General features: G+C 43.4%; 8 protein-coding genes and 2 pseudogenes across 12 annotated transcripts; 4 read left to right on the forward strand and 6 right to left on the reverse strand.

Moving 5' to 3' along the window:
* Positions 1-451: 451 nt before the first annotated feature.
* LOC120047221 (histone-lysine N-methyltransferase 2B-like) lies at positions 452-7948 on the reverse strand. Its single transcript, XM_038992750.1, is given in 7 exon segments — positions 452-3304; positions 3497-3626; positions 4049-4132; positions 4674-4781; positions 5467-5529; positions 5531-5717; positions 7924-7948. Coding segments are annotated over 7 exon segments (873 nt in total). The 3' UTR covers positions 452-3028.
* Positions 7949-24549: 16601 nt separating this feature from the next.
* On the reverse strand, positions 24550-64129 carry LOC120047222 (histone-lysine N-methyltransferase 2B-like). The gene is made up of 32 exons (XM_038992751.1): positions 63409-64129; positions 62501-62691; positions 62163-62276; positions 61757-61919; positions 61375-61609; positions 60987-61285; positions 58371-58474; positions 57604-58056; positions 56624-56737; positions 56283-56432; positions 55701-55911; positions 55454-55567; positions 46322-46506; positions 45887-45988; positions 45650-45760; positions 44891-44967; positions 43461-43696; positions 43193-43347; positions 42821-42958; positions 42507-42665; positions 42299-42416; positions 42096-42174; positions 41836-41996; positions 40381-40524; positions 36971-40244; positions 36235-36347; positions 35972-36103; positions 33836-34088; positions 28772-28879; positions 28147-28230; positions 27595-27724; positions 24550-27402 (listed from the first exon to the last, which is right to left on the reverse strand). Exons 1-32 carry the CDS (start codon positions 64127-64129, stop codon positions 27127-27129), a joined length of 8904 nt encoding a protein of 2967 aa, XP_038848679.1. The 3' UTR covers positions 24550-27126.
* An 18557-nt stretch (positions 64130-82686) lies between these two features.
* Positions 82687-84423, forward strand: LOC120048576 (gamma-secretase subunit PEN-2). The gene is made up of 5 exons (XM_038994665.1): positions 82687-82752; positions 82786-82814; positions 83191-83301; positions 83511-83615; positions 83927-84423. Exons 3-5 carry the CDS (start codon positions 83241-83243, stop codon positions 84064-84066), a joined length of 306 nt encoding a protein of 101 aa, XP_038850593.1. The 5' UTR covers positions 82687-82752; positions 82786-82814; positions 83191-83240; the 3' UTR covers positions 84067-84423.
* A 1622-nt stretch (positions 84424-86045) lies between these two features.
* Positions 86046-88604, forward strand: LOC120048575 (alpha-crystallin A chain-like). 2 transcript variants are annotated; one of them, XM_038994663.1, is made up of 4 exons: positions 86046-86213; positions 86613-86778; positions 87072-87194; positions 87414-88604. In XM_038994663.1, exons 2-4 carry the CDS (start codon positions 86620-86622, stop codon positions 87579-87581), a joined length of 450 nt encoding a protein of 149 aa, XP_038850591.1. In that variant the 5' UTR covers positions 86046-86213; positions 86613-86619; the 3' UTR covers positions 87582-88604. The 2 variants fall into 2 exon arrangements, with proteins under 2 accessions (XP_038850591.1, XP_038850592.1); XM_038994664.1 differs by lacking the exon at positions 86046-86213 and adding an exon at positions 86270-86410.
* A 9242-nt stretch (positions 88605-97846) lies between these two features.
* Positions 97847-100701, forward strand: LOC120048573 (protein lin-37 homolog). Of its 3 annotated transcripts, none has more exons than XM_038994659.1 (10): positions 97847-97913; positions 98277-98330; positions 98456-98531; positions 98665-98712; positions 98849-98878; positions 98975-99060; positions 99208-99368; positions 99481-99612; positions 99706-99779; positions 99962-100701. In XM_038994659.1, the coding sequence occupies exons 2-10, from the start codon at positions 98297-98299 to the stop codon at positions 100047-100049; spliced, it is 729 nt and encodes a 242-aa protein (XP_038850587.1). In that variant the 5' UTR covers positions 97847-97913; positions 98277-98296; the 3' UTR covers positions 100050-100701. The 3 variants fall into 3 exon arrangements, with proteins under 3 accessions (XP_038850587.1, XP_038850589.1, XP_038850586.1); XM_038994661.1 differs by having other exon boundaries at positions 97871-97989; XM_038994658.1 differs by having other exon boundaries at positions 97871-98330.
* Positions 100702-102853: 2152 nt separating this feature from the next.
* Positions 102854-104713, reverse strand: LOC120048566 (annotated as a pseudogene).
* Positions 104714-108907: 4194 nt separating this feature from the next.
* On the reverse strand, positions 108908-111456 carry LOC120048571 (chymotrypsin-like protease CTRL-1). The gene is made up of 7 exons (XM_038994656.1): positions 111336-111456; positions 110963-111063; positions 110393-110472; positions 110184-110265; positions 109855-110035; positions 109569-109699; positions 108908-109296 (listed from the first exon to the last, which is right to left on the reverse strand). Exons 1-7 carry the CDS (start codon positions 111385-111387, stop codon positions 109135-109137), a joined length of 789 nt encoding a protein of 262 aa, XP_038850584.1. The 5' UTR covers positions 111388-111456; the 3' UTR covers positions 108908-109134.
* A 1005-nt stretch (positions 111457-112461) lies between these two features.
* On the reverse strand, positions 112462-117768 carry LOC120048558 (annotated as a pseudogene).
* Positions 117769-118401: 633 nt separating this feature from the next.
* Positions 118402-128321, reverse strand: LOC120048564 (GTPase-activating protein GYP7-like). Of its 2 annotated transcripts, XM_038994650.1 has the most exons (11): positions 128168-128321; positions 127746-128060; positions 125831-126016; positions 125495-125613; positions 124919-125022; positions 122830-122897; positions 122292-122438; positions 122083-122173; positions 120707-120855; positions 120167-120308; positions 118402-120041 (listed from the first exon to the last, which is right to left on the reverse strand). In XM_038994650.1, exons 2-11 carry the CDS (start codon positions 128044-128046, stop codon positions 119879-119881), a joined length of 1470 nt encoding a protein of 489 aa, XP_038850578.1. In that variant the 5' UTR covers positions 128047-128060; positions 128168-128321; the 3' UTR covers positions 118402-119878. The 2 variants fall into 2 exon arrangements, with proteins under 2 accessions (XP_038850578.1, XP_038850576.1); XM_038994648.1 differs by having other exon boundaries at positions 127746-128321.
* A 3578-nt stretch (positions 128322-131899) lies between these two features.
* On the forward strand, positions 131900-136361 carry LOC120048567. Its single transcript, XM_038994653.1, has 9 exons — positions 131900-131982; positions 132220-132280; positions 132388-132765; positions 132867-132914; positions 133090-133128; positions 135138-135249; positions 135406-135480; positions 135623-135701; positions 136022-136361. The coding sequence occupies exons 1-9, from the start codon at positions 131902-131904 to the stop codon at positions 136094-136096; spliced, it is 948 nt and encodes a 315-aa protein (XP_038850581.1). The 5' UTR covers positions 131900-131901; the 3' UTR covers positions 136097-136361.
* Positions 136362-143299: the final 6938 nt, after the last annotated feature.

Consider the following 143299-nt stretch of genomic DNA (forward strand, 5'->3'; position numbering starts at 1 on the left):
CCTCATTTGCTCACATTGTATATAGACTTATTTTTCTACTGTATTATTGACTGTATGTTTGTTTTACTCCATGTGTAACTCTGTGTTGTTGTATGTGTCGAACTGCTTTGCTTTATCTTGGCCAGGTCGCAATAGTAAATGAGAACTTGTTCTCAACTTGCCTACCTGGTTAAAGGTGAAAAAAAAAAAAAAAAAAAAAAAAAAAAAATACAACATCATCCTCACAAGAAATCAGATCAAGGAAACTGGTTTGATGTGTGTCAGATGGCATAGTACATTTCAGGTGCTCAGAACAAGTGTTAAGTTCCCAACCTGGCCCTCACACAATCATTATCATCGATTGTCAAATGTATTATCACCAACCACTGATATTGCTGTACTTATACATTGCATGTTATATAAATGTCATATCAGCATTTGTTTCATTACATTTTCAAATGACCAAGTCTGATTTGTTCAAACATCTTAACATCTTTATTAAGCAAATAACATTATAAATAAAAAAAGTGCATAGAAAAATTAAACGGGTTTAGAAATATGTATTCAATTATTTACAAACTCAGGGTTTATTTGTACAAGGTAACAAAGACAAGTTCACACATTTTCTTATGTCTTTTACACTTTGTTATACTTTAAAATAACCCTACCATATAGAACATACAGCTTTCTGAACCAGTTCTGGGAGAGATCGTCATGGTAACTTCAGGTTTCCAACTAGTGCTTTGCATGCTTCATTGAACACACAGGCCAGCTCTGCAGGACATTAAAACCAAGTTACTCTTATTATATTATCATCATCATCCTTTTTTTGCATTAGTATTCTTTAACATCTGTCAGAACAACTGAGGTAGAATCCTGGCAAGAGGTTGGGGAGTGGAGTGGGTATAGAGAAACTTTCTGCTCTGAGAGGTGTTCCCATTTCCGGTTTTAAGCAGAAAGGGAAGCTAGGTTAAGGATAGCCGTATCCCTGAAATCCAGATGCATCCTGTTAATGGCAAACTCTGCTAAGGGTGTTAGATGATTGACACATGGGAATATAGGCTCCATCTCACTGATTGGTCGCGCAGGCAGGCGGGCTTAAGCTCTTCCTTACTGTGTATTAAATTCCAAAAAGGACAGAACTCATTTCCTTTAGATTATTATCTCTAGCTTGAAGGGTTCTCTGTAGTACGCAGATGGGAAGAATAGCATGGACTCGAATGCTTGCTATTCTCCTGTTATAAGGCCTGCCGATACTAAGGCCTGCTGTACTTTCTCCATGAAAATTATACCAGAACAAAGAAATAAAATCAAAAACAATTAAAAAAGACCTGCTTTAGAACAATGTCTTGTGTAAAGACTGAAATGTAATACGCAACTTTCCTCAAACATCAAGGTTCAAATAAAAGAGGAAACAAAGTAAACAAAAAGAGGAAATGAGGGGAGGAAGATTTCCCACAAGACCACCACCATTTACACTAAGCAAAGCTAGTTTCACCAGTCCAAAATCTGAACAGAAACATGAATAAATACAGCTATTTTAGAGCTCAAGCAATCTCTCACTGTAAAGATGTGAACCACAGTGTGTACATTTGATTTCCTAATATGTCTGACTGAACTGACAGCGTTGTCTAAAGTTGTACGACAGCAAACGTTAAGGTGCTGAGTGCATTCTCTCCCTATCTAGGTTTTACACCAAGACATGATTCTCTCTTAAAGCCATCCTACGGAGCAACACAGTACAGTACTGGCCTAATGCTATGCTTGAGATCTCAGGGGTGCTGTCAGTCCACACAGTCGGGAATATATAGAGTTTATAACGCATCTCTTAGTGGTGTAACTTGGACAGTGTTCCACCCTTCCACCCTTGGATTGCGGAGAATGTCAGAGAGAGAAGTCAGTTCTTTGTTAACTCCACTGAATGTCGAAGAAATATGGAGTCTGGATTTTGTTAGTTCACTAAAGACGCGCAACTGTAATGCAGCAAAGTCGTAGGCCTAATATTATTGCAAAGGTAATCAGAATTTGCCATGATAGTAATAAAATATATTTAAAATAAAAAAAGATGCACTGAAGTTTCCAGCTAAACTCGTCACTCTTGGATTGGGTAGTGTTTGCTACATACAAAAATGGTGAAGGGAAAGTTCTTAAAGATATGATTTAGCTGCAGCAAACTCTATAAGGGTGACACTAACCGTTATCTAACCGTTTAACTGAACATAATGGAGGTCCCTTCCCCGGTCTGTGTGAGAGGGGAGTGGAGAATGGATAGAAAAATAGTTATTATTTGCAGGGTCTCTGACCCAGGAGCCTCCAAGCCTATTGCCCATCATATCTAGCACCATGGTTCTCTGAACAGTCAACGGAAAGCAAATATGTACAACCTGACGCATGATGAGCACTGTGAAATATAATTTCAAATAAATAAAACTATGATTACAGGATCAAGTAAAGATATGGCCAAGGGATCACCTAGATAGGATGGAGCCAACATGATTATAGGTGTCAATTAAAAATCTACCCCCGCCCCCTGACAAAAAAAGATAAAGAATATGTCCAAGTCTAGCTTTTCTGCTCCACCCTTATTTCAACAGAAAGGGCTTGACATTAGGGCGTCAAGGAAAATACCTCCATGCAACATAGAACCAGCATAACCACAACAGATGTCTGCAGGGTTCAGTATCCTGTTCTCAAGGGAAAAAACCCACACTATAACGGTAGCTACTTCCACCCTCTCCTGTGGTGAACTTGTCCAACCTCTGGCAAGTGCATATTGGTTAGAAGTCAATGTGAGCTTATGGATGCATGTCCCTGTGTGGCGCTCCTCTTCCCTCTTGCTCCCCATCTCCTGGCCTTGGTTCCTCTTCCAGTCTCTTCGTAGTGCCTCATCCTTTCCTGTATTTTCTCCTCCCCCACCTCCCAACCCAGTAAAACCTTAATTTAAGGCTTTTAACCTCTGTCTTCCCCTGTTGCCTCTGCTCTCAGCCCCTCCCGTAGTGCCTTGTTCCCCCTGCAGAGACTGTGGCAGTACCACGTCCTCCTCCTGCCCCTAGTTGAGGAAGCGTCTGCATTTCCGGGCCCCGCAGTTGCAGTTGAGCTTGCTTGCTGGGTCTTCGATGGGGAACTTGTAGTCGTAGGTGAGCTCCTCACCCCGGTAGATCTTGCGCAGGGCGAAGATGACGATGTGCTTCTGGCCCTCCACGTTGATGACGCGCGAGTAGCAGTTGGGCTCGCACGAGTGGTTGATGAAGCGTGCCGCATTGCCGTGCATGGTGGCGTCCACCACGTCAAAGTCATCGATACGGAACATGTAGCAGCCGATACCCTGTGGAGGAAGGAGGGAAAAGAGACAGGGGACTTAGTTTTAGTTTAACATGTATTATGTTGGTATCAATAACATTTATTCATTCAAGCCCACAATTAGTGGATTTTAAAAAGGTCCACCAACTAAGGTTTCGTTGGGACAAACCATAGGGCTTATGTCGTCTCAACCACACTCTGAACTGATTGATCTCACCTTGCCATCGTAGTACTTCTCCCGCTTGTCTGTGAGCACTGAGCGAATGACGATGCCGGCATACTCAATGACCATCTCCTGAGCATCGATGTTCCTCTTGCAGAACAGACCTCGACCGTGGATAGCAGACCTACACCAGAGAGATGTCAAAAGAGGCTCAAGTACGAACAACAGTTTCCATAGCTAATCTCCTTGGCAATTAAAAGGATGCGATGATCACATTATTTTTTTTATTATTTATTATCTGATCCTGAGTCAGTGGGAATTCATGTTACTCATTTTGTAGCAGAATAACATAATAGCAGAAAAGGGAGAGGCAGGAAATATAAACCATGCCTCAGTTCCTAGTTTGCTGTGATAGCTGTAGAAACCGCAGTGACGGCTTCCTGTCCAGACAGACTGCAAATGATCTATTGTGGGGTCAGTTGGCACCCCACTGAGAAACACATGAGCTCTTTAGCCCAGAATCATGATCATAGTCACAGGCTCTGTCCATAGTATTGGCTTTGACCTCAGTGCCTCAGGGGGGACGAGGACTAGTTGTGTGCTGACCTGTACACGCCTACAGCCTCCTTAGATGTCCTCTCTAGATGTCTGAAGCGCATGGCCATGGGGAGCTCCAAGCTAGTGGCACGTCTAGGAGAAAAGGGATAAGCAGAGAAGATGACGATGTGCTTCTGACCTTTCACGTTTAACTCTCGAGAAATGAGTCACTAGAGACTCAGACACAAGAGGTGAGAACATATTTTTAACATTGCTTGTTAGGAGGAGGTAGTTGCAGACATGACGGAATGGTTTAGTCCAACCACAAAGATGACTTTAGGGGAGTTACAAATACAGAAATGGACAACATTTCAATAGTGAATTAGTTACAGCTATAAAAACGATTATGTAAACCTGTAGTTGTACAGCTCCTTTGTTACTCATAAGTCTGAATGAGAACATTGATATGTTATGTCTACCAACTTATAAATTGATCATTTGTTAATGTGAAAGTTGTTTTTTGAAGGAACAACACTTGCGGCCATGTACAACACCTTCTAAGAATGTTCTGCTAGACAAGATCTTTCATGGACTAGCTCCTGCAGTATTTAAGCCAAAGCTTCCTTTTTTAAGATGTTAGCATTTAGCTGGCTTCCTTTGCGATGCCCGGCATACAATAACTCTGTAATCTGACCTTGTGGATTTGAGTGGGACTTCATCCTCTTCCTCATCGTAGGGGTTGATGTCAGGCAGCTGGCGGTGCTGGGAAGCCAGGAAGTTGAACATGTCGAAGGTGGTCTTCCTGTTAGAGAAGACAGGAACAAGGTGTTACGTTACATTTTACAGTATGCAGGCTTGACTTTCTTTATCATTGTTTTTTCCCCGAGCATTGGTATAGAATTTGGGATGTGGACATCACCCACACACTCTTCATATGTTAATGAATGGAGCAGCATAGACGTCATACAGGTCTTATTTCTAATTTACGCAGACTGTGGGAGGTGGAGATGACCCTCACATAGAAACACAACAGACACAGCATTTGTTCCTCTAAACCTGACAGATGTCTACATTCAAAACATACATTTCACCAATACTCTACACAGAGAGACTAGCTTCCACTTTGAAGTTGAAAACCACCTACAGAGGGGAAAACCTAGATTCTCCAGACATTTTCTAGACAGTGGTATGGGTTGACCAACTGCAAGGTAAGGACAAAGTAATACCGGTTCCCACCATTACACTTGTGGTGATGTACAATTTCTCTGAAACTTCCAAAAGAACACATTTTTATTTATTAAACTTCTAAGCTACGACTCATGATACCTAGGAAGTATTGGTTAAAATGTTTTCAAAATATGTAAGATGAATCTGTTAGATAACTCGGACTCAATTTACGAATTACATTCCAAAATAATGACTCCCCTTGTCATTTCTATATTTAACTTCCAGGGCCCCTGTAGTGGACAGAACACCGGGACACTGACCTGAGGTAGACCTCAGAGTGGGCACATCCAGAGGGGTTGACAGGCAGGTCCTCCTTGGCTGATCTGTTTAAAGAAGCGGAAGACGTGGCTATGGCAGCGGCGGGCCCCCTGGAGCTGCTCCACCAGGAAGACCACTGTGTCGTGGAGCAGGCCCAGCATACGGGCACCTGTCATCCCAGAGAAGGACAGCTGCCTAAGCCTGGCCCCCGCCCGCGCCTCCTGGACACAGTCGATCACTGCCCTCCAGGCCTCTGAGGAGGGAAAGGAGGGGGAAGAGGAATGGAGAGAGAGAAGAGTAAGGTGTGAGTAACACAGCATAACACACAAATGTAATACATTTGAGAGGCCTGTAATTTTCATCATAGGTACACTTCAACTATGACAGACAAAATGAGAAAAAAAAATCCAGAAAATCACATTGTAGGATTTTTTATGAATTTATTTGCAAATTATGGTGGAAAATAAGTATTTGGTCAATAACAAAATTTTATCTCAATACTTTGTTATATACTCTTTGTTGGCAATGACAGAGGTCAAACGTTTTCTGTAAGTCTTCACAAAAAAACATAATTAAAACATATCCCCTTATCAACTGTTCCGGGGACTGCCCTCCCCAGGTAACTGTTTCGTGGTTGGCTGATGTTGTTTTCTAGAACACCTCTGGGTTTAAAAAAATTAACTTTGTTAGGACTTTTAATTGTCAGGTTTTGAGTGATTTATAGATATTACCCAGAAAGCATTGATTGTTTGTGTGTCCGTTCAGTTGTCTTACTGCTATCAAGTCCAAACCCCACCACCGGCAACAATGTCGCCTATGGGCACAAACCCACCGTCGCTGGACCAGACAGGACTGGCAAAAAGTGCTCTTCACTGATGAGTCGCGGTTTTGTCTCACCAGGGGTGGTGGTCGGATTTGCGTTTATCATCGAAGGAATGAGCGTTACACCGAGGCCTGTACTCTGGAGCGGGATCGATTTAGAGGTGGAGGGTCCGTCATGGTCTAGAGGTGGAGGGTCCGTCATGGTCTGGGGCGGTGTGTCAGGGCATCATCAGACTGAGCTTGTTGTCATTGCAAGCAATCTCAATGCTGTGCGTTACAGGGAAGACATCCTTCTCCCTCATGTGGTACCCTTCCTGCAGGCTCATCCTGACATGACCCTCCAGCATGACAATGCCACCAGCCATACTGCTCGTTCTGTGCGTGATTCCCTGCAAGACAGGAATGTCAGTGTTCTGCCATGGCCAGGAAGTGCCCGGATCTCAATCCCATTGAGCACGTCTGGAACCTGTTGGATCGGAGGGTGAGGGCTAGGGCCATTCCCCCCAGAAATGTCCGGGAACTTGCAGGTGCCTTGATGGAAGAGTGGGGTAACATCTCACAGCAAGAACTGGCAAATCTGGTGCAGTTTATGAGGAGATGCACTGCAGTACTTAATGCAGCTGGTGGCCACACCAGATACTGACTGTTACTTTTAATTTTGACCCCCCCTTTGTTCAGGGACACATTATTCAATTTCTGTTAGTCACGTGTCTGCGGAATTTGTTCAGTTTATGTTTCAGTTGTCGAATCCTGTTATGTTCATACAAATATTTACACATGTTAAGTTTGCTGAAAATAAACGCAGTTGACAGTTAGAGGAAGTTTCTTTTTTTGCTGAGTTTACATGCATCGAGCTTGTCTGACGCTTTAAGCACACTGTTTGATAAAATAATTAAGACAGCGAGTCTCTCTCTCCTCCCTGCTGCAGCAAACAGACACCACAGCAAGTGTTTATTGCGCTGTACGTGCCAAAGCTGCAACATAATTACAGCGATTTAGTTTCTTACTTGTTTCTCAAACTGAAAAGTTCTGTTACCTAAATACCATTTGTTTAGGAAAAACATTCCCTATTTCCTCAACCCTTGATCTCTTTACGTGAAACATGTATGTATGCATGCATTTTAGACTAAACATTTATGTCCCTACTCTAAGGCTGATTACTTGACCTGTCAATGTTTTAAATTTGCTGTTTTATGATTTTGTTATAATCCTGTGATTTCTATGGTTTTAACTAGATTACCTGTAGTCTTTCATGTTGTCTGTCTGTAATTGTGTAATGACTTGGTGCTGCCTATCTTGGCCAGGACACTCTTCATAAAGAGATTTCAAATCTCAATGAGTGCAGGTTAAATACAAGTTTAAATTAATAAATGTCATATTCTAGCTCTGAGTCAGTGCTTCAGTCCCCCATCCAGAATAGGCCATGTATATGTAGTGAATGAAATGGACTTTGTGCATCTTATCTTTGGTGTCATAAACAATCCTTGGTTCCTGCCTGTGTCTGAGAGGAGGGGGAGAGGAGGGGGAGGGCCCCCCCCAGGGGAACATCTGGAAGAACGCCCAGAATGTGTTCTTTAAGTTAAGATAGAGACAGAGCCAGTCACATGTGGTGAAAGCACTCGTGAGAGAGATCATACCCAGGTGGGGTCTGCCATCAAACATTATTAGGCCCTTGACTATATTTTGGCAGGTCAAGGGGGCACTTGTGCAATCATTGGTGATGAATGTTGTACTTTTGTCCCAGATCACTTTTCAAATGTGACTGATTTTGCCAAATACATTGCCACTGTTGCTAAGAATAATTCTTCAAAACCAGATTGGACGCTTGCAACTTGGTTTGAATCCCTGTTTGTAAATTGGGGATCCCAAATTGCCCAGTGCAGTGTGTGTTTTTTGTTTAGTTTGCTTAATTGTGTTATTAACATGCTGTAAGGCAATTTGTGCCTCTCTGACTGGTAAGATTTCAACTGTTATTATGTTGTTTTCTGCTCCTCCAGAGAATGGTGAAACTAATGAGCTACTAACTCTGGATGACCTCCCATTTCCCCCTTGTAGATGCAGACGATAAGTAATGATTGAAGTTTATTTTCTTTTAAGTTGAGGGTAAGGTCATCTAAACCCTTAATCTGTTTTACATTATGTGGAACATAGAGCTGATGATCAAGGTCTTTGCAGAATTGTTAAACAATAGGCTTTTATATCTTGACTAGGTTGATGTCCCAGGGACAATTAGTGAAAAACATCGGTCAATCCAACCAGATGGTGGAAAGAGGTATGGAAACAATGGATAGCATTGAGAGTTGTTCACCTCTGAATCTACAGATTCCTTGTGTATGTATTTTTTTATATACTCACACACGTTGGTTATAACTTCTTGATTGTACATTTTAGCTTTATTATGATTTATGATATAATTTTATAGAACCTCCTTTTGATAGAAGCTCAAATCTAAATGCTTACTTTTAAATGTAATTATTGTTAATCACACAAGTGATAAAAGGATGGAATCTTGTGAATGAAATTGACTTTGTGCATCTTATCTTTGGTCTCATTGTCACGATAGTCTAATGGAGGAGACCAAAACGCAGCGTGGTAAGTGTCCATGTTAATTTAATATAATTGAACACGAAATACAAAATCACAAGGTGAAACAACGAAAATCGAAACAGTCCTGAAAGGTGACACAACACAAAACAACTACACACAAACACAGGTGGGAACAGGCTACCTAAGTATGGTTCTCAATCAGAGACAACGATAGACAGCTGCCTCTGATTGAGAACCACACCCGGCCAAACACATAGAAAAGGACAACATAGAACAAAACATAGAATGCCCACCCCAACTCACGCCCTGACCAAACCAAAATATAGACATAAAAAAGGAACTAAGGAGGGCCTCCCGGATGGCGCAGTGGTCTAGGGCACTGCATCGCAGCGCTAGCTGCGCCACCAGAGTCTCTGGGTTTGCGCCCAGGCTCTGTCGCAGCCGGCCGCGACCGGGAGGTCCATGGGGCGACGCACAATTGGCCTAGCGTCGTCCGGATTAGGGAGGGTTTGGCCGGTAGGGATATCCTTGTCTCATCGCGCTCCAGCGACTCCTGTGGCGGGCCAGGCGCAGTGCGCGCTAACCAAGGGGGCCAGGTGCACGGTGTTTCCTCCGACACATTGGTGCGGCTGGCTTCCGGGTTGGAGGCGCGCTGTGTTAAGAAGCAGTGCGGCTTGGTTGGGTTGTGCTTCGGAGGACGCATGGCTTTCGACCTTTGTCTCTCCCGAGCCCGTACGGGAGTTGTAGCGATGAGACAAGATAGTAATTACTAGCGATTGGATACCACGAAAATTGGGGAAAAAAGGGGGTAAAAATAAAAATAAAAAAAGGAACTAACGTCAGGGCGTGACACTCATAAACAATCATTGGTTCCTGCCTGTATCTGGTCAAGAGAAGAGGGGGAGGGCCCCCTCCAAGGGAACATCTGGCAGAACGCCCAGAATATGTTCTTTAAGTTAAGATAGAGACAGAGCCAGTCACATGTGTGAACCGATCCAATAAATCATGTTTATGTAGGTTTAGATGGCAGTATAGAAGGCTCTATGTAAGGAACGTCCTTTTAGAGCTCCCTTCAGACCGGTACTTATGCATCTAAGTTTGACTGTGACCTCTCCAGCTTGCTGACAATAAAGAGTGATTCATTTAATATTGACTTTGAGTGTCCTGGTGTAAGAATTTCCACAACATATACTCAGCGCCTAACCACACTGTCCACGGGTCACTCCCCACCCAGCCCTCCCTTCGCCTCCCTCCCTCCTTCCGTAACTGAACACAGAGTGTGTGACCCACCAGTGGCCTCCACAATCCCTCCAGGAGGACAATGACTTCAAACTGCTGCTTCCTCAACTGTTCATGGCCATGTGGCTCTCCCTCAGGTTACCCTGTCGGAACATCAGACACAGCTGGTCATCACGGTTGGCGATGACGCAAGTGCGGCTGAAGAGCAGCGTCTCTGCTCTCTTCTTGGGCCGGGAGATCTGGTCCTCAGAAGAACCGGAGAAGAGGACCTATTCCCGGGCAGCACGCCACCTGGCGCAAGTTGAGAGCAAGGATTGAGTTGAGAGCTCCCTTCAGACCGGTACTTATGCATCTAAGTTTGACTGTGACCTCGCTGACAATAAAGAGTGATTCATTTAATATTGACTTTGAGTGTCCTGGTGTAAGAATTTCCACAACATATACTCAGCGCCTAACCACACTGTCCACGGGTCACTCCCCACCCAGCCCTCCCTTCGCCTCCCTCCCTCCTTCCGTAACTGAACACAGAGTGTGTGACCCACCAGTGGCCTCCACAATCCCTCCAGGAGGACAATGACTTCAAACTGCTGCTTCCTCAACTGTTCATGGCCATGTGGCTCTCCCTCAGGTTACCCTGTCGGAACATCAGACACAGCTGGTCATCACGGTTGGCGATGACGCAAGTGCGGCTGAAGAGCAGCGTCTCTGCTCTCTTCTTGGGCCGGGAGATCTGGTCCTCAGAAGAACCGGAGAAGAGGACCTATTCCCGGGCAGCACGCCACCTGGCGCAAGTTGAGAGCAAGGATTGAGTTGAGAGCTCCCTTCAGACCGGTACTTATGCATCTAAGTTTGACTGTGACCTCTCCAGCTGGCTGACAATAAAGAGTGATTCATTTAATATTGACTTTGAGTGTCCTGGTGTAAGAATTTCCACAACATATACTCAGCGCCTAACCACACTGTCCACGGGTCACTCCCCACCCAGCCCTCCCTTCGCCTCCCTCCCTCCTTCCGTAACTGAACACAGAGTGTGTGACCCACCAGTGGCCTCCACAATCCCTCCAGGAGGACAATGACTTCAAACTGCTACTTCCTCAACTGTTCATGGCCATGTGGCTCTCCCTCAGGTTACCCTGTCGGAACATCAGACACAGCTGGTCATCACGGTTGGCGATGACGCAAGTGCGGCTGAAGAGCAGCGTCTCTGCTCTCTTCTTGGGCCGGGAGATCTGGTCCTCAGAAGAACCGGAGAAGAGGACCTATTCCCGGGCAGCACGCCACCTGGCGCAAGTTGAGAGCAAGGATTGAGTTGAGAGCTCCCTTCAGACCGGTACTTATGCATCTAAGTTTGACTGTGACCTCTCCAGCTGGCTGACAATAAAGAGTGATTCATTTAATATTGACTTTGAGTGTCCTGGTGTAAGAATTTCCACAACATATACTCAGCGCCTAACCACACTGTCCACGGGTCACTCCCCACCCAGCCCTCCCTTCGCCTCCCTCCCTCCTTACGTAACTGAACACAGAGTGTGTGACCCACCAGTGGCCTCCACAATCCCTCCAGGAGGACAATGACTTCAAACTGCTGCTTCCTCAACTGTTCATGGCCATGTGGCTCTCCCTCAGGTTACCCTGTCGGAACATCAGACACAGCTGGTCATCACGGTTGGCGATGACGCAAGTGCGGCTGAAGAGCAGCGTCTCTGCTCTCTTCTTGGGCCGGGAGATCTGGTCCTCAGAAGAACCGGAGAAGAGGACCTATTCCCGGGCAGCACGCCACCTGGCGCAAGTTGAGAGCAAGGATTGAAACTCCGGACTCATCACTCTCTCACTCAGAGAGTGACCCACCAGTTACCTGAGAGGCCTTTCATTTGTATTTCTCCCCTCCCCCCAACCTTTATTTTTTTTTATTTTTATTTCACCTTTATTTAACCAGGTAGGCTAGTTGAGAACAAGTTCTCATTTGCAACTGCGACCTGGCCAAGATAAAGCATAGCAGTGTGAACAGACAACAACACAGAGTTACACATGGAGTAAACAATAAACAAGTCAATAACATGGTAGAAAAAAAAGAGAATCTATATACAATCTATATACAATGTGTGCAAAAGGCATGAGGTAGGCAATAAATCGAGTAATTACAATTTAGCAGAGATACTGGTGTGCAAAAGAGCAGAAAAGTAAATAAATAAAGCAGTATGGGGGGTGAGGTAGGTAAATTGGGTGGGTAGTTTACAGATGGACTATGTACAGCTGCAGCGATCGGTTAGCTGCTCGGATAGCAGATTTTTAAAGTTGTTGAGGGAGATAAAAGTCTCCAACTTCAGAGATTTTTGCAATTCGTTCCAGTCGCAGGCAGCAGAGAACTGGAAGGAAAGGCGTCCAAATGAGGTTTTGGCTTTAGGGATGATCAGTGAGATACACCTGCTGGAGCGCGTGCTACGGGTGGGTGTAGCCATCGTGACCAGTGAACTGAGATAAGGCGGCACTTTACCTAGCATAGCCTTGTAGATGACCTGGAGCCAGTGGGTCTGACGACGAACATGTAGCGAGGGCCAGCCGACTAGGGCATACAGGTCGCAGTGGTGGGTCGTATAAGGTGCTTTAGTAACAAAACGGATGGCACTGTGATAAACTGCATCCAGTTTGCTGAGTAGAGTATTGGAAGCTATTTTGTAGATGACATCGCCGAAGTCGAGGATCGGTAGGATAGTCAGTTTTACTAGGGTAAGTTTGGCGGCGTGAGTGAAGGAGGCTTTGTTGCGGAATAGAAAGCCGACTCTAGATTTGATTTTGGATTGGAGATGTTTGATATGAGTCTGGAAGGAGAGTTTGCAGTCTAGCCAGACACCTAGGTACTTATAGATGTCCACATATTCTAGGTCGGAACCGTCCAGGGTGGTGATGCTAGTCGGGCGTGCGGGTGCAGGCAGCGAACGGTTGAAAAGCATGCATTTGGTTTTACTAGCGTTTAAGAGCAGTTGGAGGCCACGGAAGGAGTGTTGTATGGCATTGAAGCTCGTTTGGAGGTTAGATAGCACAGTGTCCAAGGAAGGGCCGGAAGTATACAGAATGGTGTCGTCTGCATAGAGGTGGATCAGGGAATCGCCCGCAGCAAGAGCAACATCATTGATATATACAGAGAAAAGAGTCGGCCCGAGAATTGAACCCTGTGGTACCCCCATAGAGACTGCCAGAGGACCGGACAACATGCCCTCCGATTTGACACACTGAACTCTGTCTGCAAAGTAGTTGGTGAACCAGGCAAGGCAGTCATTAGAAAAACCGAGGCTACTGAGTCTGCCGATAAGAATATGGTGATTGACAGAGTCGAAAGCCTTGGCCAGGTCGATGAAGACGGCTGCACAGTAATGTCTTTTATCGATGGCGGTTATGACATCGTTTAGTACCTTGAGCGTGGCTGAGGTGCACCCGTGACCGGCTCGGAAACCGGATTGCACAGCGGAGAAGGTACGGTGGGATTCGAGATGGTCAGTGATCTGTTTGTTGACTTGGCTTTCGAAGACCTTAGATAGGCAGGGCAGGATGGATATAGGTCTGTAACAGTTTGGGTCCAGGGTGTCTCCCCCTTTGAAGAGGGGGATGACCGCGGCAGCTTTCCAATCCTTGGGGATCTCAGATGATACGAAGGAGAGGTTGAACAGGCTGGTAATAGGGGGTGCGACAATGGCGGCGGACAGTTTCAGAAATAGGGGGTCCAGATTGTCAAGCCCAGCTGATTTGTATGGGTCCAGGTTTTCCAGCTCTTTCAGAACATCTGCTATCTGGATATGGGTAAAGGAGAAGCTGGGGAGGCTTGGGCGAGTAGCAGCGGGGGGGGCGGGGCTGTTGGCCAAGGTTGGAGTCGCCAGGAGGAAGGCATGGCCAGCCATTGAGAAATGTTTGTTGAAGTTTTCGATTATCATGGACTTATCAGTGGTGACCGTGTTACCTAGCCTCAGTGAAGTGGGCAGCTGGGAGGAGGTGCTCTTGTTTTCCATGGACTTTACAGTATCCCAGAACTTTTTGGAGTTAGAGCTACAGGATGCAAATTTCTGCTTGAAAAAGCTGGCCTTTGCTTTCCTGACTGACTGCGTGTATTGGTTCCTGACTTCCCTGAACAGTTGCATATCGCGGGGGCTCTTCGATGCTATTGCAGTTCGCCACAGGATGTTTTTGTGCTGGTCGAGGGCAGTCAGGTCTGGAGTGAACCAAGGGCTATATCTGTTCTTGGTTCTGCATTTTTTGAACGGAGCATGCTTGTCTAATATGGTGAGGAAGTAACTTTTAAAGAATGACCAGGCATCCTCAACTGACGGGATGAGGTCAATATCCTTCCAGGGTACCCGGGCCAGGTCGATTAGAAAGGCCTGCTCGCAGAAGTGTTTTAGGGAGCGTTTGACAGTGATGAGGGGTGGTCGTTTGGCCGCGGACCCGTGGCGGATACAGGCAATGAGGCAGTGATCGCTGAGATCTTGATTGAAGACAGCAGAGGTGTATTTGGAGGGCAAGTTGGTTAGGATAATGTCTATTAGGGTGCCCATGTTTACGGATTTAGGGTTGTACCTGGTGGGTTCCTTGATGATTTGTGTGAGATTGAGGGCATCAAGCTTAGATTGTAGGACTGCCGGGGTGTTAAGCATATCCCAGTTTAGGTCACCTAACAGAACAAACTCTGAAGCTAGATGGGGAGCGATCAATTCACAGATGGTGTCCAGGGCACAGCTGGGAGCTGAGGGGGGTCGGTAGCAGGCGGCAACAGTGAGAGACTTATTTCTGGAGAGATTAATTTTTAAAATTAGAAGTTCGAACTGTTTGGGCATAGACCTGGAAAGTATGACAGAACTTTGCAGGCTATCTCTGCAGTAGATTGCAACTCCTCCCCCTTTGGCAGTTCTATCTTGACGGAAAGTGTTATAGTTGGGTATGGAAATCTCAGAATTTTTGGTGGCCTTCCTAAGCCAGGATTCGGACACGGCAAGGACATCAGGGTTGGCAGAGTGTGCTAAAGCGGTGAGTAAGGCAAACTTAGGGAGGAGGCTTCTGATGTTGACATGCATGAGGCCAAGGCTTTTTCGATCACAGAAGTCAACAAATGAGGGTGACTGGGGACATGCAGGGCCTGGGTTTACCTCCACATCACCCGAGGAACAGAGGAGTAGTAGGATGAGGGTGCGGCTAAAGGCTATCAAAACTGGTCGCCTAGAGCGTTGGGGACAAGGAATAAAAGGAGCAGATTTATGGGCGTGGTAGAATAGATTCTGGGCATAATGTGCAGACCAGGGTATGGTGGGGCACGGGTACAGCGGAGGCAAGCCCAGGCACTGGGTGATGATAAGAGAGGTTGTATCTCTGGACATGCTGGTCTCAATGGGTGAGGTCACCGCATGTGTGGGGGGTGGGACAAAGGAGGTATCAGAGGTACGGAGAGTGGAACTACGGGGTCCATTGTAAACCAAAACAATGATAACTAGCCTGAACAACAGTATGCAAGGCATATTGATATTTGAGGGAGACATACAATAAGGCATAAAGTGATTGCAGGTCTTGATTGGGAGAGCTAGCTAAAACAACAGGTGAGATAACAGCAGCTAGTCTGCTAACACAGCAACAGCAGGTAAAAATGGCGACGGCTAGGCAGAGAGGGTCGGATTAACTACACACAGATCCTGAGTTAAAGCACAGAGCCGACAGATAAAACACAAATAAACGGAATGGAGTACCATGAATTAATGGACAGTCAAGCAGGCATCAGCTATGTAGCCAAGTGATCATAGTGTCCAGGGGGCAGCCGTAGATGGAGCAGTGAGGCCTCCACTAAGCTAGCCCGCGGCGTTTAAAGTTAGTAGCCCGGGGGGTGGTCTGCTCAGACGGAGGGGGTCTGCTCAGACGGAGGCCGGTTGAGGGCACAGCGGATGGGGTAATCGTCTGCAGACCAGACGTGGTCGTGTCGACAGAGAATCCAAGCCGGATGGCGAAAGAGAGGTTGTGAATTGTAGAATAGTGTTTGCTAACTGGTGCTAGCTTCGTGATTCAGACAGCTAGTCATGGGTAGCAAGCTAGCAGAAGATGGAGGTCTGATTTTAGCCACGCCGTGCATTTCCGTCGGTAGATTAGTGGGGTTCCGTGTGGTAGAGGGGACCAATCCAATTGTCAAAATAGTTATAGTGGCCTAAGAAGATTGTTCGATAGACCTGTTCAGATAGCAGCCGATATGCTCAGGACAGCTAACGATTAGCGGGCCGCAGTTAGCATATGGGCGTTCAGGTTACGTCGCGATGGAGGGGCCAGTTGAATAACTCCCTCGGGCAGATAACGTCGGTATCCCAGTCGTGAAGGCCCGGTGGGGCTCCGCATCGGCAGTAAAACGGGTCCGGATAGGTGATTGTAGCCCGGGAGTGGCTGATGGAACTCTTCAGCTGGCTAGCTCCGGGATAATTGGTGTTTGCTCCGGAATTGATGTTAGCCAATAGTCACTCGGATAGCAGCTAGTTAGCTGCAAGATCCCGGTGTAAATGTCCAGAGCTTGCGGTAAAAATCCGGGGATATGGAGAGAAAATAGGTCTGGTATGCTCTGGTCTGAGTCGCGTTGTACGAAACTGGCAATAGTTTTCCGAGCTAAAGGATAGCTGATGAGCGCTAGCTGTGGTTAGCTGAACTACTCACGTTAGCTTGTGAGCTGGCTAACTTCTGGCTAGCTTCTGTTGTAGATTTCGGATACGAGGTGAATAATACCTTTGAGGAAAAAACAGATCCGCACCACATTTGGTGAGGTGGGTTGCCGGAGAGTGTTTTGAAGTTGAGTTTTTAAGAAGAAAAAATATATATATAAAAAGAAATGCGAAGAAAAATATATAAAATATATATACACGGGACAGGACGAGGACAAAGGACATCTGACTGCTACGCCATCTTGGATTGAAGTGTATTAAAGTATTAAAGAACTACTTTGTTTTGAGCACCATAAATCGGTCTCCTGCTGTCTTATTTTATTGTGAGATTCACCTCTGATTCCCCTGGGCTGCCACATTTGGTGGATAATGAGGGCACAACCCTCCCATGCTCTGAACTCACAATAAAATAAGACATCATTACGGAAGATACTGTAACTCAGCTGGTGCAAGGCCAAACGCAGAAAACCCAAAGCCTCATTGCACTTCAGGAGGCCGTAACACAGCTTAGCCAAGCCATGGTCCAGCCGGACCGAATGACAGAACCAGGCACGGTCCTCACCAAGCTAACTATTGGAGAGGACATTGAAGCGTATCTAGAGGTATTTGAGCACACTGCAGAGAGAGTGATGGCCCAAGGAGGACTGGGCTGGCCCAGAGGACTGTAGAGACTTGGCACTGGCGGACATCAACAACTATGCAGCTCTGAAAACGTGCATCTTGGCCCATTATGGGCACAACCTACCAACCCGGGCCCAACGGTTTCCTTCCTGGGCCTATAATGGCCACGCCCCGGTGAGACCACACTGGGAGATACGATAAGTTACCCCACCAGCCGTGTGGAAGTGCAAATGCCTCAAGGTAGCTTTGTGATTGTAGCTGGGGTAGTAGAGAAAGTGCCAGTAGATGTCCTACTGGGCCAGGAGTGCCCAATTTTCCAGAGATTCTGGAGCAGAGGTGCCACAGCCCCTAGGAGAAGAGCTTAGGGGAAGAGAACGGTTTTCTGACATAGAAGCATCATGCAAGTCTGTGCCGCCGCTTCCCCGCCCACCTCTTCAGACTCTGTGGAGGCCCCAGCCAATCCCCCCTCGGCACCGAGGTGAAGAGAAGCTTGAGGAGGAGAATTCCTCAGGTGAAATGTTTTCAGAGTGTCACTTTGTGGAGGAAGGAAAGGGAACTTCACCGGGACAGTTCGGCACTGGGAGACGAAGTGGTAGAACAACTCTTAGTGCCCAAATGTTACATCTCAAAAGTTCTATACCTAGCCCACTCACATTTGCTTGGAGCACACCTAGGAGTGGAGAAAACCAATGATCGGATCCGGGCTCCGTTCTACTGGCCCGGAGTGAAGAGGGCAGTCCAGGATTACTGCCGGTAGTACGAGGAATGCCAGAAAACAGCCCCAAAAGGTAATCTACAGTACAAAACTATTGAGATTTAACTTAGCGCACGCTATATACACGCATGTTTCCAGTTAAAAATCAGACCCGTCCTGAAACTGTGGGCCTGAACTACTATTAAAACTCGGCCTGAAAAACGACGATCATTCAACATTTTGGTGACAATAATGCCCTTATTGCTGTATACTTTGGAAGTTTTGGAATTAGGCACTTGATCAAATGTCTTTATAGGTGTTGGCAGAATGTTTCATTTTGCAGTGACATTTGCTGTATCTGACGTTTCTGAAATACAAATACAATTGCAAATTGTTTGTGGACCTGTAAACAGATCGTTTGAATTCAATAATGTTTTGCATTTAATTTTCCCCGAACCTATTAGTTTGGTGAACGAGGATGCCTGGAAGTATTTCTACAATATCCCTACCTCCACTGGAGCAGTTATTTCCTCAAGCGGTCAAACCAACAATCCCATGGGACAGATGGATGTTGTCGTTTGAGGTGTACATGGTAGCTACCAGCCTGGATGTGGTTATCCCTGAGAGGATAAGGGCCATTCTTCTCCACTGTTTCGGTGCCGAGGGCCTGCATTTGGAAGATGCGCTCGGGGAAGCACACACATATGATGCAGCTGTTGAACTTATGGATGGACATTTCGCGAAGATTGTGCTTCTGAAGAGACTGCCTTTTCGGCACCGCACACAGCATGTGGGTGAGTCAGAGACACAGTACGTTAGTGATCTTAAAGGGCTAGGGAAATCATGTCAGTTGGTTTATTTTAGAGATTAAATGATCAGGCACCAGTTTATTGAAAGAACCTCAAGCTCACTCTGTGGAGAGGCTTCTCCTTGAAGATGATGATCTGACTTTAGCAAAAACTGTTTCCCAATTGGAATCAGCACCTCACTGTGCAACTAAGATCACTGAGGCACAGCCACATGCTTCCAGTGCTGTTCAAGCTGTGCAGCAGTCTCAGTGCTCAGACTGTAGCCGTCACTCAGACAGTGACATGAGTGCGTCAGTGCAGTTGATGAGAACCAAGGGGAGTCAACGTTGTGCCAACTGTTGTTCCAACCAATCCTCCACCAAATTTCACAGTGGGTGCGAGACACTGGCTTGTAGGTCTCTCCAGGTCTCGCACCCACTGTGAAATTTGGTGGAGGATCAGTGATGATCTGGGGATGCTTCAACAAGGCTGGAATCGGGCAGATTTGTCTTTGTGAGGACGCATGAATCAAGCCACGTACAAGGTTGTCCTGGAAGAAAACTTACTTCCTTCTGCTCTGACAATGTCCCCCAACTCTGAGGATTGGTTTTTCCAGCAGGACAACGTTCCATGGCACACAGCCAGACCACCAGATCAAGACCCTGTCATGGCCAGCCCAATCTCCAGACCTGAATCCCATTGATAACCTCTGGAATGTGATCAAGAGGAAGATGGATGGTCACAAGCCATCAATCAAACAAAGCCGGGCTGCTTGAATTTTTGCGCCAGGAGTGGCATAAAGTTACCCAACATCAATATGTAAGACTGGTGGAGAGCAGTTCATGGAATAAAGCAAAAATGTTCATGTTACCCAAACACATACGTATACATAGTAAAACCAGAGAAACTGATAATTTTGCAGTTGTCTCTTAACGTGGTCATAAAAATACTTTTTGACAAGTTATAAGCATGAAAATAAAGATGCTTAAAACATTTTACATTTTGGAGAGATTTTTGGACACTATAGGGGCCTCCTAGGCCTTGTTAAAGACAAATGTCTATAAAGAATGATTGGTATAAGATATCTGCTCCATTTTTGGGGCACATGTTAACAAGATGTTGGGGAATCACTCGAGGGGCATATTGACCAACTGAGCATCTCAGTGTACAGCTCAGTAGGCATTTTGTTACATTTCAGTCTTCTGTGATGTATTTAAAGTGGCATATTGTGTTGCAAACTCAAAAATTAATACATTTAAACTATATCTGACATGTTACTGGTGTCTTCTTTTTTAAGTCCATAACTATGTGTGTGAAGTGTACACCTTTGTTTCACTGTAGATTTGTTTAAGACTACCAAGAAACACTGTGTGCCCATCATTTAGCCCACTGCAGTAATAGGTTATTAAGGGGGGGGGGGGGGGGGGGGTAAAGTGATCTGTTTAAGTCATAAGTAAAGGGCCCATCTTTTTTTGTAACAGCATTAATATTGGAATTTCACAATTTTCATCCATATTAAGAGATACAAAGACAAAGCAAAAAACAGCACTCACTTACACGTTCCTGCATACATATATACATACAATCTTCCTCTCCCCGCTCGGCGCTTCTCTCACTTCATCCCCATCATTCAATACATACATTTTAAACAAATATACAAATAGAAATTAAACACAAAAGCTCAGTTTAAACCAAGAAGTTAGGTTCAACACATGGAACGTACAATGTCTGAAATAAATAGATCACCACCATTCTAAGAGAACCCTTGCAGCACAATATCTGATACCTCAGGTTCTAGATAATTTAGATACGGTTCCCATACTTTTTAGAACTGATCTGTTTTAGAATGCAATGTACAAGTCAGATATTCCAGTGGCACCCATTCAAATAGCATCTTATGCCAATCTTTGATAGAAGGAACCTTATCACTAATCCACTGTAAGAAGATGTTTTTTCTTGCTGTGAAAGTAAGGATGTTGTAAAGCCTCCTCTTACCCACAGAAGTAACATGTCTGCTAGGGTCACCTACCAGTAAAGAAACTGGGTCCAATTCTAGATCGACCCCTGGGATCTTTTCAAATTCTTGCAGAACACCAGAACAGCATCTTTGTATTTTGGAACATGACCATAAACAATGTGTTACGGTGCCTGTATCAGTTTTACATTTAAGACACTGAGGAGAAGAGGAAGAGGGGATAAAGGCATGTCTGCGATTTGGGGATATATGCAATCTGTGTATTATTCTTAACTGGATAGCTCTAGTACGATTACATATAGATATTGTTTTTGCATATCTCCAAATGTCCTCCCACATCTCTTCGTCAATAGTAACAGACAATTCTTTCTCCCGCACTTGTTTCACCCTCTGTGTGTCAACAGCAGAAAAGGACCTTACAGCATCATAAAACAAACTTAGACATTTTTGTTTGTGGGGGAAAAAAGCATTCTTTCAATGACAGACACATCAGGGTTGCCAATTAAGGTGGTGCTCTTCAAAATGTGTCTTATTGTAGAAAGTGGAAAAAGTCCTGCTTTGGGAGTCTGTATTTCTCAGTTCTGTTATACTCACAGACATTATTTTAACAGTTTTAGAAACTTTAGAGTGTTTTCTATCCAAATCTATCAGTTATATGCATATCCTTGCTTCTGGGCCTGAGTAACAGGCAGTTTACTTTGGGCACGCTTTTCATCCGGACGTCAAAATACTGCCCCCTAGCCTTAAGAAGTTTTAACCCCGGTGTCCTGAAAACGGAGAGCCACACACTCCAGGAGCTCAGATGGAATAATGTAATAACTTAATAACCAACGTTTCGACAGACAAGCTGTCTTCATCAGGGTATAACGACTAACACTGCAGGTCACTCGTTTTTATAGTGTCAAAGGACACACACAGGTGTCTGTAATCATGACCGGGTGTAGCTTGACATCATTGGTTAATTTTGAGATATAAATAGAACATACAAAAAACATGAATGGATAGCATACAATCATAGATAACATTTTGCTACATAGGCCTACAAACATTTATAATGAATAGCAAAATCACAATAATCACAATAATGGCTTCAGATCAAAGTCTACGTTGAGCCCGAGGGGAGCAAGGGTCTTTAAATTAAAGATCCGGGCAGCCTCTCGTTTTAACAATAAGGGAGGGTGACGTCTTCGATGCCGATATAACGTAGGGATGAAATCGAGTGGTTCACTTCCAAAAAGTGGGCCGCAACTGGGTACGTCGAGTTTTTGCACCTAATGGTACTACAATTTGCACTTTTAATTCACTCTTGGTTTTACCCAGATCATTTTACCACAAGGACAAGTTAAGATACATAACACCTTTGATTGGGATCTGTTTCCCTGTTTGGGGGTGTTTAAAGGATCTACATTTGTAAGTGACATTGCATTGAGTGCAGCCGTTACATTTGTAATTTCCATCCGGTGGAGGTGCAAATAGACATTGTGCAGGGATAAATCAGTTTACCAATTGAGATTTCTGTCCCGCAAGAATACGACCAAGGGAGGGTCCGAAAACACATTACCAATACGGTCATCGGATCTTAGAATGTGGCAATGTTTGTGAACGATTCCCTTAATTTGTTCAGAGGACTTTAAATAGCAGGTAGTGAAGACGCAAGAATGCTTATTTTTGCGAGACTGTCCTTGAAAGAGATTAAGGGACATTTTAATGTTTGTGCTTTTCTTAACTAATTTCTGTGTTCTATACATGTGCTGTTCTATAAACCAATTTCTGTGTTCATGCAAGTGGCTGACTGTATAAGTCACACCTATCAGTAACTGCAGTAAGTAGGCAGTAAGCCCAGACCGTGTTTTGAGAACAAACAAAAGATCTCAGTTTCAAGGTCTCAGTTTAGAGAAAGAAGCCTCGTGAGGTGTTGGTCTGTCACGTTATGAAACAGTATTGGTCAGTCACATGGATGAAACAAAATGGTAATGATTAATGAATTATTCTAACTAGTCTGTGTATAGCCGTATATAAGACAACTGTTGGGACTGCCCCGGCAAGAGTTTTTCCTGACAGACGTGTGTACTATAGTGCAATGAGTTGGTTGGAACCTTTCCAGCGCGCTGACAAATAAACTATTATTCATTTAAGATTGACTTTCAGTGTCCCTGCATAAATATTTGTTTTTGATTTTCTCAATGGCAGTATTAATCTGACCATTTTTGTACCCTCTCCCCTTGAATTTTTTTTGCATCTCAGCCATGTTTTTGATGCGACAGAATTGGCTGTAGGGCTAACTGTATGTAATGGGAAGCGGGTGACAGCTATCAGCCCTCAAACTGTTACGATCAAGATGTTTCCTATAAAGATCAGTGTATAGAAGTGTCAGTATCAGTGTATACAAGTAAAACTAAATGCATGCTCTTCAATCGATCGCTGCCTGCACCTGCCCGCCCGTCCAACATCACTACTCTGGACGGTTCTGACTTAGAATATGTGGACAACTACAAATACCTAGGTGTCTGGTTAGACTGTAAACTCTCCTTCCAGAGTTAAATCTAGAAATGGCTTCCTATTTTGCAACAAAGCATCCTTCACTCATGCTGCCAAACATACCCTTGTAAAACTGACCATCCTACCGATCCTCGACTTCGGCAATGTCATTTACAAAATAGCCTCCAATACCCTACTCAATAAATTGGATGCAGTCTATCACAGTGCCATCCGTTTTGTCACCAAAGCCCCATATACTACCCACCACTGCGACCTGTACGCTCTCGTTGGCTGGCTCTCGCTTCATACTCGTCGCCAAACCCACTGGCTCCAGGTCATCTACAAGACCCCGCTAGGTAAAGTACCCCCTTATCTCAGCTCGCTGGTCACCATAGCAGCACCCACCTGTAGGACCTGCTCCAGCATATTTATCTCTCTGGTCACCCCCAAAACCAATTCTTCCTTTGGCCACCTCTCCTTCCAGTTCTCTGCTGCCAATGACTGGAATGAACTACAAAAATCTCAAACTGGAAACACTTATCTCCCTCACTAGCTTTAAGCACCAGCTGTCAGAGCAGCTCACAGACTACTGCACCTGTACATAGCCCATCTATAATTTAGCCCAAACAACTACTTCTCCCACTACTGTATTTATATATTTAGCTCTTTTGCACCCAATTATTTCTATCTCTACTTTGCACATTCTTCCACTGCAAATCTACCATTCCAGTATTTTACTTGCTATATTGTATTTACTTTGCCACCATGGCCTTTTTTTTGCCTTTACCTCCCTTATCTCACCTCATTTGCTCACATTGTATATAGACTTATTTTTCTACTGTATTATTGACTGTATGTTTGTTTTACTCCATGTGTAACTCTGTGTTGTTGTATGTGTCGAACTGCTTTGCTTTATCTTGGCCAGGTCGCAATAGTAAATGAGAACTTGTTCTCAACTTGCCTACCTGGTTAAAGGTGAAAAAAAAAAAAAAAAAAAAAAAAAAAAATACAACATCATCCTCACAAGAAATCAGATCAAGGAAACTGGTTTGATGTGTGTCAGATGGCATAGTACATTTCAGGTGCTCAGAACAAGTGTTAAGTTCCCAACCTGGCCCTCACACAATCATTATCATCGATTGTCAAATGTATTATCACCAACCACTGATATTGCTGTACTTATACATTGCATGTTATATAAATGTCATATCAGCATTTGTTTCATTACATTTTCAAATGACCAAGTCTGATTTGTTCAAACATCTTAACATCTTTATTAAGCAAATAACATTATAAATAAAAAAAGTGCATAGAAAAATTAAACGGGTTTAGAAATATGTATTCAATTATTTACAAACTCAGGGTTTATTTGTACAAGGTAACAAAGACAAGTTCACACATTTTCTTATGTCTTTTACACTTTGTTATACTTTAAAATAACCCTACCATATAGAACATACAGCTTTCTGAACCAGTTCTGGGAGAGATCGTCATGGTAACTTCAGGTTTCCAACTAGTGCTTTGCATGCTTCATTGAACACACAGGCCAGCTCTGCAGGACATTAAAACCAAGTTACTCTTATTATATTATCATCATCATCCTTTTTTTGCATTAGTATTCTTTAACATCTGTCAGAACAACTGAGGTAGAATCCTGGCAAGAGGTTGGGGAGTGGAGTGGGTATAGAGAAACTTTCTGCTCTGAGAGGTGTTCCCATTTCCGGTTTTAAGCAGAAAGGGAAGCTAGGTTAAGGATAGCCGTATCCCTGAAATCCAGATGCATCCTGTTAATGGCAAACTCTGCTAAGGGTGTTAGATGATTGACACATGGGAATATAGGCTCCATCTCACTGATTGGTCGCGCAGGCAGGCGGGCTTAAGCTCTTCCTTACTGTGTATTAAATTCCAAAAAGGACAGAACTCATTTCCTTTAGATTATTATCTCTAGCTTGAAGGGTTCTCTGTAGTACGCAGATGGGAAGAATAGCATGGACTCGAATGCTTGCTATTCTCCTGTTATAAGGCCTGCCGATACTAAGGCCTGCTGTACTTTCTCCATGAAAATTATACCAGAACAAAGAAATAAAATCAAAAACAATTAAAAAAGACCTGCTTTAGAACAATGTCTTGTGTAAAGACTGAAATGTAATACGCAACTTTCCTCAAACATCAAGGTTCAAATAAAAGAGGAAACAAAGTAAACAAAAAGAGGAAATGAGGGGAGGAAGATTTCCCACAAGACCACCACCATTTACACTAAGCAAAGCTAGTTTCACCAGTCCAAAATCTGAACAGAAACATGAATAAATACAGCTATTTTAGAGCTCAAGCAATCTCTCACTGTAAAGATGTGAACCACAGTGTGTACATTTGATTTCCTAATATGTCTGACTGAACTGACAGCGTTGTCTAAAGTTGTACGACAGCAAACGTTAAGGTGCTGAGTGCATTCTCTCCCTATCTAGGTTTTACACCAAGACATGATTCTCTCTTAAAGCCATCCTACGGAGCAACACAGTACAGTACTGGCCTAATGCTATGCTTGAGATCTCAGGGGTGCTGTCAGTCCACACAGTCGGGAATATATAGAGTTTATAACGCATCTCTTAGTGGTGTAACTTGGACAGTGTTCCACCCTTCCACCCTTGGATTGCGGAGAATGTCAGAGAGAGAAGTCAGTTCTTTGTTAACTCCACTGAATGTCGAAGAAATATGGAGTCTGGATTTTGTTAGTTCACTAAAGACGCGCAACTGTAATGCAGCAAAGTCGTAGGCCTAATATTATTGCAAAGGTAATCAGAATTTGCCATGATAGTAATAAAATATATTTAAAATAAAAAAAGATGCACTGAAGTTTCCAGCTAAACTCGTCACTCTTGGATTGGGTAGTGTTTGCTACATACAAAAATGGTGAAGGGAAAGTTCTTAAAGATATGATTTAGCTGCAGCAAACTCTATAAGGGTGACACTAACCGTTATCTAACCGTTTAACTGAACATAATGGAGGTCCCTTCCCCGGTCTGTGTGAGAGGGGAGTGGAGAATGGATAGAAAAATAGTTATTATTTGCAGGGTCTCTGACCCAGGAGCCTCCAAGCCTATTGCCCATCATATCTAGCACCATGGTTCTCTGAACAGTCAACGGAAAGCAAATATGTACAACCTGACGCATGATGAGCACTGTGAAATATAATTTCAAATAAATAAAACTATGATTACAGGATCAAGTAAAGATATGGCCAAGGGATCACCTAGATAGGATGGAGCCAACATGATTATAGGTGTCAATTAAAAATCTACCCCCGCCCCCTGACAAAAAAAGATAAAGAATATGTCCAAGTCTAGCTTTTCTGCTCCACCCTTATTTCAACAGAAAGGGCTTGACATTAGGGCGTCAAGGAAAATACCTCCATGCAACATAGAACCAGCATAACCACAACAGATGTCTGCAGGGTTCAGTATCCTGTTCTCAAGGGAAAAAACCCACACTATAACGGTAGCTACTTCCACCCTCTCCTGTGGTGAACTTGTCCAACCTCTGGCAAGTGCATATTGGTTAGAAGTCAATGTGAGCTTATGGATGCATGTCCCTGTGTGGCGCTCCTCTTCCCTCTTGCTCCCCATCTCCTGGCCTTGGTTCCTCTTCCAGTCTCTTCGTAGTGCCTCATCCTTTCCTGTATTTTCTCCTCCCCCACCTCCCAACCCAGTAAAACCTTAATTTAAGGCTTTTAACCTCTGTCTTCCCCTGTTGCCTCTGCTCTCAGCCCCTCCCGTAGTGCCTTGTTCCCCCTGCAGAGACTGTGGCAGTACCACGTCCTCCTCCTGCCCCTAGTTGAGGAAGCGTCTGCATTTCCGGGCCCCGCAGTTGCAGTTGAGCTTGCTTGCTGGGTCTTCGATGGGGAACTTGTAGTCGTAGGTGAGCTCCTCACCCCGGTAGATCTTGCGCAGGGCGAAGATGACGATGTGCTTCTGGCCCTCCACGTTGATGACGCGCGAGTAGCAGTTGGGCTCGCACGAGTGGTTGATGAAGCGTGCCGCATTGCCGTGCATGGTGGCGTCCACCACGTCAAAGTCATCGATACGGAACATGTAGCAGCCGATACCCTGTGGAGGAAGGAGGGAAAAGAGACAGGGGACTTAGTTTTAGTTTAACATGTATTATGTTGGTATCAATAACATTTATTCATTCAAGCCCACAATTAGTGGATTTTAAAAAGGTCCACCAACTAAGGTTTCGTTGGGACAAACCATAGGGCTTATGTCGTCTCAACCACACTCTGAACTGATTGATCTCACCTTGCCATCGTAGTACTTCTCCCGCTTGTCTGTGAGCACTGAGCGAATGACGATGCCGGCATACTCAATGACCATCTCCTGAGCATCGATGTTCCTCTTGCAGAACAGACCTCGACCGTGGATAGCAGACCTACACCAGAGAGATGTCAAAAGAGGCTCAAGTACGAACAACAGTTTCCATAGCTAATCTCCTTGGCAATTAAAAGGATGCGATGATCACATTATTTTTTTTATTATTTATTATCTGATCCTGAGTCAGTGGGAATTCATGTTACTCATTTTGTAGCAGAATAACATAATAGCAGAAAAGGGAGAGGCAGGAAATATAAACCATGCCTCAGTTCCTAGTTTGCTGTGATAGCTGTAGAAACCGCAGTGACGGCTTCCTGTCCAGACAGACTGCAAATGATCTATTGTGGGGTCAGTTGGCACCCCACTGAGAAACACATGAGCTCTTTAGCCCAGAATCATGATCATAGTCACAGGCTCTGTCCATAGTATTGGCTTTGACCTCAGTGCCTCAGGGGGGACGAGGACTAGTTGTGTGCTGACCTGTACACGCCTACAGCCTCCTTAGATGTCCTCTCTAGATGTCTGAAGCGCATGGCCATGGGGAGCTCCAAGCTAGTGGCACGTCTAGGAGAAAAGGGATAAGCAGAGAAGATGACGATGTGCTTCTGACCTTTCACGTTTAACTCTCGAGAAATGAGTCACTAGAGACTCAGACACAAGAGGTGAGAACATATTTTTAACATTGCTTGTTAGGAGGAGGTAGTTGCAGACATGACGGAATGGTTTAGTCCAACCACAAAGATGACTTTAGGGGAGTTACAAATACAGAAATGGACAACATTTCAATAGTGAATTAGTTACAGCTATAAAAACGATTATGTAAACCTGTAGTTGTACAGCTCCTTTGTTACTCATAAGTCTGAATGAGAACATTGATATGTTATGTCTACCAACTTATAAATTGATCATTTGTTAATGTGAAAGTTGTTTTTTAAAGGAACAACACTTGCGGCCATGTACAACACCTTCTAAGAATGTTCTGCTAGACAAGATCTTTCATGGACTAGCTCCTGCAGTATTTAAGCCAAAGCTTCCTTTTTTAAGATGTTAGCATTTAGCTGGCTTCCTTTGCGATGCCCGGCATACAATAACTCTGTAATCTGACCTTGTGGATTTGAGTGGGACTTCATCCTCTTCCTCATCGTAGGGGTTGATGTCAGGCAGCTGGCGGTGCTGGGAAGCCAGGAAGTTGAACATGTCGAAGGTGGTCTTCCTGTTAGAGAAGACAGGAACAAGGTGTTACGTTACATTTTACAGTATGCAGGCTTGACTTTCTTTATCATTGTTTTTTCCCCGAGCATTGGTATAGAATTTGGGATGTGGACATCACCCACACACTCTTCATATGTTAATGAATGGAGCAGCATAGACGTCATACAGGTCTTATTTCTAATTTACGCAGACTGTGGGAGGTGGAGATGACCCTCACTTAGAAACACAACAGCCACAGCATTTGTTCCTCTAAACCTGACAGATGTCTACATTCAAAACATACATTTCACCAATACTCTACACAGAGAGACTAGCTTCCACTTTGAAGTTGAAAACCACCTACAGAGGGGAAAACCCAGATTCTCCAGACATTTTCTAGACAGTGGTATGGGTTGACCAACTGCAAGGTAAGGACAAAGTAATACCGGTTCCCACCATTACACTTGTGGTGATGTACAATTTCACTGGAACTTCCAAATGAACATATTTTTATTTATTAAAACTTCTTCCAACCCATGACGCATGATTAGTGTTGCACATTTTGGGGGAAATTCAGAGGTGGAAACTTTCCGTGGGAATTAACGGGAATACACGGGAAAAAACTGAAATATATGCAAATTAATATTAATACCATTTAAATGTAGATGTTTTTTGCATTGGATATATTTACCATATCATATGGAGACAGAAACATAAACCTTTTACCTTATCATAAGTAGACATAATTGCAAATGATTAAATCCTTCCAATAGAAAAAAGCTTAGTTACGAATTTAACTTTAATTAAATGAGATGACTCTTCACATGGCATGATTTCACTGAACAACAAAAGAAAGGGAATATTGAATGATCCATCGCTTCTCCCAAAAATGTTTTCAACATACATCTGTAAAATGATAATCTAGAAACTAAAGCTTTGGTTGTCTTCTTCTCAGGCTTCCATGTCTTCTCCCTGGACCTCCTCAATGTTCACCTATTGAACATCAGACTGAGGCCTCATCTTCACTGTCACTTTCCAACCTTGTTGAGGATTGTTCGTTGTCAGGCTCAAAAAGCCTCAGATTTGTCCGGATGGCCACCAATTTTTCAACCCTTGTATTGGTCAGCCTGTTGCCTGTTTTGGTGTGTGTGTTCCCAAACAAGGACCAGTTGCGCTCTGAGGTGGCTGATGTTGGTGGGATTTGGAGGATGTTGGAGACAACAGGGGAAAGAGCCGCAGATCCACAAAGCCCCTTCCACCAGATGGCTGATGAGATGTTGGCACGACTGCCATATTGCATCTCCATCCCAAAGCCCTTGCTTGGAAGTGTACTTCGCCAGACTGCTAAGAACCGTGCCCTCATCCAGGCCAAGGTGGCGAGGACACGGTAGTGATGACACCCCATAGGCCTTGTTGATCTCTGCACCAGACAGGATGCTCTTGACAGCATACTTGGGGTCCAACATGTACGCTGTGGTGTGACGTATGGGCTTCAGGATTTCAGAACTGCAGTTTCCTCTGCTTTGAGCAACAGTGAAGCGGGCAGGGCAGTACGTATTTATTCTCTTACTTCTGCAAGCAGAGTCTGAACATCAGACATGATGGCATTGTCTCCCTCAATCCGTGCAATGGCTACTGCTATAGGTTTCAGGCTGTTTACCACTCTCTCCCAAAATACATCATCCAGGAGGATCCTCTTGATGGGGCTGTCCATATCGGCAGACTGTGATATGGCCATTTATATGAGAGACTCCTTCCCCTCCAGGAGACTTTCAAACATGATGACAACACCACCCCAACGGGTGTCGCTGGGCAGCTTCAATGTGGTGCTCTCATTCTTCTCACTTTGCTATCACTATAACTTGATGACCCTTCACATACCTAACCATTTCCTTGGCTCTCTTGTAGAGTGTATCCATTGTTTTCAGTGCCATGATGTCCATGAGGAGCAGATTCAAAGCATGAGCAGCACAGCCAATGGGTGTGATGTGAGGGTAGGACTCCTCCACTTTAGACCAAGCAGCCTTCATGTTCGCGGCATTGTCGGTCACCAGTGCAAATACCTTCTGTGGTCCAAGGTCATTGATGACTGCCTTCAGCTCATCTGCAATGTAGAGACCGGTGTGTCTGTTGTCCCTTGTGTCTGTGCTCTTGTAGAATACCGGTTGAGGGGTGGGGGTGATGTAGTTAATTATTCATTGCCCACGAACATTCAACCACCCATCAGAGCTGATTGCAATACAGTCTGCTTTCTCTATGATTTGCTTGACCTTCACTTGAACTCTGCATCCAGCAAATGAGTAGATAAAGCATGTCTGGTTGGAGGGGTGTATGCTGGGCGAAGAACATTCAGAAATCTCCTCCAATACACATTGCCTCTGGGCATCCGAGGTGAACCAGTTGCATGCACAACTCGAGCAAGACATTCATCAGCATTTCTCTGACTACGTTCCTCCATTGAGTCAAAGAAACTTCTGATTCCAGGAGGACCATGAGCTGTTGCTATCGATAAGGTGTCTCATCATTTTCACCTCGAATAGAAGTAGAGGGACTTTTGTCAGAGGTTGCTTGTTGTGAGCACTGAGGGAACTTTATGCACTTGGCCAGATGATTCTGCATCTTTGTTGCATTCTTCACATGATTTGGCACAGTATTTGCAAATATGCACAGCTTTTCCTTCTACATTGGCTGCAGTGAAATGTCTCCACACATCAGATAGTGCCTGTGGCATTTTCCTGTGAAGATTAGAAAAAATTGTAAGAAAAACCAAAATACAAATCCATGTACAGATAAATAGTTAGGCAGTTAGATTAACTTCTTATGGCTGCAAGGCAAAGTGTTGAGTAGCCAGTGAAATCGTGCCCATTTCAAACGGCCTCCTACTCAAATCTTGCTCGTACAATATGAATATTATTATTCTTTTTGGATAGAAAACACTTCCTAGTTTCTAAAACAGTTGGAATTATTTCTCTGAGTGAAACACAAGTCCTTCTGCAGCACTTTTCCTGACCAGGAAGTGAAATGTCAGAAATCTATGCTCTTTTCAATCTGATGCCTATACATGGTCTTAACACCTAGGAGTCTGCTGACAGTCTATACGCCTTCCTATTGGTGTAAAGAGGATGTCAGAGAAGAATTTTTTTTGCTCCTCTTGGTCTGTGGTGGAAAAAAACCTATTTCTTTGACCTGAGCGCCCACTTCCGGTATTCTGAAGGAAGTGGGATGGACTTCTGTTTTGCCTTCCTAACGAACGGCTAACGTCTCCGGCTCAATTTTTTTTGTATATATGTGACCATATCATCGTAATGTATGTTTTTTCAATATAGTTTAATCAGATTATTGAAACTTTATTCGGGAGTTTTGCCGTGTTCCGTCGTATGACTGTGTTTACGTTGGACCACGGCTACTGGAAATGGTAAATGAACAGGGATATTTCTCATTCTGAAACGAAACAACGACTCATCTGGACAGAGGACGCCTGTTTCAACATTCTGATGAAAGATCAGCCAAAGTAAGACTCATTTTATGATGTTATTTCATATATCTGTCGTGCATGTGAACGGGTCGTGGGCGCCCAAATGTGTCTCTCTATTGTGGCTACGCTAATATAGCGATACATTTTGTTTTCGCTGTAAAACATTTAATAAATCGGAAATATTGTTTGGAATCACAAGTTGCCTATCTTTCAATTGCTGCAAACTATATATTTTTCGGAAATGTTTTATGATGAGTAATAAGCTATTTGACGTTGGTGTCTGTTGGTGTCTGTAAATATTATGGCTGCTTTCGGTGCACTTTCTGATTTGTAGCTGAAATGTAAAATATGATTTATACCTGAAATATGCACATTTTTCGAAAAAAAATATGCTATACAATAAATATGTTATCAGACTGTCATCTGATGAATTTGTTTCTTGGTTAGTGGCTATTTATATCTTTATTTGGTCGAATTTGTGATAGCACCTGATGGAGTAAGAAACTGATGGAGTTAGAAAAGTGGTGTCATTTGCTAACGTGGTTAGCTAATAGATGTACATATTTTGTCTTCCCTGTAAAACATTTTAAAAATCGGACATGTTGGTTTGATTCACAAGAAGTTTATCTTTCATCTGGTGTCTTGGACTTGTTAATGTGTGAAAGTTAAATATTTTTAAAAACTAGCTTTTGAATTTCGCGCCCTGCACTTTGAGCTGGATGTTGTCATATTGTGGGCGGTGTCGGGCTTGCAGCCCAAACAGGTTAAACAACTCCTTTGTAAGATAAATGTTTTAAAATGAAACATGTATGGAAACGGGTGAATTAACACTCCTCAGTTAACAGGCTCAAGCAAGCTAAAACCCACATGGTAGCAAACACTAACTTGCAGAAATTGTTAACCAGTTAGAAATGATTTAAACACACTTTGCTGTAGGCTACTATTTACTAGTTAACAAAAAATCATGTTTGTCATATAAAATATATTCACTCCACCCAGTATTGTAATCAAAACTTACCAGAAAGCATGTAATCCTTGGCTCAGACAGTGTAGTAGTGTGGGCTCAAAAGCATCTCATTAGTGTGCAAGATCTTGAGAATCTTGATGGAAGAGTACACTGCACATGTGATGGAAGAATGCACTGTGCATGCAGAGGGTTGCAATTCCATTGAATTGGGGATAGTTTAACCAAAATATGCCACAAGACCTAGAATTGCCTTGTGTATCCCACAAAAAGGTTCACTGTTATAAGCAAACTTTTTTGATGAATTTAAGCAAAATTCCCGGGCTTAACTTCCCATGGAAAAATTCCCGGGAACGTTTGACACTTTGCAACCCTACTCATGATACCTAGGAAGTATTGGTGAAATGTTTACAAGATATGTAAAATTAATCTGTAAGACAACTCGGACTCAATTTACACTACAAAATAATGACTTCCCTTATAATTTCTATATTTAACTTCCAGGGCCCCTGTAGTGGACAGAACACCGGGACACTGACCTGAGGTAGACCTCAGAGCGGGCGCATCCAGAGGGGTTGACAGGCAGATCCTCCTCCTGGCTGATCTGTTTAAAGAAGCGGAAGGCGTGGCTATGGCAGCGGCGGGCCCCCTGGAGCTGCTCTACCAGGAAGACCACTGTGTCGTGGAGCAGGCCCAGCATACGGGCACCTGTCATCCCAGAGAAGGACAGCTGCCTAAGCCTGGCCCCCGCCCGCGCCTCCTGGACACAGTCGATCACTGCCCTCCAGGCCTCTGAGGAGGGAAAGGAGAGGGAAGAGTAAAACGTGAGTTACACAGAATAACACACAAATGTAAAACATATGGAAAACAGACAAAATTTTGTGCTAGAAGGTTTATTACACAAGTTAATTCTAACCGATTACGAGAAAGAGTATGTGTCATAATCTTATGTTTAGTCATACAGTTGAAGTCAGAAGCTTACATACACCTTAGCCAAATACATTTCAACTCAGTTTTTCACAATTCCTGACATTTAATCCTAGTAAAAATTCCCTGTCCCTGTCAGTTAGGATCACCACTTTATTTTAAGAATGTGAAATGTCAGAATAATAGTAGAGAGAATAATTTTTCCCAGCTTTTATTTATTTCATCACATTCCCAGTGGGTCAGAAGTTTACATACACTCAATTAGTATTTGGTAGCATTGCCTTTATATTGTTTAACTTGGGTCAAACGTTTCGGTAGCCTTCCACAAGCTTCCCACAATAAGTTGGGTGAATTTTGGCCCATTCCTCCTGACAGAGCTGGTGTAACTGAGTCAAGTTTGTAGGCCTCCTTGCTCACAACACTTTTTCAGTTCTGCCCACAATTTTTCTACAGGATTGAGGTCAGGGCTTTGTGATGGCCAACAATACCTTGACCTTGTTGTCCTTAAGCCATTTTGCCACAACTTTGGAAGTATGCTTGGGGTCATTGTCCATTTGGAAGACCCATTTGCGACCAAGCTTTAACTTCCTGACTGATGTCTTGAGATGTTGCTTCAATATATCCACATAATTGTTCTTTCCTCATGATGCCATCTATTTTGTGAAGTGCACCAGTCCCTCCTGCAGCAAAGCACCCCCACAACATGATGCTGCCACCCCGTGCTTCACGGTTGTGATGGTATTATTCGGCTTGCACGCCTCCCCCTTTTTCCTCCAAACATAAATGGTCATTATGGCCAAACAGTTCTATTTTTGTTTCATCAGACCAGAGGACATTTCTCCAAAAAGTACAATCTTTGTCCCCATGTGCAGTTGCAAAACGTAGTCTGGCTTTATTATGGTGGTTTTGGAGCAGTGGCTTCTTCCTTGCTGAGCGGCCTTCAGGTTATGTCGATATAAGACTCGTTTTACTGTGGATATAGATACTTTTGTACCCGTTTCCTCCAGCATCTTCACAAGGTCCTTTGCTGTTGTTCTGGGATTGAATTGCACCAAAGTACGTTCATCTCTAGGAGACAGAACGTGTCTCCTTCCTGAGGAGTATGACAGCTGCGTGGTCCCATGGTGTTTATACTTGCATACTATTGTTTGTACAGATGAACGTGGTACCTTCAGGCGTTTGGAAATTGCTCCCAAGGATGAACCAGACTTTTGGAGGTCTACAATGTTGGAGGTCTCAGCTGATTGCTTTTGATTTTCCCATGATCTCAAGCAAAGAGGCACTGAGTGTGAAGGTAGGCCCATCCACAGGAACACCTCCAATTGACTCAAATTATGTCAATTCGCCTATCAGAAGCTTCTAAGGCCATGACATAATTTTCTGGAATTTTCCAAGCTGTTTAAAGGCACAGTCAATTTAGTGTATGTAAACTTCTGACCCACTGGAATTGTGATACAGTGAATTATAAGTGAAATAATCTGCAGTAAACAATTGTTGGGAAAATTACTTGTGTCATGCACAAAGTAGATGTCCTAACCGACTTGCCAAAACTGTAGTTTGTTAACAAGAAATTTGTGGAGTGATTGAAAAACGAGTTTTAATGACTCCAACCTAAGTGTATGTAAACTTCCGACTTCAACTGTTTGTAGAAATAGTGGGTATTTGTGCAGAAATCATTGCCTTGAGTACTGGGTAAATTAACACTACAGGTAAGACATTAATTTGCCCTTTCCTCCCTGAAACCTCACCCTCTACGCTGTCTGCCTCCACACTGAAGCCGTCATCGCTTTTGATCTCGAAGCGGAGGTGGGGCTGGTCTCGGCTGGGGGGACACTCATCGTCTGAGGGCATCAGCTCATCATCTGAGCACGATACAGCACCTGACAGGATGGAAATACCACAGGGTATTTTCAAATCAGGCACACTTGTTTACATTGTACAGGTATAAGAAGTATCATCAGTCATCATCATACAGACATACTGTTCATACGGCACTATTACACATAAGTACCTGAGTATTTGTTCCAGTCAGTCAGGGCACTGCGGCCCACTGCATCCCAGTTCTGTTGTTTACCTGTGTCCATCCCTAATCGAGGTATCGACAGGCGGTCCCAAAGCCCTGGCCTGTGAAGAATACAACGAGAAAACACTGAAATCGACTGGATACAGGCTGTATATCATTCACTGTATAAGATACACACTTCGGTTAGGGCATAAATGCAGTGATGACAATTGGAGAGCATCGTGCAAACTAGGAGCTGTATTGTAGATTGTAATAACCGTCACCACTCATTTACCAATCTCAGTTATGACTTCAAAAAAGGGTTCTATAGTTACTGACATCTACAAAGCCTATTGACAGTCCTATTTCAGGAGTAAAATGCCTTGTTCCATTTGTCATATCATACTATAGGTTACTAGTAGGGAGAGGAGGAGTTAAGCGTAAGGTTAAAAATAGCCAGACATGATCTTATCGACACTGACGAGAAGAGGCCCACACTGGAAAATTGAGTGACGTGCCAATAGTGAAAAAAATTATATTTCAATATGATTCTGACCTTTAGCATAGTTTCAGATGTAGCAAGTTAACCACTTTTAATAAAAAAGGAACACTACAGGAGACTCACTGGCCATTAAACATAAAGGCATGACAATTCTTGTATTATTAATTGAAAATAATATTTGTACATTTTGTCTCATTACTCATTTCATAAGATCACTGCCCTGATAAGTTCCAAAAGACTAACCTTGTGCTTTCAGAGTCACTCAAGTGCTCCTCCTTTAGCTTGTCCAGGTCCAACACACCTTTCACCGTTGGGGTTTTAATGCGAACACCCCCGGCCCTGCTGGAGACAGCAGCAAAGCTGTCTTTGGGTAACGACAGGTCCTCCTTAGCACTAGGGGGCTCTGGCTCTAGGAAGTCTGTCTTGGACTTCTTTGTGGCACCAATGCGATCAGAAAGGGAGGACACCCTCTTCATACGGACATGGGCGCGAGGAGGGCGGGGTGTTGAAACAGACAGTGTGGTGGCTGCGGGCTCGGGTTCGATGAGTAGTCCTGGGGGCAGGACCACAGATTTCAGGGAAGGGTTGTTACGGAATGTAGAGGGACTCAGTATGCGCGGACCGGTCCGGTTGGGGGTGTAGTTACTGGCCATGGCTTGGTTGATGATGGCTTGGGCACTCTCAGTCTTGGTCATGGAGGAACTGCCGTCCTGACCAGCAAACTCAAACAGGTCTGCAGCTTTGTCAGACTTCTTTCTCCTAGAAGTTGTGGAAGGTTCTTTCTTCTTTCTGGGTTTCTTCATCCCTGGTATAGCTCCATCTGCAGATGTGCTTGCGTTCTTCCTGGGTTTCTTGACCGCTGCAACTGTCCCATTGCTGTTGTGAGTGAGCAGTTGAGTGATGGTACCTGGGTTCTGAACCACAGGCGTGGCCATCCTAGGGACATGGGTTGGCATGGCAGTCCCTGGAGCCGGGTTGGACATTGTGCCAGCTGCTGCCAAGGTGGCAGACAGGGCATTGCTCTGAAGGAGGCTGGCTATCTGAGTGACACAATTATAGGAGGGAGAGCTCTGACTGGGCAGCTGGAAGGTGTTGCTCTCTGGGTTCTTCACAAAGATCTGGCCCAGGCGGTTGACCAGCAGAACGTGAGGTGTAGGGTCCACGTTGGGACCACCCACTTCCTTCACAGTAAGGATAGCGTGGCCAGGTAGTCCCTGAGGTAACAGCGGCTGTTGGGGCTCCAGTGGCGGCCTGGGTGTGGAGAAGTTGATGGAGATGGTGTGTCCCATGGCAGCTTCCTTCTGCAGAGACGTGGAGCTGTATCCGTTAATCATCACAGGGGCAGAGGAGGGCTGAAGCGAAGAGAGCATGGGGTGACACTGGGTGGATAGAGCATCGGAGAGAGAGCATACGGAGGGAGAGGAGGATACAATGGTAATTGCTGTGGAGATCATGGCCTGGGATTGTGTGGAGAATATAGGCAGAGAGACTGATCCATAAGATGGGAGACTGATGCTTGATGTTGCAGACAAAATGGGATCAATTTGAGAGGACAAATGTGGAAGGGCACTGCCTGGAATAGGTGCTGATAATTTGGTACAAAAGGTCTCCATGGGCGGTAAGACTGTTGACCCTTGGGAGGATGTCAGGGGTTGTAGCGAGATGCTAGTGAGAGGTGGCCTTGAAGGGTTAAAGCCAGGCAAAGAGGACTGCACAGAGGGACTCATTTGTAAAGGGTTCATCTGGGCTACGCTGGGGTTAGGGAAGTCCGAGGAGATAAGAGAAGAGGGTTGAAGAAGCTCCAATAGGGTGCCCTGACTACTGCTCAACGAGGGATCTCCGGAAGTCTCGGTCAAGTGGTTCATGTAAATGGCAGATCCATCTGTGGGCAATACAAAGTGGCCGCTGTTAGAATCCAAGAAGAGGTCTTTTGGATCTTGAGGCTGATGGGTTTCCATGGGAGCATCAACCTGGACAGGGACCAGTTCAGTGAAACAGGTGCTGGGGGAGGGAGGATCACACCTTTCAAGAACAAGTGGAGCCTCAGGGGCAAAGTCTAGACTGGAACCTTGGAATAAATCCTCTGGGTAGACCGTATCAGACACCTTAGTATGGACAAAGTCCGGCAGAGTTCCTAGAAGGGGTGCAAGCGGCACTGGTTCCTGGGCTTTTAAGGTGGGGATTGAGTTCTGTTGTTCAAGAGGAGTTGGGAAGGTGTATAACTGCAGGGGAGTAGTATTCACATCAGCAGGGCTGTATGTTGTGGATGGGTCCACTCCAGCTGGTCTTGGAGCTTTTGGTGAGATCTCAATTGGCTCAAGGGTCACACTGTCCAATTCAGTCCCAGCTAGTTGTGCGGCATTAAAGGCTTTGGATGGATCCTGGGGCATATACGCTGGGGGAGGTTTTGTAGAGGGGAGGACAACTCTGGTTGTAGACTTGAGAGGGTTGCTAAGGGGTGACTGATCTGAGACAGGGCTTCCAGAGTCTGCACTTAGACCATTTGTCGTCATTTCTACTTCAGGCGGAACATGCATTTGACCTGGGTTCTGAACCTGACTGGCGCTCTTCAGTTTCTGAGCCCCGTCCGTGGTTGTCACGCTGGCATCACTCTCCGCCCCATCGTCCACGCCGTCCAGTTGAGGAATAGATCTTGAAGAGGGAGAGGCAGGAGCCTGGGTTGTGTCCCTGGAGCCTGTACGACTGACCACAGTCCGCGAGAAGTCAAAATAGTGCTCCATGTCCTCATCGGAGGAAGTGTTCCCCCAGTCTTGCCTGGCAGCTGAGCGGGTCAGGGCTGTACGCGTCTTCCTCTTGCGAACCTCTGGCTCCCAGAACTCCTCTTGGTTGTCGTCGCCCTCCACGTCTATCTGGGCACCACAGTTCATGGCCACTCCCTCATTCACTAGCATCTCCTCAATCTCAAGCTCAGTCTTCAACTCGGAGCCCATGGCCACGTCAGAGTCCTCGCGGAATTGTGTGAAAGAGCCTCTAAGTGGTGAGGTGCTGTTGGGTGCAGGGTTATCCTCCGGTTCTGGGGAGGCCAGGAAGTTGTGTGGTACCTCCACTGAGTCTGACTGGTTCAGGTCAAAAGACAGCCTGGGTCTAGGAGAGTGCTGGATGATGGGGGAGAGGGAGAGGGACAGGCCAGGGGAAGGGAAGCTGCCCACACTGTCTTCCCATGGTGGCTGGGGAAAGAGTCCTGAGGTAGAGTGAGTCATGTTCCCGGGGCATCGGGCAGAGGAAGCACTTCGACCTCCGACAGGTCGGGTAGAGGGAGAGGTCAACAGGATATCAGTAGCCCCGAGGGGAAACAGCGGAGAGGTGGGCACGGAGGCCTTGGGATGCATGGATCCCCCAGTGCGGAGGGTGATTAGTCCAGAACCAGTTGGAGAGCCCAGGGGTGGGGAGGAGATGTCCCTGCGGGTTTGGGAGTGGGGGCTGTGGCGACGAGGCCTGCGTGTCTCCTCCAGGTCACTGATGGTCAGGATGTGGTGGGGTTTGGACTTGGTAGCTCCTGCAGAGGAAAAACAGATAGAAGTAAGACAACTGAACGGACACACAAACAATCAATGCTTTCTGGGTAATATCTATAAATATATAGACCCAGAGGTGTTCTAGAAAACAACATTAGCCAACCACGGAACAGTTACCTGGGGAGGGCAGAGGCCGGAACAGTCCTCCAGCTGGTCTCCTGATTTTGGGCCTTGCCCCGTGGTCAGGTTTAGGGAGTGGAGCTGAGAAGCTGGGAGTAGTGGGTCGAGAATGTGCCACATCAACCTCTTGGGCATCAGATTCTAGAGGTGAAGCAACAACAACAACACTGTTTCCTATGCCACGGCCAAGTCTTGCCAATATCCACTTTGCAGTGTAAGAAAGCCAACAGTCACACTAATATTTTATACTGAACAAAAATAGAAACTCAACATTCAACAATTTCAAAGATTTCATTGAGAGACAGTTCATAAGGAAATCAGGAAATTTAAATAAATTCATTAGGCCCTAATCTATGGATTTCACGTGACTGGGAATACAGATATGCATATTCTGGTCAGATACCTTTAAAAAAAAAAAAGTAGGGGCGTGAATCAGAAAACCAGTCAGTATCAGGTGTGACCACTATTTTTGCCTCATCTCCTTCACATAGAGTTGATGAAGCTGTTGATTGTGGCTTGTGGAATGTTGTCCCACTCCACTTCAACGGCTGCGCGAAGTTGCTGGATAGTGGCAGGAACTGGAACACACTGTTGTACATGTCGATCCAGAGCATCACAAACATGCTCAAGGAGTGACATGTCTGGTGAGTATGCAGACCATGGAAGAACTGGGACATTTTCAGCTTCCAGGAATTGTGTACAGATCCTTGCGACATGGGGCCTTGCATTATCATGCTGAAACATGAGGTGATGGCGGCGGATGAATGGCACGACAATGGGCCTCAGGATCGCATCACGGTATTTGTGCATTCAAATTGCCATCAATAAAATGCAATTGTGTTCTATGTCCGTAGCTTATGTCTGCCCATACCCTCACACCACGATGGGGCACTCGGTTCACAACGTTGACATCAGCAAACCACTCACCCACAGAGACGTGATCTGCAGTTGTGAGGTCGGTTGGGCATACTGCCAAATTCTCTAAAACAACTTTGGAGGCAGCTTATGGTAGAGAAATGAACATTCAATTCACTGTCAACACATCTGGTGGACATTCCTGCAGTCAGCATACAAATTGCACGCTCCCTCAAAACTTGAGACATCTGTGGTATTGTGTTATGTGATAAAACTGCAAATTTAAGAGTGGCCTTTTATTATCCCCAGCACAAGGTGCACCTGTGTAATGATTATACTGTTTAATCAGCTTCTTGATATGCCACACCTGTCAGGTGAATTGATTATCTTGGCAAAGGAGAAATGCTCACTAATAGGGATGTAAACAAATTTGTGCACAAAATTTGATCGAAATAGGCTTTAGTACATATAGAAATTGCTATGATATTTTATTTCAGCTCATGAAACATGGGACCAACACTTTACACATTGCACTTATATTTTTGTTCAGCGTAGCAGTAAGGGTTTGATGCAGTGTTGCGTGACCAGGACTCTCACCTGACTGGGTGCAGGGGCTGTGTGCTATAGTGCTATTCTCTCCTTTGTCAGGCATCTCTTCAGCAGGTTTCTCAGGGACCGGAGGGCGGACTTCACGGATCGTACACGTGTACTTGCATCGCCGCAGTGGGTTCACCGTGCTCCAGTACCAGCGAGAACACCTGCGGAGAGGAGTTGAAAGGAAGGAAGTCATAAAAAAAACACATCTATAAACATGCCAATTTCTGATTCATTATTAATTATGAATTGCTGCTACTTACCGGTAACCCACTGGGAAAAGTTTTCCTTGCTTTGCAGACAGCTCAGTCAGCATACCTAGCTTTTCAATCTGCAAAGAGCCTGAATTCAGAAAATAACAATGATTAGATGAGCAAAATCCATGACCAGTCCTGTGTCCACTGTACTGTGATACCTGTACTCAAGTGAGCTAAAAATAACAATGTAATGTGTCGAGAAAACATACCGATCATCAAATTGATGTTTTCTGGCTCCAGTCCGGTCAAGAACTTCCTGCGAAGACTGACCCCATCAAAGTCCACGTACATCCTCCGATTCACCTCAAACCCTTGGCCGGTGATGATCTGCAAAGAAACAAGAACAATGTACAAATGCGTGAGGAAACTCATAAAAAAACATAACAGTCCCACTGCTGAGTAGTCCCAGGACTTTACCTTGCCACTGATGAGGTCTCTGTGTTTGTAGCAGTACACCTTCTTGTCGTCCTGGAATACACAGTTGCGGGAGCGGGCACACATGAAGTGGTAGTTGCTCTGGCAGGAGGTCAGACAGCAGCCTACTGTGGCACCTGTATGGTTACAGCGCTCACAGCGCTGAGGGAACAAGAGACAGACAGGTTAGATCAGTCCAGGAGGAGAGAATAGGGGTGGATAATGCGTTTGAGAGAGATGGACGTTGGACAAAGATACACAAACTACAGCTGCTGGAAAAACAAGAAAGTCACTGCACAAATAAAGTGAAGCCTCACCATGAAGCGCCCCCTAGCGACGGCACTGTGCACGTGCATCAGAGAGCCATTGTCCTCCTCGAACACCTCGGCGGACCACATGGAGCAGTTGATGTGAGCCCATTCGTTCTGGCCCAGGTACAGCAGCCTGCCCGCCTCCTGAGTAACACACGCAGGAGGTTAGAAATACAGAACTGGTTACCTACGGTGTGGATTTGGTTGACTTAATTTCCTGTGAGTCAAGGGCTGTTATGTTGAACAAGGGTGTGAAGGCTTAGTGCTCTGAAGTCAGAGTGTGGTTTGTGTTTCTTTCCTCCATGCTGTGATTCCTTAAGTCACTTTTGACAAGGGCTTCTCAAAAGTGTTCTGAAACCTAGTTTCAGTCTTACTCACATTGGACTTAGCATCTCCATACTTTTGGCACAGTGAGCATTGCCTCCCGTCGTCCTTGGACCACCCTGTGTCTAGGTCAGCCTTGGACAGCCGTCCCTCAGACTTGGATGGCCGTCCCTCAGACATGGATAGCCGCCCGGCTCTTCCCCTTTTCCCTGAGGGACAAACGCCAGACATCATACCAAAACCACAACAATCCCCTTAGGAAATTGGTCTATTCAATATTTGCTTTCTCATAGTTTTTCCTCCCCTCAGTTGTGTAAAGTACCTTTGAGTTTATTAAGCCTGAAAGCCCTGTTTTTCCTGAAGTGGAGGCCCCTGGTTGGCTCTGTGGTCAGTGGGGTGGTGGGGTGAGGCACCTCTTCTTGTTTCACCTCCAGGCGTAGTACGTTCTCCATCTGCAGGGACCCCAGAGGGGCCCTGGACCTTAGCTCCTCCCTCTCACGCCACTGGGCGTACACATGCTCAGTGGTGGGAGGCTGAACCGCATGGGACAGCATCCCACTGCAATGGGAAAGGGAATGGATGGAGAAATGGAGAGGTGAGGAGATGAAAAAAAAGAGTTAGTCAAGTTGTGTTAGAGTCATGCTGTGCCAGATTCCAACGTGAGTTACCAGCACGTAACTCATATTTGGATGATTTAGGCAAACATCTGAGTTACAGTTACACTCAAGTTAGAATTTGACTTGAAGAGTACACAACTAAGACAGTGGTTCACATCTAGCTGATTATGATTACACTCATTTACATTAACAAATAATTCATGTTTATTAATCAATCTTTCCCCCCAGAAGATAAGGTGACAGGCAGGTCAGGTCCTGAGCTTACCACTCTGTGCATCACCCTACAATGAGCTAAATGAAGTCACTACTCTGTGTCCTCTGTCGCAGGGAAGGAAAGACATGCATGAACTGGGAATGTGTGAGAAAGGAGGGGAACAGTCCTGGTTTTAACATCCAGAAGAAGAAAATAAGAAAATAATTGTAAGACTAACTTCTGTAACATTGGATTTGAATGACTGTTCCCCACTTTAAGGTCGTTGTTGACAATATAGTACAATTCAATCAACTCATCATTTCCCATCAGGATGTGAACAACAGGGGTGTCATACAAATGTGTGGCAAACCAGAAAACATCAAATCAGTTGCTCCACTGAATGTAGGCTTATGCTGCCTCATGGGAAAATACATAAATTCCTGCAGGGCAGTAGTGAAGCAATATGTTACAACCCAAAGTTAAACTGGAATTTCATAGAAATTTTCACTTATGAGTCAATATCTGATGACTTAAAACATGGCAACTTCTTCAACCTAAGTGTTAAATCCCAATGTCTGAGAAATGACTCCCCGACAGATAACCTTCTAAGAGCCTTGGTAAATCGTACGCCAAGTTTACAAGCATAACAAAAACCAGGTTTAACAGACTAGGACAGGGATCATCAACTAAATTCAGCCGCGGGTCGATTCTCTCTTGAACAGATGGTCAGGGGGCCGGAACATAATTACACATAATTTGTTAACTGCAAAATGATCTCAAGAAGCCCAAACAGATATAATAATTTGACTAAAACAGTCATTTCAAAACTTACATTTGTATAAAACCACTTATTTCTCTTTTATGCGCGGGAAATAAAATCACTGTGGGCCACCAGTTGAGATACCCTGAACTAGGAGATATGAGGAGCAGATTGCTACTCACATAGGCAGGTCTTTGGATCGGGGGTCCCACACTTTGGGGTCCTGACTGTTGAACCAGTTGAAGACCTCCTCCAGAAGCTGCAGAGAGAACAGTGAGGAGAGGGTGAATCTACACTCCTCTGTTGGCCATTTTACAACATGTACTGCTTTTTTCTTTCCAATAAACATTGCAAATATTCTTGGATTCAACCATCTTCTATGACTTTAGTTTGAACCAAGTGAACCTATGACCACCAGGGGAGTCATGACCACCAGAACCACAGCGCCCCATAACGCACTCCCAATTACATATCGTTCTGCTGACTAGACAGCCATATGGAACAACTTAAACACCACAAGACATACTAAGGACTGATGTCACTGACTGAGACAGACCATGCATTGTGTTAGGATGAGGGTATTTAAGTGTCTGTGTTGTCTAACTTTATGAAACTAGTGTGTACAGTCTATACACAATACTTCAAAATAAGTTGAGAATGTCTCAAGCAAGATGAGCGTAAACAGCTGTGTTCACAAAGTGCAGCCAAGTGTAGTGAGAACATTTGTATATCCGTTTATTATCACGTATGTGTGCTTTTAACAAAAAAGCTGTGTTTATGTAGCTAAAGTACCGGAAAAACGCGATAACATTGCAGAAGACATCGTTCAACCAACTGTTTTTCTGTCATACTGAAAGTACTGTGCTTGCAGCTACACGATCAAGTAAATACTTCAGATTAGTTTCCTCCCAGAGTGTTGCTGTCTGAGTACTCAGCATTACCTTCAAGTAGTAGGAGCGGGCCACGGCTGTGGGCCTTTCATCCTCCGGTAGAAATTCCTCCTGATCCAGACGCCTCCGTACCACTTGCACCACATCTTCATGGAATGATTTCTACAACATAAATAGACATGGAAATATACAAACATAGTTATTTAGCTGACACTACTCACTCATCTTCCTTTGAAATCTTTGAGATCCTGTCCTGCCAATTCAGATGCTATATAGATAGACACTGACCAGGGTGGTGTAGAGGCCTTTGTCAAACTTCTTGCCCACAGCACGAAGGTCACAGGCTGGCTGGCCCTCCGCTCCACTGTCAGGGACAACCTGGGTCACACACTACATGAGTGGAATAGGGACAAATTTAGTATGCTACAGAGAAACAACACTGAACATACAGCCACACAAGCACTTATGTGCAACAGTTCAAGAGGAACAGGCAAATAGTGCTAGCAGATCTCAGTCTGCAAATGTACATCTGATATCAGCTAATAAACGTTTAAAAAAGAGATTCGGGAGAGTCGTTACACTTGTTCTTTGAAATTATTTCTTCAGAAAAGCCACATCAAAACTTGATAGGTGTTAAAAAGCCTGTTGCTATTTTCAGCCTGCGCATCCTGTCTCATTTAGCATCGTGTGGTAAGAAGCATTGTACGGCCTGGTATCTCCCACCTGTGAGCAGGCAATGAGGTGCTGGGTGAGAGTGGAGGTGAGCAGGCAGGCCAGCACCTTCTCTATCCCGGCCCTCAGCTCCATATGGAGCAGCTCCCTCCAGGCGCTGGGCTGGGACTGGCTGCAGGGCCGGCAGGAATACGCCACACTCTCTGGCAGGCTGGACAGAATCTCATACAGGTCACCTGGGGGGGGAGGAGAGCAGAGAACAACCATAAAAACCATTCCTTGGCACTACATCAAAGCATGGGAGGTAACAGCATGTGATAAACTTCCGATTTGGGCTGTCCCAGACAGAGAGGCGTCTGTTCCTTAGACAAATCAAAATTGTAATTTCTTCCCCACATAGACACACCCTATGCATTTGAATAAAATCAACTATATGCACCGAGCTTGTCTGATGATTTAAGCTCAATGTTTGATTAAATCATTTAGACAAATTACTCATGAGGAAGCCCATTGTCCACACTGAGTAAAAACATTTATAACAAATGACAGCAAGTCTCTCCTCCCTGGTGCAGCAAACAGCAAGCAGCAAGTGTTTATTGCGCTGTACGTGCCAAAGCTGCACATAATTACAGCGATTTAGTTTCTTACTTGTTTCTTAAACTGAAAAGTTCTGTTACCGAAATACCATTTGTTTAGGAAAAACATTCCCTAGACCCTTGTTCTCTTTACGTGAAACATGTATGCACGTGACCAATAGGGCCTCGCCTATAGCCTAGAAAAATAAGATTTCAGAGTGCCCTATGGTGGCGGTGGGGTTATGGTATGGGCTGGCATAAGCTACGGACAATGAACACAATTACATTTTATGGCAATCTGAATGCACAGATATACCGTAACAAGATCCTGAGGCCCATTGTCGTGCCACTCATCCGCCACCAACATATTTCAGCATGATAATGCACAGCCCCATGTCGCAAGGATCTGTACACAATTCCTGGAAGTTGAAAATGTCCCAGTTCTTCCATGGCATGCATACTCACCAGACATGTCACCCATTAAATATGTATGGTATGCTCTGGATAGAAGTGTACGTCAGCGCATTCCAGATCCCGCCAATATCCAGCAGCTTCGCACAGCCATTGAAGTGTGGGACAACAATCTCATCTCTGTACCACACACACTTATCTGTAAGGTCCCTCAGTTGAGCAGTGAATTTCAAACACAGAATCAACCACAAAGACCAGGGAGGTTTTCTAATGCCTTGCAAAGGTCACCTATTCCTAGATGGGTTAAAAGAAATGCAGAAATTGAATATCCCTTTGAGCATGGTGAAGTTATTAATTACAGTTTGGATGGTGTATCAATACACCCAGTCACTACAAAGTTGCCAGAGAGGAAGGAAACCGCTCAGGAATTTCAACATGATGCCAATCGTGACTTTTTTAAAACAGTTAAAGAGTTTAATGGCTGTGATAGGAGAAAACTGAGGATGGATCAACATTGTAGTTACTCCACACTACTAATTGACAGAGTGAAAAGTAGGAAGCCTGTATATACTAAAAATTATCCAAAACATGCATCCTGTTTGCAGTAAGGCATAAAGTAAAACTGCAAAGAATTTTAATAAGAAATTAACTTTATGTCCTGAATACCAGTGGTGTAAAGTACTTAAGGAGTACTTTAAAGTATTTTTACCTAAGTAGTTTTTTCTTCAGTATCTGTATTTCACTATTTATATTTTTGACAACTTTTACTTCACTACATTCCTAAAGAAGATATACTTTTTACTCCATACATTTTCCCTGACACACGAAAGTACTCCCTACATTTTGAAAGCTTAGCAGGACAAGAAAATGGTCCAATTCACACACTTATCAAGAGAATATCCCTGGTCATTCCTACTGTCTCTGATGGACTCACTAAACACAAATCCTTCATTTGTAAATTATATCTGAGGGGGAGAGTGTGCCCCTGGCTAGCTGTAAACAAATGTAAAAAAAACAAGACAATTGTGCCGTCTTGTTTGCTTAATAAAGAATTTGCAATGATTTATACTTTTACTTTTGATACTTAACTATATTTAAAACCAAATACTTTTAGACTATTACTCAATTAGTATTTTACTGACTGTCACTTGAGTAACTTTCTATTAAAAAAGGTATCTTTACTTTTACTCAGTATAACAATTGAGTACTTTTTCCACCGTTGATGAATGCAAATCATTAGCTTTGGGGGCAAATCCAACAACAGATCACGGAGTACCACTTTTCATATTTTCAAGCATGGTGGTGGCTGCATCATGTTATGGGTATGCTTGTCATCGGCAAGGACTAGGGAGTTTCTTAAAAATACAAATAAATGGAATAGAGCTAAGCACAGGCAAAAGCCAAGAGGAAAACCTAGTTCAGGTTTGCTTTCCAACAGATATTGGGAGACAAATTAATCTTTCCGCAGGACAAGAACCTAAAACACAAGGCAAAATATACACTGGAGTTGCTTACCAAGACAACGTTGAATGTTTGAGTGGCCTTTTTAGTTTTGACTTAAATCTGCTTGAAATCTATGCAAGACTTTAAAATGGCTGTCTAGCAGTGATCAACAACAAACTTGACAGAGCATGAAGAATTTTTTAAAGAATAATGTGCAAATATTGTACAATCCAGGTGTGCAAAGCTCTTAGATATTTACTCAGAAAGACTCACAGCTGTAATCACTGCCAGAAGATGATTATAACATATATTGACTAAGGGGGTTGAATACATAATCAAGGTAAGGTTATTATCCCACTTTGTAACAACAAAATGTAGAAAGTCAAGGGGTGTGAATTATTTCTGAAGGCACTGTACATGCACTGTACATACATTCCCCCTTTGAATTGTCTTTTCAATGTCTGTTTAGCCCATTGGCATCGGTTACTTCTATCATTACTTCATATAGAAGAATAATTACTTGGGGAAGGTAGTGTATAGATTGTATTGGCGGGGAATAATAATGCCTCAATTTACAATGTGCTGGTCCTAGACATCCCTGTATGTAACCTAGAGTGTTTATCACCTTTTCCCGCTTCTTCCTTTCCTCAGATAAGAGGTCTCTCCAACAGGAAGGGATTCTTCCAGCGTGTCCAGGGCCTCATCTGCACTTGTGAATTCCATTCTTTGCTTTCCCTTCCAAACCCACAGCATTGCCAAGAATCGTAGATTAGTTTTTAATTCACTTTTCTCCAGTGACTATCTGATCGGAATGAATTCATAGTGTTTTTTTCACAGCCTAGCAGACAGGTCCTGGATGAATCTAATGGATTGGCCATGGATTTTTAATCTCTTTACACCCCTGTGCCTTCAGAATGTTGACTTTGGTCTGATAGTTCCACAACTTGAAGATTACCATGCAAGGGTATTTAGCGTTCTTCTATTTCACGCCGATCCAATGGCATCGTTCCAGATCCTCTGCTGATATACCCACATCAAGTTCCTCTGAAATCAGTTTGACCATGTAATTGGAAAGGGCTTCTTTTTCGTTGTCTTCCGGTAAGGACAATATTCTCATGTTTCATCTTGTTCTACAGTATTTTCGTGTTTGGTCCAATTCATCGTCCAAAGTTCGCAGCTGTGTTTCCAAAAGGCAAATGTTGTCGTCTTGTTCGCCCATACACATGCCTTGTTGGTGTGTGTCTGGCATGATAGACTACTACCTTCGAGCAAATCTACCTTTTTCACCACAAATTGTTTGTTTTGGTGAGCATCAAGAGCCTTTTAGCTATGCTTTCCTGGATATACCTTAGATATTCATTACTCTAATTTGCAACCTCCAAGTTGTTCCTTGTCTTTTCCTCTGAGGGAAGCCATGGTTGAGTCGCCGTGTCACTTTACCAACTGATTGGTTTGTTGTTATACATAGATTACCACTAACGCTCTCCCAGGTACTTGGGGATTGATCTATCGATTTTATGGGCTTAATTTAAACTCTGTTTTCTGGCTTTTATATATACAAACAGTTTTGTCTGTAAAAAAACAACTACTCACTCCCCATGCATCCTAAACAAAGCTACTCACTCCCCATACATCCTATCGGTACCCGCAAGCCTCTCCTATGGCGTAAATTCCAAGGAAAACTAACTGAAATTAAACAAACAAAAACAATGTGAGAAACATGTTCCTGAGAGCAAAGGTCAACTTCTTCATAACTGGAGAAAAAACCCACTACAAAAGCACAAGATGGGAAACTTTGTAATTATTTACAGTTGAAGTCAGAAGTTTACATACAGCTTAGCCAAATAGCTTCCCACAATAAGTTGGGTGAATTTTGGCCCATTCCTCCCGACAGAGCTGGTGTAACGGAGTCAGGTTTGTAGGCCTCCTTGCTCGCACACGCCTTTTCAGTTCTGCCCACAAATTTTCTTTAGGATTGAGGTCAGGGCTTTGTGATGGCCACCAATACCTTGACCTTGTTGTCCTTAAGCCATTTTGCCACAACTTTGGAAGTATGCTTGGGGTCATTGTCCATTTGGAAGACCCATTTGCGACCAAGCTTTAACTTCCTGACTGATGTCTTGTGATGCTGCCACCCCCGTGCTTCACGGTTGGGATGGTGTTCTTCGGCTTGCAAGCCTCCCCCGTTTTCCTCCAAACATAACAACGGTCATTATGGCCAAACAGTTCTATTTTTATTTCATCAGACCAGAGGACATTTCATAAAAAATACAATCTTTGTCCCCATGTGCAGTTGCAAACCGTAGTCTGGCTTTTTTATGGCGGTTTTGGAGCAGTGGCTTCTTCCTTGCTGAGCGGCCTTCGGGTTATGTCGATATAGGACTTGTTTTACTGTGGATATAGATACTTTTGTACCTGTTTCCTCCAGCATTGTCACATGGACCTTTGCTGTTGTTCTGGGATTGATTTGCACTTATCCCACCAAAGTACATTTATCTCTAGGAGACAGAACGCGTCTCCTTCCTGAGCGGTATGACGGCTGCGTGGTCCCATGGTGTTTATACTTGCATACTATTGTTTGTACAGATGAACGTGGTACCTTCAGGCATTTGGAAATTGCTCCCAAGGATGAACCAGACTTTTCTGAGGTCTTGGCTGATTTCTTTTGATTTTCCCATGATGTCAAGCAAAGAGGCACTGAGTTTGAAGGTAGGCCTTGAAATACATCCACAGGTACACCTCCAATTGACTCAACTGATGTCAATTAGCCTATCATAAGCTTCTAAAGCCATGACATCATTTTCTGGAATTTTCCAAGCTGTTTAAAAGCACAGTCAACTTAGTGTATGTAAACTTCTGACCCACTGGAATTGTAATACAGTGAATTATAAGTGAAACAATCTGTCTGTAAACAATTGTTGGAAAAATGACTTGTGTCATGCACAAAGTAGATGTCCTAACTGACTTGCCAAAGCTATAGTTTGTGAACAAGAAATTTGTGGAGTGGTTGAAAAACGAGTTTTAATGACTCCAACCTAAGTGTGTGAACTTCTGACTTCAACTGTATGTTTCTGGGTAACCCTGACAGCAAAAGGACAAAGCAAGAAAGCAGAAGTCTAGTCGTGCATTTTTACTACTCCTTCAGGCAGAAAGTGACATCAGTGCATTACATTAAATAACTATTTTGAGAATCACCCACGTATTTCATTCGACCTTTCATACTAGTTTGGAAACTCCTGTGCTTAATGTGATGAGTCATTTGTTGAATGCTCTTTAATGCTACTGGGCTCATTGCACCTGATGTTCTGACTTGTGTCAATATACAGTGTGGGCTTGTCACAATACCAACATTTTACAAACGATACAATACCAGGCCGAGCAGTATACCGAGCAGTATCAGTGGCCTTGCATCCCCTGGATGCTTTTCTAAACGTTCTCCAAAAACATGTCACTGAAATTCACACTTGTACGCAATTCAACAAAATTAACTTAATAGAATACTGCATAGAATGGCTGATTTGCTTATATTTGCAAAGCCCTACCTGTGATTTGGCTGGAGTAATGGGAGGAAGGAATATACATCAGTGGAGAGTGCTGAAGGGAGGACGGCTCATAATAATGGCTGGAACAAGACAAATGGAATGGCATCAAACACATAGAAACCATGTGTTCGATACCATTCCACAAATTCCGTTCCAGCCATTACAACAAGCCTGTACTCCCCAATTAAGGTGCCATCAACCTCCTGTGAAATACATGCATAATGGTCTGCATGTCATTGTGTCAGTAAGGAGAAGACACTGCATGAAACCTTCTTTACTCTTCAGTTAACAGACACACACTCACCCTCCCTTCCTCACACACTGTCTTCCTCACTCTCAAACATCCCTCTCTCTCCCACAAACACACACTAAGCCCAACTTAAAACATTAGGCACCAAACATAATTTAAGGAGCACCAGAAATAAATTCGATTTTTCTATATAGTTCAGGCTTACATTAGGCCTATATGAAGCACTTTTTAAAGCACATCTCATGAGTAGCAGACCCAAATTCCGTTCCTCGTGTACCAATCAAATTTGCCCAAACCTACTGTCAAGTTACCAGGTTGTTAGATAACCGAACCGAATGACCGAACAACGTTATTTGATGTCAAATCAATAATGAGCAACCCGGGGTTTGTTCAAAATGTCCCGCGTCATGATTTGTGATATATAAAATGCGTGCGAATCCTGATACAAATAAAAAAGGCATCTCTGGTAATATGGGTCATATTTTTGTAACCGTTTAGGCTAGAAACAATTTGTTGGGGCATGGACTCTACAAGGTGTTTAAAGCGTTCCACAGGGATGCTGGCCCATGTTGACACCAATGCTTCCCACAGTTGTGTCAAGTTGGCTGGATATCCTTTGGGTGGTGGACCATTTATGATACTGTTAGATTCTGGGTTCTGACTTCTTAAACTTGGAACATTGTTAGAGACATGATACATCAGAAGTAATACTATAGTATCTGAGGAGTGATAGAGACTGGTTTTTATATCAGAAGTTAATGGTCATCTGTAGGAGCCAGATGGCTTTGGAATGTGCTGAGGGGAGGCAATCACATGATTGTATAGGTGGAGAGCTTTGGATTAGGCATCAAGGGGGTTGAGGTCAGGTCACCTTAAGGGAGAAGGAACGGTTTATTACCCCATTCCTCACCTTCCTCGAACCATAAAAGATGTACGGGTTGGAGAGAAGGAGGAGTGCATCTAAATTGGAGTATATATACACATGTGTTGGTGGAAACATGTTTTGTCTGAATGAAGCTGTATTGACCCTCTGGGAAGAATACAGTTGGTTAAGCTTTCATAGTATCCGTTGTGGGACGGTAGCGTCCCACCTGGCCAACATCCGGTGAAATCGCAGAGCGTGAAATTCAAAAATACCAAATTCAAATATTTAACATTCTTGAAAATATATGTGTTAAACATTAAAATAAGGCTCAACTTCTTGTTAATCCAGCCGCTGTGTCAGATTTCAAAAAGGCTTTACGGCGAAAGCAAACCATGCGCTTATCCGAGGACAGCGCCCTGCATACAAACACATGAAAATCATATTTCAACCAGGCAGATGCGCCACAAAAGTCAGAAATAGCGATATATTTCATGCCTTACCTTTGAAGATCTTCTGTTAGCACGCCAAAATGTCCCAGAAACATCACAAATGGTCCTTATGTTCGATAATGTCCTTCTTTATGTCCCAAAAATGCCAATTTATTTGGTGCGTTTGATTCAGAAATACACCGGTTTCAACTCGCCCAACATGCCTACAAAGTATCTAAACTTGGTCCAAACATTTCAAACAACGTTCCTAATCCAACCTCAGGTACCCTAAAACGTAAATAATTGATACAATTTAAGACGGAATAAACTGTTTCTAATACCGGATAAAAACAACGTGAAGCACGCTCCAGTTCACACGCATCAAAACAGTAGAGTCCACCTGGAGTGACACTTACAATGAATAGCACTACGTTTCTCAAAAGAAAAACATATAACAATTTCTAAAGACTGTTGACATCTAGTGGAAGCCATAGGAACTGCAATCAGGTTACTAATAATAAGGGTATCCCATAGAAAACAAATGGAAAATCCTATGACCTAAAACAAAATTCCCCCTGGATGGTTTGTCCTCTGGGTTTCACCTGCCATATCAGTTCTGTTCTACTCACAGACATTATTTTAACAGTTTCAGAAACTTTAGAGTGTTTTCTATCCAAATCTACCAATTATATGCATATCCTAGCTTCTGGGCCTGAGTAACAGGCAGTTTACTTTGGGCACGCTTTTCATCCGGAGGTGAAAATACTGCCCCCTACCCAACAGGTTAACTTGTCTCCTCCCCTTCATCTACACTGATTGAAGGTAACATCCATAAGGGCTCATAGCTTTCAACTGGATTCACCTGGTCAGTCTGTCATGGAAAGAGCAGGTGTGTCTAATGTTTTGTACACTCAGTGTGTGTTCTCTATTGTGAAAGCGGGGATGCAAACTGTTGAGGGCCTAAAAAGGTGACAGAAATTCTTCGCACATTAACACACAAAAAAATACTACGTAAACTGCAAGAAAATGTGCCTATTTTCAGAATGGGGTTGTCACCATACCAACACTTTACTAAGGATGTGCTAACAGACCAAGTATCATAATACAGAGTAATATGTATCTACTTCCCTTGCACTGCGAGCAGCTCCAATTATTAAACAAATGTAACAGAAACCACATCACTGTCTGCATACCCCAGCTCGCCATCACGGCTAAATAGCATTTTAAAAGTGATAGAGATGTGCAGAAAGAACAGATGGCGAGAGGCCGCTGAGCAGGCTAACGGCTGGTTAGTGGGACACAGCTGGCTGCTCACAGCTGTCACACGTGATATTGGATGAAGCACTCGTTCTGATATGACATCTTGATCTAAACTCTGGTATTCTATTTGTAGGACGCAGAGGGTAGGGATGCATTCTGTACAGTCGGTAGTGATCACACAGGGAGAAGATCTGTTGGGGCCTCGTCGTTATAACTCAATGAGTGATACACTACATCTACGCACTTTATGTCAGATCTACATGACTCACGTGGATGACCTTCTTTATTCTGAGATAAAAAGGCAAATATCACGGAAAAGTGACGGGTTTGCATCCCTGTGAAAGGTACTGCTGAGCATGGGAGCCTGTTACACAGCACAAGAAGTTGGGCGTAACACTGGAAAACACACCTGTCAGGTCCTCACACTTGGCATGGACCCAGTGGTTACAGGTGGCACACTGCATCATCTGACTGTCGTAGTCACTGTCCTCATAGCACTTGAAGCAGATCGGACAGTAGTTGCCTTTAGAAAGAGATATCGTCAATATCCTGCCATTCCCATATGAACAGTGAAATCAAATAAAAGAACTTGTCTTATCATGTTTTAACATTTGTGTTTGAAGATTAACTTCCCCAAAGCGCTCACGTCATCTCACCTTGGTCGTGGAGCTTGGTGCAGTCTGGACAGAGTCCTTTATCGTGGTTCCACTCGGTGTCCCAACTCTTCCCTGGTGTAACCCCACAGCTTTTACATCTGATGCACGTCATACACACCCAGGCCTTCCTCCTCCTGTTGGGTTTTGGGTAGTTAGGACCCAGGCATGAAGGGTGATAACAGTTCTGACATCTGTCACACTCCAGCAGAGGCTGAGGAAAACCAGAGAGATACAGTATTACAGTTACACATAGATTGGTGGCAACACTGATGTCTCAGTTTTTTCCTGATCAGTGACAACCAAAGATGGTGGATATATGAAGATAGTTCACACTCAGGCCGTTAACAATTGAACAAAATGTATTTTGTGGTCTACTTAAGTGTCTCTCCCATAGACATCAATAGCAGCTAGATCTGGTCTACTCAGTTCATTGACTCTCAATGAACCAGAAAATAAACAGAGTGGAGTGTCTCACTTCCTCTTCAGTCTATGGGTTAACTATAGACCCTAGATATAGCCTAAAAACTAGTGACCAGGTGGTGAAGTCCTCAGGAGTGACTGGGGCCTTGTGTGGACCCATACCTTGGAGTGCTTGCTTTTTCTGCCACATATATGGCAGCACTTGCAGCGGCGACAGCACCAGTTCTCCTTGTTCTCCTCAGAGGGCCGCTCCGTTGGCTCAAGGCAAAACCGGTGGAATGGCTCACAGCACACCTGGCAGTACAGCATTTGCTAGGATAGGAACAGACAACGATCTGCAGGTTTAAGACTTTCCAATGGTGGATTCAAAAGATCCATCATGGCCATACATTGACAAAAACATCCTACATGTCAAAACATCCTATAGCAAATAGCAGTGTTGAAAACAAAGACATTCCTCCAATGGGACATTGTAATAATAGAGCCATGTTGTGAGCCTTTACCTCTTGTTGTCCTTTACTGGCACACAGCAGGCAGACACAGGGGGGCATGATGGGCACAGAGGTCAGGATACTCAGGCCTCCCATCATCCACACATTCTGGAGGTCACAGTCCTCCTGCATGGCAGACAGGGGAGGCTTAGAAACAGCTTTCAGCTCTCATACTGAGGCCCGCAGGACAGAGTCAGACACAGGAGTGGGAGATACAGAGATGGGGAAACAGCCTTCTGGACTCATGATGTAGAAGAACACTGACATCCAGTGGATAGATAAGGGTATTACAGAACTAAACCAAACCAAAGACAAAACCTGATAATGATAATGGGTAATTTAACCATGGTTATAAACGGAGTAGTTTGGGTCCTGGATGCTGATGGGCTGAAACAGCATTCTTGCCGTGTATTTTGCATACAATATAGCACGGGTATGACACAAAACAACTTACTGTTATATTTATGTTGGTAACAGTTTATAATAGCAATAAGGCACCTCAGGGATTTCTGGTATATTGGCCATTATAAACTGGGTGGTTCACACCCTGAATGCTGAATGGCTGACAGCCGTGGTATATCACACTGTATACCACGGGTGTGACAAAACAATACATTTTTACTGCTCTAACTCCGTTGGTAAACGGTTTATAATAGCAATAAGGCACGTCAGGGGTTTGTGATATATGGCCAATATACCACGGCTAAGGGCTGTGTCCAGGCACTCCGTGTTGCGTCGCGCATAAGAACAGCCCTTAGCCGTGGTATATTGGCCACATACCACACTCCCTCGGGCCTTACTGCTGAAATATACCACACCTCCTCGGCTTTATTACTTAATTATAATGCAAGGCTCAAGTTCAGTTGTTTAAATCAATGCACTTGAGCTGGGCCTAAATCTTTCTGGATTGGCTCGACAAGCAAAATCAGTAGCTAACAGGTAAATGAGATCTCTAAAAACACAGCTACAAGAGTCAGGGAAAAGCATCCGACCTTGAAGTCCACGCCGATCTTGTGCGTAGGCTCGGAGGGCTCCCTCTCCCTCTGGTCGAATCCATTGGCCAGGGCGGCCAGGACGCTGGGTGGCGTCTGTTCCAGAGGATTCTGGGAAAAATATGACGGAGGATGAAAACGGGCTCGTCCCCACCCCGCCTCCAACATCCTTCCCCTCTCACCCCCTACCCTGGCCCTTTGCCACCCCGGGGTGGCCCCAGTGTGGGATAGCAGGCGCCAGGGGTGGGGGGACCCCTGGTCCTCGGGGTAGGAGGAGGATAGCTCAAGGTCTGACTGTGGGTGTGGGGGGGACTGCGTCATCTGCAGCAGTAGCTGCTCCGCCGACAGCCCCTCTGACTCTCTCTCTCCCTGGTGGTCATCGTCCAGCCATCTGTAGACACCACCGCTCAACGGGCCTGTCCGCCTTCGCTGTGCCTGTGAAGGGTGGGACTGCTGAGGCCAAAGCAAAAGAGCACCAGCGTTATCTGCCACGAGCACCTATAAGCAAGCAGCAGCTTAACTCAGAATGAGAGGAGAAATAAGGAAGAGAGGACAGGGAATCCCACCATAAGGTGCAGCAGAGAGAAGATGAAGTGAGTGGAAAGATAGAGGGGAGATTGGAGAGAGAGAGAGAGGGGGGGGGGGGGGGGGCGGGGAGTGGGTTGTGGAGATCCTTTGTGTTATACACCTAGGAGACCCAGAAACTGTCAATTCATGCACCGCCTGCTCAGTGGCATCAGAGCAGCAGCCCTGTTGTGATTCTTTACCTTGTCAGTTTTACGGCGACCAGGAGGGACTCGGTGGTGCAGCCTGCGATGTCTCACACCGTCGTCCGACAGGTCTCCCAGGAATCCATCCAGAGAGACAAAGTCTGAAGACGAAAAGGAACCATTGCAGTGGTCATTAGACATACAGCGTTAATGCATTACCTCACAACTATGAATGGGATCATCTAGAACAGTGGTTCCCAAACTTTTTATAGTCCCGTACCCCTTCAAACATTCAACCTTCAGCTGCACTAATACCAGGGTCAGCGCACTCTCAAATATTGTTTTTTGCCATCATTGTAAGCCTGCCACACACACACAATACATTTATTAAACATAAGAATCAGTGTGAGTTGTTGTCACAACCCGGCATGTGGGAAGTGACAAAGAGCTCTTATAGGACCAGGGCACAAATAATAATCTAATAATATTTGCTCTTTATTTAACCATCTTACATATAAAACGTTATTTGTTCATCAAAAATGGTGAATAACTCACCACAGGTTAATGAGAAGGGTGTGCTTGAAAGGATGCACATAACTCTGCAATGTTGGGTTGTATTGGAGAGAGTCTCAGTCTTAAATCATTTTCCACACACAGTCTGTGCCTGTATTTAGTTTCATGCTAGTGAGGGCCGAGAATCTACTCTCACATAGGTACGTGGTTGCAAAGGGCATCAGTGTCTTAACAGCGGGATTTGCCAAAGCAAGATACTCTGAGCACAGCCCAATCCAGAAATTTGGCAGTGGCTTCTGATTAAATTCAATTTTCACAGAACCGCTTGTTGCAATTTCGATGAGGCTCTCTTGTTGAGATATCGGTAAGTGGACTGGAGGGAGGGCGTGAAAGGGATAACGAATCCAGTTGTTTGTGTCATCCATTTCGGGAAAGTACCTGCGAAATTGCGCACCCAACTCACTCAGGTGCTTCACTATATCACATTTAACATTGTCCGTAAGCTTGAGGTAATTTGCACATACAAAAAATCCTACAATGATGGAAAAACCTGTGTGTTGTCCTTGTTAATGCAGACAGAGAGGAGCTCCAACTTCTTAATCATAGGCCCAATTTTGTCCCAAACAATGAATATAGTTGCGGAGAGTCCCTGCAATCCTAGATTCAGATCATTCAGGCGAGAAAAAACATCAACCAGATAGGCCAGTCATGTGAGAAACTCGTCATCATGCAAGCAGGATATATACAAGTGAAAATGATGGTCAGTAAAGAGAATCGCACTTCTGTGTGAGGTTAAAGCGTTACATGGTCGCTGCCCATATCATTGCATAGTGCAGAAAATACATGAGAGTTCAGGGGGCTTGTTTTAAAATGTAACCATTTTCACTGTAGTGTCCAAAACGTCTTTCAAGCTGTCAGGCATTCCCTTGGCAGCAAGAGCCTCTCGGTGGATGCTGCAGTGTACCCAAGTGGCGTCGGGAGCAACTGCTTGCACACGCGTTACCATTCCACTATGTCTCCCTGTCATGGCTTTTGCGCCATCAGTACAGATAACACATCTTGACCACCAAAGTTCATTTGACAAGGCCCAGCTTTGTATCAAAGCTGTCCAGTATTTTAAAAATATCCTCTCCTGTTGTCCTGGTTTGCAGAAGAGAATGTCTTCCCCCATAAACATAACGGACCTATACCAGAAGCTGTGCCAGGCCCACCACGTCTGTTGACTCATCCAGCTGTAACATATAGAATTCACTGGCTTGTATGCGAAGCAGTAATTGTTTCGAAACATCTGCCATGTCACTGTTGCGTCATGAAACAGTGTTGTTTGATGAAGGCACTGTCTGTATAGTTTATTTGGCCTTTCCACCCTGCCATATCCATGTCAGCAGGAAGAATTCAGTCCTTCACAACAGTATGGGGCTTGCCTTTCCTAGCCACTCTGTAGCTCACCATATAAGATGCTTCTAGCCCCTTCTTATTAATGGCATCTGTTGCTTTTATACATCTTACTACTCGAAAGTCATCTTAATTCTCGCTCAAAAAACTCCTTTGGCTTATTATTCAAATTGGCATGTTTTGTTTCTAAATGTCTGTGCAAGAGTGAAGGTTTCATTGAGTTGTGAGATAGTACTTTTACACATATAACACACTGTGGCTGAGGAAAGGCACTACTCCCAATGTAAATGAACTCCAAATCAATGTAGTTGTCATCATATTTGCACCTCTTCGATGGTTCAATGTCCTTGCCTGTTGTTCAGTGCTTTCCCAGGTAAGGGGACAGTAGCTCTTCGGCTGCATCAGATTCACAACTGTCAGTGTCCATGCTAGCTGGGCTAACAACAAATGTAGAATTACTAATGCTAGCATTGGACGTGCTCGTGGAAGCAGAACAATGTGTCGTCGACGGGTGCAGGTGTAGTACTACTGGTAGTAGCAGTACTACCAGTAGAGCAGGTATGTGTCTCTATGGACGTGGGCCTTACAAAATGGACTGTTTGAAAATGTGAAGAAAAAACTTGTGAATCACGTTTTTATTTGGCGTACCCCCGACTGCATTGCGCGTACCCCAGTTTGGGAATACCTGTTCTCGAAGATCTGACAATATTAAATAAACAGAGGAAAATCCCTTTGTATGATCACTTGTCAATGTTATATTACTACCTTGGCTGCGTGGGCCGGGGCCTCTCCTCCGGCCGGGGGAGGCAGAGTTGGAGCCCACAGTGATCTCCAGGTCGGAGTCATAGTCCAGCAGGTCAAAGTAGGAGCGCGGCTTCACACAACGCCGCGGCTGCTTCCTCACAGATGGGCTCTGGCTGTCCCCCACCTCCATCCCATCAACTTCCTCATTGCTAGACTGAACCACGCTGAGGGAGTGCCGCGGGCGCTTCCCAGGACCTCTAGGAATCTTGCAACTCAGACGACGTGCCTTTCTGTCTTCAATCTGATCGCATCTTTTATATCTTTTGGAGAGAGAAATACATTTGTCATTTTGTCAATAGCATATATGTGAGTTGGTCACCTTTGCAATTCTGATGAGCAGTACACTTACATGCAGCACTGTCGCTTCGTATTGGGCCCTCCAAATTTGGGTTTGTCCAGGCAGTTCATGCACTCGCCACAGTCCTCCTCGTGGTTGCAGCCCTTGCAGATCCCACACCTCCGAGAGCGGAGCCCGAACGTTCCAAGGCTCTTTTGTTTACCAAAACCTGCTCCCGACTTCCTGACCGTGGTAACCTTCTGGTCTGGCAGCCCAGGGCTGTCTGGCCCAGAGGGAGACCGACCACCTGCAATAGGTAAGGTATATAATTATGATATCTTTCATAGGAAAGTCAAAGAAAGTTGTGGGGAAAGACAAGAACGCATGATGTCACTTAAAAATGTTTGTTGAGAGATTTGCATTGATAATCAGTTTTGAAAGCTTGAGGCTCTACCTTGGTTCTTGCCAGAGGGGGATATGCCAGTTCTCTCATGCAGTGGCAGAGCACTGAGTCTGGGGATCATGTCATCGGGCACCAGCGCACGAGGCTGGCCAAGCACCACAGCTGCTGCACGGCACACGTGTTTGATGCGTGGACCCCCCGCTCTGCGGAACTCCTGGTAACAAGGAGAGAGGGGGGACAGGGAGGGATGCTGTTATGACACATTCTTTTATCACAACGAAAAATGTATTCATGACCAGAATAGGTGGGTCTTAGTGAGGAAGAAACAACATACTGATACTTTATTGAGTAAGAGAAAGAGACAAAGTTGCATTCAGACACATTGAAAAGCGAGAGACACTGAACATAAAATATGCAGAGAACAGCACAGTCCAGGATTGTGTTTATATGCCCATACCTGTGACAGTGGAGGGTCAGTCATGTTTGAGGCAGCAGGCTCAAGCTGCTCTTTCGGTTTCCTCCTTTGTCTCTTCCCTGCTGCATCTCTGGAGCCAGCAGGCCCTGATAGAAGCTGCAGGTAACATGTTTCATCACTATGGGCTAACACAGGAAGCTCTCCAGAGATATCACAATATTGATGTTAATGAATATCATCCTATTTAATGACAATGAAGGGAAACATAGCATATTCTGTATCAGAAAAAAGTCCCATCATGCATGTTGTTTACTGCAAAAAATAAATTTCTGCATTCCAATTTTAAAGTGTATTCTTTTTATGAGTGAGACAATTATTACCCCTGAGGACTTGAGTTGTTTCTGCTGGTCGATCTTGTTGAGCTGGACCTTGGCTTTCTTGAGCAGATTGAACATCCTCTTATTGGCCCCTGTGAGGCAAACTCTCTGGGTGGCTCCTTTCTCAGCAGTAGCACGGTCAGCCTCAGCGATCATGTCCAGATGCAGTTCCTGTGGCTCAAGCTTTCCTGCTTCTGGGACAGACAAAGTCCAAAAGGTATCTCACTTTACTTTCCAGGGTAGTTTAAGCAGTAAAAACACACTCATAGACATTAAACCAAGTAACATACAAATAAACAAAAATACCAGGTTTACATAATGTGCAGTTACTTATCAAGCAAGCTAATGTTGAAAAACTATACGCATGAATTGATTGATAGCTCTTTTCTTACCTGCAATAACATTTTCAGCATTTGTTTTGTCTTCCTCTGTCAACTCCTCATGTTCTCCATATTGAAATGTTAAGAACTTTGAGTTCATAGTCCGAACACACACAGAGACTTTTCGCACAACCCCAGGGCTATCAAGGTCCTCAATCTTGAGCTTGGATTTGCCTTGCTTTGATTTGGGTTTGCTTGGAGCTGTGATTGTGGGACGTTTCTTTAGACAGATGCTCTTGACTTCATCATCCAGACCTTCCGCTAGCATATGAACAGAAGATTGAAGAGTATTGCAAACACCATCTGTCATCACGTTTTTTCTTCTCCTTTTGGGAAGTCCTGGTTGCAGCTTCTTCAGTCGCTTGTACATATTTAGGTGAGATGTTTGCTTGTTGAACTTGCAGGGCCTTTTCTTTTTCTGAACCTCCTGGGGATCGGTTGATGGGTCAGAAGCAATTTGGAATTCTTTGGATAAAAGTAAAGTCTCATACTCGCTCTGAAGAGTTTTGTCCAGCGTATATACTTCCTCACCAGACTCTCCTGGCACATGCCACTTGAAACTAGGATTCCTCAAAAGGGACCTCCTCTTTCCAAACTGCTTTCCGGAGGATAAGCAGTCACTCACGTCAGTGGTTTCCTGTTCTAGTTCCTGAGTTGAGAACAAATCGACATCTAACTGGGCCTCATTCAGAAATTCTTCCTCGTCGATAGGCAGATCAGGAGTAAGCTCTCTACCTGTGCCATCTTCTCGTTTCCTTCCAGTGCGTGGGTGTAAGCCGAATAGTTGGCCTTTCTTCGGGGAGTTTCTACGAGGCAAAACAGACATGCCAGCATCATCCATAAACCTCTGTGGAGTCTTGATCACCCGTGAGGACCGTGCACTGACAACAGGCATGATGAAGTGCTTTATGTTTTTAAGGTACTTTGATTTACCATGCTGGTCATCAAAAGCATCAGACTGTGGTTCATCATCCACAGTGTCTCGTATATCCTGCTCCTCCAAAATTTGCTGGGCGAGATCAATTTCTACCTGCTTAGATAGAGTTTTAGGCCTGGCTCTTGGTCTTTTGCTACCAAGGAACTGAAGGCTTGAATTGGGGACCTTTTTCCTTCTGTACTTGGTCTTGAGGATGCCAATGAGTTTAGAGCTTGCCGGTGTGGAAGCAGCCTCTGGGGAGGAAACTTCCTTTAGGTCTACCTCTTCAACAGCTTCAGGTACCTTACTTTCAGGTGATTTACTCTCATCACTCATTCTCCCTCTTGGCCTTTGTTTCTGCCTCGGTCCAATCATGGCTCTTCGATTCTTTTTGCCATGTTTGAACAAACTTCTATGACGGCGTGGTTGTGTCTTTTCAATAACAGATGGCTCCAAAAGCAGCATGTTTCCACTCCCTATTGGCTGGGTCTCTGCCTCCACCTTTACCGCTGGTTGAGTGTCAGCCAAAGTCACAGGCTCAGATTGGGCTAATTCTATGTTTGGAGTGTCAGATGTTGGTGTCTTTGTCTTCTTTCTAATTGAAAGGCTAGAAGTTCTTCTCCTAGGTTTAGAGACAACAGACAACGTGGAGACCTCCTCTGTCTGTGGTTCAGATGGGGCCATCTCTGTGTTTGGAGTTTCAGATGGTGTCTTTCTTGACTTCTTTCTAATTGAAAGGCTAGAAGTTCTTCTCCTAGGTTTAGAGACAACAGACAATGTGGAGACCTCCTCTGTCTGTGGTTCAGATGGGGCCATCTCGGTGGTTGGAGTTTCAGATGATGTTGGTGTCTTTAACTTCTTTCTAATTGAAAGGCTAGAAGTTCTTCTCCTAGGTTTAGATACAACAGACAACGTGGAGACCTTCTCTGTCTGCTGTTCAGATGGGGCCATCTCTGTGTTTGGAATTTCAGATGGTGTCTTTCTTGACTTCTTTCTAATTGAAAGGCTAGAAGTTCTTCTCCTAGGTTTAGAGACAACAGACAACGTGGAGACCTTCTCTGTCTGCTGTTCAGATGGGGCCATCTCTGTGTTTGGAATTTCAGATGGTGTCTTTCTTGACTTCTTTCTAATTGAAAGGCTAGAAGTTCTTCTCCTAGGTTTAGATATAACATACAACGTGGAGACCTCCTCTGTCTGCTGTAAAGATCGGGCCGTCTCAGTGGTTGGAGTTTCAGATGTTGGTGTCTTTGACTTCTTTCTTATTGAAAGGCTAGATGTTCTTCTCCTAGGTTTAGAGACAACAGACAACTTGGAGGCCTCTGTCTGTGGTTCAGATCGGGCCGTCTCGGTGGTTGGAGTTTCAGATGTTGGTGTCTTTGACTTCTTTCTTATTGAAAGGCTAGAAGTTCTTCTCCTAGGTTTAGAGACAACAGACAACGTGGAGACCTCCTCTGTCTGCTGTTCAGATGGGGCCATCTCTGTGTTTGGAGTTTCAGATGGTGTCTTTCTTGACTTCTTTCTAATTGAAAGGCTAGAAGTTCTTCTCCTAGGTTTAGAGACAACAGACAATGTGGAGACCTTCTCTGTCTGTGGTTCAGATGGGGCTAACTCTGTGTTTGGAGATTCAGTGGGTTCAGGTAACATCAGTGTCTTCCCTGGCCTCTTTCTAACTGGAACACTCAAACTTCTCCTTCTAGGTTTAGAAACAGACAATGTGGAAACGTCAGTCTTCAAAACCTCATTGGTCTGTGGTTCTGCTTCACTGGCAGGTTCATCAGATGGATGTTCCACATTTGGACTTGTTTGAAGCTTGTGTTTGTGGGTTGTCCAGGGTTTATGACTTCCACGCTTCTTCCGTGGTGTAGACATCTTCGCCAGTCTTCTCCTCCTTGCTTTGGGAGTTGGCACAGCATTTGTGTCCGATAAAGAAATTCTTTCCTCCAGAATTTCACTTGAATCTTTTGTGATTACCAGTATCTTTTTTTCTTCAGGCGCAGGAGTAGTTTGATGGATCAAGAATGATGGTTTTGAGCGTTTAGGTTTACCGGGTGAGGAGACCTTTTTTATCTGAAGGGGTGGAACAACCTTTGCCACAGTATCACCACAGTCAGTTTGAGTGGCCTCCTCTGGATGTGGTTGTGTTACCTGTCCCACTTCAACATGAAGAGATGACTTTTCCTCAAGAGACGAAGTCTGCTTAGTCTTCTTCTTGGAAGACTTCTCATTATGTGTGTGCTCAGCATCTCTGGAAGTAGTACAACTCGTGGCCTCTTTCTCTTCAGGGTTCTCAACACTCTTGATCACACTGGGTTCAAAAAGAGAGGCATTGTCTAATTCAGTGGTATTCTGCTGCTTCTCTGTTCCTTTGACAGTATTTCCAGAGCTTTGCACTTGGGTGTCCTTTCTTTTCCCCTTAACCAATGTAAGTGTCCACACAAACTTGCTTCGTTTCTTCTTACGAAAGGAGCCCTTACTGTCAGACCGAGATGAGCCTTCCAATTTGGGGTTTCTGATTTTAATCAGCTTAAAACTTGGAATCCCGATTATGTCATCATCATTTTTAAAAGCCAGACCGTCATTGGATTCAACAATTGGCTTTTCAGGTTCTGTGGCTAACGGAACATGGATTTCTGTGACAATCTTCTCTTCTTGATGTGCCTTGCCTTGTTTACGCCTACTCTTTCTGGATGGTGGTTTGGCTTCCTCTATTCTTGAAACCTCTAACAATGACTCTGCCAGACATACTTTGTCAATGCTCTGGTTTTTCAATTCTGTTACAAGGCCTTCATGTAATTCGGAGGGTAGATTAGTAGTTCTATTTCTTCTCCGGATCACCAGTTTATTGACTTCAGTGCTTACCTCTGGGGTTCTTTCTTTCCGTTTGAATTTCTTAATGTCAGTTTTTGGCTCTGCATTTCCACTTTCCAGTGCAATGTCCTGTTTGCCTGTTGACGTTCTACCCCCCTCTGATTTTTGGTCATCAACATCCCCAACTTTGGCCCCCCTTTGAACACAGGGTTCAGTGATCTTGGAGGCAGATCTACCACGCCTCCTTGCCGGTATGGCTCCTCCACCTCCCTCATCCTCAGTGCCATTCAGATGCTGTGCATCTGCTTGTGTCTCTGTCTTTAATTTGACATGGGCACTGGAGATCTGGTCACCTTTGACGTCATTAGCCTTTGATTGAAAATGTAATCCTTTTACCTTCAGCTTCTCCACAGATTTTAGACGCCCTCCCTTTTCCTTTCTCACCGTCTTCTTGGCCACCAACTTGATGGTAATCCTTGGAGTTAAAGCTGCCCCGTTTTTCGCAGGATGCCTCTCCTTTGCTGGGTTTGAGTGCTTGTTTTTTGAACCCTTCCTACCATCCTTGGAAGGCACTGCATCTGGAGGAATTGCACAGTGGATTTCTTGTGAAGATTGTGCATCTTCTTCAGGAGTCGGAGACTCATCAGTCTCCTTTGGGGTGACTACAAGGGGTGGCTTCTCTCGTATCCTTTTTGATTTTGTTTGGACAGGATCACCTTATGGAGGAAAATAACAAATGAGAGAGGAAATTACTATCATATCTTAGCTGATATACAATGGCTTCAGAAAGTATACATACCCCTTGTCTTATTCCACATTGTTGTGTTAAAGCCGGAATTCAAAATGGTTTAAAATGAAATTTCTCACCCATCTACACACAATACCCCATAATGACAAAGTGAAAACACACAAAAAAAAAAGGTTTGCTAATTTATTGCAAATGAAATACACAAATCTGATTTACTCAGGGGTGTGAAAAGTTGTCAGAATCACCGTTGGCAGCAATTACAGCTGTGAGTCTTAATGAGTGAGTCTAAGATCATTGCACCACTGGATTGTACAATATTTGCACATTACTCTTTTTAAAATTCTTCAAGCTGTCATGTTGGTTGCTGATCATAGCTAGACGTCCATTTTCAAGTCTTGCCATAGATTCAAGCAGATTTAAGGGATAAACTGTAACTAGGCCTCTCAGTAACCTTCAATGTCGTCTTCGTAAGCAACTCCAGTATATACTTGCAGTGGTGGAAAAAGTACCCAATATACCTTAACAGAAAATGACTCAAGTAATAGTGAAAGTCGCCAAGTAAAATACCAGAGTAAAAGCCTACAAGTATTGGGTTTTAAATATACTTAAGTATCAAAAGTAAACGTATAAATACATTTCAAACTCCTTATATTAAGCAAACCAGACCACCATTTTTTTCCCTTCTGGATAGACAGGAGCACACTCCAACACTTACACATCATTTACAAATGAAGCGCTTTGTGTTTAGTGAGTCCTCCAGATCAGGCAGTAGGGATGACCAGGGATGTTCTCTTGATAAGTGTGTGAATTAGACCCTTTTCCTGTCCTGCTAAGCATTCAAAATGCAACAAGTAATTTTGAGTGTCATAGAAAATGGAGTAAAAAGTACATTCTTTTCTTTAGGAATGTAGTGAAGTAAAAGTAGTCAAAAATATAAAAAGTAAAGTCCAAAACAAACTACTTAAGTAAAAATACTTTCAAGTACTAAAGTACTTTACACGTACAGTTGAAGTCAGACATTTACATACACCTTAGCCAAGTACATTTAAACTCAGTTTCACAATTCCTGACATTTAATCCTAATAAAAATTCCCTGTCTTAGGTCAGTTAGGATCACCACTTTATTTTAAGAATGTGAAATGTCAGAATAATATTACAGAATGATTTATTTCAGCTTTCAATTATTTCATCATATTCCCAGTGGGTCAGAAGTTTACATACACTCAATTAGTATTTGGTAGCATTGCCTTTAAAATGTTTAACTTGGGTCAAATGTTTCGGGTCGCCTTCCAGAAGCTTCCCACAATAAGTTGGGTGAATTTTGGCTCATTCCTCCTGACAGAGCCTGTGTTACTGAGTAAGGTTTGTAGGCCTCCTTGCTCACACATGCTTTCTCAGTTCTGCCCACAAATTACCTATAGGATTGAGGTCAGGTCTTTGTGATGGCCACTCCAATACGTTGACTTTGTTGTCCTTAAGCCATTTTGCCACAACTTTGGAAGTATGCTTGGGGTCATTGTCCATTTGGAAGACCCATTTGCGACCAAGCTTTAACTTCCTGACTGATGTCTTGAGATGTTGCTTCAATATATCCACATCATTTTCTTTCCTCATGATGCCATCTATTTTGTGAAGTGCACCAGTCCCTCCTGCAGCAAAGCACCCCCACAACATGATGCTGCCACCCCCGTGCTTCATGGTTGGGATGGTGTTCTTCGGCTTGCAAGCTTCCCCCAATATCCTCCAAACATAACGATGGTCATTATTCTATTTTTCTTTCATCAGACCAGAGGACATTCTCCAAAAAGTACGATCTTTGTCCCCATGTGCAGTTGCAAACCGTAGTCTGGCTTTTTAATGGCGGTTTTGGAGCAGTGGCTTCTTCCTTGCTGAGCGGCCTCTCAGGTAATGTCGATATAGGACTCGTTTTACTGTGGATATAGATACTTTTGTACCCGTTTCCTCCAGCATCTTCACAAGGTCCTTTGCTGTTGTTCTGGGATTGATCTACACTTTCGCACTAAAGTTTGTTCATCTCCAGGAGACAGAACGCGTCTCCTTCCCAAGTGGTATGACGGCTACGCGGTCCCATTGTGTTTATACATGTGTACTATTGTTTGTACAGATGAACGGGGTACCTTCAGGCATTTGGAAATTGCTCCCAAGGAAGAACCAGACTTGTGGAGGTCTACAATTCTTTCTGAGGTCTTGGCTGATTTCTTTTGATTTTCCCATGATGTCAAGCAAAGGGGCACTGAGTTTGAAGGTAGGCCTTGAAATACATCCACAGGTACACCTCCAATTGACTCAAATTATGTCAATTAGCCTATTAGAAGCTTCTAAAGCCATGACATCATTTTCTGGAATGTCCCACGCTGTTTAACACAGTCAACTTAGTGTATGTAAACTTCTGACCAACTGGAATTGTGATACAGTGAAATAAGTGAAATAATCTATCTGTAAACAATTGTTGGAAAAATGACTTGTGTCATGCACAAAGTAGATGTCTGAACCGACTTGCCAAAACTATAGTTTGTTAAGAAGAAATTTGTGGAGTGGTTGAAAAACAAGTTTTAATGACTCCAACCTAAGTGTGTAACTTCCGACTTCAACTGTATGTATGTATGTATGTATGTATGTATGTATGTATGTATGCATGTATGTATGTATGCATGTATGTATGTATGTATGTTATTCTCTCTAACACCGCATGGCAAGCGGTACCGGAGTGCCAAGTCTAGGACAAAAAGGCTTCAACAGTTTTTACCCCCAAGCCATAAACTTCTGAACAGGTAATCAAATGGCTACCCGGACTATTTGCACTGTCCCCCCCCCCCCCCAACCCCTCTTTAACGCTGATGCTACTCTCTGTTTATCATATATGCATAGTCACTTTAACTATACATTCATGTACATACTACCCCAATTGGGCCGACCAACCAGCGCTCCGAGAATTTTGATCCTACCTCAATCAGTCTGACTAACCGGTGTCTGTATGTAGCCTTGCTACTTTTAGACTCGCTACTGAATATAGCCTGTCTATTTACTGTTGTTTTATTTCTTTACTTACCTATTGTTCACCTAATACCTTTTTTGCACTATTGGTTAGAGCCTGTAAGTAAGCATTTCACTGTAAGACCTGTTGTATTCGGCGCACATGAGAAATATTGATTTGATGTATAAATTTGTCCTTGTGTAGTAGGTTATTGTCTTGTTGAAAGGTGAACTTGTCTTCCAGTGGCTTTTGGAAAGCACACCAAACCAGGTTTTCCTCGAGGATTTTGCTTGTGCTTATCTCTATTCTGTTTCTTTTTGTCCTAAAAAAACTTACTAGCAGTTGCCGATGACAAGCAAACCCATAACATGAAGCAGCCACCACCATGCTTGTAAATATGAAGAGAGCTACTCAGTGATGTGGTGTGTTGGATTTACCCCGAACATAACACTTTGTATTGTAAACATGTATTGTAAACATTTCACCAATACTTCCATGATACATGAGTAGGATTGCAAAGGGTCGGAAACTTTCCGGGAATTTTCCATGGGAAGATAAGCCTGGGAATTTGGCTTAAATTCATCAAAAAAGTTAGCTTATCACAGTGAACCTTTTTTGTGGGATACATAAATTTGTTAACTAGTAAATAGTTGCCTACAGCAAAGTGTGTTTAAATAATTTCTAACTGGTTAACCATTTCTGCTAGTTAGTGTTTGCTACCATGTGGCTTTTAGCTTGCTTGAGCCTGCTAACTGAGGAGTGTTAATTCACCCGTTTCCATACATGTTTCATTTTAAAACATTTATCTTACAAAGGAGTTCTTTAATCTAACTGCCTAACTATTTATCTGTACATGGAATTGTATTTTAGTTTTTCTTACAATTTTTTTCTAATCTTCACAGGAAAATGCCACAGGCACTATCTGATGTGTGGAGACATTTCACTGCAGCCAATGTAGAAGGAAAAGCTGTGCACATTTGCAAATACTATGCCAAATCATGTGAAGAATGCAACAAAGATGCAGAATCATCTGGCCAAGTGCATAAAGTTCCCTCAGCGCTCACAACAAGCAACCTCTGACAAAAGTCCCTCTACTTCTATTCGAGGTGAAAATGATGAGACACCTTATCGATAGCAACAGCTCATGGTCCTCCTGGAATCAGAAGTTTCTTTGACTCAATGGAGGAACGTAGTCAGAGAAATGCTGATGAATGTCTTGCTCGAGCTGTGCATGCAACTGGTTCACCTCGGATGCAATGTGTATTGGAAGAGATTTCTGAATGTTCTACGCCCAGCATACACCCCTCCAACCAGACATGCTTTATCTACTCATTTGCTGGATGCAGAGTTCAAGTGAAGGTCAAGCAAATCATAGAGAAAGCAGACTGTATTGCAATCATCTCTGATGGGTGGTTGAATGTTCGTGGGCAAGGAATAATTAACTACATCACCCCCACCCCTCAACCAGTATTCTACAAGAGCACAGACACAAGAGACAACAGACACACCGGTCTCTACATTGCAGATGAGCTGAAGGCAGTCAATGACCGTGGACCACAGAAGGTATTTGCACTCGTAACAGACAATGCTGCGAACATGAAGGCTGCTTGGTCTAAAGTGGAAGAGTTCTACCCTCACATCCATTGGCTGTGCTGCTCATGCATTGAATCTGCTCAAGGACATCATGGCACTGAAAACAATGGATACACTCTACAAGAGAGCCAAGGAAATGGTTAGGTATGTGAAGGGTCATCAAGTTATAGCAGCAATCTACGTCACCAAGAAAAGTGAGAAGAATGAGAACACCACATTGAAGCTGCCCAGCAACACCAGTTGGGGCGGTGTTGTCATCATGTTTGACAGTCTCCTGGAAGGGAAGGGGTCTCTCCAAGAAACAGCCATATCACAGTCTGCCAATATGGACAGCCCCATCAAGAAGATCCTCCTGGTTGATGTATTTTGGGAGAGAGTGGTAAACAGCCTGAAACCTATAGCAGTAGCCACTGAACGGATTGAGGGAGACAATGCCATCTTGTCTGATGTTCAGACTCTGCTTGCAGATGTAAGAGAAGAAATCCGTACTGCCCTGCCCACTTCACTGTTGCTCAAAGCAGAGGAAACTGCAGTTCTGAAATTAATCAAAAAGCGCAAAGATTTCTGCCTGAAGCCCATACACTCCGCAGTGTACATGTTGGAACCCAAGTATGCTGTCAAGAGCATCCTGTCTGGTGCAGAAATCAACAAGGCCTATGGTGTCATCACTACCGTGTCTCGCCACCTTGACCTGGATGAGGGCAAGGTTCTTGGCAGTCTGGCGAAGTACACTTCCAAGCAAAGGCTTTTGGATGGAGATGCAATATGGCAGTCGTGCCAACATCTCATCAGCCATCTGGTGGAAGGGGCTTTGTGGATCTGCGGCTCTTTCCCCTGTTGTCTCCAACATCCTCCAAATCCCACCAACATCAGCCACCTCAGAGCGCAACTGGTCCTTGTTTGGAAACACACACACCAAAGCAGACAACAGGCTGACCAATACAAGGGGTGAAAAATTGGTGGCCATCCGGGCAAATTTGAGGCTTTTTGAGCCTAACAACGAGCCATCCTCAACAAGGTTGGAAAGTGATAGTGAAGATGAGGCCTCAGAGTCTGATGTTCAAGAGGTGGACATTGAGGAGGTCCAGGGAGAAGACATGGTAGACAACCAAAGCTTTAGTTTCTAGACTATCATTTTACAGATGTATGTTGAAAACATTTTTGGGCAGAAGCGATGGATCATTCAATATTCCCTTTCTTTTGTTGTTCAGTGAAATCATGCCATGTGAAGAGTCAACTCATTTAATTAAAGTTCAATTCGTAACTACATTTTATTATTTTTTTTCCATTGGAAGGATTTAATCATTTGCAATTACGTCTACATATGATAAGGTAAAAGGTTTATGTTTCTGTCTCCATATGATATGGTAAATATATCCAATGCAAAAAACATCTACATTTAAATGGTATTAATATTAATTTGCATATATTTCCGTATATTCCCACAGAAAGTTTCCACCTCTGAATATTCCTCAAAATGTGCAACCCTATTTCCCCGGTCACATATTTATTTATGAAGCATATCATAGTTTCCCAGAACAGCAGCCAGTCATGTGTTCGTTGTAAAGAACACAACGGGAGAAAGCGGGAGCTGGTGAGTCCATTGTGTTCAATATCTATCGGTGACGCACATGAGGTGATAAAGTTATACTTGTATGCAATTCACTACTAAATGTTAGCCATCAGATATCTTAAAACTGTCTAAGATGTGGTATACTCTCCAGCTGTGTATTTGGTTACTTGTTAGTTATCTAAGTAAGTGGCTGAATTAATAAGGAGACGGGTGGTTAACTTTCTGCCGTGTTTGATAAGTCAAAGAGCTCTGGATGAATCATCTGTACAGTTGCCATTTTTTGTCTGTGCTTCCAACTATCGTTTTTTTCATCCTTTCTGTTCTCCTCCCCTCTTCTCAGCGTACAGATGCTGTTCTTCCTTCAGACAAGCATGCATTACAACTTTGTTTATTTGCAAAATTTCTCTCGTTCACTTTAGCTTGTAAGATGTCCACACCAGAAATGACTACTAGCTATACTTGTATAACTTTATGAGCTGGATTTGCCAGTCTTTGCAATTGGTTTGTTCGTTTGCGCTCGTTAGCATTCAGCTAAAAGCGTCCATGAGAATTTGCCATTAATTGTGCTAATTTTGTTGGAATTCTGGTAATAGACTGCCAATGGGCCTTTTTTGCATTTTGAGCCTCGTGTGCTATACCAGTAATACCGTAAATCCCGGGATGGCAGAATAACAGTATGAAAATCTCGATTCCGCCCAAGAATAATAGATAGGTGGCAAGGGATGGGCATAGGTGTAGAATAGGCTAATACTTACTTTTGGAGGGATTATGTCTGGACCGTATGGGGCCTTTATATCCTTTACGAACAGATTCAAATCCTGTGAAATCATCTCCCTGAAAGGCAAGGTCAGATTATTAACTTTGGACACCCAACATGCATTTTCAGACTGTTTCACAATTTTCCATAACCTCACAACAGTTTGATACCGAATATGCATTTGAAATTGATGAATAGTAGTTTACATGCAACAATTAGGTCTAAAAGCTTAGACAACAGTGACAATAACCTAACACACACACACCTGAACACAACTAGGCCTATGCAATTGAATGCTAGTACTAGTACGGTTGACTACAGAATTTTGTTTTTATATCCCAATCTTGAGGGAGAACAGTGGCATGGCAATCAAAAATTATATTGTGTAATGTCATGTAGTGAGTAGGTCATTCCATGATAACAGAATTACACTGAGACTCCTATTTTTTACATTAAAATGTATGCTAAACAAAAAACATTGATTTCAAAGTTGAACAAACCATACAACTCTATGCACAAGGAGTACTTTGAACAATTTACACAGAAAATTTCACAAAAATACATTTACTGGTAGAACTGTGCAGATGCTAAATTTGGTAACAGTAAAATCTCCCTCTGTTTATGCAACCACATTTTCCAAAAACTTCAGATTCAAAGATGTTTGCAGAAAGAATGGAGTGTCAGCTATGACATGACACCTTGACTTTGAAATTCGATTTTGGTTATCGAATACACTATGTGAAGTGAATTTACAACCGGTAACAGAACAATGATTGCGGAATTACCTAATCGGTCTCTGATCTGTACAACACAGAAATGCATAATTATGGATATGAATTTCACTCTTCATGGTGATGTATCCTGAATTAGGTACACAAAAGGTAAAAATATGCAAGATCTTACTTTGCATATTTGGGTATTATTCTACACACTGGCCATTATTCTCATGATCTCTGTCACCAATTAAGACCAAATTTGGTTGGTCCGGAACAAATCTGAACCAACTTCTATGTAGGGTACAGTACAGTACTAGAATTGCAAATTTCGTTAAATTTTGCTGCCGACTATCCGACCATCATTAACCGGTCAATAAAACAGCTACATTTTTACAAACAGTAAAATGGCATGACCAACCGAAAATACTATGCATTAAAAAAAGGAGCGGACATTTTTCATTAATTAAGAGCTTAATACAAACATGCAACAATAGCAAGCCTATTGTCTTACAGTCAAACTGTTATAGCCTATTATGGAACATGCAACTCTTGTAATGAAGCAGCTAATAAAATGTCATTCAAACATTTGCCAAAATGCATTACGCGGGAAAAGCAGTTCAAAAACTGCTCACCTAATGCGAGCGGTTTCATGTGTGACACAAAAAGATGGGGAATCTAACAGCAACAACTAGGATGGGTTGCTAATATGACTAGGATTGTGCCTTTGGCTTCTAGCCAACAAAAGAAAGTTGATATGAAAATCAATAGAACAGTAAAGAAATTAAAGTTAATGGCATGAGGAAGTCTATATAAAATAATTGCCTGTTTTTATGGTTGGATTTTCTCTGGGCTACCTTGAAGCCAAGTAAGACATGTCTCATTATTTGAAGTAAAGTAAAACTTTCAGGTTTCAAACAATTATACTGCCTAAAGCTCATGTTGCAAAGTGGTGGGTGATAGCCTAACTATCGTTGACTATAGCATATCAAATCAAATTTTATTTGTCACATACACATGGTTAGCAGATGTTAATGCGAGTGTAGTGAAATGCTTGTGCTTCTAGTTCCGACAATGCAGTAATAAACAACGAGTAATCTAACCTAACAATTCCACAACTACTACCTTATACACACGAGTGTAAAGGGATAAAGAATATGTACATAAAGATATATGAATGAGTGATGGTACAGAACGGCATAGGCAAGATGCAGTAGATGGTATTGAGTACAGTATATACATATGAGATGAGTAATGTAGGGTATGTAAACATAAAAGTGGCATAGTTTAAAGTGGCTAGTGATACATGTATTACATAAAGATGGCAAGATGCAGTAGATGATAGAGTACATTATATACATATACATTATATTAAGTGGCATTGTTTAAAGTGGCTAGTGATACATATGCATATGCACTCGAATGGGGAATGGGAAGCGAGCTTAAATTACGAGTTGAGATTGAGAAAAAAAAAGTAATATATAAAAGCACGTTTCACTCCAGTACCATCTTTTGAGGAGCTGCTCTCTGACAGGTGATAGGCTATTCTCTGTATGCTGTGCGCGTGCGATAAATAAGATACATGAGAACCAACGAAAATACACACGGACAATTTAATTCCCCTAAATTATGCAAATTAACCTATAGACTGATAAGCATGAGCGGTCAACTGTATTTTCGGCAGCTATCCAATTAACTGGTAAGATCCCTATTCAGTACAGTAGACTACTGTACCAGGGATCACGTTAGAGTTTAGAAATCTGCATTTTCAAAAATGCACACAATCAAAAGCTGCGTTTTAAACCATTTCCCACGCGTTTTATGTTGAAAGTGTCTTTATGTTTCAATAGGGTGATCAGGGGAGTGCAACTATAGTTCTTCTTCACAGAAAATACATTAGTGCAACACATTTGTCAGATAATAGCTTAATTTTCATCAGATGACAACAGAAGTGCAACACTATCTGGCTAACAGCCACACAAGTAAATTAGCTTACAATTTTAAAAATCAAGGTATTTTTTGCAAAAACGATGCATGACCATCATATTTCTATTGTTTATCATAGAAAGAGCATAGCCAGCTACATTTCCTAATGTGTTGCTTGAAGTTAATCTAGCATTTTACCTGAGAAAAATAGGCTACACCGAGAAAATTACCAGAGAAAAGTACCTACACATCAGTCAGAGCACAATGCCTGTTCGTGAATTCTCATTAGAGTGAAGTGCAACTGAAGCACAAAATTAGTCTGATGCCTGGCAGAAATTACAATAAGCATTTTAGATCTGTGCTTAAAAAACGCGGTAAGATACAGTATCTTAGGAATTCTCTTTTTCTGAGTGAAAAATGCAGAATTCTGCATTAACGCGTAATGAACTATGGTCTTCTTTACTGTACCCAGTTGTGCTTCACTGTACTGTGCAAACTTGTGAAACAGACATCTAAGATTGGTGATCGGACCAAATCTGAACCAATCATGGACGTCTACGCTGCTGCTACTCTGTTTATCTTATATGCATAGTCACTTTAACTATACATTCATGTACATACTACCTAAATTGGCCCGACCAACCAGTGCTCCCGCACATTGGCTAACCGGGCTATCTGCATTGTGTCCCACCACCCGCCAACCCCTATTTTTATGCTTCTGCTACTCTCTGTTCATTATATATGTATAGTCACTTTAACGATACCTACATGTACATACTGCCTCAATAAGCCTGACTAACAGGTGTCTGTATATAGCCTTGCTACTCTTTTTTCAAATGTCTTTTTACTGTTGTTTTATTTCTTTACTTACCTACACATACCTTCTTTTTCCCCCGCACCATTGGTTAGAGCCTGTAAGTAAGCATTTCACTGTAAGGCGCACGTGACAAATAAACTTTGATTTGATTTATGTTTTGGCCAAATCGAGGCCGGCCTAAACTGACCAAAAAAACTGTCTGTGGACGTTGAAATCAAGGCCATGGCGGACTGACCAAACGTCCATGGACGTCCGGTGTCAGTCGGTTCAGATGCCAGTTCCAGTAAATGGAAAGCAAGTGGTCTCATGGGCAGTTGTCAGTAAGAGCTGGGAGAGATAACATTAACTGGGGGGGGTAAATCAGACCCATTTTACTTTTTCCACAACAAAGAAATATGTTACAACCTTATTCTAAAACGTATTACATTGCCCCCCCCCAAATCTACACACAATACCCCATAATGACAAAGCAAAAGCAGGTTTAGACATTTTTGCAAATGTATTAAAAATAAACTGAAATATCACATTTACATAAGTATTCAGACCCCTTACTCAATACTTTGTTAAAGCATATTTCAGGTCTCTCCAGAGATGTTCGATCGGGTTCAAGTCCGGGATCTGGCTGGGCCACTCAAGGACATTTAGAGACTTGTCCCGAAGCCACTCCTGTATTGTCTAGCCTAGTAGTTAGAGCGTTAGGCCAGTAGCCGAAAGGTTGTTGGATCGAATCCCCGAGCTGACAAGGTAAAAATCTGTCATTCTGCCTCTGAGCAAGGCAGTTAACACACTGTTCCCTGGGCACCAAAGATGTGGATGTCAATTAAGGCTGCCCCCCACACTGCTCTGATTCAAAAGGAGTTGGGTTAAATGTGGAAGACACATTTCAGTTGAAGGCATTTAGTTAGTACTCCTGACTAGGTATCCCCCTTTCCCTTTCTTGGCTCTGTGCTTAGGGTCGTTGTCCTGTTGAAGATTCAACCCAGTCTGAGGTCCTGAGCATTCTGGAGCAGGTTTTCATCAAGGATCTCTCTGTACTTTGCTCTGTTCATCTTTCCCTCGATCCTGACTCCCAGTCCCTTCCACTGAAAAACATGCCCATAGCATACTGCTGCCACCAACTTGCTTCACTGTAGGGATGGTGCCAGGTTTCTTCCAGATGTGACACTTGGCATTCAGAGTTCAATTTTGGTTTCATCAGACCTGAGAATCTTGTTTCTCATGGTCAGAGAGTCCTTTAGGTGCCTTTTGGCAAACTCCAAATGGGCTGTCATGTGCCATTTACAGATGAATGGCTTCCGTCTGGCCACTCTACCATAAAGGCCTGATTGGTGGAGTGCTGCAGAGATGGTTCTCCCATCTCCACAGAGGAACTTTGGCGCTCTGTCAATCAGAGTGACAATCGGGTTCTTGGTCACCTCCCTGTCAAAGGCACTTCACCCCCGATTGCTCAGTTTGGCCGGGCGGCCAGCTCTAAGAAGTGTTTTGGGGATTACGAACTTCTTCCATTTAAGAATGATTGAGGCCACTGTGTTCTTGGGTACCTTCAATGCTGGAGAAATGTTTTGGTACCCTTCCCCAAATCGGTGCCACGACACACACAATCCTGTCTCGGAGCTCTACGGACAATTCCTTGCTCTGACACGCACTATTAACTGTGGGACATTATATAGACAGGTGTGTGCCTTTCCAAATCATGTTCAATCAATTTAATTTACCACAGGTGGACTCAAAATCAAGTTGTAGAAAAATCTCAAGGATGATCAATGGAAACAGGATGCACCTGAGCTCAATTTCGAGTCTCATAGTAAAGGGTCTGAATACTTATTTACATGGATGTTTTTTTTTTTTTTTTTAAATATACATTTTCAAAAATTCCTAAAAACCTGTTTCTGCTTTGTCATTATGGGGTATTGTGTGTAGATTGTTTTCATCAATGTTTTTATTTAATCCATTTCAGAATAAGGCTGAATACTTTCCGAGTACACCAACAGTATGCCAGTGGGAGGGAGGACAGTAGTAGGTGATTCAATGGTGGTTTGTGACTACTATGATTTCCCATTGTTGACAATTGCAGTAATTTCATTAATTATTACTTAATAATTGATTAACAAAAATCAGTAAAAACACTAACTAATTGGTAGGTCTACATTTACTCGTTACTTCTGTGAACGTTCATTATCCTCCCTCCACATGAGGGAGATACATTTGAAAATATCTTAAAGACGTGGGATTTTGCTAACGGAATTACAGGGCACAAGGAAAAGTTTCTTCAACTTAAAGGCAAATAATTTCTCTAAAACTAAAAATAATTGTTGATATTACTTGGCAGGGGTCTTTACTTCAACATTATGTTTTGATTTATTTCTAATACCTTTTATGACTTTCTGGTAGATATTTTTAAAGACCCCTTTCCATCTTTTTTGCCAGAAATCAATGCCTAATTTGCAAAAATACATATGTTTTTAATGCATCTGTACCTTTAATTTCCAAAAATATAGACTCTTCACTTTCATTTGACACCCAATTTGATATGCTCCTACGAACTTCACGTTGGTGCTCATGGGTTCTTTTACATGGAAACGACCATGTATAGTGTTATAGGTTACTACCTACTTGGAATAGGTCTCCCATGTCAAATGTTTACCATCATTGGGATGACCTGTAGATTATCGTGCTAGTCTTGAGCACCAAACTATACCATTACAAACCCAACACAAGTGCAATGGAAAAGCCATTACATCAACTAGTTAAGTTAATCATTAAAAAACAGTCCAAGCACATCTTTCAAATGATCTTCTCCTCCTGGTAATGCATCTTTGTTCATGGATGGCGAGGCATTACCAAGAAACCAGCAGCAATTTACCCAGTCATGCCTGGGAACTGTGGAGGGGTTGCAGGCCTCTAACTACACCTGCTACATGCCTGTTAATATGCAAATAAAGTCGATATTGTGGCAGCGGCATTTTGTCAGCTAATGTGGAGCTTGGGTCCAAGACAGATTATTAACATATGAATACTTGCAGTCATTAGGTAGGCCTAGGTTATTTATATTTCAAATGTAAATATCTAATATGCTTGGTGCTCCTCTCTTGCTTGTAATGAAATAGAAAATGGACTGCAATAGCAGGCCAAGTAACGTTAACATCTCACATCATGACAAATGTACCCACTACCGGGTTTCGTTATCATAGTTTTCCCTCCAATGACTTCTCCAACAACCTAGTTACATTAGCAAGCGTTACAATAATTGACTCAGTGACAGCAACAAAAAAAACTGACCTGGTGACATTCTGCAAGCCATGTTTTTTAAAGGAACGTGAAATGATCCCCATACACGGTAGTTAGCTATCATAGAGTAGGATTCTGACGTAGCCCCTCCCCCTCTTGAATTCATAGAAACATTTATGTAGCTACGTTCGTTACTCACTGCAGCAAATACAGGCATAAACGAGCTAAATACTAATTTAAGACAAATACCTGGCTAGCTAGCGGGGGTGTAAGTTATTCGTGGTAAATCTTATGTCTAACTAACCATAGAGCTCCAATGCAGACAAATATTACATTAGCCTTCCCCTTTGTTAGCTAGCGCTATTGACGAACATCTCATGAAGTCGCTACTGCTAACGTTAGCTGGCTAGCTAACTAATGTTGACACTTAAAGCAAAGTATTATGAAACGGGGCTAACTCTACATGACACACACACACACAACTACACACCAACACAGGTAACCAAAATGACATGATAAAAGAAGCAAAAATATACTAACTCCAGCAGCGATTTGGGCTCTCACCTCTTCGCTCCCACTTGAGCTGTACCCAGCCTCCGCTAAGCTCTTGTGGTTCGACTCTATCCCAAGTAAGCGCAAGTGAGACTGGTCCTCGTTTAACGAGAGAACCAGGCTTGTGGGCCTTGGGCCTCCAGCATTAGTCACATCGTCAGCTTCTGCCCCTGATCGGTCGAGTTGCCATCGCTTCTCAGAACGCAAGCGGCTGCGAGACGACCAAGGCCGACCAGGGAAGCGACCTCGGGGTGCAGCAGTACCAACTTGGCCTCCTATGGCAGCCGCGGTTGCTGATCCGCATCCCGCTGCCGCCATCATAGCTTCAAAAACAACACCGATAGCAACTTGAGGTGAGACAAGAGGGAAGGCGCGAGATAGGGAGGGGGGACCTGCAAGGCTGCCGGGAAATGAAGTATGTCCAAGGAAAGCTTCACAGGGTAACTTGCAAATCTTTATTTAAATGATGATTGGAATTTATAGGAGTGGTGTGTGCAATGCAATATGTAATGCAAGTAATAAACCCATTTAATATTAAACAAAGGACACATTGCTCGATCATCGTTTCATTACAACCATTACGTTTATTGATAATTAACTACAAGGCCCAGCTTCCCTCCATGCAAAAAAATACACATTTTGTGAATGGCCATCTACCGCTGTACCAATATTTTTAGGCTTGTCCCTATTCCTCAGTGGCGGAGCGGCTTGTCCTCGTCTTTTGATATGATCATACAAATTGAACCACTATGCATTATGTGCGCGCTCCTCACATGAGAGAGAGAGTCAATGCACTTAAATCAAGCTCTAAACATAATTTGAAAATAAGAATTGAAAACATCCACAAGTCTAGGCCTATATTTTTTTGCATTGATAAGAGGAGAATTATGGTTGTATATTGTAGTAAACTTCCCTGATGGAAATTATTCACAGAATAAGACAGGCAGGTTAACAGTAATTTTGCAACTGCAAGGCACATATTTTGCATATCTTTTGCATTGCAATTCAGATCATCTGCACCGTCAGCAATCATAGGTGATTTACTACAAGCAAAAGTTAATTACACTGTTGAAATATATTTGAATTTAAGTGCCAAAACATACGTTTCTATGTACGCTATCTGAACTACATTACCCACAATGAACGGGGGGGGGGCAATATGGACGTCACATCCCCCTCTTCAGAAAACTGGAGTAGGAAGCGGAAAGGAACAAGTTGAAATTCTCTTTTGTGTTGATGGTTTGAGCTGTTTAACGTTAAGTTGTCAAGCAATTTAGAGCTATTTGACATCTTTATAATTAAAGATTACAGGTAAAAGCCTCGGGAAATATTATTAATGATGTATTTTCTGTAATAGAGGACAATTGCTGTTAACATTGTAGCATATATTGTTAGCCATCCAGTACGCAGTATTTTCGACTGCTTTTTCAAAACTTAGCTACTAGCCTACACATTTCGCCTTAAAATACTTCAGATCGCAAAATTGGTGTTTAAATATGTTATTTTATCGTGTAATCTGAGCAGATAGCCAGGCAAAAGCTAGGTGGAAACACAAGACTTGTTCCATTCTTTATCGATAGGGGGCACCCTCGTATTTTACAGACGGGCAGTTCCATGAAGCCTAAATGTGCCAGTCTAGATCTTCAAAATACCCTCTCACTTTTATACTCTTCCATCATACTTCAAGGTCTCTTTGAAAAGCTGTCAATACGAAGGGGGAAATAACAGGAAATCAACATGAACCTAGAGCGCCTTCCCAATGAGGAGAAACTCACCCTCTGCAGGAAATACTATTTAGGTAAGTTGGTAAGTCTGAACCACCAAGTGTTGTTTTTCTCTAATTATAAGCCACGTGACCAGGGGATTTCTGTCCCCTGGCATGGTTCAAAGAGAAAAACATTGCATGAGCTATCCAATGTTAGTGTTTACAACGTGTGTGTGTGTGTGTATATATATATAAGTAATGCAAGAATCATGTAGTAATACTGTAATGACTTTCTATCTCAGGGGGATTTGCATTCCTTCCGTTCCTGTGGCTGGTGAATGTGGTGTGGTTTTTCAAAGAGGCCTTTGTAAAGCCAACATATACTGAACAACTTCAGATCAAAACATGTGAGTGTCAATCTGCCAATCAGAGTCTATGCACACAGAGAAAGTGCTGTTAATTAATATAACTCAAGATTCCTGTACAAATTATTAGTAGTCCAGGTTTGTTGTGGCACATCCACATACTGGATAAATAATACATTTATGTTACAGGTTGTGTGTCTTATGAGATGTAGGCCTATGATCCATGATGAGATAAGATGATCCAGCTAAAACATAAAGTTGGCTTTGTATTAGTTTAACATTAGTGTAAGTATTAGTGAAAGCATGCAGTTTCTATGCAAACATGACTACAATAAATTACATCTCTCTTTCAGATGTAAAGCGATCAGGGCTGGGGTTGCTACTGTGGGTTGCAGTACTCACCACATGGATAACCATATTCCAACACTTCAGAGCAGAATGGGGTGAGGTGGGCGACTACCTCTCCTTCACCATTCCACTTGGCATTCCCTGAGACAGACAAGGCGGGGAAACAAGAACGCTTCCTACTGTATAAAACTTTACCATGACAGAATTAATAGACAAATCTAACATAGGTTGAAATGGTTAAATGTGTAGTTGATCTCAATGGATAATCATGGTAATTTTTTCTGGGCTTTAATGAGTGGGAAGATGTCCTATGAACACTGCACCTTTCCCCCAAATTGTGTGTAGTGTGTGGATGTCTCAACACGTTTGAGTAAATTTGGAAGGTTATACAGGCGAATGGTATGTATGACAAAAATAAATAGCAAATTCATTAACTTTCTAAATTAAATGGAAGTGTATGCCTTTTTTATTTGCTGTAATAAAGTTCTCAGTTTAGATGCCAGATTGTGGTCTAGTGTGCATTTCATTAGACATTTGGCTCCTATGGATAATATGAATGGTATGAGCATAGCTTTGGATAACAATATCCAATTGGATTTGTGTTTAATATGTCAGTATTTGTTTAACACTGCTCACGATAACAACATAGTTATTCCAGATAATAATATTCATAGTATCCTTTGTACTCTGTGTAAACAATTCCAACAGTGATGAGATATTAGCCAGTAAAGTACTTTATGATTGCAGAATTATGATTTTTAAGTGCTTAAATGAGGTCTGCTTCTGGCCAATCTCTTAGGCGCCTATTATGAAATTCAATCCATCTGTAGCAAATGTTACCCCCCCCCTCTTCAGGATCATGGTTGATGCCATTTTTAGGTACTCAGAGTCAGACTCTACTTCTATTACCAACCGACGCCATGGCAGGAAGGACATGTCATCCCACCAGCTCCAGTACTTAACAAGTCCATTGAGTCTGCCAGGGTTGTATAAGTCACACGACTGTCTGCTCTAAATGGGGTCAAGGGGCAGTGGATGTAAACCCAAATCAGATGTGTGTGATGGATGGTCATAAGATACCCAATCGATGAGGTGCTAAGACCTGTGACATGCGGGGGGCTTATATGACATTGTTGTGGATGTGGTGTCAGTGTAATTGTAGAACATGATGTTCACCCTGCATGTCATGATGACCTAATTATTAATAAGGTCGTTTTAATCATCTCCCCCAATTCCTCTCCAGGACAAAGTGGCTCGGGGAGACTGGCCAACATTAATCACAGATTTGTTCATCCCTCTCTTTGGGATTATGATCATCTCTGTAGAAATTATAGAATTAATACAAATATTGAATCATTTTTCTTTCGAATATAAAGACTTCCAAATAAGGCCAATGTGATTGAAGATTAGTGTGCTTAACACCTGCTTCACATTGATCAAAAGATCATTACATAAACAATGTAACAGAAAAATCTGAAGTATGTAGACCTATAAAATAAATGTTGTAACATCTTTAACATTCCAGTGTTTGGTAAAATATTGTTACATGGTGTGACATTGACAATGTTTGTGACCTTGTTCAACCTCTGTTTAATAAGCGTAGGATAAAAAAAAAATCCTCATGCCCCAGTTGATAACCCGGGATAAACACAGTTTATGCAGTGTAGGCCTAATGGATACCATCATTCCAATTAAGCCTGTCAAAATAAAATTGCAATATTTAATCAGTTTTCAACGAATCTGTAGCAGCAATTATTGAGCAGTCCAGTCCGTTATGCAGTCTATCCCTAGAAGGAAGCGTCTGAACTGTTGCCTGGCAGAACACTGTATTGAGATTACCGCTTTTGGCAGTGTTGAATGCCAATTGCCAAATCAACAAAAGGGGCTCCCAACAGGTGTCAAGGAAAACGACCATGTAAGGTTAATTAAAAAGGTGCATTATCACACGTACACTATATGATTTTAATGGAGAATATCGTAACAGTTCTTCATATTTAGGTTGATATTATAGGGAGGAGTGTTCCTTAAGGCAGGTCCCTACGCTATCGAAGCATTTGAGAACAACTAAAACAAAATCATAATTCCCATAATTCCCAAACAGGCTGGTGGTGAATCCAAAGCAATGCAGCGAAGTTCCCGCCTCATTATGTAACTCCTGCTATCATAAATACAGACCTTAACTGGAACTTCCACAGTTTATGTCAGGGAAAAGGGCAGAGTCAGATACACGGACGCAGCAATCCATCATATTGGCAGTCAGAACATAATAGGACTTGCTGGCATCTCATAACGGTAAGTGCTAACGACTCTACATCTCAGACGGGATTTTACACGGTGACCCTTCCCAGCAACAATTTGAAAGGTCTTTGAGGTTCAAGCGGATTCGGTATTATTTATTGCAATATTCCAGATTTGACAAGGACTATAAAAACCATCGCTGTAGCCTTTACGAATCAATCACTTTCTGAACCACAGCAGTGAAGAAGCGGGTATATTATGGTTGAATTATTTCTTGCTTCATTCTAACAACTTCTATTAGGCTAATAGTTTCTCGAATAGACCTACATTTATTGGACTATCATTTTTCCCATATGCTATTTCTTCCTGTGGCCTAGAATATTCGTAACATCCCCGGCCCATACTGGTGTGAAAGGCTGTAGCAATCACCGCATATTTTATTTTTTACCTCAGACGCGAAATGGACTTCGATCTGCCACCCACTTTTCCAGCCAGCGGTATAGCATGGGAGAGGGTCCTGCCGCCTCTTCTTCCCGGGCTCAACGGGACATTCGGGCTGTACTCATTCACTCCGTCGGAGCTGCTCACCCCAGTGACGGAGCACACTGGCTCTGCACAGGTAGGTTTATTCCCGTTACACTGCATGCAGTGCTCTAATTTCTCAATGATCAAACCATTTCTGGATTCATTTTTATATCAATTTTGTATCAATGAGGTAGCCTTGATTAATTAATTTTATGTTTTACTTTCTATATTCTACTGACATTTTAATGAATGCCCATTTACTGCAGATGCTCTTGCATTTTCTTATCATTTGAATAGAATTACATAAAAGTAGATTAAATCAGCAGTAATAGAGCAGCAATAGTGTCAATTTGAGTAGTAATATTGGGTATCTTCCCCTGTTGCCAGGTGTGTTGTGACCACAGTCGATTCACAGTTCAGGTTGATGTAAAACACTTCAACCCAGAGGAGTTGATGGTCAAGGTGATAGGAGACTTTGTGGAGGTCCAAGGGAAACACAAAGAGAAAAAAGTAAGCAACTACTGTGTTACATGTATTATGCAAGAGTTGTTCTCTGTTCATAATCACACTGTCATAGTGTGATGACAGACATTGAATATAGCCTGGTTGCTATGCAGTCTGTTTCTGCTTCAGACAACTACTGACCAAACAGACTGGAAACCAGTCCACTTGTTAGCCTGAAAACGAGCATTCCTCACTGACTGTGTTCACTATAACGTGTGTTTGCAGGATGGGTCGGGGCTGGTGACGCGACAGTTTAACCGGCGCTACAGGATTCCAGAGGGAGTGGACTCCATGGCTCTGGAGTCGGCTGTGTCGCCTGAAGGCATCCTCATCATATCTGCCCCTATGCTGCAGGGGGAGAACTCCACACACCGGTCCCACTCAGAACCATGAGCATACACACCATAAGAACAAACACACCATAAGAACAAACACACAATCCATAGGAACCAGTGTTGGGGGGGGGGGGGGGGGGGGGGGGGGGGTAGTAAACTACATGTAGTTCAACTAGTAATTTAACTACATTTTGCAGTAGCTTGGTGGCAGTTCATATCTTGGTAGTATTTAGTAGTTTGCTACACAGCAAAAAAAAGTAGTTAACTACTGGAACTACACACTACTTTTTTTGCAAATAGAAAATATGGGTGAAGTAGGCAATCATTTCCTTTCTTTTTCAGTATTACCCCTTTCTAATTCTCATTTGAAACAGTTGTGTTTAATATGCTAAATTACACATTCTGTTAACATCTTACTCCAGAGTGATCTGTTCTTGCAATTTGTAGTCTGACATTTCAAATATAGTTTTCGCAAAGTAGTTTGCAATTTTTCAAATTAACTTAGTTAAAGAAAATAAAAATGTAGTTATGGGTAACTTTAGTGTAGCTTAACTTCTTCCAGTGTGAAGTAATTGGTGACTTGGTAAACTGTACACACACCAAATAAGGATAGAAGCAAAAATACAGGCAAGCTCTCCTCCAACAGACATATCAAACACTCACCAAGGAGCTGGTGCCTGCCTGTACCAAAACACCCATTAACTAAGCCGTCACACCATTAGAATTCCCTGCTCTCTCTCCCTCTGAGGTTTGTACATATTAACAGGACAGATTCCTCATTTAAAAGCATCCCTCATCCTAAATAATCCCATTTAACTCATCAATCTTAATATTTTTATGGAACCATTCATTGTAAATATGATATAAAACCATTGAAAATGTTGATTTGATTGTGTGGCGTGTCTAATGCCCTCTAAATCATGTGTAAATGTTTTAACACTCAGATTATCAAGTATGTTCACAAAACCCAACAGTAAGGTTGTTGTATATTTTCTAACTATTCATTGTAAAAAGAGAATTTGTTAACAAAAATAAATGCACTATATATTTCGGTACAAAAATAAAAATGCTGTTGAATTGATTGTTGTTTTTGTTCCATGTGTGTGCTCACCACCAGTGATCACGCTTCCTGGAATTCATCCAACAGTCCACCTCGCTGAAAGAAAAAACATCTATTTTTAGAGCATGTTCCAAGGTTGCTTCAACACTTTGCATAGCCAAATATTATATCACTCTACGAACCATATCTGTGTCTGCAATGAGAAGACAAAACAATCAGCATAACACATGATTTAACAATACAGTGCATTCGGAAAGTATTCAGGCCCCTTGACTTTTTCCACATTTTGTTATGTTACAGCTTTATTCTAAAATAGATTAAATCGTTTCCCCCCCTCTATCTACATACAATACCCCATAATGACCAAGCAAAACAGGTTTTTTGATTTTTTTTGCAAATAAAGAACTGAAATATGACATTTACATAAGTATTCAGACCCTTTACTCAGTACTTTGTTGAAGCACCTTTGGCAGCGATAACAACCTCGAGTCTTCTTGGGAATGACGCTACAAGCTTGGCACACCTGTATTTGGGGAGTTTCTCCCATTCTTCTCTGCAGATCCTCTCAAGCTCTGTCAGGTTGGATGGGGAGCATCGCTGCACAGCTATTTTCAGGCCTCTCCAGAGATGTTCGATCAGGTTCAAGTCCAGGCTCTGGCTGGGCCACTCAAGGACATTCAGAGACTTGTCCCGAAGTCACTCCTACATTGTCTTGGCTGTGTGCTTAGGGTCATTGTCCTGTTCTAAAAACCTGTTTTTGCTTTGTCATTATGGGATATTGTGTGTAGATTGATGAGGATTTTTATTTTTATTTAATCAATTTTAGAATAAGGCTGTATACAGTGCCTTCAGAAAGTATTCATACCCCTGGACTTATTCCACATTTTGTTGTGTTACAGCCTGAATTCACAATTTATGAAATATTTATTTTCTCAACCATCTATGTTTTTAGAAATTATTCCAAATTTTTTGAAAATGAAATACAGAAATTTGTAGAAGCACCTTTGGCAGTGATTACAGCTGTGAATCTTTCTGGGTAAGTCTCTAAGAGCTTTTCACACCTGGATTGTGTAACATTTGCCCATTCTTTTTTTCAAACTCTGTCAAATGGGTTGTTGATCATTGCGAGACAACCATTTTCAGGTCTTGCCATAGATGTTCAAGTCGATTTAATTCAAAACTGTTACTCAGCCACTCAGGAACATTGACCTTCTTCTTGGAAACCAACTCCAGTGTAGATTTGGCCTTATGTTTTAGATTACTGTCTTGCTGACAGGTGAATCGGCGTATACATCACGGACAAACTGAAATGGTCCACCCACACAGACAGCGACACAGAGAGCGTCTCTTCAACCTCAGGAGGCTGAAGAAATTTGTCTTGTCACCGAAAACCCTTAAACGTTTACAGATGCACAATCGAGAGCATCCTGTCGGGCTGTATCACCGCCTGCTCCGCCCACAACCGTAAGGTTCTCCAGAGGGTAGTGAGGTCTGCACAATGCATCACCGGGGACAAACTACCTGCCCTCCAGGACACCTACACCACCCGATGTCATAGGAAGGCCAAAAAGATCAAGGACAACAACCACCCGAGCCACTGCCTGTTCACCCCGCTATCATCCAGAAGGCGAGATCAGTGCATCAAAGCTGGGACCTAGAGACTAAAAAACAGCTTCTATCTCAAGGCCATCAGACTGTTAAACAGCCATCACTAACAGAGTGGCTGCTGCCAACATAGAATCAAATCTCTAGACACTTTAATAATTCATGTAATAAATTGGATGTAATAAATGTATCACTTGTCACTTTAAACAATGCCACTTTATATAATGTTTACATACCCTACATTACTCATCTCATATGTATATACTGTACTCTATACCATCTACTGCATCTTCCCTATGCCGCACGGCCATAGCTCATCCATATATGTATATGTACATATTCTTATTCATCCCTTTACACTTGTGTGTATACAAGGTACTTGTGTAATGTTTTGATTACTTGTTAGCTATTACTGCACTGTCGGAACTAGAAGCACAAGCATTTCGCTACACTCGCAATAACATCTGCTAACCATGTGTATGTGACCAATAAAATTTTATTAGATTTGAATTAATCTCCCAGTGTCTGGTGGAAAGTAGACTGAAGCATGTTTTCCTCTAGGATTTTGCCTGTGTTTAGCTCCATTCAGTTTTTTTAATCCTGAAAAACTCCCCAGTCCTTAACGATTACAAGCATACCCATAACATAATGCAGCCACCACTATGCTTGACAATATGGAGAATGGTACTCAGTAATGTGTTGTATTGGATTTGCCCCAAACATAGCACTTTGTATTTAGAACAAAAAGTTAATTTCTTTGCCACATTTTTTGCAGTTTTACTTTTTAATACCTTATTGCAAACATGATGTATGTTTTGGAATATTTTTATTCTGTACAGGCTTCCTTCTTTTCACTGTCATTTAGGTTCGTTTTGTGGAGTAACTACAATGTGGTTGACCAATCCCCAGTTATTTCCTATCACAGCCATTAAACTCTAACTGTTTTAAAGTCACTATTGGCCTCATGGTGAAATCCCTGAGCGGTCTCCTTCCTCTCCGGCAACTGAGTAAGCAAGGACACCTGTATCTTTGTAGTGACTGGGTGTATTGATACACCATCCAAAGTGTAACTAATAACTTCACTATGCTCAAAGGGATATTCAATGTCTGCTTTTTTTCTTCCTCTTTGTTTACCCATCTACCAATATGTGCCCTTCTTTGCGAGGCATTGGAAAACCTCCCTGGCCATTGTGGTCGAATCTGTGTTTGAAATTCACTGCTCAACTGAGGGACCTTAAAGATAATTGTATGTGTGGGGTATATAGATGAGGTAGTCATTCAGAAATTATGCTAAACACTATTATTGCACACAGATTGAGACCATGCAACTTATTAAGTGACTTGTTCATACATACATACATTTTTAATCCTGAATTTATTTAGGCTTGCCATAACAAAGGGGTTGAATACTTGACGCAAGAGATTTTTCAGCTTTGAATTTTTCATTATTTGTAAAGATTTCTAATAACATAATTCCACTTTGACACTATGGGGTATTGTGTAGGCCAGTGACAACAAAAAAATCTCTATTTAATCGATTTTAAATTCAGGCTGTAACACAAAATGTGGAAAAAAGTGAATACTTTCTGAAGGCACTGTAATTACCCTGAAAATATATTAAGTTCATTATCTTAATGAGGAATGGAAAGGTCAATGAAATAAATGACGAAGGATGTACTGTATCTAGGGAGCATATACCAGTTCTTTACCTGATTTGCTCCTTCACCCACTTCCTCTGCTGCCTTAAGACCATCAGTAAGGGGTCGTCTTTAAACTCCTGCTCGTCTGAATCTTAAGGGGGAAAAAATATGCAGTTAAAATGTCACTGTGCAGATAACAAAAGTAACTTTAGGAGCAGTTGATTACATGACCGATTCTTTTTGTTCTAACTTTAGTTACTTTCCAGCAAAGCTATGCCAGGTGTTCATAATATGTTATATTAGATCACATGTTAATTGTACAAAGGTATAAATAGCCAGAAATGTACACATGAAAACCGATAACTGTCACTGGTTCACACGGTCAATGTACTCCTGTAACAGAAGACTATGGCATCACTCAATTGTTATGCTGCCCTATATAGTTAGCAAAAGACCTCTTTAGCATTTAGGGCAAATCCTAACTTATTATTTCGAGTAAGTAATGCATGTATAGGAATGGGATTTTCAGGAAAAAGTTGTTTGGAATCAGTCCCGGTGGAACTTGACTGGAGGCAATATATATACTGTATTATATGGCCAGAGTCTATTCCACCTCTGCTACCTAGAGTGTTAAGGTCAGCAGTCCCCACTGCACCAGGCAGTCTCACCTTCAGCCTCCTGCAGCAGCTGAGCTACGACCTCCTGGGGCTGCTGTGCACTGGGAGGTGGGGCGGGGGACTGTGAGGGCGCGTATCTGGGAGAGTCAGAGGACACAGTCGTTCTGGGCGGGTCCGGGGAGTCCATGGTCGGGAACATTACCTCTGAAACTACCTGCCAAGGTAAATTAATATTCTTTACGCATCTAATATCTTTATTTAAATTAAACTAACCTGGATAAATTAATAAAGTAAATGAATATTATTGTAACATTGAAAAATTAATAACAGTCTTTCTTCAATGTATTAATGGCATCTAGCATCGGTGATGCTGATGACCCACGGTGTTAACTGACCTGTCCCAGGGTAATGTGTATGGGAGAGGGTGGTGGAGCACAATCTCCAGGGCGGCCCTCTCTCACTACCCCTGGCCCGCTTTACTGTTGCCCCCAGTCTCTGCTGGGCTCCTCTCTCCATGGGGTGACCCTGTCTTTACCTCTGGTGCTGTGTTGGCTCACACTCCAATCTGTATAGCTGGGCCTCTCAGCATGGTCCGCATCACCAACGTGATGCCTACAGAGATATTGTCATTGAGTTTTCAGACTGGATCACATAATGCATCTGTTTCACATGTCATTCAATCAAAATGTCACCCCTCTTAGATACAGGTCATACCTGACTGATTTCTTCTTTCTGCAGGACGGCCCTGTCCGCTTCTCACTCCTCTCCTCCTGTAGTGTCTCCTTTTTTGTCCTCTCGGTTCTCCTCTGTTGAACTGCCCACTCTTCCTCTGTGGTCTCAGACAAGGCGGGCGGTGGTAGAGAGGACTCATGTTTACTAGTGGGCTCCTCAGTGGAGGTGTCTGTGGAGCTGAACTGGGCTTTGGGCTGCCTGACGGTCCGGTCGGCCCAAGAGACCTCCCTCCTCTTTGGGCTCCTCTGGTGGCTGGGTGGAGGGGAGAGGGGCTGAGCGGTATAAGGAAGGATGTCACAGAGGAGGTTCATGTGGGGACAGACCGGGGTATTCGGCTGCAACTTGGAGACGGTGGGGCTGGAGATGGGGAGGGAGAGGGAAGCTGCAGGAGAGAACGGTCCATGGGGGACACTGGTCTCCTGGGGGGCTGGGGTGAAGGAGCGGTTAACTATACGAGTGGAATATGCAGGGTGAGGATTCCGCTGTACCTAACGAAGGGAAACAAATCAAATGATCTGTGATTAGCTAAATGCATTGGAAAATCCTACCACACAATGGCAGACATTTCAAAGAGACATCAAAACATCTTTCTAATAGCAGGTGTAGTAGACAGGAGGGTAAGTACCTTGTGTGCCTGCCAGCTGACAGAGTGCTGATGAAAGGTGTGAACCTGCTGTGGGTGTGACTGAAACCACCGACTGGCCTGCTCCATCTTCCTCCTCAGGCGCCACTGAAATAGGATGTCCTCCTCTGGGCGTGTGCGGGGGTCAGGGGGACCAACCACAGACAATTTGGGCACGGTTCCAGCATAGAGGTCTGCTGAGCTTAGGTTCCCCACAACTTGAGGAAGTGGTTGCACAAGAAGAGTTATTGCAATATGTGTATTCAGATATAAAGTGAGAATAAAGAGTGTTGCAAAAGGAAACTAAATCGTGACCATGAGAAATGAGGGACGTGGCAAGAGCACAGAATAACAGTGGCTCTGGGAGTTTGAAAAAGCAATATCATGTGGTTGAGACAAGGGAAATTCATGCAAATTAGATGTTTTGAACGTCCCAACCCCCATGACTCACCAGTGGTTGAGTTGATAAGACTGGTAATTATAGGCCTTCGGACTGGCTCATCTATGCTCACAGGGGAGGACAAATTGGAACAGCCCAGGCCCTCAGAGCTGATGGGGATAGATCCACTACTGAGTGCTCACTGAAAACATCAAATTTATTTTTTGTAAGACTAATCCAATTCCAATTTTCCACATTGCAACTGACTGAATTACATTTAATTGACCCCAACCCTGCTCAGGTTATTCCATTCCTCTCAGCATATCTACCTTTTGTGTAGCAGTCTACTGGCCTTCTCCTGTAGATGCAGTATCTCGGAGTCTCCAAGGTCACCGTGAGAGGAGTCTGACAGGCCCTGCCAGGGCATCAGAAAGAGAGGCCAGTGAGTGCACCAGAGGCATCATCTCCTGTCACCATTTCTATCACCAACATTCTAGAACATTCACAATGTTGTGTAACTGTGAGCCCTCAGCGGGTTCCGTTTTGAAAACGCTTTATGGATCGGTTCTATAAAAGTTCACGTCAGTTGCATATCGAGTTTAGCTCATTCCCTCAGGGATATGCAGCAAGCTGGATATGGAGCGGTGTTTTGACCAGAAGGGGTATCAACAAAGGCATCAAACACAGTTGCATAATCAAAGGGAACAGCTTCTAACTAGTTCATATAAACACATTTGTTGGGCAGGACATGTCGTCTGGTGTTGGTATGCAAATATTTATGAGGAGAGGGACTCTGCATGGGGAGTCTTTCTTCCAATACATCTCAGCCATTCTGGCTCTTGCACACTTGACAGCATTACATAAACCTGTCCAATACCAATATATCTCACCATCTCAAACACAAACTCTTACCAAAACATAGCATGAACAGAACAATGTTGTTCCATTTAACACCACTAGATGGCTACACTGACCCCACCAATTCAATGTACACTTGTAACAACAAGGTTCGTCACACACCATGGCACTAAGATCAAGGAGTCCCCTGCATGGATAGAGCCAGCAAATCTTTTAGTGAGTTTCAATGAGATGTAAAGAACAATGAATGATCCAAGTGAAGTACCTTTGTCACTGGTTTGAGTGGGTGTAGAACTGGTGGGTAGAGGGGAGGAGGACAGCCACCAGAAAGGCTGCTGGCCCTCTCCCATCATTGCCGACATCTGCAGACGTTCCTCTCGACTCTGCGGCCTTCCGTGACGAAAGCGTTCAATGTACCTGGAAAAGGAATTATTGTAGTTACTAATGAGACATGTAAAGGGCATAACATCATAAAGCAATGCAAAAATCCTATACTCGTCACCTGCAAGCTTATTGTGGATATCATTATACACACTACAATGAAGACATACATAAGGATGCAGGGTCACAAATGCTGTATGACATGTCACAAATAAAACAAATTACCATTATGTAATTCTAGAAATAGTATTAAGCATACTTTGCCAACACTGAATCTTCCTGCTCTCCTCCCCCAGTGGAGACCAGGGACTTTCCCGATGTCGGGTCCCGTGTCAGTGTGTCTGTGTTCGGGGAGGCGGCAGTGTTGGCTGGGGAGGACACAAGATCAGTGGAGGGCCAGGACTCTAAGAAACTAGGCTGGGCCTCTGTGGCAGGAGGAGGACAGAGGACAAAGTGGTTGGCTGCCCCAAGGAAGCACGGGTCCTCTGGGCTCAGTGAGTGTGTCTGGAGAGGAGGAGGGCTGGACAGCTGGGCAAGGCCAACAGGGTTCAGGGTCTAAGACAAACCAGGAAAAAAAGCTAAAGTTTGATCAGGAGACTATACTGACAATACATGTATTTACTGTATTGGAGTATGTGTATTTGGAAAAGACCCCGACAGCCCCATAGTTCAGTTCTTACGGTTTTCCTCTGTTGCTTTGGAAGCTTCTTGGTGCGTGAGGGGTTGTAATGTGTTTTTCCCAGAGAATGGTCTGGCGGAAAGGGATTCTTCCTTGTGAACAGAGCAGCATCACTAAGAGCAAGAGAGACAAAAGGTGACCATTTTCATTGTGGTAAAAACACATCGTTCTGGTTTTGAAAACGGTAGCTCTGCATTCCTTTTTATTTGTTCCACGTCTCACCTGGATTTCATGTTGACAGTACCACCGGCACCAACTCACCCACTGGGCAGATAAGTGTTATAGCCCACATGTAGACTACTCTTTGCTATAATCATAGGATGAGACAGTGTTAAAGTGTGTGTCAGGTAAATAGCTAACGTAAACTCACCCCATTCCGTACAAATGTGCGCAACCGCAACATTCAAACGAGGCTACAAAGAAAACTAATGGGACTGTATAGCGACTTTGTTGACTTCAATATTCGGGGTCTGAACTAGGTTTCCATTCAAGCGTTGATCGACATGGTAATGGCTCTATAGTATTGGAGAAAAGTTGAAAAAACGGACCCTCCGTTATATCGTGACGTGTCATGTCGTTACATACAGCACGCATAAAGCAACTATTTCTGTCTTACAATCTCTCTCCACCAGGTGTAGCACTTCTCTCATCGTTTAAAAACAAGAAATGGACAGTGACGGGGTAAGGGGGGGACACCTAGTCATTTTTTGCATCATCATTGCATGCGATCATCATTCTCAAAGCCGCGGTTTACTTCTAAGATCACTTTAGCACCGCCCTAAAAACCCGATTCAAATTCGACACAAACTTTAAAATAGGTATGTAATGACACATTATATAAACTCTTTGTAGTGTTTTATTTACATTTTAGTGGCGATAAGGTGATAAGTTGGACAGATCGAGTCCAACTTATCACACATTAGTTTCGTTTCCCCACCCGCCATTTTTAAAAAGACCCGATGGGGCTCATTGCCTGCTTGAATTATGCAGAAACGGGCAGCGTTTAGGTCATGTAATTGATAATGTTGGAAAGGGGAGAAATTGTGCTTTACAGTGGTATTGACATGACAGTTGATCTGGAAGTATTACGTTTTTTGGGGCGCTAAAATAAGGGCAATTGTACGGACCAAGGCGAAGTACGAGTTTACGTGAGTTTACATTAGCACACATGCATTTGATTTAACAAGAGAGTGAAAAGAGCTAACTGACACTGCAAAAAGGTATCCCTGTAACTTAGCTAGCTAACAGCATTGCAGTTTAAAACTAGTTTGTTCATTTAGAAAGGCTAGATCGCTGACATCGATAACGTATTAAATACTTTTTAAAAAGCACGTACTTTCCATGTAAATGTTACTTGAGCATCTCGATTTGATCACTGCCTGGGTTGATTCAATGAAAGAAAAACACTGCGCCTTCCGGGTTTTTATCTGGCTTGGACTTGTGTCAGTTACCAGGCAACCAAACTGCTAAATAAAATAGTTAGATTAGGAAAATCTTATGCATAGTCTAGACAATTAGTTCTACTTTTCTAAATGTTACATTCCTCGTGGGGAAACTTTTTATTGAATTATTTGACAGATTCGATAATCTTGAGTTTTCTTTACCGAGAACATCATTATCGACAACTATCGATTCTGGCCAATCTACAGAAAGTTGGTAAGTGACAGACATCAATCTGGACCAATGATAGTCGTGTAGTTGACTCCACATTGTCCAACCAGGAGAAAGGAAACGACCTGCGCGCGGAAGAGGAAAGTCTACTGAAACAAATTCGACCACCGCGCTAACCAGGCAGCTAGCTAGCTAGTTGTTGGAGGGTAACAAAACTACGTCCTATGTATAGATACGTGGCATTTAGACATTAATTCGACAATAATGTTCTGCTGGTGAAAAGTTATGTATCAAATAGACACAAGTCGAATAATGCGGCTACACACGCTTATTCAAGAAAAGGCTGCTTCAATTTGCGTTAGCTAACGTTAACGTTACTTAAGCTACTTAAGTTAGGTTCGGTATCCAGGCACAATAACAGTGTCCCCTTGGGTCATTTAACGTTAATATCTAGAAGCATTTTGAATCAGTGTTTCCCCGTATATAATAAATTTAGCAAGCTTGTCGTTGAAGCTAGCTACCAACTAACTTGTATTTTATCTTTTGTTTTGGGGATTTCTGAATTTCAGTGTGAACTGGTCGACTGATCATGCATCACGTCAAGATCAAGACTGAGAAGCCAGGTGAGAGCTTGAACATTTCAAAACCAAAAACCCATTCAGCTGACGATACAGTGGTACCTAACACTATCTACTGGAATTATTATATCTCTCCTAAGTAAAGTCGACTTTTTATTTATATATGACAGATGCAGAGGGGAGTGGTGCACGCAGCCGACTAGATGCAGTATTACAGGGGCTGGTAGAGAAGAGTGACAGTGAGAGGTTGGTGTTTTTATTTTATTTGGAAAGATGCAGTACATTAACTGGCTTGACACTGAAACGTAGAGCTTCAGGAACTTTTCCTTTTCCTCTAATCAAGCTTAGGTGATGGGAAATGCTGTTTGCTGTTTTACAGGGAGCAAAATGAAGATGAGACAAAGATGGCAGAAGAGTCTCTGAGCAAGTATGGCCATTTTTTTATTTTCTGGTATTTTTTTATATTAAAAGAAGTATGCTATTTAGACTTACTCAATAGCCTATTGTGGTTCCGTTAGTTCCACTACTTCTGTAGTAATTCCGATTGCCTATTTCTTCCATAGGGATGTGTCTCCATCTTCTGCTGGGAAGCGGTAAGCCTTATTTGAGTTTTTTAAACACATCTGACTGTGTGGCTGTTAGACACTGAAAGGCCTTGACCTGTCCCCTTTCCCTTGTTGATGTCATAGGCAATTGTCACGGTTCCCACAGCACCGGAGAAAGAAACGGAAAGAGATGGATGATAGCTTAACAGAGAGCAACCAACATAAACAAAGTAAGTCTGCTGCAGATGTCAATCCCCTTCCAAACACAGATAGTTTGACTTTTAAAAACCTTTTCTCTCTCACTCACTGACTCTACCATTCAAGCTCTAGATATTCACCTACATATACAATCATTTGTTCTCCTCCCTCTCTGCTAGATGCCTACATTATCAAGTTGTTTGACCGCAGTGTGGACCTGGCCCAGTACACCACCAGTACCCCACTTTACCCCATTTGCCGGGCCTGGATGAGGAACAACCCGGCGGTCAGAGAGAGAGCTGCATCCCCAAGCCCCCCACACAGCATGGGGGAAGAGGAGGTAAGCTCACACCCAAAAATCAGGACAAGATGCCCACAATGTGGGCATAAATATATATATTTTTCAATAGCGCTCTCTGTTCAGTATTTGTTTTCACCCTGCATCTTGTCAGGCTGCAGACATGCTCAATGGTAAGGGACAGAATGTGTATCGCCTCCCTCCGCCCACCTCCTGTCCTCTCAACCCTTCTGGAGATCCTGTCAATCTGAGGATCCCGCCCACAGAAAAGCCTATCGTCAGCAAGGTACTGTATAACATCTGCTACGCCTAGCCATCACTTTCATATTTGCCACAGTAAAACGGTTGATTGTTTCAATCTGTCTGTCTTTGTCACCAGTCTACAGATACAGCTCTTGTCTCTGGTCCCCTCATATACAACCACATAGAACGCTGGAAAAAGATAAGGCAAAAGTAAGTCCAAGGCATCTAAATAATCACAAAGCTAACTTTGTTGACATGGATAGATTGGGGAGTCGAATATCAACTATTGAACCGAATGTAATCTTGATTGGGGAAAAAAGTTGATACAAATTCTGTCAGTAAACATTGTTTATCTAGCTGCGATCAATCTTAATATACATAACTGTGTTCAGATGGAAAGAAGCGTCCAACAAGAATCAGCTGAGGTATAGCGAGAGCATCAAGATCCTGAAAGAGATGAAGGAGATGTACGACCGCTAGCTTGGAATCCCCCAGGCAGTATCCCACAGCAGAGGGAGGAGAAAAGAATAGAGCAGGTAGGAGCCACGAGGAAGTCATCTACCCCAGGACGCTGCCCTAGTCCTCTCCCCAAGGAGGCCATTGCGTGTGACAATGTCAGAGGAGCCTCATGGAGCCCATTTTTACCATATACTGTCACATTTAAGGACCCAAAGCCCTCGTTTTGAAAATGTAGCAATACTTTCAGCAAGTTGATGCTTCTGGTGGGCCCAAGTTCACCTGTGACTGGTGTATTGGGATTCTATTTAGATAATTATTACATTAATATTTTTGGTCATATTACAGAATATCTGGTAATGCATTATATAGTCTGTTGTCGATCCCACAATGTGTCATGAAAAGTTTGTAAACAGGTTGAGTAGTGTACAACATTTGTCTAAATTCTGGGATACTCCAAATCAATTCCAATGGTAAATATTTGTTTTAGGATCACCAGTTTCCCAGACAAGCAGTGCCCTTGGGAATATTTTTTTGCATAGACGTTCAAAAGAAAAGTCTGACACATGTCCCTAATTTAAAGTAAGTAAACTGTGTAAAAAAAGTTAAAGCATTGAGCTATTGTAATTTATTTATCGCTATAATAAATCTGCCAGAGTGCTTTTTTTACAGTTGATTGATTTCTGAAATTTAATTCAAAGGATTTCTCCACAGCAGTTATTTTGGGAGAGAGTTTTTCAGAGGGATCTTGTCATCTGCAGGTCCAAGATATCAATCACATACAGGCAATAAATGTTCTGTTTGTTTTGGATCACAAAGGAATGTCGTCTGAAGTAAAAACCTTTATCTGACCAAAGAAAAACACTTACGAAGAGTCCTTTTAGGAGTCAACTCTTTTATATTAGCTACACGCAAAATATAAACAAAGAAATTAATAAATTACATTAGAGTTTTTTTTATTTTTAATACCAAAATACCTTCAGTTAATAGATCCGTCTGGTCGAACAGTCTTGTAAGATTTTTAAATTAGAGGTTTAGGAGTGTTTTCTATTTGTGTGTGTGATAATGTCCCCATTTCCCCATAACGTCAACATAAAATCCCCATAACTTCAACATAACATCACTATAACATTAGAAGTTAAATCCGGTCACTGCATTTGCATTGCTTGCACTTTGAGGTTTTAGGCTGGGTATCTGTAAAGCACATTGTGACAACTGATGTAAAAAGGGCTTTATAAAAGACATTTGATTGATTTGATTAATACCACCATGAAAACCACAATGACCACAACTACTGACCATTTCAAGTCTCATAACTACAAATCAAATGTATTTATATAGCCCTTCTTACATCAGCTGATATCTCAAAGTGCTGTACAGAAACACAGCCTAAATCCCCAAACAGCAAGCAATGCAGGTGTAGAAGCACAGTGGCTAGGAAAAACTCCCTAGAAAGGCCCAAACCTAGGATGAAACCTAGAGAGGAACCAGGCTATGAGGGGTGGCCAGTCCTCTTCTGGCTGTGCCGGGTGGAGATTATAACAGAACATGGCCAAGATGTTCAAATGTTCATAAATGACCAGCATGGTCAAATAATAATAATCACAGTAGTTGTCGAGGGTGCAACAAGTCAGCACCTCAGGAGTAAATGTCATTTGGCTTTTCATAGCCGATCATTAAGACTATCTCTACCGCTCCTGCTGTCTCTAGAGAGTTGAAAACAGCAGGTCTGGGACAGGTAGCACGTCCGGTGAACAGGTCAGGGTTCCATAGCCGCAGGCAGAACAGTTGAAACTGGAGCAGCAGCACGGCCAGGTGGACTGGAGACAGCAAGGAGTCATCATGCCAGGTAGTCCTGAGGCATGGTCCTAGGGCTCAGGTCCTCCGAGAGAGAGAAAGAAAGAAAGAGAGAGAATTAGAGAGTGCATACTTAAATTCACACAGGACACCGGATAAGACAGGAGAAATACTCCAGATATAACAAACTGACCCTAGCCCCCCGACACAAACTACTGCAGCATAAATACTGGAGGCTGAGGCAGGAGGGGTCAGGAGACACTGGCCCCATCCGATGATACCCCCGGACAGGGCCAAACAGGCAGGATATAACCCCACCCACTTTGCCAAAGCACAGCCCCCACACCACTAGAGGGATATCTTCAACCACCAACTTACCATCCTGAGACAAGGCCGAGTATAGCCCACAAAGATCTCCGCCACGGCACAACCCAAGGGGGGGCGCCAACCCAGACAGGAAGATCACGTCAGTGACTCAACCCACTCAAGTGACGCACCCCTCCTAGGGATGGCATGGAAGAGCACCAGTAAGCCAGTGACTCAGCCCCTGTAATAGGGTTTGAGGCAGAGAATCCCAGTGGAGAGAGGGGAACCGGCCAGGCAGAGACAGCAAGGGCAGTTCGTTGCTCCAGAGCCTTTCCATTCACCTTCACACTCCTGGGCCAGACTACACTCAATCATATGACCTACTGAGATGAGTCTTCAGTAAAGACTTAAAGGTTGAGACCGAGTCTGCGTCTCTCACATGGGTAGGCAGACCATTCCATGAAAATGGAGCTCTATAGGAGAAAGCCCTGCCTCCAGCTGTTTGCTTAGAAATTCTAGGGACAATTAGGAGGCCTGCGTCTTGTGACCATAGCGTACGTGTAGGTATGTACGGCAGGACCAATTCGGAAAGATAGGTAGGAGCAAGCCCATGTAATGCTTTGTAGGTTAGCAGTAAAACCTTGAAATCAGTCCTTGCCTTAACAGGAAGCCAGTGTAGGGAGGCTAGCACTGGAGTAATATGATCAAATTTTTTGGTTCTAGTCAGGATTCTAGCAGCCGTATTTAGCACTAACTGACGTTTATTTCGTGCTTTTTTTAGTGCTTTAACTACTGTATAGATACAGTCAAATTACACTAATACAGATGTACTAGCCCTGTCTTTTGCAGACATCTCACACCTCGGTTTCCACTTTACCATCAGACTGGTCACCAGTGAGGCGTAAATGTCCTTCTCCTGGAGTCAGAGACTCAGACTTAATGGGAGATCCGGGAGAGATGGGAGCTCAGGGAGCGCGTTGATGACACAAAGTTCATCCCATGGTCCTCTGCAAAAGCGTTCTCGAATACAAGCAGCACGGACTGACGCAGCTTCTTCTGGAACTCGTCACACATGAAGACGTACAGGATGGGGTTCAGGCAGCTGTTGAGGAAGGCCAGGCTAGCGGACAGGGGAATTCCGATATGCACGACCAGGTTGAGGCCTGGGCTGCCATTTGTCATGATGTCCAGAAACTGTAAGACGTGGAAGGGCATCCAGCAGATGAAGAAAGCCAGGACAACGGAGACAATGATCCGGAGGGATTTGCGCGTTGTTCCTCTCTGAAGGTGCCTGGCGCGTATCCATATGGCAATGTAAGAGGCTATGGTGACCAGGAATGGGATGAGAAAGCCCAGCAGGAAGCGGAACACAATCATGTTCCTGTAGGTGGAAGAATCATGGGAAAATTAATAACTGCACATTGTCCTATTACCATAGTGCATGATCTGCCGAAAGATGGTGAACGGGAGGCTGCAGACCAATGAGGCTAGCCAGATCCCCACACAGATTACCTCGGCCCTGCCTGGCGTGCACTTGTTATGGGCCCACACAACCACCCACGTGGACACACAGTTGTCTAGACTGATGGCCTCCAGGAGGAAGATGCTGGCAAACATGTTGAGCACATTCACCATGCTGTTTAACTTGCAAAGGATGTCACCGAAAGGCCAATCATAGCCACGGGCGATGTTGATGATATAGAGGAGCAGAAAGGAAGTGAAGAGGAAGTCAGCCAAGGCCAGATTGAGGAACCAAACAGAGTTGACAGTCTTCTTTATACTGTCGCTCGTCACGTAGATCACCAAGCCGTTGCCAATGGGGCCAAGCACAAACGCCACACAGTAGACAACCAGAGATATTATGTCCAGGTGCCTTGTGTCCAAGACAGAGTCCATCCCAGTTGTCACATCGGAATATAACATGGTAGAGTTTTCTGAAATAAAAAATATTACCAATTGTCTTTTAGGCTCTGACACATTGTAATCTGAAATACAGTGCTGGTCATCAGACTTTTCTAGAAGAGATCATTTGAAACGGATGTTAACTGAAAGTCATTTTCAAGGGATGTCAGTATCTTGCAAAATGGTGCATATGTTGTGTAATTTTGCACACGTCTACTGCACTGCTATAGATGAGCCTTAAATATCTATTTGTTTATTTGGATGAATTATTCACAAGAAATGGCCCAATGGAATGGGGGGGAAAGAGAAAAGGTTACATTTTGGTAATTTGTTACCCCAGTTTTTATAAATTTCCCACCTATGACCAGGTAGGACTTGAAACAAATAAAGTCATTAGATTTATAGAAGACATTTAGTACATGACTTCGCCCTCATATGGTCTTTATTCACACAATGTAACAATTCTAATGCATATGAGTTTCTAAAAAGTATGAGTATAAAGCAACTGACAAATTGAGATGACATTAAGAATTGCATGTTTGTCATGAAACTCTACTTCTACAAATGAAGCATAAGTCTGAATGACAAGTTAAAGCATCCGGGGTCAGAGATCATAAGGGTAGAAAATAAGACTAAAGCGTCTTACCCATTTCCATCCTATTCTCTATCGCAATGAATATCATCCACTCTCTCCCACCACAAATGAAACAGCTCTCTCTCGCGCGCGCTGTCGCACTCTGCCTCCCTCCCTTTCTCTCCGAACATCCTCTACGTTTAAAGTCATATTTGAACATGGTATTGCTTTGGGTTGAATAACAGGAACTGGGTTACCGAGATTTACCACCCAACCTACTCCATTTCCCCAGTATAAATAACTGAGAAACCGGTAAATTATAATAAACAGGCTCAGCATGATGTGAAATGGAATTCTTAAATATATGCCATATCTAAATCTGGCTTCTCTGGGAAAAGTACTCAATTGTCATGCTTGAGTAAAAGTAAAGATACCCTAATAGAAAAGGACTCAAGTAAAAGTGAAAGTCAGCCAGTAAAATACTACTTGAATAAAAGTCTAAAAGTATTTGGTTTTAAAAATACTTAAGTATCAAAAGTAAAAGTATGAATCATTTCAAATTCCTTTATATTAAGCAAACCAGACAGCACAATTTTTATTTTATTTTATTGTCGGAAAACCAGGGCATCTCCAACACTCAGACATAATTTACAAACAAAGTATGCGTGTTTAGTGAGTCCACCAGATCAGATGCAGTAGGGATGACCAGGGATATTCTCTTGATAAGGTCAGGACCATTTTCCTGTCAAAATGTAACGAGTACTTCTGGGTGTCAGGGAAGATGTATGGAGTAAAAAGTACATTATTTTATTTAGGAATGTAGTGAAGTAAAAGTTGCCAAAAATACAAGTATCAAAATAAAGTACTGATACCCCCAAAAAGTACTTAAGTAGTACTTTAAAGTATTTTTACTAAAGTACTTTACACCACTGCAGCCATGTCCTACTCTGCTATCTGCATTATCAATCATCAACGCTTTTCAGTATGGAGCGCAGTTCACAATGCATGCATCTCATCATGGTAACTTTTTTTTCTTGTGAAAGGTAGGACTACATTTGCCTCAACATAGCCTATGCCACAGTAATATAAGGACTGAATGCAGTCCAATTTACACTTCTCCATCTGGAGTCTGGGGGGGGTGATTTCTTTTTTTAATATTAAGATGCATTTTTTAAATTTCAGCTACAGAGTTCTAAAACAGCCTATCACTTGAATATCGTTACTTTAAGTGAGTGCGTTTGCAAACACTGTCTTTCTCGCTCCATCAATTCCATTCAAATTGCATCCAAAATAGATATGCCTAATCCTGGTCAAGATTGATATATGCTGTACAGTGCACTCAGAATGTATTCAGACCCCTTGACTTTTTCCACATGTTATTTTACAGCCTTATTCTAAAATTGATAAATAGTTTTCCCCCCCTCATCAATCTACACACACTACTCCATAATGACAAAGCAAAAATAGTTTTTTTAGAAATGTTTGCAAAAAAGAATAATCTCAAATTCACAAATATTCACACCCTTTACTCAGTACTTTGTTGAAGCACCTTTGGCAGTGATTACAGCCTCCAGTCTTCGTTGGTATGACACTAAAAGCTTGGCACACCTGTATTTGGGGAGTTTCTCCCATTCTTCTCTGCAGATCCTCTCAAACTCTGCCAGGTTGGATGGGGAGTATCGCTGCACAGCTTTTTTCTGGTCACTCCAGAGATGTTCAATCGGGTTCAAGTCCGAGCTCTGGCTGGGCCACTCAAGGACATTCAGAGACTTGTCCCGAAGCCACTCCTGCGTTGTCTTGGCTGTGTGTTTTAGGGTCGTTGTCCTGTTGGAAGGTGAACCTCCCCAGTCTGACAACCTGCTCCAGAGCGCTCAGGACTTCATCAAGGATCTCTGTACTTTGCCCCGTTCATCTTTCCCTCGATCCTGACTAGCCTCCCAGTCCCTGCTGGTGAAAAACATCACTGCAGCATGATGCTGCCCCCACCATGCTTCACTGTAGGGGTGGTGCCAGGTTTCCTCCAGACATGACGCTTGGCATTCGGTCCAAAGAGTTCAATCAGACCAGAGAATCTTGTTTCTCATGGTGTGAGAGTCCTTTAGGTGGCTTTTGGCAAACTCCAAACGGGCTGTCTTGCCTTTTACTGAGGAGCGGCTTCTATCTGGCCACTCTACCATAGAGTCCTTATTGGTGGAGTGCTGCAGAGATGGTTGTCCTTCTGGAAGGTTCTCCCATCTCCACAGAGGAACTCTGGAGCGCTGTCAGAGGGACCATCAGGTTCTTGGTCACTTCCCTGATCAAGGCCCTTCTCGCCTGATTTCTGAGTTTGGCCGGGCGGCCAGCTCTAGGAAGAGTCTTTAGGTTCCAAACTTCTTCCATTTAAGAATGATGGAGGCCACTGTGTTCTTGGGAACCTTCAATGCTGCAGAAATGTTTTGGTACCCTTCCCCAGATCTGTGCCTCAACCCAAACCTATCTCGGAGCTCTACAGACAATTACTTCGACCGCATGGCTTGGTTTTTGCTCTGACATGCACTGTAAACTGTGGGACCTTATATAGGCAGGTGTTTGCCATTCCAAATTATGTTCAATCAATTGAATTTACCCACAGGTGGACTCCAATCAATTTGTAGAAACATCTCAAGGATGATCAATGGAAGCAGGATGCACCTGAGCTCAATTTTGAGTCTCATAGCAAAGGGTCTGAATACTAAATAAGGTATTCCTGTTAATTTGTAATAAATTAGCAAACATTTCTAAATCTGTTTTTACTTTGTCACTATGGGGTATTGTGTGTAGATGATGATTTTTTATATAATCCATTTTAGAATAAGTATGTAACGTAACAAAATGTGGACAAAGGGAAGGAGTCTGAATACTTTCCGAATTCACTCTATAGCCTATATATCTTTGAGCCTACCTCTTTCAGGTAATAAATTAAATGCAGTATTAGCCTTATTTAGCTAATGAATGATGGGTTATGCATAGGCTAAGCTTCTAATTTATAGCTCTGTCACTTGCATAATCCACACCAACGCTCCGCTGGCCTCTCCTTAAAAAAATGCTCCTTAGCTCTTGGAGTCCCAGGAAAAGCTAGACTAGAATAATAGCTTGCTGGATATTTTTTTAAGCATTATTAGACTATCAGTAGAATATTTGAAGAGGGATGCAGTCTCTTGTTTGCTGAATGTTAAATAGGCCTACAGCATCCAATAGAACTCACAAGGAGTTTAAAAGAAGAGAGAATGCATGATGGTAGGCTCTGGCAGTTATTTATTCAGACCCATAACTGGTCAATCTTTGTGGAGTGAATAGATAGCCATCTGCATCTTATTCTAGTCCTATATTTATTATTCAAGGATGTCATTACAATGGCGAAGATAAGGACAACAAACCGTATTTCATTTAACTGTTGAAAGCAAAGAAGGAATGACGCAACAATGGAGAAAGAGGAGGTAGGCTATTACACACATGTTAAAACATTAGAGGAAATATTATAAAAGGTATATATGTCAGCCTGCAAATTATACACATTTTAAAATAGGCCATATTATATTTCCAAATATAATTGTGACTTTGTAGACCTCATGTCCTGCACCAGCATCACGTTCTCTCCCAGCTTCATGTTTTGAATGAGGTCTGTAATTCCAGTCCTTATAATACAATACAGTATACTAATACAGTCCACACTCAAAAAGATTAGGCTACTAGAGCTTGTTTCCTTTATTTACCCAAGAGAGCATGTATACATCTATTGGCTTTTATGTTTTTGTGTAATGTGTAGTAGCCTATATCATAAACAATGTATTAGATAATGGCACTATCATTTGTGCTTTTTTGGGCTTGGGATCATAAAATGTCTTTGATGTATGGCTCATCAGGCTTGGATGTTCATGCTGATCAAAGCTCTAATCAAATCCAGACATTTATATTCTTTATATATTTTAGAATGGCACTTCTGGTTTTGGCATGAAATACCGGGTTCGTCATGTGACAAGTCATTTATTTTCGGGATGGAACATTTGTAAAATACCAGGAAAATATGTAACCCTGGTATGGCTTGCTTGCTTGACATATGTTTTTAAAATCTTTCCATATTTGCTGTCTGGGGAAAAGTTTTTGGGGAAAATGCTTTACTTTCCCCAGGACAGTTCACACACAAAAAAAAATAACTGTGCCAAATGTGTTTTAGTAAGACTCCAAGGGTTACTATTAATGAATGCTACGTTTTTGTTGTGTGTGTTTTGTTGATGATTGTTTTTCCTGAGTGGTCTCTCGGCACTGTTCTGACTTCAAACAGAAACAACTTCTTTATACAACTTTAATTGAATACATCTTTTTCAGTTACATTGAAAACAATTAGACGGTGGCAACACAGTGAGCGGCTGTGCATGAGACATGTTGAAATGTCACTAGCTGATGGGAAAGCCTGTATGACATCAAACACTCGTCTGTGGGACCACTGTTTGCAGGAAGAAGAGTTTGTGTGCAGAGACATGGCTGCTATTGCAGCTGGGGTCCACTGTGACTCTAGTTGGATGCGACAGTCTGGTCAATCCAGCCACGCAGGTAGGCGACACGGGAGTAGACGGCAGGGGTACTGACGTTGCAGTTGGTGGTGCCCCAGGACACGATACCCACCTGAAACCACACACCACTGCTCTGACACACCAGAGGACCGCCAGAATCACCCTGGAGATGGAGAAGAAGGGACAGGTTAGGAGCACTGGCACTGGTGGAGACTATTGTAATAGGGGCCGAGTGGTGGCCTATCTGACCTCCATTGTCATGCCATTGCCAGAGAATTTGGTTAAACAAATCTGTATCTGGCGCTTTAAGATGGCGCGTGTGTTGGGGGTAAGGTTATTGCCGGACAAAATGATACCAGAGTGATTAGAGAGAAATGTTCAGTAACTGACTGGAGAAAGGTAGTCTCAACTTGCTCCAGGAGTACAGTCAGTTACCTGGCAAGAGGACACTCCGGAGGCTCCGGCGCAGATCATGGCGTCAGTGATCCTGTTCTGGCCCCAGTACTGCTTGCACTGAGCAGGGCTCAGCAGAGGAAGGGCCACCTGCTGGAGGATACGGGGGCTTGCTGGGGACAGGGGTCAGGGGACATGGTTAGGAAGGAGCTCAGTGCTCTAATGAAAGCTGTGGTGGAAACATTGGCATCCATTTGCACATACTCTTGTATTAACTGTAAATCTATCATGTATCAATAATGGTTCAGTAGCTTGTGTGGCCACTCACAGGTGGTGCCAGTCTTGCCCCAGCCAGTGGTGACACAGCGGGTTCCAGAGGGGAAGGAGGTGCTGGAGGTGGCCAGGCACACAGGGGACACGCGGGAGGTGATCTGGACGGGGGAGGACAGCTTCAGCAGGGTCACGTCGTTGTTAAAGTTCTGGCTGTTGTAGTAGGGGTGGGTGATAGCCTACAGGGATCAAGGAAAGATGTAGACACATAGTGAAGTGATTAATCTTCGAAAGTGAACAGAATCTCAGAACTCTGGTAAAACCTATGAAGCAGGCAGGCATGTTGAGGTTAAGTGAGTGGATCTCTCCCCAGGCTCCTGGACTTACCCTGGAGATGCTTTTGACCTGGATCGGCTCAGCATTGGATTGACGATCGTGCTCTCCCAGGATCACATGGTGACGGCCAGGACTGGAGGGAGAAAACAGATTACAGTGTGTATGAATGAACACAGCTCATCTGAGTGAAACTAAGAGGAATGCAAAATGTACTTATGAACATGGTGCTAATAAAGCACTATGGAATTAAATGCACTTACGTGACACGGCAATGGGCAGCAGTGACAACCCAGTTCTGGCTGATTAGGGAGCCTCCACAGAAGTGGAATCCAGAGGCATCCTGAAGGAGAAAGTGAGAGGTGGAAGACAGTATATAGTATGGGTCTGACCATAATGTGAAGACAGTAGATAGATAGTATGGGTCTGACCATAATGTGAAGACAGTAGATAGATAGTATGGGTCTGACCATAATGTGAAGACAGTAGATAGATAGTATGGGTCTGACCATAATGTGAAGACAGTAGATAGATAGTATGGGTCTGACCATAATGTGAAGACAGTAGATAGATAGTATGGGTCTGACCATAATGTGAAGACAGTAGATAGATAGCATGGGTCTGACCATAATGTGAAGACAGTAGATTGATAGCATGGGTCTGACCATAATGTGAAGACAGTAGATTGATAGCATGGGTCTGACCATAATGTGAAGACAGCACTTCCCAACATTTTCAGCATACATGTAAGTGGCTAACAAGAATCATCAGTGATTACAGCATTGTGGTTTGAAAAAACTATGTATAGAATGAAAGAGTGGAAATGGGGATACCTGAAGTGACACTTGCCAGGGCCAGGAGCCAGATACGGCGTTCTGTCCGTTCACAATCTTCAAGCCGCTCACCTGCGGCGGGATGCTAGGCACTCCGCAACCTAGGGCACAAACACACAGTCTCAAACAACACCCTATCCTCATATTTAGTGCACCACTTTTGACCAAAGTCCTACATAGTTTTGATTGGCCTCAGAGTATGGACTGACATGCCTTCAGTAACTACCAAAGTATAATACAACACTTCACCTCCTTCTTGGCCAGGGCTTCTTTTAGCTATTCATCTCAATAGGACTTACCTATGTGAATAAATAAAGGATCAAAAAGATCAAATCAGTTCATGTTACCAGACGTTGATGATGACACCACTCACCCAGGGCTGAGGCCACCAAAGCGAGACAGCTGACGATCCAGAGCATGGCCATAGAGTATGAGACTGCTTGACGTCTCTTTGTCCCTCTCCCTCTTATACCCTGGCAGGCCCATCAGTCATGTCTCCCACTCACCCACGGGTTCCCCCAAGGTCTGATAGAGCTGGTGGAACAGGTGGGAAATTCTCACGCCTCAGGGACAGTCAAATACACGCTTGTGTTTGCCATGTAGTGCACTGTACTCTATGTAGGCTAGGCCTAAGCAAACAAGGCTTTGCACAAGGATTCCAGGGAAAGTCATAATTCTGTATCTTTATGCTGAGTGGAATATATGCCCAGACCCCAAATTTGGTCCTCTGAAATGCCCTTGATGCCTATTTTTCTGGTTTCTTATCACGCTGTCCAATTGGAGTTCTGATGATGGGCAGAACAATAACATCTTGTAACCGGGTGTTGCAATCCCACGAGCAGGGTGGAAAACCATGGTCAGACCATTCTGTTTCTATGCAGCCGTACATGACAGCAAAACAATCAAAAACAAAACACTTGATTAACATTATGGATTCAGATCATATGTTTTATGGAGCTCTTTGTGACAAAAACATTTATTTTATTAAGAAAGGAAGCTATTGGGATTTATTAATCTATACAAAGTAGCAGTAAGGACATGTGTTCACATTGCTATTCAAGTTCATACTTTGACACATTTAAAATGTCACTACATTTGAGGGTTGTAACAGAGGACCCACCACCATGAGGATGAGGCCACTGAGAAAACCTCCAGAAAATAGGAACTTATCCCATTACATTTTTAGAAAGAGACAAGCTTATCAACCAGTCAAGAACAAAATCTGAATCTGCACATGGTGCTGTCTTCACACATCATAATCACATACATACCTATTTCTACTTCTTCATAATAAGATTGCTACAAGATGAATGTCACTTTTGAGGGAACTTTTCTGATGAGCAATAGTGCAGATGTTCATACAAGTTTATAAGACTTTAAGCACTTTGTGACTCTGTTAATGTACATTAACTCTTAACTCTGTTAATGTACAAAATGCATTTGTCATCTCAAACCTCAGGGAGGGTATTTGGTGGGAGGTTAAAGAAAAACACAAAAAATGCTTATCAGAATCCAGCTTTATTGGTTGTGATATATTCAATCTGATAAAAGTGAAGGTTGTGTGAACTGCACAACAGTACAAAGCTGTAGGAGCCTGCCGTAGATATAAATATTACACAGGATGTTCTCAATAAGAGAAGTGATGACACAAGCCAGGTCTGCAGTAGGTGTTGTGTGAAGCCTGGGAGCTGAGATGTGGACAGGATGTGGATTCTCTCCTGTAGAGGTCAGGGATTTTAGTCTACCTCCTCGATGGTTGGACCAGAGGAAGAGTCAGCTCCAGCACCTCCAGGGAAACCTCCAGGCATACCGCCTGGCATACCTCCTGGCGGGCCTCCGGTACCCTGATACAGATTGGTAATGATGGGGTTACACACCTTCTCCAGCTCCTTCTGCTGGTGCTCATACTCATCCTTCTCTGCCGTCTAGATAAAGACAAGGGGAGAGACGAGAGAGTATGAAAGGGTAAGAGACACAGGTGGTGATCACAATAGTCTATCTTATATGATTTACTTACTGTGTAGCCTACTTTTACCATGGGAGGAAATGCATCAATGTGAAACCATTGCTAACCAACTGATGTTGCACTAAGAACACTCAATCTAGGTGGAACTCTAGACCAGCCACCTGTGGTTTACCTGGTTCCTGTCCAGCCAGGAGATAACTTCGTTGCACTTGTCCACGATGGTCTTCTTGTCCTCCGGGCTGATCTTTTCCGCAAGCTTCTCGTCGTCCACGGTGCTCTTCATGTTGAAGGCCAGGGACTCCAGTGAGTTCTTAGCTGTGACCTTCTCCTTCTGAGCCTCGTCCTCAGCCCTGTACTGGTCAGCCTCTTGCACCATGCGCTCAATGTCCTCCTTGGTCAGACGTCCTGGGGATGACAAGATACAGACATCATTATATATTTTCCCATATGTGACATATTCATTATCTCCTACTCGTTCCTGTTGTCTCTCTTTCTTTTTGGGACTCTTTTCTTTGAGGAAAGGGTTGGAAAACAATAAGACATTTGATCATGTCGTGAGGTTCAAGGTTAAGGAGGCATACCTTTGTCATTGGTGATGGTGATCTTGTTCTCCTTGCCGGTGCTCTTGTCCACCGCAGACACATTGAGGATGCCGTTGGCGTCAATGTCAAAGGTCACCTCGATCTGGGGGACGCCCCTGGGGGCAGGGGGGATTCCGGTGAGCTCAAACTTGCCGAGGATATTGTTGTCCTTGGTCATGGCTCTCTCCCCCTCATACACCTGAGAAAGAAATTGTGGGAATGGATTAATACCAGATTAATCACAGAGGGTATAGGTGATCTGACTACTTTACACAAACGTTGGCCTTGTACAGCTGATAAAAGACTCACCTGGATGAGCACTCCGGGTTGGTTTTCTGAGTATGTTGTGAAGGTCTGGGTCTGCTTGGTGGGGATGGTGGTGTTCCTTTTGATGAGCACGGTCATGACACCTCCGGCTGTCTCAATACCCAGGGACAGGGGTGTGACGTCCAGCAGCAGCAGGTCCTGCACGTTCTCTGACTTGTCACCGGCTAAGATGGCAGCCTGCACAGCTGTGGAGGACAGAGAGGAGATGTTGGATGAAACATTGAATCACATACACTTGACACAGTGAGATATTCCTGCAACACACAGTGTGATACCTACCGGCACCATAAGCCACAGCCTCATCAGGGTTGATGCTCTTGTTGAGGTCTCGGCCATTGAATAAGTCCTGCAGAAGCTTCTGGATCTTGGGGATACGTGTGGAGCCTCCCACCAGGACGATGTCGTGTATCTGGGCCTTGTCCATCTTGGCATCTCTCATAGACTTCTCCACAGGTTCCAGGGTACCGCGGAACAGGTCAGCGTTGAGCTCCTCAAAGCGAGCCCTGGTAATGGAGGTGTAGAAGTCGGCACCCTCATAGAGGGAGTCAATCTCGATGCTGGCTTGGGTGCTGGAGGAGAGGGTGCGCTTGGCCCGCTCACAGGCAGTGCGCAGGCGCCGCACTGCCCGCTTGTTGCCGCTGATGTCCTTCTTGAATTTACGCTTAAACTCACCGATGAAGTGGCTGACCATGCGGTTGTCGAAGTCCTCGCCTCCCAGGTGGGTGTCGCCAGCAGTGGACTTGACCTCAAAGATGCCATCCTCGATGGTCAGGATGGACACGTCAAAGGTGCCGCCGCCCAGGTCGAAGATCAGGACGTTGCGCTCACCGCCGACCTGATAAGGGAGAGCAATTAAGTCAGTCGGACTTTCAAAGGACTAATCAAGCAGACCTAGTGTGAGCCGTACAACCCAGTGTTTTTTTGTTTGTTTTGGGGTTTCTGTACCTTCTTGTCCAGGCCATAGGCGATGGCTGCAGCGGTGGGCTCGTTGATGATGCGCAGGACGTTGAGTCCAGAGATCACTCCAGCATCTTTGGTTGCTTGGCGCTGGGAGTCGTTGAAGTAGGCAGGGACTGTGATGACAGCATTGTTCACTGGCTGAAGAGGGGAAAACACTATTAGTTAGAGCTAGTGTGTATCATCCCTAAATAGACTGTCAGTTTGAGTTATTAACATATAATGTATACCCATCCAATCTTTTCAAACCTACATGGGGTGCATGGAGTGGGTAGGAGCTAAGAGTAGATTTAGAATTGAGGTGTTTTTTCATTTGGTTAGTCAGACTCCCTACCTTGCCCAGGTAAGCTTCAGAGATTTCCTTCATCTTGGTGAGCACCATGGAGGACACCTCCTCAGGGAAAAAGGTCTTCCTCTCTCCCTTGTACTCTACCTCCATCTTGGGTTTGCCACCATCGCTCACCACTGTGAAGGGCCAGTGCTTCATGTCCGACTGTACCACAGCATCATCAAACTTACGACCAATTAGACGCTTGGCATCTTTGGACACAGGGATGGCAGAGTAGGGTTGATTTTCAAGAGTGGGATGAATTTGTCTGTGGACACTGGTCTAAGGTCAGTTTTGCATTTCCCCCTAATGGAGTGGGGCGAGGCTGATGGATTTAAATCTAGTACTTTTAGGCCCTCAAGTGGGGACTACTGATAACAACAGGCAAGAGGCTACAGCGCTGAGCTTAAAATAAACCTTGATTCTGTTCCCTTTGTCCACTAGAGGCTTCATCTAACTACCCACTGTGTGTCAAGGTGAGGTGATGTGCTTACCGAACACAGTGTTGGTGGGGTTCATGGCCACCTGGTTCTTGGCGGCGTCACCGATCAGCCTCTCCGTGTCGGTGAAGGCCACATAGCTGGGTGTGGTTCTGTTGCCCTGGTCGTTGGCGATGATCTCCACCTTGCCATGCTGAAAGATGCCCACACAGGAGTATGTGGTCCCCAGGTCAATGCCTACTGCTGGTCCTTTAGACATCCTGCAACAACAAGACCAGAATTAGAGTTCATTAGTGAGAGGAGAATTACTTGAATTATTTGAGGATTACGTAGGCCTACAGTATCATACAAGAATGTTGAAAGATACTTTTCATGAAGACGATATTGTTATAAAACCTTCTCTTTTGATTATTATCAGTTATTAGTAGTTAGCAACAGGTAGTTGGATGACAACAGTCAAATGTTTCAACTTGTGTTGAAGGCCTTTGGGGTTAAAGGTCATCATGTTCATGTATGTGCATGCGCGCACACGTGCACGTCTTTGACAGTGTGTGTGTTCCTTCCCTGTCATTCACAGAGAGCAGATGCAGTCCCACGTGAGCCCCCAAATTGGAAGTGATCCCCGGGGCTCAGCTGTTCTAGAAAGTGCTGTCATGGCAACATGCCAACCAGTGGAGTGGTACCAACACCGCAACTCCTTAAAGCAGCAGTACCACCAGCAGCATGCCACCAGAGGCAACAGGTCACCCTCCCTCACCCTCCCCTCCCTCATCCTGTTCTCCCCTCTCCACAGATCATTCTGGCAATACAACACCCAACTGTTACCAGCCAGGCTAAGTCAATGTGATGTATTAACACAGTGGCTTTTTTCCAACAGCTGAATCCCACAAACTACCAACACATTCTATTAATATGGCTCACAGATCTGTTGTTGGAACACGGGTTGGATTAAATTAAGTGATTATTAATGAGCTGTTAAGTAAAACTGGACTTTGCCAATATCATATGTACTGGGCAGTTACCTTGTTGAAATACTTACTATTGTACTTCACTATTGTGTAATATGAAAGTTATTATGGGCCTGGGCTGTAATGACAGTAAAAGCCTTAGAAACCTCACTACTGGAGAAGGAACTATGATATATTTTAAAGATGTTACCTCACAATTAACTAATACATTAACTCAGTGGGGAAACAAGGGGGGATTGTTGAAATGGTGAACATGCTAGACAGGGCCAGATCATGTGGTGAGGCCCAAATATTTTATCGTAATATTTTTTATTTTATGTTTGGCACGTAAATACTGTACCTATTATGTTATACAGCCACTCACTGTATTCTTGTGAAAGGATAAAAGTAGCATTTCTCATATTCGGGATGGATTAAATAGACAAAGCCACCTCACACAAACTACTGGTAAGTTCCTTATCACTTATGATCTAATTCTGTTACTACTGGTATATTCATTTAATTTGAACAAACTCTTGTTAGCATCCTTTTTATCTATTTTTTAAAAACGTATCTAATAACTATCGGTGCTAAGCATACCATACATACCACTGTACCCATATTTAGATCAGCTGCGTATATTTCATATGTGCATGATTAGTGTTCAAACTGACAGAGAAGCATCAAGCATGGATCAAGCACATGGACAGAGCTGACACCATTGGGTGTGGTGTGTGACACTATGACAGTGTTTGTGACATACAGTGAGACCAGGCATGACACAAAGGGATTACAGGCACAACTTCCACTGGTCAAGCATGTCAGTGGACACTGGAGAACATGTGTGCCCAGAAACAGAAAGTCATGCAAGACAAATCATTCAAACAGGCTTTACAAGAACTTTTGGCTTCATGCTACTTAAACACTGCTTAAACAATGAGATAAGCTTTATGCTACTTCTTAATGCTCCTCCGACAGCCAATAGTTGACATAAAGCTTGCTAGTGTCATTATGAGAGTCGGGTCATGTCCCTTGAGTTGGACAGGAGCTGGCAAGTCAAGCTGAAAAAGCAGAGCTGAATGCAACGCTTCTTAGAAAAGGAGTTACCTTGCTCAGTCAGTTGTGCAACGCTTCAAAGATTACCACACAAACCACAGAACACCAGCTGCTCAATTCCACTGAAGCACTCCTCTCCCTTTCCTGGACAGAAAGACTAAGAGGACGAGTGTCGCGTCTCTCCAGAGTATATAGCCACAGACAGACAGCACACGGCTCACTGAGATTCCATCAGGGAATCAGGTGACTCAGCCAGAGAAAGTTCTAGGCCCACGTAGCTGCCTGCATGTGCCCATTCAGTGCTAGCCAACTCTAACTGTATCTGGTATAGGAGCTGAATTGCTGTTAGCCCTTTTTCAGTGAATAGAAATTAGAAAAGACAATTGTATTTTCTCTCTACACTTTATCTTAATTCCTGTTTTATTTAAAAAAATGTGAAACAAGTTTGTCCTGTTCACAGAGTAAGGAGGTTTTCTCAGGGCATGTTTAATTTGATTCACATGGTCTGGGGGCTGTTCAGTGAGATAAGCACTGTGAGAAGACTACAGATATCTTCTACCAGCAGCCGGCCTGTGGATTCACATTCATTAGAAAAGCAGGACAGCAAGCAGCAAAGCACATTCTAGTTTGTACAGTAAATTACATGCTGTAATGAATTGACAGTATTTTGGAATAAATGAAGCATTTTTTTTTTATATAGTTGTCTGAACCTTTCACAGCATACTCCATGAAAATACTACACTAACCATGAAAGCATTCACCAAGGGCTTACGTCAAGTAGGTCACACAAAGGCTATTAAACCTAAAAAGGTTAAATGAAGAACAGATTCACACGCCTTTAATGTCCCACAGTTTATTACATTTAACCCTTATATAATAACAGCCTGTACATACAATAACAAGAATGTCCCTCCAACATGCAGAAACCTATTCTTCACTCTCCAACTCGCAGGTCGAGGAACTGAAATGTCAAGCAGCTATACATCTGGAAATAATCATCCTCCTCACTGGTGGCCTTCGTTTGTAAAACATTTAATGAATTGCTCCAAACCCAATTATACTCAGAATTACATGTTCACTCCTATCTGCCTAAAAGCACTGGACACTTGAAAATGACATCTCCTTTAATGGCAAATAGCTGGATCAGAATAAAACATTTAAATCACCAACAAACCAACCCACACACATAATATCAAACTTTCACGAAGCAAGATTGTGACAGACATGCATATTTATTTTAGTATTCCAGACAGTATTAGCACACTGTCTGGAAGGGTTCTGGGGGCCTACACCCCCCCCCCCCCCCCCCCCAAACAGGTCAAAATAACATTTTATTACAAGAAATTAGCTATAAAAAGGCTAAATTCTCTCAGCCTTATGGCGAAATGTGTAGAATAGATTGGGACTAGCTATAAAACAGCAGTATGCCACTGCATTGGCAATGTGGCAGAATGGTAAACGTGCTACTCGTCAATGTTTAGGGATTTCCAGAGGGATGTCCTGACCATACTGAGAGCTATTTCAGGAGAGGTGACACACAAGTACGGTCTTAAAATGCAGCCAGGGCTGAGGGCTCTTGTAGAACTAATCAAACCTGACCCCACCTCCCGGCTCTTTCTCAGAACTGAACCAATAAACAGCTACTCCTGTCACACAGGTCCACTATGACACATAGGTCAGCTGGAGTCCTATTTTATACCTTTAGAAATAGACTTACTAGAACAGGCATCCCCGTAATTCTATGTTTACCAATACCAGGGAGTCACAACACATGCAAACTGTTGCTACATGCAATTTGTCAGTGGTCTTGATGCAGTTCCAAGACTTGTTTTCTTCCAGTAGTATCACATATTATATAGTTGAATCTCAGATCAAGGGTGAGAACACCTTTTGGCCACATCATATTCCTAATTAGTATATCATTTTGTAAACAGGGCTTTCTTCTAAACTCACCAAGAAAAACATAGAAATCAAGAAGGCCAAACTCCAGGTGAACGTATGTAACTAATTCAGCGTTGCACACTTTTCTACCCGTTCATTGACACCTTTCTAAATAATAAAATAGATAGAAATTAACATAATCAGAAACAACAACAAAGAGAGAGTCCAAATTGACAGAATTGTTGGTAAGTAAGCAGCATCACTCACTCAAGGTAGATCCCCCAGAAATATGAATGTGTCAACGTTAGTGGACAAGAGATGTAAATAGCACACACTCATCTTAGGAAATGGGTCCCTTGTTTTGAGTCCACCACACAGTTACTACAGGTTGTAGCTGAATGTTCAAGAGGTTAAGTTAAGGACTGATCTGGGTTCAGGAGAAGAAGCTGCGGAGCTGGAACAAGAAGTGTCCCTCCTTGTTTTTACTTGTCCTGCAGCGGCCATTCATATAGTCCCAAGCAGAGCGCTTACAGTAGTTGTAGAAATGCTCCTCTGCTTTCTTCAGGGTGAGGTTCAGGTCCAGAGTTCCCTGCAAACTGCACAGAGAGAAACACGGAGCGAAAGACTGATGAGTCTGGTTGTATTGCTTTGTAATGAAAAGGCAAATATTTCAGATGATGGACGGATGCAGATACTCACACACACACACACACACACACACCTGTTGGTGAACTGGATGAGCTGCACATCGTTCCTACACCTCAGCAGGGCATCTCTGTTGTCCAATAATATGGTGGCACAGATGAAGAGTTCAAAGGTGAATTCTGTGTTGACGGCCTGTGCCTCAGACACTGGTTTATCCTCTGGAACCATCCCAGAGCATTCGTTGCAACACAAACAAATCACAAGAAGGACAACATACCATTGTTATAAGCAAATACAGAAGGACCAAAACGGGCTTCTGTAAATTCATATTACCAATTGTATGGACATATACACTACATGACCAAAAGTATGTGGACACCTGCTCGTCGAACATCTCATTCCAAAATCAGCACTCGGTGGTCCTGTTCTGTGAGCTTGTGTGGTCTACCACTTCGCGGCTGAGCCGTTGTTGCTCCTAGACATTTCCACTTTACAATATATTGTGTATTTGGAACCATGCTGTGCAGTGTTTCTTATGTACTGTCACACATGTGACATGTCACTGACTCACTAGCCTGTGACTTGGAAGGATAGCCACAGGAGACTACCGTCTCACCTATACTCTGCCTGCGGGCGATCCTCTCCTGGTAGCGGGCGCGGTCCACCTGCTGGGAGATGAGCTCCAGGTGGTCACAGCTCAGGATCTCAAAGAGACGCAGGGCGTCACAGTGCTCAAACTCCCTTTGGAAACCCAGCAGCAGCCATCTGGGAGAGGGGACACACATACATGTAAGTATACACATTTCATGCAAATACACCCCTTCAAATTAGTGGATTCTGCCATTTCAGCCACACCTGTTGCTGACAGGTGTATAAAATCGAGCACAGTCATGTAATCTACATAGACAAATATTGGCAGTAGAATGGCCAGTACTTAAGAGCTCATTGGACTTTCAACGTGGCACCATCATAGGATGCCACCTTTCCAACAAGTCAGTTCATCAAATTCCTGCCCTGCTAGAGCTGCCCCGGTCAACTGTAAATGCTGTTATTGTGAAGTGGAAACTTCTAGCAGCAACAACGGCTCAGCCGCGAAGTGGTAGGCCACACAAGCTCACAGAACGGGACCGCCGAGTGCTGAAGCGCGTAAAAATTGTCTGTCCTTGGTTGCAGCTCTCACTACTAAGTTCCAAACTGCCTCTGAAAGTAATGACACCACAACACATTTTATTTGGAAGCTTCATGAAATGGGTTTCCATGGCCGAGCACCGGCTGCAGTGGTGTAAAGCTCGCCGCCATTGGACAGTGGAAACGCGTTCTCTGGAGTGATGAATCACGCTTCACCATCTGGCAGTATGACGAAAGAATCTGGGTTTGGCGGATGCCAGGAGAACGCCATCTGCCCCAATGCACAGCGCCAACTGTAAAGTTTGGTGGAGGAGACATAATGGTCTAGGCCCCTTAGTTCCAATGAAGGGAAATCTTAACACTCCAGCATACAATGACATCCTAGATGATTTTGTGCTTCCAACTTTGTGGTAACAGTTTGGAGAAGGCCCTTTCGTGTTTCAGCATGACAATGCCCTCGTGCACAAGCGAGGTCCATTCAGAAATGGTTTGTCGAGATCGGTGTGGAAGAACTTGACTGGCCTGCACAGAGCCCTGACCTCAACCCCATCGAACACCTTTGGGATGAATTGGAATGCCAACTGCGAGCCAGGCCTAATCGCCCAACATCAGTGCTCGACCTCACTAATGTTCATGTGGCTGAATGGAAGCAAGGCCCCGCAGCAATGTTCCAACATCTAGTGGAAAGCCTTCCCAGAAAAGGTGAGGCAGTTATAGCAGCAAAGGGGGGACCAACTCCATATTAATGCTCATGATTTTAGAATAAGATGTTCGACTAGCAGGTGTCCACATACACTACATGGTATGTGGAAAAAGTATGTACTGCAAACATACAGATGCAGTATATGCGTGTGTGTTGTGTACCTGTGACAGAAGGTGAAACTCTCCATGCTATCTGTGATCAGGTGGGTGTGGAGCTGAGGATCCAACTCCTTCAGCAGTGCTGCCTCCAGCTCTGAGTGACAACAATCAAAACGTTAATAACATTACCTTATTATCAATCTACCATATTATTACACATGTACAGAGAAGACAGACAAATAAATTAAAAAACATAATTAAAACTAACAAACCTATCTTCCTGTGCAGGCCGTCAGCGCGGAAGTCCTTGGAGAACTTCTCCATGTAGCAGGAGAAGCTCCAGTAGGTGTCCACCTCAGAGTCCAGCACCTCCAGGAATCGGCTACAAAGGTCATTCATCCCCTGAGCATAGCTCACCTCTGACCCCCAGCACATCAGCATGAAGAAAGTAAGTAAATACAGTTACTTTAGCTTACTACTAAGACTAAGGGGATAATCTAAACATGAAATATGCGTGTACATTTCTCGTAAATTATGCATTTACTTCCATGGCAGACAGCCGCGAAAACCTACACACACATTTGTCAAGTTGGGATTGTGTAACACGTTACTCCGGCAACATATATTTCTCCATAGAGGGCTCTCTAACTAAACTTCCTTTCAGTGGTTGGGTGACAACCGGCTCATGACCAGTATACAGTATTTGCAGCACTAAACTGAGATGGGCAGGGTCAAAGATAAACAGAGAGAGTGAGAAAAGAAAGAAAAAGAGAAGACAAAGAGACAATAGGAGAGAGAAAGAGAGATTACCTGGGTGAAAAGCAGCATATGTGATGAGAATATCCCTCAACACCAGCAGATTGCCCAAGCCTTCACCCCTGTAAAAGCAAACAAACCAAAAACACTAGGGTTGCAAAGGGAGAAAATGTTACTGGTAACTTTACCAGTACACTACTAGAATATTGGACACTTTCTAGGATTTCAGGTAATTCTCATAACATGTAACAGATAAAATAATAAAATAAGATGTCTTAAATGTGACAAAGCTGTTAAACATAATCCTTAATAAAACCCATAAATTTATGAATAGAGTTAGTATTTAATATGAGGGTTTCAGCATGGAATGTCCTTTCTATCTTTTTTATATGCTTGTATTTATTTTACTACGGGTATGTCAATGTCTTTGTTGTAAATGTTTTGGGGCCGAACTGGTGGCAGTTGTGAAAAAAGTAAATAGTTGGAAGAGTTGCAGACAATGTCATTCTATTTAATATGCTTTTTTTCATTATGTAGGCCATTTTCTCCTGAACCATATGGTCTATCCACTAGAACAGGGTTTCCATAACTTCTTTTTTTTTGCAACCCAACCATGTAAAAACAGTGATGTAATCAAAGGCCAATGTTTACTTTTTTAATTGGGGCTATGGCAATCTATTACAAATCAGTTTGACAGTACTTCAATCTAAAGAAAGTATGGTTTGAGGTGACTGAAATGAATCAGAAAGGTATTGGGAAGTTCATCAGGCAATAAAATTTAGCATGATATTCTGTGTAGAAAAGATCATTGATGATATTCTTTTCCCCCCAGTCTGATTTAGAGCCTGGTCTTGTCCACTCTGTTCTAATGAGTCCTGCGCAGTGAGGGAAACAGAAGACACATACGTATTCCTTATCTTTCAGTGAAGGCGTCATAATATTTTGTAGCTTAAACCGTAAAAAAATTTGAGACATTTGTAGGAAGAAAACAGAAACTGCTCTGTTTATTACAACCGTATCTAGCGGCCACTGGAGGTTACTGACAGAATCCCAGTTCTATGAACCAAGCGCAATTATTCATATTTTTTCTTTGTCTCTACCCCTAGTTTGGGAAACGCTGCACTAGAAACTAATGGACACACAGATGTAAAGATTAAGAAAATATCACTATTTTATATGAATATTTTTTTTTAAAGTTACCATAGATAAATTAACTGTTAATTACCAAAATTACTTTGACAAAATCTGATAACTTTGGTAAATTACCAGTAGTTTTGCAACCCTCATTAAAACAAATCAGATCAAATACACTGATACCTCACACAAAAAGACTGATCCTTAAAATGAGTAGCTACATGTAGCCTACTGGCTTTATATGGGTTGTAATGTCAAGCTAAAAAACTTTAACGTTGTAACGACACAGCTTTCTTATCCTAAAACCAACAGGTAGTCAGTGTGTCACTGCTTATACATGTCGACTGAGAACGAACACTTAAGGCCCTACTCCAATATGCCCTGTTGATTTAAGTGTTGAACTGTTTGTAGCTGACAGCCTGCCAGAGGAGTTTAAACATAAATCCTGTTAAGCTTCCTGTTTCTGTTAAGTGTTGAGCAATGTTCCCTGTAAAGGCATCAGCATGCTTTAGTTCGCCTGGCGCCTAGCCGAGCTCGGCTAACCGAAACTAATGTGATCGCTTACTCCAATAAAAAAACGTCGCTTGAAAAACGAGAAAAAAAAAGTGGCAAGAGTACTGTTTGTCCATTTTGAGACGCCGTAGCCAGATTACACTTCCTCAAAAAGTCAGGATTAATTTAAGGTAACTCAAGAAATCTGTCATTAATTTTGAGGATTTCCAGAGGAGATCTTAATCGTGCAATTTTGTATCTGACTAGAATGTTTGGTGCAGTATTTCTCAAGTGAACAAAATGTGCATGAGGACGAGTCATCTCTCGTTGAATGACAACAAGCACTTCATTGAAGAATCCCTACTGGTGACCAATCTCCGACGAGGGGGTGTAGACTCTGGCTACCGACTTACTATTTGATCACCACAAAGTATTGAGTATTCATCTGTGAGAATTTCATTGGCGCTCTGTCTCAATGTATAGAGACTGAAGTTGATAATGAACTAAAGCCACTCACGAGTAGTAGGGTAGGTCTCTGTCTGTCCGAGGCACGTCCTTGTCGATGATTCGGATGGCCTCTTGGAGCTCCTCCAGATCAAAGGTCACCCGCTCAAACAACACCTGGGTTCAGGGGTCAGAGAAACAAAGATATTAGTGGTCAGATGGACTATGTCATCATCTCAGATTTCAGTCTAGCATACTGTAGACTGTAAAGGTCTGTAACAAGAAATGTCAACCTCGGAGAGTGTGACCAGCTGTTAAGAGATTATAAAATATAATATTCAGTAATAAAATGACAGAGTGGATTATATTGACATGTACATGACTAAAACACACAGTTTGTAGCCTAACACCCATATCCTGGTGCAATATAAACTGACAACATTTCAAACAGCCCCAAGCTAAATTACCTTAGTACATTTTCAACGCATAGCACTTCTGTTGAACATATTAACTATGAATAGGTGAATGGTCAATAGGGAAGGTGTATGGTAATTTTGATCTCATATAAACAAAAATGCAAAGAGGGAGAAGCAGTTAAACCATGTACTTTTCAGGGGGGTTTGTGTGTACTTTGAGGCTGGTGGTTTACCTGGGCCTGTAGCTCCAGGAAGGACAGCCTCTCCTTGACCTCGTCACTCTGGTTCTGAGCCTGCAGCTGGACCCTGTCCTGCCTCACATCGAAGTACCGCACCGCTGCCACCAACTCAGCTAGAAACACACACAGGGAAGGAGGAAGAGAATTGTAGACAGGTGAGCGAGAGTGAAGGAAGCAACTTTACAGGAGGAAACCAGGGAGAATTTACAAAATTGGTTGAGCTCATAGATTCCAGCATAAAGTTGATGAGTCTAGAATAAGGTGCTGAACAACAATAGATAGCAAGAGAGAGAAAGAAAGAGTATAAGTTGATCTACATCCAGGCCCTACCATCGGTGCCATTTATACGCAGTCGGACGGCGGCAGGAAAAAGCTGCTGCCACTTCCTCTTCATGGAGTGGTAGCGGACGTTGAGCTGCTCCTGCAGTAGGGGGCGCTCCAGAGAGGTGGAGCTGCAGGGGTACATCCCGAACAGGAAACGCCACACCTGGCCACGCCCCGAAGGGGACACACCACCTAGACACATACAGCACAGGTTGAGTCCACATACTTTACAATGGCTTCTTTCCTCCTGTGTGTTCCTTTTCCTCACTCCTCAACCTCACTGATGGGAAACAACTGGACAGGTGAGAGATGCAAAGACATGTCCACTTGGTGTTCTGGACTGGTAGGTCTCTAGCTTTTCAACAGAATCGACTCAGGTTATAATGTTGAGACAAGGACTTCTGCATAATTTTACAGGAGTGTGAAGACTAGACTAGAACTAAAATATAAACGATAAGCTTTTGGATCAATTGGCCTCTGACTAGATATTTTTTTTACATTTTTTATTTAGCTAGGCAAGTCAGTTAAGAAAGAATTCTTATTTACAATGACGGCCTACCCCGGCCAAACCCTAACGACGCTGGGCCAATTGTGCGCCGCCCTATGGGACTCCCAAACACGGCCGGTTGTGATACAGCCTGTAATCGAACCAGGGTCTGTAGTGATGCCTCTAGCACTGATGTAGCGCCTTAGACCGCTACGCAACTCGGGAGATAAAGTGGCTAATTTATTCCTTCTAGCTAATTTATCCCTAAACAAACTATGCTTCTCAAGGAATGAGTGGCTTATAATGGTTAGTGTGCAAAACAAGTCTTGATCCTCAGCGTGGAGACCTTTAGCCCCCTTCTTAGAGCTCTGACAGGGATCATTATATAATGTTTTTGCACCATAGTCATTTCAGCTAATGATATCGCGCCAGAGGAGAGAAGGAATGTGCATCAATGAAAGAGAGGGGGGGGGGGGGGGGGGGTTCCGTGTTCCTGATTAAGTTTTTTGATAAACGTCTCTGTAGCAGTATACCATGTACCTAGCTCACAGAGCTCTACCTTGCGTGCAATGGACTCTCTCTGAGCTTTTCAGCATGACGAAGCCCTAGGGGTTCCCAGGAACTAAATTCAGAGGGGGGGTTCAGTGTTTACAGTCAACACTATGCACCCTGAGTCCTACATCTTGGTCATATACTGTAGCTGTTTCCCCTAACCACTGATACATGGTCAGATATTTTGTCATCCCTAAATGGTTAAGATTATGATTGGTAGTTGGATAATCTGATCCTAGATCTGATGTTAGGGTCCATTTCACCTTGAGCTTGAAAACATGTGAGTGAAGGCCCTGAGTGTACCGGTGACTGCAACTTACTTATGGAGCATTGATGCAGATAGAAGCTAGAAAGTATACAGTCCCCAGCTATTCACCCATTCATACACTCCCCTCTTGTTTTCCCTCAGGAGCAGATGTGTGTGGACTGTTGCTGTCATACCCACAAACCATGACTGATGGATTTCATGTGAATCATGATTTTTCCTCCCTCTGAAAATAATCTGTCAGATCACACCAAAGGTCTTGACTGGTAACTGTAAAACCAAACCATAGTCTGTTTCTAAAAGTCTTTGCTTGAGGGGTCTCAGTGAGGTTTGATTACATGGCTTTCTAGAGAATGGTTTAACTGTAGTGCAGTCAGCTAGCTCCTCAGGCAAACATCACTTGACTTGTAGATATTGATAGAGCAATAGCAAATCTGGGAAACCCAGCACTGGGAAGCAATTGAACTTTACTTAATTTAAACTGTGATATGCTCCAGCTTACTGGCCCATAATGTTTGAATATTAAATACTTTTCAATTAATTAATATGTTGAATTATGAATTGGCAGTGATTCATGCCTATCAATTTCTCTTTAGGATATCGTATCCCATCCTTACCATTCTTGAAAATGTGCATCCGCAGCCTGGACTCGTCCACTCTCCCCTCTGCGTCCATAACGCCAGGTAACTCGAGAGGTGTCTTGGGTAGAGCAGGTGCGTTTACCAATGATACTTTCTGTTGGTTCCCAAACACCGCCGTGACATTATTGACAGGTGAACTTCTTTTCGTTGTTCCATGCTTTCCCTTTGTTTTAATAAGGGGAGTCCCATGTACTCCGAGTTCTTTGGCGGTACTTTCACGACCGGGAATATCAAGTGCAGGTGAGTGCTGTAGCCCGTTCTCCTGTAGAGTGTCCATGATGTATATTCTCACTAATGACACGAAGTGTAAAACACAAACATTCCTCCTCGTGAAAACGCCTTGAGTGCCCGCTAAATTTGTTTGTTGTAAAAAATTAAAAAATAAAGTTACGTTTTACCTTCCTTTCAATTTAATGTTTATGCAGCGCTCCGACTTTAAATGGAATATCCTTCAATACACAGGAGTTAGGACATTTCCCAGTTCAGGCAGGAATCCATGTTGTGTGAGACTTCTATGCTCTGCCCACTTTAAACCTCACGACCAAAGTTCTTCCTGTGAGTCAATCATATGACTGAACCTTACTGTTTTGTGTGTGTGGCCTACATTCGGGTTTTTATGTCGGGTTGAAAGCCGCAATTCTTCGGCTACAGGAGCATTTTAACACCACCTAGGGGTTTTTACAAGACAACTATTTCTACTGTGTAAGGCTAGGCTACACATGGTCAGTCTGGCATAAGCGTTTGAAAGTGAAACGCCTTCATTCATATTCGTGGCTTCTTATGATGGACAATTCTAAACTGCTCTGTTATCATGCTACACTCAAACCTAAATCTTTACATTTCCTCCCACACTATGAATGGAAGTGGTCTGTGAAATGCAGATTCAGTGCAATACTAAAACTAATGACCAATATTATGACCATACAATATGTTGGGCCTTTTCCCATTGATGAATTGAAAAACTACTTAACAGTTTTTTAATTTAACCTTTATTAAATCCTCCAAATAAGATCTTTAAGAACTGATTGTGAGGCCTCCAAGCACTAGGATGACCACCAGCTTCACTGCCAGAAAAGCATAAAAAGAAAAGTTGCATCTCTGAAGTATTCTCTTCTGCACCTTAAAAAAAACAAAATAATTTTGAAAACATTAACTTCAAAGGGAAGGACAACATCATCTGTATGATAACTTGATACATTTTTGAGCAATACAATAGTAAGGGAATAAATGTGATCTTTTTTTGGCCTAATATGTGAAAAATGTTGTTGTGTTACCTGGGATAACTGAGGTAAATATTAACCCATAAGGTGTAGGCCTAGCCTCGATGAGGAGGAGTCTTGTCCCATTGCCATGGTACTGCTTGTCCTTCCCATTGACGCAGAGTGCAGAAGTAATAGCCTATGTCATTCAGCTCTAACCAGGTCATCAAGATGCTTGTGTCTGTTGTGTTCAGGTCGTAGTTTTTCTGAAACCTCCCCTTGAATCGGGGCAAGTCACTCATCTCCCTCCACACCTTCCTCTGGCCATGTGTGGCCGTGTTGATGTACCACTCTGCCCTGCAGCCAGTGATAAGCTCTCCGCTGTCCAACAGGACACGGCATCCCATGGAGACTTTCTGGGCCAGTGTGACGGTCACCACAGGGTCCTGGTCCACCCATACACGACAGAAAGCCTGATGAGGGACTGGACAACAGAATAGACAAATAGTTGAGAGAAATGTTCTCGTTATGGTATAATTAAGCAATAAGGACCAAGGGGGTGTGGTATATGGCCAATATGCCACGGCTAAGGGCTGTTCTTATGCGCAACGCGGAGTGCCTGGACACAGCCCCCTTAGCCGTGGTATATTGGCCATATATCACAAACCCCTGTGGTCCGTTATTGCTATTATAAACTGGTTACCAATGTAATTAGAGCAGTAAAAATACATGTTTTATCATACCTGTGGTATACGGTCTGATATACCACAGCTGTCAGCCAATCAGCACTCAGGGCTCAAACCACCCATTTTCTAAATAACTAGATTCCTGTCAAGAGGATGACTTTCTTTGCCATCAAGACAAAAGAGTGAAACTAGATGCACCTGTTTAGATCTCTCCTATAGTCAACATTGGGGTTTGTGTCTGCGGACTGCGCAAAACTAAATTAAAACCCAAACAAGATAAAACCATTACCTTTGAGAAGGATGATCACAATTAGGACAATGTGAAAGGTAGTCATTCCTTACAGCAACAAGAAGAGACAAATAATTATCATGTTGTATGATACTAAAAGTCCGATTTTGTGGGTTTAATAGTGGAAGAATTTCATCCAGATAAGAGATTCAGAGAAGAAATGTACTAAATGTGTCTTTCAAGTCTTACCTTATGCCCCCAAATAGTACGGCAAAACAATTACAATAACCAACTTTACTTCCTTAAGTTAATTTCCTGATGCTCTACCTGAGGTTTAAAAAAATATATAGATATGAGTCAAACCCACTGTGGTTTCCAATGTAGGTTTGTGTGAGCAAATGTCAATTGGATGTGGATATCAGAAATACTTAATGTGTATGTTTAAATCATTGACCTTGCAAAGGCCTAAACAATATAAAAGTGGTTTTGTTTTCCTATTTTAAAAGTTCCAGAGAGGGTTCAGCGAAAGAAAGAGGGGGTGAGCGAAAGACAGAGAGGCATGAGGGATAGAGAGATCGAGACAGGGATGAGAGAAAGACAGAGAGATTATGAGCGATTTTTTTTTTTTCTGCGTTCCTGATCATGCGTCAGTTACACTCATACTCACTACCCCACAATCCCCACCCCGTGGCAGCCCCTCTCTAGTAGAACACCATGTACCTAGCTAACAGAGCTCTACCTTGTGTGCAGTGGAAGCCTCATGACTCTGAGCTTTTCCGCATGACAAAATCTCTTCAGCAACCACAGGCTAGAGATGATTGTGTTTACAGTTCAACACTGTATACCCTGTGTCATATCTCTCTTTCTCATATCTCCCTTACTGATAGAGAGAGAAAAAAAGAGAGAGAAAGACTCCTCAGCACATTTGGTTCCTTGAAAGTTGTGGGAATGTACATTTTTGTTACCCATTTGTTCTGGGAATGAAGCCATACGTTTCCTGACTGGTAAAACGTTGTTTTTTAAATGTTCTGATAATGGAAGCGAAAATTTAGCCTGTTCTGGGAATGTAAATTTTTAGGGTACAGGGAGGTTCTGAGAACGTTTCATTATGGAACCCTGAAAGTTTTCCTGCGAGGTTTTATTAACATTTTGAGAACAAAAATGATAGGCTATTTGAAGGTAATTAAATAACATTCTGAGAACATGTTTCAATAACAATGTTGGCCTAGTTTGGGTTAACTGTTTTGAACACATGGAAATTAATTTGTTTAGGCATTTTCATTGTTATAGCAAGGCATTGGTGAGATTCAAACCTATGATCTTCTGTTTTCTATTCATGGAATTAGTCCACTGTGCCACCAGGATGTACAAACAGGCCCAATTTCAAAGGAAACAAGCGCTCATTAAGATTAGGTGTCGATAGAGAGAGTTTTGTTGATGCTGAGAACGGAATATTTTTAAATAAAAAAAATGTATTGTGGTTTTTATGGCAAGTTTTCTTAATGTTCTGAGAACACGACGTTAAATAGAACCATGAGGAATACCTGCAGAAAACATGTTGAAGTACTGAAATTCCTACAGAAGAATGTTGTTTCTTAACATTCTCTGAAAGTTCTGAGAACATGACTTTAATAGAACCATGAGGAAACCTGTAGAAAACTAAATAAAATTCCCACCTAAGAAACACATGGTTCTCAAAACGTAATGTGCCATCTGGGTATCCTGCACCGTTCCCAGAATGTTGTGGGAAGGTTGTATTCAAAATAACCATAGGACAACCACACTCTCACCAAGCTCTAAGAAACATATGGTTCTCAGAACGTTATGTGCTAGCTGTTTCTCAAGTAATTAGCCAACAGTCACCTTCAGTTTACACATTTACACAACTTCCTCTAATTCCTTTTTTTGTTCAATCACCATCATTGTTAAGTAACAGGAAATACACATGCAATACTTTTGACACCACTCTCGTTATAACTGCTTGTCACTCATTTTACTGGAACCAGTTGGCTTTTAAGATGTGTGTCAGTGCCATGGTCACTACTGGTGTTTTCCTTGGACCTGTAGCCTCCTGTTTTGGCACCTCTTTTCACAACACAGTGAGTATCCTCTGTAGATTTGAGTTTTTATTTTGTTGTTGCTGAACCAACATTATTTCCCAGTGCTTTACAGTCTATGCTATGCTTGTTGGTCAGTGGTAATGTTGTATTTGGTTGACACAATTATGATGGGCGTGCCATCTGACACCAGGCATCTTTAACACAACATGTAAAAGATATTAGGAATCTGGTGCGTCATTAGTTAGAATTAACTTTCAAATCTCTCTGTTGGACCAGATGAGCCCATTGATGTGGATTGAGATGATGCTCATTTTGTCTCAAGCCTCTGGCACTAGTGGTATGCGTTTCATTTTTATGTCAATATGCACTCAGTGTTTTCTTATGCTATGTCTAAACAACATGAACTGAATAATCCTAATACTTTTGTTGTTAATTCAAACACAGGTGTGGATTGGAAAGCTGATTACCCGAAGGTTGTTTTTACCAATAAGGGAGATGATGTGACCATTCCATGCAATGTTACCTATCCCCCGTCCCCATCTAAAGAGCCTATCCAGGCCTACTGGAAACGCCTGGGAAAAACTAAACTTAAGATCAATGAAAATGACAAGAATGAATTCCTCTATCACCCCAACAACACATTCGTCATCAAGAGTTTTCAGAACAGGACCAACCTGACAGGAAATGTCACTAAGGGAAACTGCTCCCTGAACATCAAGAGAATTGAAGAAGGCGACATGGGGCCCTCCTACTACTTGAGAATTGCCACTGGAGCCAACAACTTCAGTTTTATTAATGAACTTGTCTACATTAACATTTCTGGTAAGCAGTAGAGGATGCAATGTAAAGTGCTTTTGTTCAGTGAAGTGTGTCATTAATTTGATATGGAGGAAACTAACCCCTACTGTATTTTTTCCATTCAGGAACCTCCGGGACTATTTCAATCATACCAATGGACAAGTCAAACACAGGTGAAGTATTCAGCTTAGAATTTTCACGTACACACAGAATTTTAACTGTTGCTCTGAATCAGATATTGGTTTACTTTAGAAATTACCAGTGAAACTGACACAGTTGATAACACCAATAACAATGTATTTGTCAAAGTTAAAAGATGGGCTGAAGTTGTTTTTGTCTCCTTTTCAGTTGATTCCACGACTACAGTTCCATTAGCCACCACAGAATGTAAGTAGACTCTCAGGGACAGTTTCCCAGACCCATAAGCCTAGTCTTGGACTAAAATGTATGCTATATCTACAGTGCGTTCAGAAAGTATTCATACCACTTGACTTATTACACATGTTGTTGTGTGACAGCCTGAATTCAAAATGGATGAAATATTTATTTCTATCTCATCTATCTACACCACAGGAGGTTGGTGGCACCTTCATTGGGGAGGACAGGCTCGTGGTAATGACTGAAGCGGAATTAATGGAATGATATCAAGCACATTGTTTCCATTTGATACCATTCCATTTACTTCGTTCCAGCCAATTTAATGAGCTGACCTCCACTCAGCAGCCTCCACTGATCTACATGCAATACTGAGAAAGAGAAAACATATTTTTAGAAATGTATGCAAAGTTATTGAAAATGAAATACAGAAATATCTTTACATAAGTATTCACACCCCTGAGTCAATACATATTAGAATCAGCTTTGGCAGTGATTACAGCTGTAAGTCTTCCTGGGTAAGTCTCTTAGAGCTTTGCACTCTTGAATTGTACAATATTTGCAGATAATATTTTTTTTAATTCTTCAAGCTCAGTCAAGCTGGTTCTTGATCATCGCTAGACAGACATTTTCAAGTCTTGCCAAGCCGACAAAACTGTAACTAGGCAACACAGGAACATTCAATGTTGTCGTGGTAAGCAACTCCAGAGTATATTTTGCCTTGTGTTTTAGGTTATTGTCCTGCTGAAAGGTGAATTTGTCTTCCTGTGTCTGTTGGAAGCAGACTGAACCAGGTTTTCCTCTAGGATTTTTCCTGCGCTTATCTCTATTCCGTTTATTTTTATCCTAAAAAAACTCCCTAGTCCTTGCCGATGACAAGCATACCCATAACATGATGCAGCCAACACCATGCTTGAAAGTATGAAGAGTGGTACTCAGTGATGTGTTGTGTTAGATTTGCCCCAAACATAAGGTTTTGTATTCAGGACATAAAGTACTTATTTTTTTTGATAACAGGATGCATGCTTTGGAGTATTTTTATTCTGTACATGATTCCTTCTTTTCACTCTGTAATTTAGGTTAGTATTGTGGAGTAAATACAGTGTTGTAGATCCATCCTCAGTTTTCTCCTATCACAACCATTAAATTCTGTAATTGAAATCACTGAGCGGTTTCCTTCCTCTCTGGCAACAGAGTTAAGAAGGACCCCTGTATCTTTGTAGTGACTGGGTGTATTGATACACCATCCAAAGTGTAATTAATAACTTCACCATGCTCAAAGGGATATTCAATGTCTGCTTTTTTTACCCATCTACCAATAGGTGCCCTTTGCAAGGCATTGGAAAACCTCCCTGGTCTTTGTGGTTGAATCTGTTTGAAATGTACTGTTTGACTGAGAGACCTTACAGACAGTTGTATGTGTGGGGTACAGAGATGAGGTAGTCATTCAAATATCATGTTAAATACTATTATTGCACACAGTGAGTCCATGCAACTTATGTGACTTGTTAAGCAAATTTTTACTCCTGAACTTATTTAGGCTTGCCATAACAAAGGGATTGAATACTTATTGACTCAAGACATTTCAGCTTTTCATTCTTTATTAATTTGCAAACATTTCTAAAAACATAATTCCACTTTGACACTATTGTGTGTAGGCCAGTGACACAAAATCTAAATTTAATCAATAAAGAATTCAGGCTGTAACACAACAAAATGTGGAAAAAGTCAAGGGGTGGGAATACTTTCTGAAGGCACTGTATCCATTTCAAATCAAATCTTTTGAGAGAGGGTCTCTTGATTGTGCATTGGGAGGCAGGTAGTCTAGCAGTTAAGAGTGTTGGGCCGGTAACCAAAAGGTTGGTGGTTCGAATCCTCGAGCTGTGAAATATCTGTTGATGTGCCCTTGAGCAAGGCACTTAACCATAGTTGCTCTGGATAAAAGTGTTGACTAAAATGTAAAAAAATATTAATTCAAATGAATAAATATTCCTCAGTCCTAATCAGAATGTTTTTCACAGTGTGTGAGGAAGCGCTATCCACGACCATATATATTGCCATCACGGTCCCAGTGGTTGTAGTTTTACTGGTTGCTGTATTGGGAAGTGTTTGGTTCTTCAAGTACAGGAAAAGGTGGGTCCGGGTGATGGGTGTCCCCAGAGGGATGCTCTCAAGTTTGACTGACATTGATCAATTTCTAATGCAACATGATGTCCTCTGCCTTCTATTAGTCATTGCAGATACATTTTACTCACATTCGCTAAAATAACAACTGATTTGATATTCTAGGTCCAGGTTTGTCACTAAGCAAGTGTCTGGATATTATGCTAATTTCACCATGACTCCAATGGCCAAACCTGAAAGGTATGCTTACAACTATGAAACATTCTTCGGTAAATTGCTAATCAGACATATTTCAGTTTTTCTTCTGAATGTTACTCTAAAATATGTTCTTTGAGTTGACCTACAGTGTCAGTGAACTACTTGTCTTCCCCTATCTCCACAGAGTCAAAACTACAAAGAAAGATGACACCCAAGTTCCTCCTCCAAGGGTCATCGATGAGCCCGTCTATGGCAACGTCCAGGTACATTACAGCACCCTGAGCAGATCCGTTTTAAACTGACAGTACTCTTTATAATGATAGTACATGTAGACTGTTATTAAGTCATCAGCTTTGGACCTAATGGTGTTTACCAACTGGGCACACACTGGTTGACTCAATGTTGTTTCCTCGTCATTGAAATGACATGACAATGAAGCAACGTGAAATAGATGTTGAGTTGACGTCTGTAGCCAGTGGGTACTATATATGTTTACCATGTTGGCCATTTAGTGTTGTGCTCATAGCTTCTCGATAGACCTTTCCCTACCTTCCCTGCCTGATTTCTCCATTTCTCTTTACAGGGTCCAAACGATCCGATGGACAGTATGGATCAAATGGACAGTGTATATGCAAATGTGGATCATGCAAAACAGTGATGAAGCTGCATCTCAGATTTCGTCACTGCTTAATAATACTTGTTGAATATGTGTGTGTGTGCGCGTGTGTGTTTTTGTCTTGATTGTTTTCTTGTCAAAAGGCAGTTTACAGAGTGTCAGCCCTCGTTTTTCACATCCTGTTTGACTTTCACTTGGTTAGACAATAATATGTGCAGTTTGTTTGTTAAATGTAAAATACATAGTTCAGTATGTAACTATTTTTGAAAGGACTGGCTTTCAAATAAACATACTTACTGAGATGATATGCTACCGGTTGTTTGATTCAATGTCAAAACATTTCACACAAAAACAGCTCTCGCAGTCCTATATTGACAAGCATTCGCAACTAAACATAACGTTTGTGCTGAGTTGGAGAGAAACATAATGTTGCCAGAAATTGTAAACATTTTTGACAAAGGCTTTCTGGGTAGTCATGAGTGAATGAAGTCATACACATGAGATTCACGTGTCAAAGTGAATACATTTTTTGAGTTTTGATTGGTTGAGTGTTAAGTTTTCTATGTTGCATATGTGAACAAACAGTATCTGATAAGAAACTTTGCAGACAATAACTGCCATTGTTATTTATTTTTTCAGGGGTCGGATGCATATATAGGCCTTGATTTTGGTACTCAAATGCAACGTCTCAGGGTAAGAGTGGGTGAATCTCTGGCATATTACTGGACATGAACTAAGGAAACACAGAAAAGGTACTTCTGCATTCTTATTTTTTCAGTTCAAACTCATACATTGTATTCTGTGTTTGACGAATGAGAGCTGTTGCAATTGCTTTGGTTTAGGATTTCATCTCTACGGCGTCTGTTTTAACACATTTCCTCTCTTTTCTTCCATAGTCACCTGTGATGGAGCTCAAACTGCTGTTTCATGTTTTGCTGTTATATGGTACCTCCTTAATTTCCTGATAATATTACAGCAGTCATGTTTGTGCAAGCTGTCTATGTACACTAGGAAGGAAATGTTTGACCCAAGTTTAACAATTTAAAGGCAGTGCTACCAAATACTAATTGAGTGTATGTAAACTTCTGACCCACTGGGAATGTGATGAAAGAAATCAAATCTGAAATAAATCATTCTCTCTACTATTTTTCTGACATTTCACACTCTTAAAATAAAGTGGTGATCCTAACTGACCTAAGACAGGGAATTTATATGAGGATTAAATGTCAGGAATTGTGAAAAGCTGAGTAAATGTATTTGACTAAGGTGTATGTAAACTTCCGACTTCAACTATTTTTTTTTTTAAATGCTATATATAATATAAATCGAGGTGAGGGCGATGGAAATGCCTTTGGCAGTTGATCTGCTTCTGTTCTGTGGGTGGCACTGTGTGATCTTTTCGAAGGATGGGTCCTGGTCTCTCAGGGGCCATGGGATCCGGGAGGTTGGGTGTGGTCTGCCGGGCATTGGGATAACAACCCAACTCGAGATGAGGGATTTTAGCGGGTGGAATAGTGGGGATCAATTGGAGGTTTACTTAGTAGCAATGCAAATATCACGGTACAGCTATATAGACACTCAATCATCATGTTAATTTTTAATGGTACGTTTACAAACATATATTTTGATAAATAGAAGTGAAATTTGAGTCTCATTATGGTAAGTGGTGAAATAAGTATAGCCAGTTATAATTGTAATGGCTTAGCAGATAATAAGAAAAGACTGTCAGTATTTACCTGGCTAAAAGAGAAGAAATATAATATCTATTTACAGGAAACATTCAACAATTTTAGATGAAATTTGTGAAAAAAGGACTGGAGGGGCGATATATATTTCTCCCATGGGCAAAGAAATTCAAAAGGGGAGATGATATTAACAGTAATTTTGATCCAAATGTGCAAATTGTCCAAACAGATCATCAAGGTAGACGGATTTGTCACGTTCTGACCTTAGTTCCTTTTTTATGTCTTTATTTTGGTTTGGTCAGGGCGTGAGTTGGGGTGGGCATTCTATGTTGTTTTTCTATGTTTTCCATTTCTATGTGTTTGGCCTGGTATGGTTCCCAATCAGAGGCAGCTGTCTATCGTTGTCTCTGATTGAGAACCATACTTAGGTAGCCTTTTCCCACCTGTGTCGTGTGGGTAGTTAACTTCTGTTTAGTGTGTGTTGCACCTGACGGAGCTGTTTCAGTTGTCTCTTTGTTTTGTTTTTTTCATTTTAGTGTTCAGTTTCGAATAAACATGACGAACACTTACCACGCTGCGTTTTGGTCTTCACCTTCTTCCACCAACGACCGTGACAGCATTATTTTAAATATGTTATTGGACCATAAGCAGATATGGCTTATTAACCTATACGGTCCAAATAATGATGATCCAAGCTTCTTTGAAAATATATATAAGAATTGATCAACTCTACAAGCAACACTAGACTCTTATTATGGTTGGGGATTTTAATACGGTTTTAAATACCTCTATGGACCGTAAAGGAAAGCACACTACAAACTATCACCCTCGGGCACTTAAGGAAATCATGAATGTCATGGATATATTGGAATTAGTGGATATATGGAGACTTAAATACCCTGACCTAGTGAGATATACATGGCAGAGGCTTAATCAAGGCAGTCATCTTGATTACTTTATGTCATTCTCTCTGGCACCAACAGTTTAAAAAAAAGTGTTGCTAGGGGACAGAATGTGGTCGCATCATCACATAATTGGCATATTACTCTTACAGAATATCTACATGGGCGAGGATATTGGAAATCTAATCAAAGCCCACTGGGTGATAACTTGTTTATAACTAGGACAGAAGAATTTATAACTGACTTTTTCCCGACATAATAGGTACAACAGATCCCCTTATTTTATGGGACACTTTTAAGTGTGCCTTTAGAGTCCATGCAATTCAGTTCACATCAAAAAAACAAAAGCAGTTTAGATCAAAAGAGTCCGTATTAACAAAGGATATTGAAGGACTAACAGTACAGTTAGATAGCAATAAAAAACTGTACCCTAGAAGCACAGAATAAGTTAGAGGAAAAACAAAAAGAAATGGGGGAACTTATTCAAGAAAGATCCAGTGTAATATATTGTAAAAATAAAGCGAACTGGATGAAATATGGGGAAAAATGCACCAAATTATTTTTCAATTGTCACGGCAGCCTTCCCTCTCTTCACTAAAAGAGGGGGTGAAACAGGGATCGGACCAACACGCAGCGTAGCCAGTGCTCAACATGTTTAATTAAACAAAAACAGTGAACACTTACAACGAACAAAAAATAACAAAGTGTGGCAAACCGAAACAGTCCTATCTGGTGCAGAACACAAACACAGAGACAGGAAACAACCACCCTGTAACGTTCGTCTGGTGGTGTATGAACGGACCAAGGCGCAGCGGGTGATGAATACATAACGATTTATTTCAAAACAGACGAAACACTGACAAAACACTAGAACAAACTACAAAACAATAAACGAAGGCAACAGACCTGAAACAAACGAACTTACATATAGACGAAGGACGCAAGAACAGGAACAGACTACCTAAAACGAACGAACAAACGAAACAGTCCCATGTGGATTACACAGACACAGGAACAATCACCCACAAACAAACAGTGTGAAAACACCTACCTTAATATGACTCTCAGAGGAAACGTCAAACACCTGCCTCTAATTGAGAGCCATACCAGGCAACCCAAAACCAACATAGAAACAGAAAACATAGACTGCCCACCCAAAACTCACGCCCTGACCAATAAACACATACCAAACAACAGAAAACAGGTCAGGAACGTGACAGAACCCCCCCCCCCTCAAGGTGCGAACTCCGGGCGCACCCCTACAACTCAAGGGGAGGGTCTGGGTGGGCATCTGTCCGCGGTGGCGGCTCCGGCGGTGGACGAGGACACCACTCCACCACTGTCTTTGTCCCCCTCCTTAGCGTCCTTTGAGTGGCGACCCTCGCCCCCGACCATGGTCCAGGAACCTTCACCAACGCTCCTCTAAAATAGAGGAGACAACTCAGGACAAAGAGGTAGCTCAGGACAAAGAGGTAGCTCAGGACAAAGAGGTAGCTCAGGACAGAGAGGTAGCTCCGGACAGAGAGGTAGCTTAGGACTTAGGACAGAGGGACAACTCTGGACTAATGGCAGCTCCGGACTGAGTGGCAGCTCCGGACTGAGTGGCAGCTCCGGACTGAGTGGCAGCTCCGGACTGGGTGGCAGCTCATGACTGGGTGGCAGCTCATGACTGGGTGGCAGCTCATGACTGGGTGGCAGCTCATGACTGGAGGGCAGCTCATGACTGGAGGGCAGCTCATGACTGGAGGGCAGCTCATGACTGGAGGGCAGCTCATGACTGAAGGGCAGCTCATGACTGTAGGGCAGCTCTGGCAGCTCCTGACTGGCTGGCGGCTCTGGCGGCTCCTGACTGGCTGGCGGCTCTGGCGGCTCCTGACTGGCTGGCGGCTCTGGCGGCTCCTGACTGGCTGGCGGCTCTGGCGGCTCCTGACTGGCTGGCGGCTCTGGCGGCTCCTGACTGGCTGGCGGCTCTGGCGGCTCCTGACTGGCTGGCGGCTCTGGCGGCTCCTGACTGGCTGGCGGCTCTGGCGGCTCCTGACTGGCTGGCGGCTCTGGCGGCTCCTGACTGGCTGGCGGCTCTGGCGGCTCCTGACTGGCTGGCGGCTCTGGCGGCTCCTGACTGGCTGGCGGCTCTGGCGGCTCCTGACTGGCTGGCGGCTCTGGCGGCTCCTGACTGGCTGGCGGCTCTGGCGGCTCCTGACTGGCTGGCGGCTCTGGCGGCTCCTGACTGGCTGGCGGCTCTGGCGGCTCCTGACTGGCTGGCGGCTCTGGCGGCTCCTGACTGGCTGGCGGCTCCTGACTGGCTGGCGGCTCTGGCGGCTCCTGACTGGCTGGCGGCTCTGGCGGCTCCTGACTGGCTGGCGGCTCTGGCGGCTCCTGACTGACGGACGGCTCTGGCGGCTCCTGACTGACGGACGGCTCTGGCGGCTCCTGACTGACGGGCGGCTCTAATGGCTCGTGGCAGACGGGCGGCTCTAATGGCTCGTGGCAGACGGATGGCTCAGAAGGCGCTGGGCAGACGGATGGCTCAGAAGGCGCTGGGCAGACGGATGGCTCAGAAGGCGCTGGGCAGACGGATGGCTCAGAAGGCGCTGGGCAGACGGATGGCTCAGAAGGCGCTGGGCAGACGGATGGCTCAGAAGGCGCTGGGCAGACGGATGGCTCAGAAGGCGCTGGGCAGACGGATGGCTCAGAAGGCGCTGGGCAGACGGATGGCTCAGAAGGCGCTGGGCAGACGGATGGCTCAGAAGGCGCTGGGCAGACGGATGGCTCAGAAGGCGCTGGGCAGACGGATGGCTCAGAAGGCGCTGGGCAGACGGATGGCTCAGAAGGCGCTGGGCAGACGGATGGCTCAGAAGGCGCTGGGCAGACGGATGGCTCAGAAGGCGCTGGGCAGACGGATGGCTCAGACGGCGCTGGGCAGACGGATGGCTCAGACGGCGCTGGGCAGACAGGTGGCTCAGACGGCGCTGGGCAGACAGGTGGCTCAGACGGCGCTGGGCAGACAGACGACTCTGACCCGCTGAGGCGCACAGTAGGCCTGGTGCGTGGTGCCGGAACTGGTGGTACCGGACTGGAGACACGCACCTCAAGGCTAGTGCGGGGAGCAGGAACAGGGCACACTGGACTCTCGATGCGCACTATAGGCCTGGTGCGTGGTACCGGAACTGGAGGTACCGGGCTGAGGGCACGCACCTCAGGGCGAGTGCGGGGAGAAGGAACAGTGCGTACAGGGCTCTGGAGACGCACAGGAGGCTTGCTGCGTGGTGCCGAAACTGGAGGCACTGGGCTGGAGACACGCACCACAGGGAGAGTGCGTGGAGGAGGAACAGTGCGTACAGGGCTCTGAGGACGCACATGAGGCTTGGTGCGTGGTGCAGGCACTGGTGGTACTGAGCTGGGGCGGGAAGGTGGCGCCGGAAATACCGGATCGTGTAGGCGTACTGGCTCCCTTGAGCACTGAGCCTGCCCAACCTTACCTGGTTGTATGCTCCCCGTCGCCTGACCAGTGCGGGGAGGTGGAATAACCCGCACCGGGCTATGTAGGCGAACCGGGGACACCATGCGTAAGGCTGGTGCCATGTAAGCCGGCCCGAGGAGACGTACTGGTGGCCAGATATGTAGGGCCGGCTTCATGACATTTGGCTCAATGCCCAATCTAGCCCTACCAGTGCGGGGAGGTGGAATAACCCGCACCGGGCTATGAACACGTACAGGAGACACCGTGCGCTCTACTGCGTAACACGGTGTCTGCCCGTACTCCCGCTCTCCACGGTTAGCCTGGGAAGTGGGCGCAGGTCTCCTACCTGCCCTCGGCCCACTACCTCTTAGCCCCCCCCCCCCCCCCCCCCCCAAGAAATTTTTGGGTAGTACTCACGGGCTTTTCGGGCTTCCGTGCTAGACGCGTCCCCTCATAACGCCGGTTCCTCTCTCCGGTTTCCTCCGCTCTCCGAGCTGCCTCCAGCTGTTCCCATGGGAGGCGATCCTTTCCAGCCAGGATCTCCTCCCATGTGTAGCAACCCTTTCCGTCCAAAACATCCTCCCATGTCCATTCCTCCTTCTTGCGCTGTCGTCGTTGCTGTCCGTTAACCCGTTGCTTGATCTGGGTTTGGTGGGTGATTCTGTAACGTTCGTCTGGTGGTGTATGAACGGACCAAGGCGCAGCGGGTGATGAATACATAACGATTTATTTCAAAACAGACGAAACACTGACAAAACACTAGAACAAACTACAAAACAATAAACGAAGGCAACAGACCTGAAACAAACGAACTTACATATAGACGAAGGACGCAAGAACAGGAACAGACTACCTAAAACGAACGAACAAATGAAACAGTCCCATGTGGATTACACAGACACAGGAACAATCACCCACAAACAAACAGTGTGAAAACACCTACCTTAATATGACTCTCAGAGGAAACGTCAAACACCTGCCTCTAATTGAGAGCCATACCAGGCAACCCAAAACCAACATAGAAACAGAAAACATAGACTGCCCACCCAAAACTCACGCCCTGACCAATAAACACATACCAAACAACAGAAAACAGGTCAGGAACGTGACACACCCACAATCCCCAACACAAAACAAGCCACCTATATATGATTCTCAATCAGGGACAACGATTGACAGCTGTCTCTGATTGAGAACC

Source organism: Salvelinus namaycush, chromosome 5, assembly GCF_016432855.1.
Source record: "Salvelinus namaycush isolate Seneca chromosome 5, SaNama_1.0, whole genome shotgun sequence".
NCBI classification, from domain to species: Eukaryota; Metazoa; Chordata; class Actinopteri; order Salmoniformes; family Salmonidae; genus Salvelinus; species Salvelinus namaycush.

Excerpts from the sequence above, each read along its gene's own strand:
- LOC120047222 (XM_038992751.1), bottom strand. The coding sequence starts at position 64,129 with ATGAGTGATGAGAGTAAATCACCTGAAAGTAAGGTACCTGAAGCTGTT. Across the intron at positions 46,507-55,453 it reads CAAGTGTGAGGACCTGACAG|GTGACCTGTATGAGATTCTG; the intron begins GTGTGTTTTCCA and ends CTCCCCCCCCAG. Across the intron at positions 45,989-46,321 it reads ACCTCATTGCCTGCTCACAG|TGTGTGACCCAGGTTGTCCC; the intron begins GTGGGAGATACC and ends CCACTCATGTAG.
- LOC120048576 (XM_038994665.1), top strand. The coding sequence starts at position 83,241 with ATGAACCTAGAGCGCCTTCCCAATGAGGAGAAACTCACCCTCTGCAGG. Across the intron at positions 83,302-83,510 it reads CTGCAGGAAATACTATTTAG|GGGGATTTGCATTCCTTCCG; the intron begins GTAAGTTGGTAA and ends TTTCTATCTCAG. Across the intron at positions 83,616-83,926 it reads ACAACTTCAGATCAAAACAT|ATGTAAAGCGATCAGGGCTG; the intron begins GTGAGTGTCAAT and ends TCTCTCTTTCAG.
- LOC120048575 (XM_038994663.1), top strand. The coding sequence starts at position 86,620 with ATGGACTTCGATCTGCCACCCACTTTTCCAGCCAGCGGTATAGCATGG. Across the intron at positions 86,779-87,071 it reads AGCACACTGGCTCTGCACAG|GTGTGTTGTGACCACAGTCG; the intron begins GTAGGTTTATTC and ends CCCTGTTGCCAG. Across the intron at positions 87,195-87,413 it reads GGAAACACAAAGAGAAAAAA|GATGGGTCGGGGCTGGTGAC; the intron begins GTAAGCAACTAC and ends GTGTGTTTGCAG.
- LOC120048573 (XM_038994659.1), top strand. The coding sequence starts at position 98,297 with ATGCATCACGTCAAGATCAAGACTGAGAAGCCAG. Across the intron at positions 98,532-98,664 it reads GAGAAGAGTGACAGTGAGAG|GGAGCAAAATGAAGATGAGA; the intron begins GTTGGTGTTTTT and ends GCTGTTTTACAG. Across the intron at positions 99,780-99,961 it reads TGGAAAAAGATAAGGCAAAA|ATGGAAAGAAGCGTCCAACA; the intron begins GTAAGTCCAAGG and ends AACTGTGTTCAG.
- LOC120048571 (XM_038994656.1), bottom strand. The coding sequence starts at position 111,387 with ATGGCCATGCTCTGGATCGTCAGCTGTCTCGCTTTGGTGGCCTCAGCC. Across the intron at positions 110,473-110,962 it reads CCTGGCAAGTGTCACTTCAG|GATGCCTCTGGATTCCACTT; the intron begins GTATCCCCATTT and ends TTTCTCCTTCAG. Across the intron at positions 109,700-109,854 it reads GGGCAAGACTGGCACCACCT|CAAGCCCCCGTATCCTCCAG; the intron begins GTGAGTGGCCAC and ends CCCTGTCCCCAG.
- LOC120048564 (XM_038994650.1), bottom strand. The coding sequence starts at position 128,046 with ATGGACACTCTACAGGAGAACGGGCTACAGCACTCACCTGCACTTGAT. Across the intron at positions 122,439-122,829 it reads ATATGCTGCTTTTCACCCAG|AGGTGAGCTATGCTCAGGGG; the intron begins GTAATCTCTCTT and ends GCTGGGGGTCAG. Across the intron at positions 120,856-122,082 it reads AGTTTCACCTTCTGTCACAG|ATGGCTGCTGCTGGGTTTCC; the intron begins GTACACAACACA and ends CCCCTCTCCCAG.
- LOC120048567 (XM_038994653.1), top strand. The coding sequence starts at position 131,902 with ATGTGTGTCAGTGCCATGGTCACTACTGGTGTTTTCCTTGGACCTGTA. Across the intron at positions 132,281-132,387 it reads TCAAGCCTCTGGCACTAGTG|GTGTGGATTGGAAAGCTGAT; the intron begins GTATGCGTTTCA and ends ATTCAAACACAG. Across the intron at positions 133,129-135,137 it reads TCCATTAGCCACCACAGAAT|TGTGTGAGGAAGCGCTATCC; the intron begins GTAAGTAGACTC and ends TGTTTTTCACAG.